We start from the raw sequence: 117,045 nt of genomic DNA on the forward strand, positions 1-117,045 counted from the left end.
CCAGTTTGTCTTCAGCTGGGAGGGAGAAAACTGGATGTTTCAGGAGTTACCACAAAACTACCTGCATAGCCCCATCATCTGCCATAGCTTAGTAGCAAAAAATATACCTATGTGGAAATATGGGGGTGTCATCGTTATATTGATGACATTCTGCTACCTGGTAATAACCTTGCTATTTTATATAAGGTGTTGGAGAATCCACTAAGCACCTAGAAGGATGGGGAGCGGTTGTAAACTGCAACAAAGTGCAAGGGTCTGGGTCCTCCAACAAATTCTTGGGTGTTGTCTGGTCTAGTAAGACAAAACTCATTCCCACTGCTGTGTTGGATAAGATTCAAAATTATCCTATGCCAGAATCAGTGAAACAATTGCAAATATTGGAGGCCTTTTATTCCCTCATCCAGCTCAGTTGTTAAGTCCCATTTATGGATTAGTAAATAAAAGAGCAATTTGGGATTGGATTGATGACTTCACCAGTGCAAGGATGGCAGTAAAACAAACTCAGGAATTGGGGGTAGTGGATCCAACCAACCCTTGTAAATTAGATGATTCAGTCTATCCAGAGGCCTTTGGGTGGAGCTCACAGTAAAAGCAAGAAGGGAGGAAGGTGCCCCTAGGTTTCTGGTCTCAATTTGGAAGGGAGCTGAACAGAGGTATAGTTCTATGGAGGAACAACTTTTAGCAGTGTACCTTAGTCTACAGCATGTACGAGCATCGTGAAAGCCTCGCCAGTAACACCAAGAACACAATACCTCATTGCTGATGGATCCAAGAGTTTGCCAAGTCTTAATTGGGGGTGGCCAGTCCACTACCCTGCACTAGTGGTATGCCTACCTACAGTGACAATGTGCCCTTTCGACCAGTCCACTGAGTGCTGAGCTGCATGCCATCATGGGCCCAGTCACGCATATTAGTGAAATGCTTGTGGACACATCCACCATTAAAGTCGCATATTAAAGAAGGTCAGGCACCAATCCCTGCAACTGCCTGGTACACCAATGGGTGCAGTAAAGTCAGTCTGCCCCATTGGACTGCAGTGGTCATACAGCTGAGTACAGGCACTACATGGCTGGATGGAGGAAGCCAGCAAAGCTGTCAATGGGCAAAGCTGCAAGCAGCTTGGTTGGTACTGATGCATGAACTGAGCCTTATCTCTCTGGCGACTGACAGCTGGGCTGTCTACAAAAGCCTCTCTTTGTGGATAAGACAATGGAAAAAGGACAACTGGGAAGTTCGGCACCACCCACTATGGGAGAGCTGAAATGTAGAATGAGATCTGGGAAAGGACAAAAGGCTTGGAGGTCACTGTGTACTATGCGCCAGCCCACAGGGTTACATCCCCTATGGGAAATCAAGAGTCAGATCAGTTGGCCCAGGTCTGATACATAGAGGAAAGCAGTGATCCTCAAGAAATGGTCCACTGGCTACATAGAAAGACTGGACACAAGGGGGTACATACCCTTTAGGAAACTGCCAAACAGATGAGCATGAACCTCATCCATGCCCATGTTAAGGAGGAGTTCCAGGACTATACCCCTTATTCTCTCAAAGGCAAGAGAAAACTGCCATGGCACCTTAGACAGATAGCAAGGGCAGGAGCACCAGCCAGGAGATGGCCAGTGGACTATATCAGACCCTTGCCACTGTCTCAAAAATGTAGATATGCATTGACATGTGTTGATGCTGCCACTGGCCTGTTGCAAGCATATCCTAATAAGAAAGCAACCCCGAGGGCTACTGTAAAGGGACTTAGGCAACTGTGTGCTGCATTCAGACATTGACAATGACCAAGGGACTCATTTCACTGGTCACCAGGTGCACGTATGGGCCAAGAAGAACAATATAATGTGGCACATTTATCTGTCCTATAATCCTAAAGTTACTGGATTGATTGAGAGGATGAATGGACTGTTGAAACAGGCTTTGTGAAGAGAAACCCACTTTTTAAAGGGATGGACACATAGGTTACCAGAAGCTCTGATGGAACTCAAAGCAATGGACCACTGACAGCAATGAGGATTCAGCTGGAGAGCTCGACTGCTGAATGGACTTCGCAACTGGGACCACTTAATGAGGTGTTATTTACAGCTCCATGCCACCTAGAGTCAGGGACCAGTCACTTGCAAGTACCTTGGGTATGGCAGCTTCTTTGCCCATATATGTAAATTTCTCCTATTAAGGCTCTTCTGAATTTAAATAAGGCTATGCGTCAGTTCTTTGGAATTGACCCTTAATTTAGATTTTTGGGGCTTTCCCCCAACCACATCTTACCATACTTAATTCCACAGCAACTCTGAGTTTGGGGCTGTTATCATCATTTCACAGATGAAAAAGCTGGAGAGATGATAGGTAAGTTACTGTGCCACCCAGTGACTTTTCAGCAGATTTTTTGATCCAATCTATACCAGTGGTTCTCAAAATGTGGCCACTGGACCAATAGCCTCAGCATTACCTGACAACCTTTTAGAAGGCTACCTCTCAGGCCCCATCATGAACCTACTGAATCAGACTCTGGGGATGGAGTCCAGTGATCTGAGTTTTAACAGCCCTCCTGGTGATTCCAACGCACACTCGTGTTTGAGAACTTTGGCTCTGCACTCCACTGCCTCTTTCTGGCCCATCCTGAAGCAACCACCCAAAAGAGGAAATTATGTATGCTTGGATCTGGAATTCCCTAGTGAAAAGGGCAAAGAGGGCAGGAGTGATAAGGCAGTGTTTTCCAAAGGCTATCAATGCCTGGAGCCTAGACAGCGCCCCCAGTGCAGGGCAAACGGTACAGGTGTCTAGCCACCCCAGCTACACCCCACTCTAACCAGGGGACTCAAGGGAATTTCCGGTCATTGTCTGAAATACAGACCCAATGAGAAGCACAGCCCGAACGCATTTGAGGTAAATTTTCTTTCCCTCCGTCCAGGCTTTGTTCAGTTCTCTATCCATTCATTCACTCATCAAGCATTTGCTGACTGCTGTTGTTTGTCAGCCCACTGAGCCCAAATACTTCAGCTGCTTTCAATACAAGGAGGTAAATGGAAGCTTCCTCCAGACCCCTTTCCCCACAGCCTCCCTTCTGTTCCCTCAGTCTCCAACATCCTTAATTCTCCAACAAAGGGTTAAGGCCAGGCTGGTAAGAAGCCTACGAGGCACTGTTCGGTGATGCCAGCCCAGGGCAGTTGGGACATGAAGTGCCTGCCAATGGGAATGATGGCTGAGCAAATAGATCTTACAGTGCAGGGACAAGGTTAGCCCAAGCAGGCTTCCCCCAGCCCAGGCCCTGAGAATCCAAGAGATCTACCAAATGCTCTGGGTCCAGCAGTCATTCATCTAGATGCTGCAGCTTGTCTCCAGGGGCAGAAATGAATAAGGTGGACTAATACTTATAAAATGGCTTCCAGGATATGACTGGTCCCTCCCAAACCCCACAGAGTCCTCACATCATCTGTGTCATCCCCATTCTTCCCATAGGGACACAGGAGGGCTAAGAGTCTTCCCCAAGTTCTCACAGGAAGGAATCACATTCCATTCCATCTGATGCCACCACTGGCTTGCCCCTTTGCTTCTGGCAACCTCTGCCAGGAGTGGACACTGGATCTTTGCCAGCATGATATTCCTAAGAGCTGCTTCAGCTTTTTGTGTGGAAATGAAGATTCTTGCAATGAAACAGACTCACAGAAACAGAGAACAAACTGACTGTTACTGGGGAGAGAAGGGTAGGGGATGGGTAAAAAAGGTGACGGGGAATAAGAGGTATAAATATCCACTTATAAAATAAATAAGCCACAGAGATATAGTGTGCCGCACAGGAAAAATAGTCAATATTATCATAATAACTTTGTGTAATGACAGATGGTTACTAGACTTATTTTGGTGATTACTTCATAAGGAATATAAATGTTGAAACACTATGTTATATACCTGAAATTAATACTATATTGTAAGTCAACTATACTTTAATTGAAAAGAAAGAAAGAAGAAAGAAAGAAAGAAAGAAAGAAAGAAAGAAAGAAAGAAAGAAAGAAAGAAAGAAAGGAAGGAAGGAAGGAAGAAAAGAAAGACAGACCTTGCTTTTGCCCCTAACCAAACTCTCTCAGGTCTTTTACCCTGAGGTCTCTGTTCCTCATCTGTGAAATAAGGGGCTAGAAAAGACCAGGTCCCCATTCTCCCCAGCTCCACACTGCTGCCTCTGGCTCTGGCTCTGGCTCTGCCCTGCCCTTATATTTGTACCATCTATACAAGCAGGACCAGCTACATAAGTTGTGTGACCCAAAGCAAAATGAAAACACAGGACATCTTGTTCAAAAATTTGTTCAAAAGATTAAGAATTTCAAGATGGTGACATCAGAACACTGAACCTCACAGGGCCTCCTGAACATGAGGCCCTTGTAACAGCATGGGTCCAGTTCCCATGAAGCCTGCCCTGGTTCAATGGAATCTGACAGAACTGGGTCACTCAATTGAAGAGCCAGGTGTCATAGACCAAGTGCCCCCACAGTAGGGGCTCCTGTACATCATGCTCTAAGAGGTGCTGGAAAACAGGAAGCTCCACCCACAGGGGCCTGAGGGACACAAAAGCTGCCAAGTCAAGAGTCATTTGTTGCTCCCTGCATGCTTGCTGGCATGCCCAGCCAGGCCCAGGTGAAGAGTCATAATTGGCCTGAGCCAATCATGGGTTTCCCATCCCAGCCTCCCTTAAGCTAGAGGAGGCTCTATGTTCTGCTGAGATTTATGGAAGAGATTTCACCTTCCCTGAGCCTTGTACCTGCTTTATACTGCTGTGGGTTTGCCCCATATGTGGGTGTGTGCACTGGGCGTGGTCCCTCCCTTCTCCAAACTGATACTGGGCTTAAGTGAGCAACAAACATTATAATATAGACTTTTTTAATGTAGGAAAGAGGGCAAGTTTAAAAATTGATGTTAAAAAAATTGCCATGTACTTCTGCCATCACTAATTGGAATATTCCCTTGTGATACCTTCAGCTGCCATGTACTGTCTGACTTTGTAAATGTTGCCATGCTGTTAGGAAGCCCAAGCTCACCTATATGTCCAGACCCCATGAGAGGTCAGGAAAGAACATGAAGTCAAAGGGCTGCCAGTCTATTCTCCATTCCTTCAACCATTTGACTGCAACCACGCAATGAACACCCAAATTTCTGACCAAGAACCAAAACAAAACTGAATGTTAGACTTCAAAGCTCGTTATGACAATCTAGGTAGGCACTCCCTGGGGCTCCCCTACTGGCAGGTTTTGTGAACTTAAGCAATTTGCATTGGGGGTGGGGCTCCTTAAAGCAGAAGATATAAAATGATTCATCTAATATTAGGTTTAAAAGTCCATATCTATGTAGAAAAGATTCATGCAAGAGACAGGCCTTAAATCATAAGCTTCCTCCTAAATATGTCATCACTGCCATCCATGCCATCTCTGCCCCATGCTCCAACTGCCCCTCTTTCAACTGCAGCATTTTTGTCCCTTGGAGGCAAAATGAGAACCGGGGGAGGGGTGGGTCAGGGAGTGACCCTGGACTGAGAAAAATAGGTCCCACCTCACAAGCAACAGCAGAGGTCAGGGGCTGGGCCTCAGCCTGGAAGGGGACACATGGCCACAGGAACAAGGTCTCTCAAAGACAGAACAGGACCAGAAGCCAGAAAGACTCTGACAGCCTGGGGTGGGGAATAATTGTGCGGGGTGTCCTTCTATCTTCTTGAAGAGAAATGGACATGACCCACAGTTCTGAGATTGGGCTGATCCTAGAAGGGGAGTAGTTATGGGCCTAGTTTTGAAGATTAGAAGTCTTCAGGGGCCAGCAGGCCAGCAGGCCATTGCAGTATCCCCTTCTCCACTTTCCCAAATCTCTCGCCCTTTCCTAATGTTTCTCACCTGCCCCTCATCCGTATTAGGGAAAAAAATAAATCCATGTTTTGTCTGTGCAAAAACTGTATAGAATTAGGAGCACAAGACCTTATCCTAGGCTTAAATAGATATAGACTCCTCTAGAAGAGCACATTAAAATGGACAACCAGTGCCCTTGGGTCTCAATCAGACTAGAGGGTAGACAAGTTTCTTGAGATGCCCAAGGGTTTTGATTTCCAAAAGAGGTAAAGAATGTCTATTCTCGAGTTGCTCAAATCTTCCCAGTTCCCTAAAATTTTCCCAAAAAATCCTCTTGTAGAGTTTTTTCTTAGGCTGAAGTTTCTTTTAACATATTTCTTTGCTTTGAGGGAAGTTTAAAGCCAGGTACTGCAGCCACCAGAGCCTTCTGTAAGATTCCTTGAAGATGGTGCTAATTCAGGGCTATCAGTTACCTAAGATAGAGGGTGTCTGGGAAGACAGATGGACTCTTATGAGAATTCTGAAGTAGACTCAATCATTCACTAACCCAAGGACTTGTGGAGCACACTGCCAATTATTATAATTGGTCCAGAAACGTTCCCTTGACCTAACAGAACTCTTCAACAAGAGTTTGGTACAATACTTTGATTGAAAGTTCTTATCAGAGAATGGTGGTGATTAGTTCCTGACCCAAATCAGAGTATTGACATGGTATTTGAGAGCAGTAAGCAAGGCAACAGATTTGTTTCCTGTGGGGCTTCCCCCCATTCTATGCTTTGGGCAATCCCACGTATGGCCAGAGCTCCAGGAATATAAACTCAGGAGCAACAAATTGCTGAGATTTCACATTTCTTACATCAGATTCATTGTAGCAAAATACATAACCTGAAATGAATTATCTTAACCATTTTAAGTGCACAGTTCGGAAGTGTTAAGTACACCTACATTGTTGTGCAGTCATCACCACCATCCATCCCCAGAACTTTTTCATCTGGCAAAACTATATCCATTAAACACTCTGTCCCCATTTTCTCTTTCCCTGGCCCCTGGTGACCATCATTCCACTCTTTAATTCTAGGAGTCTGACTATTTTAGATACCCCAAAAACATGGAATTATGTAGTATTTCATCCAGCGCAATGTCCTCAAGCCTCATCCATTTTACAGCATGTGTCATATTTTCCTTCCTTTTATTTTTTTAAATTTATTTACTTTTTAAATACAATTGTCTCTGCCTCCCCCCACCACTTTCCCTTGCCCCCCCCCACCTTCCCTCCCTCAGCTCTTCCCCTTTGGTTTTGTCCATGAGTCCTTGCTATATGTTCCTTGACTTTCCCCTTCCCTTCCCTTTCCCTGCCCGCCCTCCCTCCTTCCCTCTTGTCTCTGTTGATTTCTTTTCCTTTCAGTGTTGCTGGTCATATTTTCCTTGCATCTTTGCATTGTTGGTTAGGTTCCGCTTATAGGTGAGATCATACGGTATTTGTCTTTCGCCCCCTGGCTTATTTCGCTTAGCATAATTCTCTCCAGTTCCATCCATGCTGTTGTGAAGTTTAGTAGTTCTTTTTTTCTTTCTGCTGTGTAGTATTCCTTTGTGTATATGTACCATTATTTTTTGATCCAATCATCTACTTATGGGCATTTAGGTTGCTTCCAACACTTGGATTTTGTCAATTGTGCTGCTATGAACATTGGAGTGCATAGGTTCTTTTGTATTGGCGTTTTGGGGTTCTTAGGGTATAGTCCCAGCAGGGGAATCACTGGATCAAAAGGCAGTTCCATTTTCAGCTTTTTGAGGAAATTCCACACTGCTTTCCATAGTGGCTGCACCAGTCTGCATGCCCACCAACAGTGTACTAGGGTTCACTATTGTCCACAGCCTCGCCAGCACCTGTTGTTTGTGGATCTGTTTATGATGGCCATTCTGACTGTTGTGAGGTGGTACCTCATGGTGGTTTTGATCTGCATTTCTCTGATGGCTAGTGATGCTGAGCATCCTTTCAAATGCCTCTGTGCCCTCTGTATCTCCTCCTTGGAAAAGCATCTGCCCAGGTCCTCTGCCCATTTTTTGATTGGATCGTTTGTCTTCTTGGAGAGGAGTCGAGTGAGTTCTTTATATATCTTGGAGATCAAACCTCTATCTCATGTATCATTAGTGAATATATTTTCCCATACGGTTGGCTCCCTTTTCATTTTGCTGATGCTTTCTTTTGCCATGCAGAAGCTTCTTATTTTGATGAGGTCCCACTTGTTTATTCTTTCCTTTATGGCCCTTGCTTTAGGAGACATATCAGTGAAAAAATTGCTGCATGAGATATCTGAGAGTTTCCTGCCAATGTTCTCCTCTAGGACTTTGATGGTGTTGTAAATTATATTTAAGTCTTTTATCCATCTTGAGTTTCTTTTTGTGTATGGTGTCAGCTGATGATCCAATTTCAATTTTTTGCATGTAGCCGTCCAGCTTTACCAACACCATTTGTTGAAGAGGCTATTATTGCTCCATTTTATGCTTCTGCCCCCTTTGTCAAATATTAGATGTCCATAGAGATCTGGGCTTATTTCTGGGCTTTCTATTCTGTTCCACTGGTGTATGGGTCTGTTCTTGTGCCAGTACCAGATTGTTTTGAGTATAGTGGCTTTGTAGTAGAGTTTGATGTCCGGTATTGTGATCCCTCCTACTTTGTGTTTCTTTCTCAAAATTGCTGCGGCTATTCGGGGTCGTTTATGGTTCCATATAAATTTTTGAAATGTCTGTTCTATTTCTGTGAAATACATCATTGGTATCTTAATAGGGATTGCGTTGAATCTATAAATTGCTTTGGGTAGTATGGACATTTTGATGATATTAATTCTTCCCATCCATGAGCACGGTATATGCTTCCATTTATTTGTGTCTTCCTTAATTTCTTTCTTCAATGTTGTATAGTTTTCTGCATACAGGTCTTTTACCTCTTTGGTTAAATTTATACCTAGGTACTTTATTTTCCTTTTTGCTATATCGAATGGTATTTTTTCTCGGATTTCTTCTTCTTCTATTGCATTGCTGGTGTACAAAAGTGCCTTTGATTTCTGAATGTTGACTTTGTATCCTGCTGTTTTGCCAAATTCACTTATTAGGTTGAGGAGTTTTTTGGCAGAGTCTACAGGGTTCTCTATGTACACTATCATGTCATCTGCAAACAATGATAGCTTTACTTCCTCCTTTCCTATTTGGATGCCTTCTATCTCTTTCTCTTGTCTGACCGCTGTGGCTAGGACTTCCAATACGATGTTGAAAAGAAGCGGTGAGAGCGGACATCCTTGTCGTGTTCCCGATCTTAGTGGGAAAGCTTTCAGTTTTGGCCCGTTGAGTATGATGTTGGCTATAGGTTTTACATATATGGCCTTTATTACGTTGAGGAATGCCCCATTTATTCCCATTTTGCTGAGTGTTTTGATCATAAGTGGGTGCTGTACCTTATCGAATGCTTTTTCTGCATCTATCGAGATGATCACATGGTTTTTGTCTTTCCTTTTATTTATGTGATGTATCACGTTGACTGATTTGCATATATTGAACCATCCTTGCATCCCTGGGATGAATCCCACTTGATCGTGGTGTATAATCTTTTTAATGTATTGCTGGATGCGGTTTGCCAATATTTTGTTGAGGATTTTAGCATCTATGTTCATCAGCGAAACTGGCCTGTAGTTTTCTTTCTTTGTAGGGTCTTTATCTGGTTTTGGGATCAGGGTGATGCTGGCCTCATAGAAAGAGTCTGGGAGTCTTCCCTCCTCTTGGATTTTTTGGAATATTCTGAGAAGGACAGGGGTTAGCTCTTCCTTAAATGTTTTGTAAAATTCTCCTGTGAAACCGTCCTGCCCTGGGCTTTTGTGTGCCGGGAGTTTCTTGATTACTGCTTCAATTTCCCCAGCTGTTATCGGTCTGTTCAAGCTTTCTGTTTCTTCCTCCTTCAGTGTTGGAAGATTATACTTTTCTAGAAATTTGTCCATTTCATCAAGATTTTCAAATTTCTTGGCATATAATTGTTCATAATAGTTTCTGATGATCATTTGTATTTCTGTGGTATCAGTTGTTATTTCTCTTCTTTCATTTCTGATATTATTAATTTGGGTCCTCTCCCTTTTTTTCTTGATGAGTCTGCTTAAAGGCTTGTCAATTTTATTTATCTTTTCAAAGAACCAGCTTCTGGATTGGTTGATTCTCTGAATTGTTCTTTTTGTCTCTATGTCATTCAGTTTTGCTCTAATCTTGACTATTTCCTTCCTTCTACTTGCTCTGGGATTTATTTGTTGTTGTTTCTCCAGTTCTTGAAGTTGTAGTGTTAGGTCTTTTATTTGAAATGTTTCTGTCTTTTTTAGATAAGCCTGTATTGCTATGAACTTCCCTCTCAGGACCGCCTTTGCTGTGTCCCATCGGTTTTGGACTGTTGTCTGTTCCTTTTCATTTGTTTCCAGAAATTTTTTGATATCTTCTCTTATCTCATTATTGACCCATTCATTGTTTAATAGTCTACTGTTGAGTGTCCATGAGTTTGCAAGTTTTTGAAGTTTCTCTTTGAGGTTGATTTCCAGTTTCAAGCCCTTGTGGTCCGAGAAAAAGTTTGGTATTATTTCAATTGTCCTGAATTTGCTGAGGCTTGCTTTGTGTCCTATCATGTGGTCTATCTTTGAAAAACTGCCATGAGCATTTGAAAAGAATGTGTATTTTTCTTCTTTGGGATGTAAGGTTCTATGTATGTCAGTTAAGTCTCTTTGATTCAGTGTGTCATTCAGTGCCACAATATGTTTATTAATGTTTTGTTTGGAAGATCTGTCCATTTTTGACAGTGGGGTGTTGAAATCCCCCACTATCAGTGTGTTGCTGTCTATATCTTTTTTGAAGTCATCCAACAATTTCCTTATAAAATTGGGGGCTCCTCTATTGGGAGCATATAAGTTTACAATGTTGATGTCTTCTTGATAGATTCTTCCTTTAAGTATTATAAAGTGCCCCTCTAGGTGTCTCTTTATGGCCTTTGTTTTGAAATCTACTTTGTCTGATGCAAGTATGGCAACCCCGGCCTTTTTCTCTTGCCCCTTTGCTTGGAATATTTTTTTCCATCCCTTTACTTTCAATCTGTGTAGGTCTCTTGCTCTGAGGTGGGTCTCTTGTAGGCAGCATATGTGTGGGTCATGTTTTCTTATCCATTCAGCTACCCTGTGTCTTTCGATTGGGGCATTTAGTCCATTCACATTGAGAGATATTACTGGTAGACACTTACTCATCTTTTCTCTTTGTACCTGTGTTCCTCTCTCTCTCATTCTTTTCCTTCATCTGCTTAAACCAGTCCCCTTAGCATATCTTGGAGTGCTGGTTTGGTAGAGATGTATTCTTTTAGTCTTCTCTTGTCTGGGAAACTCTGTATTTCCCCTTGTATTTTAATGGAGAGCCTAGCTGGGTAGAGCAGCCAAGGCTGTAGGCCCTTGCTTTTCATGGCTTGGAATATTTGTTGCCATTCCCTTCTGGCTCTTAGTGTTTCTGTTGAGAAGTCAGCTCCTAGGTGTATCGGGGTCCCCTTGTATGGTACTTTCTCCTTCTCCCTTGCTGCCTTGAGGATTCTCTCTTTGTCTTTGACATTTGCCATTTTAATGATGATATGTCTTGGAGTGGACCTCTTTGAGTCCCTCTTGAGTGGGGTCCTCTGTGTCTCCTGGATCCACGAGAGCCTTTCTCTCCTCAAATTAGGGAAATTTTCCATCATTTCTTTTTCGAGGAGGTTCTCTATCCCTTGCACCTCTTCTTCTCCTTCTGGTATCCCTATTACATGGATATTATTGCGTTTCAGGTTGTCCTGCATTTCCCTAAATGCCTCTTCATTTTTTTTGAGCCATTTTTCCATTTCTTGTTCTTTCTGGGAGCTTCTTTCTACCATATCCTCCATCTCACTGATTCGATCCTCGGCTTCATCCAGCCTGCTTTGGATTCCTTCTACTGTGTTCTTCAATTCAGAAATGGTATTCTTCATATCCTCTTGTGTCTTCTTGATAGTTTCTATGTCCTTTTCCAGGCTGATATAGTTTGCTGTAAGATCCTGATAGTTTCTCTGCAGTTTCTCATAGTTCTCTTTGAGCTGGCTGAGCTCATTGAGCTTCCTTAGAACCATTGTTTTGAATTCAGTATCTGTTAGTTCCCTTGCCTCTATTTCATTGAGCTCTCTCTGTGGGGAGTCCCCTTTTCCACTCATTTGAGGGGATCTTCTTTTTCTTCCCAGTTTTGTGAGAGTCTGTTAAGTATTTTTGTCCTTTACTTTTCTTTCTGGGCCTGCCTCTGATGATGTCAGCTGTTGACCCTATATGACCTTGGGTTGTTTGTTTGAGCCTTCCAGGAGTCTACTGTCTGTGTCTGACTCCTGCTTGGAGCAGCTCTGTGACCCCTTCGGTCAGGGCTGGGCTATTTTTTGGGATCAGATTTTCCTTCCTTTTAAAGGCTGAGTAATATTCCATTGCATTTGTAGACTGCATATGGTTTATCCATTCATCAGTCAATGGACACAGATTGCTTCTACCTTTTAACTTTTGTGAATAATGTTGCTATTTCTCTTTGAGACCTTGCTTTCAATTCTTTTGAATATATATCCAGAAGGGGATATATTGCATATGGTTATTTTATGCTTAATTTTTTGAGGAACTGCTATATTATTTGCAGAGTGGCTGCACCATTTTACATTCCCATTACCTGTGCACTAAGGCTGCAATTTGTCCACATCTTTGCCAACACTTGTTATTACCTGTTGTTGTTTTTTTTTAAATATAGCCACCATCCTAAGACATGTGAGATGCAGATCAGCAGATTTTTAAAAGGGACGCATGTGTCTCCCTTCTGCATGATGGATTAGTAATGTCACCCAGTTCCCTACATAAAATCTATGTTTATTTGGGACTCCTGTACCCAAATAGAGAGTGAAAGTAAATGCCACTATTGAGAAGAGCCATTAAGTGGAGATTTGAATGGTAGTGCAGATCTCAGAACATTCCAGGGTGTACCAAGTGTGATTTGTGACAAACATTACCTATCGCCTGCCTGATATACATCCCTCCTTTCCTTCTTAAAACAGGATACCATTTTGTATGGGGAAGCAGTATACCAGTGCAGAACCATATATCTCAGCCTCATTCACAGCTAGAAATAGCCAATCTGTTCAAGGGGATAAAGCATAAGTTGTTAGCTGATGCATCTGGGAAAATCCTTTGAGTGGGACTGGCACATGTCTTTTGCTCTTTGTTCTGCCCCTTCTTTCTGCCTGAAATACCAACACCATGTAGAAGGTGGAGCAGCCACTGTGGGTCCACAAGGAGACAAGCTTGAGACCAAAAAACACTTGCTAAAGATGGCTGAGCATAACGATACAGGTTGAGTCCCTCATAGCACCATGGAGCCACTATATCAACCTGAACTCCTAAACACCAGCTTTTGTGATTTGTGAGAAAAAATTAAGTTTCTGATTTTTTCTTTTTAAAAAACATATTATTGCATTCTGGAGACTGCTCTTGGGCCCACTGACGGGAGGTTCCACTTTAGTCCTGACCTGATGGGTCTTGTCCCAACAATCCTTCTTTCAAACCCTTCTGAGAACATTAGAAGAGATTTAAAGAAAAAAAGGTTAACATCAGATGACCTGCAGAAGTTCTGTGGCTTATTTGTTTTTAAGGATTGGAAGGGAGGAAGGAAGGGAAAGAGAGAGAGAAAGAAAGTATTCTCCCCAAAGGGAATTTTGCCACCATCCCTAGAATGTAGAAATGGCATAGGTCTTAAAATGTGCACTCTTACTGGCTCTTGCTCTATCTGGCACTCCCAGCTCTAGAGGAAAGGAAAGCCAAACCACTGCTCTTTGTTCCTCTACTAAGGGACGACTGGGTAAATCTGCCTCTGTAGGTTCCAGAATCTCTGTAGCCAGCAGATGTGTGGAGATGAGGGGAGGCTGTGCTCTTGCCATAGGGCCCCAAGACGCATCACTGGGTAAACTGAGGCTCAACTTGAGGTCCTTCCAATTTAAAAACATAGGACCAGGACAGCTGGGCACAATGAAAGCATCTGTCCCTGCTCAGGAAAAAGTGAGGGAGCTTAGCTTGTGGGGGATGGACAAAAGGACATAATAAGAAGTGGCTGAAAACACCAAGTCAATGAATGCTAATAGATACTCTGAGGGAGGGACAAACTTTCCTCTACCCTCAAGTTCTTTCAGCTGGTCTAATAATCAAATAGGCATGCGACAGATTAACAAGAGAAAATAACCAAATTGAATGCATGCATATGTATAGGGATCCCACATACATGAGAGTCAGAGACCCCACATGCAGGAAAAGTTCAGAGAGAGTAAGGGGGACATTCTGAACTAGGAATGAGTTAACGCAGCATGGGGGCTTCAAAGGATCGTTGTGGGATAATAAGAAGAACAGACATTTAATAAATGGAAATTTACCCTGCCCTACAAATAGGTCAAAAGAAGTTATATCTGATAGTATCTTATGGCCAAGGCCTCAACTCAAGTTCTTCTGTGTAGTTAAGGTGGGGGTGGGGCTGGGTCGTGAGGGGCAGATGTTTCCCTTGAGCCTGAAGTTGATATTGCCTTTAGCTCAAAGTAATCTGCATACCACTGAGCCACCCCCACATGGAAGATGAAAGGTGGCAAAGTCTCTAGGGAGCCCCCAGTTTCCTCCTTTGGGGCCTTTCCTTCACTTAAATTTCAATTCCCACAGCAAACCTTGCTCCCAAGAAAGGAACTGGCCAGCTGGCTTGGACTGGATCTAGAAATTTACATGAGATTCCTTCTCTCTCCCTAGGGTTTCTCTGTCCATTGGCCTGTTCCCTCCAGCCTTGGTTGGGCTTCCTTATTTTGGGAGGAGGGCTAAGGCCGCAGACAGCTCAGGCTGACAGCCCCACCAGAGAGATCCCAAAGGGAGGAGACTTTCCACACACATACACACACCCACAACCATCCTCTCCCAACACTCAGGCGCATGACTCATGCCACCCTGGGCCATGTGCCCATTACTATGTCCAGGGGTCCTGGCATTCTGAGATCATATCTCCATGGGATGGAGTGACATGAGCAGTGGGAGAAGACCAATCTCCCCCCAGAGAACTGAGCAGTGTTATCAGGCATATGTGTTTATGGGAGGTAGTAGAGTACTAGGCTCTGGTGGAGGAATAAAACATCAATCCTTTGACTGTAATGCCAGGCAGACACCAGCAGAAGGAGATGTTGTGATTTGCTGGGATATGTGGGGTCCTCTAGCCACAGACAAGACTTGAGAGGCCAAATATATTCCCATCTGGGACAGTTCTGTCGGTGATAGAGAGGAAGGGAAGAGACAGAATGCTTCCTCCTTGCCTCCAACATGGTGTAGAACACCAGCCCACCTGCCCAGGGGTGGGGCAGGGAAGGCTGAGAGCCACAGATCCACAGTCCTTCTGCCCAGTCCAGTCTCTGCCTACATTTTCTCCAGAAAGGTGCATTTCCTCATTCTCTGCTCACTATATTTGCAGCTAGGCATTCAGGCTAGTCTCCAGAAAACATTCATGGTATATTTGTGAGACTCTTTATAAACACAGGCCTTTACAGAGCATCCCCCAGATAAAAGCAGTTAATCCAAGGTGTGGGTTTTATGCTGAGGTTCAGAGTGCTGGCCCTGCAGAAAGGCCTGGATATAACCCCCACTCCCAAACTGCCATTACTGAATGTGTGTGCCTAGGTCTGTTGTCTAACCTCTCTGTGCTTCTGTTTATTCTCTGTAAAATGGAGATAATATGCCTGCTTAAAATGGTTGATGTGAGGAATAAATAAAATAATACATTCTAGCATGCTTGGAATGGTATCTAGTATATACTATGTGCTTAACAAATATGATTATATTATTATGTCTTCTGTTGAAAGAAAGAAAGAAAGAAAGAAAGAAAGAAAGAAAGAAAGAAAGAAAGAAAGAAAGAAAGAAAGGAAGGAAGGAAGGAAGAGAGGAAGGGGGGAAGGAAGAAGAAAGGAAGAAAGAAAGAAAGGAAGAAGAAAGGAAAGAAAGAACAACCAAAATTAAGTCACTTTTGCTAAGCCATGTCACCACAATCTTCAAGGCCCCCCAGCTTTGGGCGATTTTCTGACCTTCAACTTTGGAATAAGGATGATGTGAAGCCAGGATGACTAAACCAGGATGACGCACACCAGACCATCACTTGCCTTGTCAGAATGGACTGTGCTCATCTGCAGTAGAGAACTTTTCAACCCCCTTCCTGGATCTCTTTGTTCTGTTCCCCTCTCCCTTCTTATAATAACCTGTGCCTCCACTGAGATGGGGAGGTGGGCTTTGTGACATGAGTCCCCCATCTTCCAGGTGGCCAGCACCTGAAAATAAACCACTTTCCTTTACATCAGCACCTGCCTCTCAAGTATTGGCTTTTGTAGCAGCAGGTAGATGGACTTGCTTTTAGTTACAATAACAACTAACCTAACTGCAGTTTCAGCCTCTCCCAGGAATGGAATTTTAGGCCAGTCAGTCTGGAATTCCCCAGTCAGCACTAGTGAGGTCATTTGCCTGATAAGACCCCTACCTTCACCTAAGTGGAAGTGACCTTGCCTTAAGTAATCCACTCATTTAACTTTCTTGTCTCATTCTCTTTCCATTTTCTCATTCTTATAGGAAGGCCTATAAAAACCTTCCATTTTGCATAACCCCTAGAGTGCTCTTTAGTTGCTAAATAGGATGCTGTTCAATTCATGAATTGCTAAATAAAGCCTATTAGGTCCTCAGATTTACTCATTGAATTCTGATCTTTAACACCTCCTAACAGAAACCCACACATTAATACACTGTTTTCAAATATCTGTGGTCTGTCCCTTCAGGCACCAACACTCCATAGATAAAAGTTATAAACCTTAAGTGCCTTGTGGACTCTCTATCTTCTTATACAAGTGTGAGCACACTTTCCCTATTGACCTGAGGTCATGGGAACATCAATCAGTGTAATAAATTAATCCAGTGACTTCAGTAACTCTGACTATTGAGGAACTTTTGGAGGGCTTACTCCTTGGTTCTCACCTGTGTTTGAGCCATATGAAATTGCCAAGTAAATGACATGTGGGATAAGCAATTGTTGATGTAAGAAATGTTCAAACTTGTAGAGGATGTTAGAAGAGTTTACTTGATATACCTGGAAGCAAGATCAACAGACTAAGAAAAATGTTTCCAAGGCATGGCAGTTTACAGCTTCTTTTATTTTCTATTTTTTAAATTTCATTTATATATATTTTTAATTTTCAGAGAGAAGGGTAAAGGGAGGGAGGGGGAAAAAAGCAGAGAAACTTCGATGTGTGAGAGATTCATAGATCAGTTGTATCTAGCATACATCCCAACCAGTGAACAGCCCCCAATCCAGGCATGTGCCCTGACTGGGAATCAAACCAACAAACTTTCACTTTGCAGGAATGCACTCAGCCAACTGAGCCATGACAGTTAGGGCTGCAACTTCTTTTATGCATTTAGAATTAAGGAGAGAATGTAAGGAAGATTACAAGGAGGTGGAAGAAAGCAAGGCGGGGATTGGGCATGGGTCCCCAACCTCCAGGTTGTGGACTTGTACCAGTCAGGGCCTGTTAGGAACGCTGCCACATAGGAAGAGGTGAGCTTGAATGCAATGCACTTGAATCATCCCAAAACCATCCTCCCCTATCCCATCCATGAAAAAATTGTCTTCCCCAAAACCAGTCCCTGGTGCCAAAAAGGCTGGGGACCACTGGATTATAGGATAGTTAATAAGATTATGTGCTCTCTTGAGAGTGGTCACCTTTAGAAGGAGGGATCTGAAAAGAGGCATTTCAAAGGTACCTAGATGCATGGAAACAATGGACAGGGCTTGCTTATGGCAAAGATAAAATTTTTAATATATTTTATTTTTAGAGAGAGGGAGAGGGAGAAAGAAAGAGACAGAAAAATCAACGTGTGAGAGAAACATTACTCAATTGCCTCTTGTACATGCCCCAACTGAGGACTGAGCCCACAAACAGACACATTCCCTGACCAGGAATCAAAATGATGACATTTTGGTTTGCAGAATGATGCTCAACCATCTGAGTGATGCCAGTCAGGGCCAGAGATAAATCTGTCACTGAAGAAAGATTTATACCTGGGGCGTGACTACGTACTATGACCTGCTAAGTTAGGAATTTATGATCAGATCATCCTGTGAGGTTATTTTCTGTAGAACCCCTTTATTTGCCAGCAGGAGCCACTCTACTCTCCACTTCTGAACCAACATTGCTCCATCTCCGTGAGGAGTTGTAAGCAAACAAATGAAACTCCCAGGTCAAAAAATCTAAGAGCGCAGAAGGAAAAAAGAGTAGGACAAGAAACTAAGAGAAGCAGAAAGCCTTCTGTTTCCAACTTCAATTGCACATTAAGATCACCTGGAGAGCTTTTTAAAAAGGAATGCCCACACTCTGCCCCACAGAGACATCCAGTTAATTGGTTGGGGGTGGGGACTGAACTTGGGGTGTGTGTGTTTTAACTTTTAGTTATTGATTTTAGAGAGAGAGGAAATGAGAGAAACACCGATCTGTTTTTCCACTTATATATGTATTCATTGGTTGATTCTTGTGCATGTCCTGAACAGGAATCAAACCCACAAGACAGGCATATCAGGAAAATGCTCTAACCAACTGACCTACCCAGCCAGGGCCTTGTTTTTAAAGGCTTCCCAAGTGCTTCAAGTTAGGGTTGGCAATCCTAGTTTAGGGTTCCTGGGTTCTTGGCTTCAGCTTAAGGCTCTGTTGTTTTACTCTACTTTTTCTACATTGCTGGATAGTCTTTAAATTTGAGATCTGTGTATTATCAAATTAAAAGTTCACCTCCTTGAGGAAAGTAAATCAGCCATTTACACCTTAATGTTAACTAGTTCCTCATATCCAATTGAGCTCCAAATCAATGAAGAAAGGAAGGTTGGAGAATGTGGGGAGGGTACCAGAGTTGGCTGTGCCCTAGCCACAACGTTAGAGTCTAGGACAGTGTTGTCAACTGGCCCAGATTATTAAGTCTGAATCTCCATTCGTTGAGTGGCCAAGGTTGGTAACCACTAGTCTAGGGAGATAAAGTCACCAAGAAATAGAATATGTAAGAAAGGAGATGGGAAGATATTTTCCTTGAGGAGGGAAAACTTCCTGTACCCTTGTAGGTCGTTACATAATTGAGGGGCTGCAAAATAAACAGACAAGAGACAGGTTAGCAAGAGAAAAGACAGGTTTTAAACATGTACAAACAATAATTAAGAAAAAATTACAATTGGGGGCTTATATACCATCTTAATAGAAACAGGTAAGGAGAACAGACAGAAGATAGGATAGTCTTGTGACAATACTGCTTAGGTGTGATGCCATGGGGACTTCTAGTCTCCAATGATAGAGTGCATCTTCCCTGGTGGCCTCTGGGGAGGAGATTTATAACAATTGAGTTTGAAGGGTTACAGAATTTGCCAAACCCAAAACATGCCAGTTTGGCATAAGGATTATTTTGAACTGAAGGCAACTGAGACATAGATCCAAGAATAGCTCTCTACCCTCTCCCTGTTTACTTAACAGCAGGACATAAATTTGTAAAGTTGTCCCCCTCTCTACCAGGAAGGACAAAGTTTATTCACCTGAGACAATTCTTGACCTTTAGCTCAGAGAAGGCACCAGAAGAATCTACATAACAAATCTTATTAACTAGCCCTTACCTTCCATTATTTTCCCTCATATGTTTACCTTCCCACAGTTTGCCACCCTAGAAACTAGAAGTCTTCCTTTGTCTTGTCACGTATTGTTCTTTTGTTAAGATGCTATATAAGGTCAAGTTCTTACTACCCCTTTGACTTAACCCATCACTGAGTGCTCTCTTGTGTATGTGCCATGCACATGCTAATACACTTCTGTTTGTTTTTCTCTTGTTAATCTGTCTCCTGTCAGTCTAATTTACAATGCCCCAGCCAACGAACCAAAGACAGATAAAGGAAAAACAGATTTTCATTCTCTACAAGTTCTTTTGGGAGGCTCTGCTTTTAGGCAGACAAGGGATCTCAAGAAAAATAATCTATTCTCAAATGCCTTCAGTTCTTATGGACCAGTGGTATATTCTGGATCCCTCCAATATGAAACCCTTCACCTGTTTGATACCTGAACTGATGCTCAGGGGAAGTGATGGAAACCTTCTTCCCTTCATGCACAACAGAATCTTCCAGGTTCGCAGCCCTGGGGCCATAATATAGCTGTAGTGAACCAAACCTGGCCACTTTACCACCAACTTCTAGAAGAGGCACACCAGAGTCAAAGCAAGGAATTTCCAAAAAAAAGTTTAGGGGAAAAAAAAAAGAAAGTTTAGAACATCCTACACCCATGATTAGGAAAGAGCTCATCATACCTTGCAAATAAATATGCAAACGTATAATATACACCTATATCATAACTTATATTCAGAGTTTGGAAGTTGGAGTTTGGGAGCCCTCAGCCCGTACCATGTATTTGTCATGCCACACCCTGCAGAGCATACCAGCAGATCTTCCAACTCGTAAAGATGGAGAATGGTGGGTTCTTTAATAAAGAGTGAGGAGTGCAGGCCAGCAGTTCCCACTATACCGAGGGCAGAATTGGAGGAGTATTTTGCAGGGAGTCTAGGAATCTACATGCAAACATGTATTTTCCTCAATCGAGAAACTCATGTAGGACTCTGAAAATTTTTTGAAGTTATAAAATTGTCCTGTTTAATCTTTAAAAAACATAATCTAACCTAGTAGATTTGAAGATGTAATTGGCTTTAGTTAATGATTCATGAATCGGGCAGCATCTCATCTAGCAACTAGAAGGGTGCTCTGAGGAATTGTACAAAGGGAAAAGTTTTTACAGGCAGAAGGGTGGGGCAAGAGAGCTATTATCAAAATAAAGAAAGGATTATTCTTGGGCCTCGGACATCTTTTGGGGGAGGGTTTATCTTTGCCTCAAGAAAGCCCAGTCCATTGTTTCTGTGCATCTAGGTTAACACACCAGACCTTCAAAGTTTTCTTATTTGGACCCACAGTAAAAAATCCTTTTCACATTGTAACCTGTATCTCTCTCTTTCTATTTCTGAAAACAAACTCATGAAACAATATTTACCCTAACTATGTTAGAGACACTCTAATATTTTCTTTTCTTTTCTTTTCTATTCTATTCATTTCTTGTAAGTGCTGCTTTTGCCCCTACTAAATTGGTCTCACCAGCCACTATTGGGACCTAACCTAGCATTTATAAAACACTGAATTAGATCTACATGTACATCAGCTGGAATGGTCTTAAATCATTCTGTTGGGTGAGAAAAATAGGTAACATGATTTATAACACAACACCACTTAGGAAAGCAAACATACACAGATATACCCATGGTTAAAAATATATATCAAACACGTTAGGGGGGTTCCAATGGGGAGATGAGAAAAGAAAAGAAAAGAAACCCCAGGAAGATCTTGAATGCAAGGATCATGCCCATGCACCCTGATCAGAGAAGAATGGTTGACAGGGTCCTGAACCAGGATCCCACAAAACAAAAAGATAGGGTGGGTGTGGGACTCTTGCTAGAAAAGTGTGAGAAAAATCATATAAATATCCAGAAAATATGTAGGAGCTAGAGACTGGTGCATTTAGAAATCTTGAAATGTACTAATCAAATTAGTTCAGAGTGTCAGAGACAAAATGCCATCCGGGGCAAAGTAGGAAGAGAGAAAGAAGGGTTCCCTCACTATTAGCAAGGTGATGCCAGCTACAAAAGAAGTAGTCAGCTGTGAAGCTTGCAAAGAGTCGAGTCAGGGAGGCATGCGTGGCCTGTACAACCCAACATACTTCAGTGCAGAGGACTCAGGTGTTGGGCCACAATGGTTCCAGGGAGGGGCTCTCTGTTGGGTGCACATTGCTGCCCCATTGCCATCTTTCTCTTGCACAGAGCGTCTGCTGCCTGGGACGCTATGTTTTGTACCATGTGACCCTGCCCCCGGCCCTTGGTCACAGCTCCTCTGGACCGAGTTAGACCCTTAGCCCCAGAGTAACCTGCACTCAAGCTGTCTGGTTCCCTTTACACTGAGCAGCCTGGCTCTCCTGGAATAAGGAGATTCTCCCTGAGGAAGCTGAACCTGGAAGTGAGAGATCATTGCCACAGGAGTGGGAGCTGCAGCACAACTGGCATGAGTCTGGGCAGGAGAGACTGGTGTGAGTCTTGGGATGGCCAGAGTTACAGGGAACAAAACCTGGGCCAGGCTGAGGAAGGCACTGGTGGTAGGGTAGGAATACGCAGACACCCCGGGTTCTGGGTTTCTTTACTAGCACAACAACAGAACTGGGCTTACAAACTGAAATCCTGCCAAGGGCCAGGCAGGCAACACAGATGAGTACACAGAGCCAGGGGTAAGATTGGGGGTTCCCTGGAACACAATCTGTCCAAAGGGCAGCCAGCCAAAGTGGCCATTGATCCCCTGCAAAAATAGGACCCTCAGGGTTCCAAATGGTCTCATCTTCAAGAGAAGCCAGAAATCCAGAATTTAGTGTAAAACCTCCCAATTTTTTAATTGACAACAGTGGGCCAAAAAAAAAAAAAAAAAAAAACCAACAACAACAACAACAAACAAACAAAAAACGTATCCCCAGACTGAGGGTAGTAAGCAGCCATTGTTAGACTCCCAGGCTCCACTGACTCAAAGCCTGAAGGCTGACCCATCCTCCTGGCAGTGAACACCTTAGAGATCCCTCTCTTCTTTATCACTCCTGTGCATCCTTGGACCTAGCCTACTTTCCTTGTAGATCACATCTAATAAACTGGGTGGTGGGATATCTTCTGGACTTCCCCAGAGGAAAGGCCTGTCTAAATCATTTAACTTCCCCTGTCATCATTCTGTGTTTCCCATCAATTCCTGGTGCCTAACTTTGTTTCCTGGGCCCTTTGATCCTAATGGGGTACCCTGATTGGGGAGGAACACAGGCACATTTTGGGAGGGATGGGCTGGCAGCCTGCTCTATTCAACCACTATTGGTGTGTTTGGTTAAGGGGGGGAAACTGTCCGCAAGAGACTGGGTGTCTCAGAGTATGTTGACCAGTCCATTGTCCAAGCCTGCAGAAAAAGTGCTACATGTCTCCCCCATTCCAGGTACAAGGTCCAACTGGAAATCTTCAGCTCCTAGTACCTTGGAGGGTGCTCATCTCCAGGACAGTCCTGACTTTAGAAAATGAAGACACCACAGAAAGGCCACCTCAGAGGTCCTATCTGCATCATTTCCTCTCACCTTCCAAAAACATTAGGAGGCCCTGGCTGGCTGGGCTCAGATGGTTGAGTGTTGTTCTACAAAACAGAAGGTGGCCAGTTCCCGACCAGGGAACATGCCCAGGTTGCAGCCTGGTCCCTGGTTGGGGCATGTGCAAGAGGCAACAGATCAATGTTTCTCTCACACATCGATGTTTCTTTCTCTTTCTCCCTCCCTTCCCCTCTCTCTAAAAATAAATAGAATCTTTTAAAAAAAATGTTGGGGGTAGTTTTGATATATAGAGACTTTCAGGAAAGATAACCTAGTTCCTGCTTCATTCATTGCTCCAACCGCAGCTGGTTCTCTCTCCATGTCCAGTATCCCGAGCTAGCTGAGGCTGACTCAGGCCTTTTCTTCAGATGCAGAGTAAACATTATACCTGCAGCCTGCCCAAGGGGAAGGCAAGACCTAGGACAGCAACAAAGCAGGGCGGGGAAGCCCCTTGGCCCCCAGCCGCACTAGAATGTGGTAAACAAGGTCTGTGTTGCAATAGGGCACCTCGAGTGGAGGTCGGAATGCAGGGCTGGCGCCCAAGGCAGGAGGCAAAGGGCAAGAGGGAATCAGGGAACTGTGAGGGGGAGGCTGAGAGAAGAGGCAGATAGGTGGGTGAAGGAAGGCAACCAACAGGGAGAAGGAGGCGAGAGGCCATAGGGCTGATGCTGCTACCTCTCCAAGGCCACAGAGCAGGCAGCAGTTGAAAAGGTCAGAAGTCCAGGCACTGAGGCAGGCAGGGTTCATCAGCAGCTTTGAAGCTGCCCAGTGAACTCAAGTGGGGCTCCCAGCATACTCCCTGTGACTGCCTCTGGGTCTCCTGAGTGCACCTGCCCCACCCAGCCCCTCAGAACAGGTGCCCCTGCCCCCTCAACACCAACTTCTCAGAGGAGAAAACTCCAAGGCAGGGATATTCCTCTTCAGACTGAAGCTCCTGAAGGGCAGAGGTGAAGCTGCCTCTCCCATCTAAAGTTTCCTTGGGTCAGGGACCCTGGTGGTCAAGATCATAAGTTACTGAGCATTTCACACACACAGTGCCTCATGAGACCCTCAGAACACCAAAAGTGATGCGTTTCCCCACTTTACAGAAAACCAAGGCTCACAAAGAAGTAATTTGCTCAGGACACATCTGAAGCCTGGTTGGTTACTTGGCAAACTTTATTGACTGGTCTCCACTCTTGGAACTGGGCATGCAACAGTGAGAGAGAGAGAGTCTCAGCTCTCAGGGAATGTACAGTTTTAAGGAGGGAAATAGAAAATCCAAGAAACAGACAAATACAAAGTTCAGGTAGTGATTAAGAAAGTATAAAGATCATAGGGGCAAGTATATGGGGTGCTACTCTGGCTGGGGAAGTCAAGGGAGACCACTGAAGAGGTGACAGCCTGTCCGGTGGAACCCAGGGAAAGGCCAGCCACATAAAGAGAACACTGAACACAGAAGCCTTGAGACTGGATGGAACTTCCTGCCCAGGGTCCAAGCTGGCATGTGTGGTTGGAGCTGAGAGTAAGAGGGGTGGGCGGGGGCCAGATAACCCCTGCCTCATGAACCTTGGGAAGGAGGAAATTGGAAGATATAAAGAAACAGAGAAGAGGTGGGATGGAGGCAGGGACGTCAGGCAGGAGGCTGTTACACAAGCATCCCCTTTAGAGATGATGGGGCCTAGAGTGGGGGAGAGGAAAGGATGAAATTTTCCCAAAGGTGTCAGGGAATAGGGAAACAGAGGGTGTGGGCCTGAACTGGGGAGGCCAGGGGGAGAGCAGAAATGAAGAGGAGGCAGATTTTGACCCTAAAATTCAAGCACTTGACTACCAACAGATACTTTGTCTTTTTCTTCTTTGTCCCTCATTGACTGGGACAGTGGTGGGTACTGTCCACCCATTGTCGGTATTCAATCAACACATTATGTATTTAATGAATATTTCCTGAGCACCTACCAGATGCCGGCCTCTGTCCTAGGCACCAGGGATATACCAGTGAACATGACAAAGTCCTTGGCAGCTTGGAGCTTATACTATAGAGAGAAAGAAGATGTATCTTTGTGCGTGTGTGTGTGTGTGTGTGTGTGTGTGTGTGTGTATAAGAGAGGAGGAAAAAGAGAATGGAGGGGGTTGTTTCAGATGTGGCAGTCATTGTAAGCTTCTCTGATCAGGTGACATCTGAGCTCAAAACTCAAAGGAGTGAGGTGGTGAGTCTTAGATGTGATTATCTTAAGGAAGCACATTTCAGGCAGAGGAAGCAGCAAGTACAAAGGCCCAGAGGTGGGAGAGTGCTTGTTGTCTGACTAATAGATTTAGTCTTTATTGATTCATTAATCAATACCTGTGTTGCTATTATGAAACTCTCTAAGAGCAACACTTAGATCCTTCTTATCAGACAAGAGAATCAGAAGGGTGCTGTGGGCCCACTTCCTCCCTTCTTTTTGCTATTCCTCTTTTCCTGACCCTGACCCAGCCTAGAATCAGGCATGGGAGAGGGACAGGTATTGAATCTGTCACACTGTCTGGAGAAAAGGCAGAGAAAGTCAAGGAACAGGGTAGGCTCTGTGCTAACACAGGGGCCACTAGTCACCCATTGCTATATTTGGTTTAACCCTTGAGGGTCCTGTCCTGTCACCCCACCCACACTTATGCCCCTGCTTGGCTCCCATGGCACTAGGAATCCTCTCCAGACAGCCATTTCTGCTGAGTTACCTGCTTCTGTCACTATCTCCCTAGGGCCTGGCAATACACTGAGAGAGTGCTATGGATGCTGCCACACCCCACTCTACCCCACGCACTGCGCACCAAGGGGTTACCCAGGAGACTCTGGGATCCTAGAATGCAGAGAGGGCCAGCCCTGGTGACCAGCTCATAGACTTGATGTCTGGTCCTTAGCACAAACTCCACCCAGACTCCGACCTGTGTTCTGGGCTTTCTTATGACTATAAAATAACTGGAACTGGACTGTCACTTCCTATTCCTAAGTCATTTCTGTCTCTCCAGCTATCTTGCTGACATGTTACTCTAAATTCCACTGATTCAAGACTTTCTATTCTTAGCAAGAAAGCAAACAGACAACATATTCCCAACATGCCTGACCACACACAGAAATCTTAGGAGGTACAAGAACCTGACAGTTCTTTCTGATTTGAATTCCAGGCACTCCCCTCCTGGTCACACAAAATGTTGCTGGACCTGATATCCTAGAAGGGCCCTTCCACAGAGTGTTCTAGGGCTCTATAAAGCAACACCCACCAGGGCCAGGTCCTCCATTCCTGTGTCAGCCCCTTCTTTGAAGCCCAGGGCTGCAGAAGGAGGAGTATCTGGCTTCTGGGACCCTTGATTACAGAGAAGGCAGGTGGGGGCCATGGAGGGTAGGCACCCAGCAGAGAGGGGTTGGCCTGTCTGGGCCTGGCTAGCTAGCACCCCTTTGCCTTAGCTCTGTGATTCTCAAAGCAGGGCCCCCAGACCAGCAGCAGTAGCATCATCTTACTAGAAATACACCAGGTGGGGCCTTACCCCAGATCCACTAGGTCGAAAATTCTGGGGTGGGTCCAACAGTCTGTATTAACAAACCCTTCTGGTGATTCTGATGTAAAATTGTGGCAGGAACTCAGATCCAGACTCGTTCTGCCAGTTAAGTCCAGTCCCAGTTCTCCATTAGTTCAAATGTGGGGGGGGGGGGGGCGCCATGGCCCTCCTGTGCCTGGGCCCTGAGGACTAGGTTAGAGGATTTTCACAAGGTGTCTTTGGCAGTGATGGAATCAGATGAACATCTGACTGGGAAATGCACAGATAATTGTGAGTTTCCCCCTTTCTCACATGGCTCCTGGGGAAAGACCTAAGTTGTTTTGAATCCTTGGGTAAGGTCAGAGGGAAGCTGCCTGCCTGCCTGCCTGCCTAAATGAATGAATGAATGATCCAAATAATTTTATTTACCCCATGTAATGAAGGAGAAAAGGGATCCCCCTCCATACTAACACACTTCCCTACAAACTGCGATGGGAGGGGAGGGTCTTAATTGGAAATTGCTGTCCTTGGGCCTTCCTGCCCACCCCCATCCCTTTTTGGTGTGGAGACTTTATACACTGCCTCCTTGAGTACTCAGTCTCCATCAGAAGTCGAGGAAGAACAATGTCTTTTGCTTTGTCGTGTTTGCCTTTTTGATGGTCGCTTAGGAGGCCACAAGGGAGGCAGGTTTGTAAATCTCCCTTTTGGGGAGAGAAAACTGACGCAAGAAGGATTGCCCCGTAGGTTCTCTGCCATTCATTTACTGGGGGCCTCGCCAAGACCCCGACCTTTCGTAAATATTATCTGGTTATTATCCGTGACTCAGACTGGTTAATCAAGAAGCCCAAGGTCACCCAGCGGGTGGTGAAGGCAATAGGGTCGACTCCTGCCTCCTCTCTCTACACCCTACCGCCTCCTCCAGACGCTCTACTCGGCAAGCTGGGGCGGGAACCCCGGCCCTTCCTCCGATGCCGTCCAGCCCTTGAGGAATCTGCCCCTCAGGAGACGTAGTCTCTGAGGTTCGGAAGCAACAGAGTGACTCCTGGCCCGAAGTCAACCGGGTCAGCCCTCCTCCTAGTGTCAATCCTCCTCCCTACGACCCGGGGGTCTTACCCCTGCGGGCCGGGTGCTAGCACCTTCTCCGCGAGCCCCGCCTTCCCCCACGTGCCCGCCCCTCCTACCCACCCCCAGAGTGGGGGGGCCCTCTGGGCTGCCCTGCTGACTCAGCGTAAACTGAGCCGCGGAGGGTGGCGGTGGGGGCCGGCTGAGCCCGCCCCGGGTTAATCTCTTGGTTTTGAAAGCAGCTTCCCTTCCCCGCCCTCCGACCGGCCCCGCGGCCTCCCAGCTCCGCCCCCGGGGAGAAGTCCCTGGACCGGCGCCGGCGTCCGTAGGCGACGCCGAGCGGCTGCAGGGAGCGAGTCCGAGCAGCGGAGCCCCGGTGCAGCATGACTGCTATAGCCGTGCAGGTAGCCCCGGGATCCCCAGAGGGCCGGCGTCAGCCTCACCCATGGGGGAGGAAAGAGGATTCGCCCCGCGAGCCAGTTCCAGCCACCGGCGGTGGCTGGGAGAGTAGTGCCCTGCCTTGTGGACCCAGACAGCAAGCTGGCGGGGCCCGAGGATGGTGGGCGGGAAGCGACTGGGGGTGGGGGTGCGTCCGCCCCCGCCTCTGCTCGCGGCTCTGTCAGCCCCCGAAGCTCCCAAACTTATTTTTCTCCTTCTCGGAGTCACCAGTGCCCATCGGTTAGGTTCACCAAAGAGGTCCCTCCCTTTTAAAAAGGAGGTGCGTTTGGGGTGAAGCGTGGATAGAATCCATTTGCAAAGTGAGGATTGCCTCATGTGACCTGAGGATGCGTCTTTGGGGGGTCAGAACTTCTTTAGATAGAGGCTGGAAAGACCATCTCCCCTTCCCCAAAATGCGTTCAGGAGTTTTGAGACGGGGATGGGCTCGCTGGGGCGCTCGGACGCCTCAAAGAAAAGGGCCTACTGAGGGGAGCGGCCTTCATCTCCGAAGTTTTGTTTTCTTCTTTGGGTGGTGCAAGATATTTGTATTGCCTGAGAATCCACCCATTCCTTCCACCTCTCTCCGGAGAGCAGCTGTCTCTAGGGAGGTCAGCAGGTGGCGAGACGCTACCCTGCGCGCGCGCTTCTTTGGCGCGAAGGCGGCCCACCAGCTGGTCTTCACAAGAGTCCAGCAGCTGGGCTGTCCTGACGATTAGAGGCTCCCAGACTTTGCATGCAGGTACTCAAACTCCCACAACACTGACTCAAGTAGGTACCTCTGTGCTCATTTTATAGATAAGGTAACTGAAATTTGCAGGGTAGGAACCTGACCATACGGCAGCTAAGCGACAGAATCGAGATTCAAAACCAGGATTTGTTGTTTCCAAATCTCACCCATACTTTCTTCCTTTCCCTGAAAATAACCCCCACCCACAGGCTATCCCCCAAACGCCTTCTAACCGGGGACCAGAACGCGATGCAGCAAGTTCCTCCTCTTTGTTCTGGGGAAGAATCTTTTGTCAACCAGGCAGCCTCCCGGGACAGGCCTGGAGAAGAGGACAGGCAGTGAGGAGACTGAGACTGGGTTGTGGTTTTTCCCTTTGAGGAGCTGACTGTCCTTTAGGAGAGAGAGACTTGAAAACAATGATTTAGGAGAGGTATCAGGAAGTGAGTGCTAAATTAAGAGGTGCAAAAACTGCAGGAGGGATTGGAGGTGGGGGTGCTTTGTACTGGTCTAGGAGGGGCAGGAAGACTGGTAGCAAGGAAGACCCAGACAGTAGTGGAGGAAGACAGTGGAAGGGGCAGTGGGGAGATGAGGTAAAGCCCAGTAGCTCTTCCCTGAAGTAGGACACAGGCTACCCTGCGAGGGAGTGTGCTGCTGCTTAGGAAGGAGTGCTTAACCAAGGTGCCAGGAACTGTTCTCAGCACTTGGAGGGATAACTCATTTCAGCCCCACAACCACCATAGGAGGGAGGTACTGTTATCTCCATTTACAGGTGAGGAAAGAGAAAGAGGATAAGCTAGCTCCTGGGACTCCATGACCAGCACACTGGGGTGGCTCCAGTGATGGTGGCAGTCCAACTCTTTAGTATAGCTGTACCCAATCTTTTTGGCACCAGGAACCAGTTTCGTCGAAGACAATTTTTCCAGAGCTGGGTGGCAGGTGGGGGGAAGGATATGGTTTGGGGATGATTCAAGTGAATTACATTCAAGCTCATCTCCTGCTTGGTTCCTAACAGGCCCTGACTGTACCTTCTGCAATCAGGTGGCTGGGGACTCCTACTAGGAAGCTATTGAAATTTCTAGCTAATGATGATGAGGGTCTGGCCTGGGACGGGGCAGAGTGGGTAGTGGAGGTGGGGGAGGGGGCAATGATACGGGGGCTGTGTTGGAGATATGGAGAAAGAGTAGTGAGTAGCTCCAAGTGCCTACTTGGATGTTGAGGGGAGCAGATCGAATCCTGAATTATAGGGAAAGATAAGATTTTGCTGTGGGACTCAAAGGCCCAGGAGTGTCAAGTGACACTGTTCTATAGGTCAGAAGAAATTCACTGGGCTTACAGGTAAAAAAAAGGGAAATGTTTGCCTTATTTGCCCATTTTCAGTGGAGACTGAAAGCTGTGAGTTGCCCAAGGTCATACAACTGGGAGCTCACAGGTCAAGGGCAGATCTCATCTGCCCTCACCTCCTCTTATCCATTGGACCTCCACTGACCAGGCTGCTTCCAGCTGCCCAGCAGGACAGGGCTTCAGGCTCTGGATCACTAGTGCAGGTGCCGGAAAGCCGGGTGGTTAGGAATGAAGACTCCAATGTGCATTATTATTGTTACTGATATTAGCAGCTCTGGTGATGTGGGAGCTGCTCAGGTGCCGGGTACGTTTGTATACCTGATCTCATTTAATACATGGGAGTTTTATTGGTGGTCAGAGAGTTCACCAGAGCCCTGCTTTGTAGTGGGAGGGAGAAAATGAACTGACATCACCTGTTTTCTCTCTCTGATCTTGGTGTGATATCTGAGAGCCTAGAGAGTAAAGTCCTGTCTGTGCTCAGGACAGGTGGGGCTGAGAGAGGGACAGGCCGTGCCTGTTCTCCAGATAGTATGAAGTCTAGGGTCAGAAGGTTTCTGGGTCCTGTATTTCTTGTGACTTGTTCTCTGTATCTGGGACTCTCCCATCCTAGGACCTTATCAACCTCTAGGATGTTGTCACTTTGCCAGGTGCCTTTATGGCTACTGCTTTTCTGCAGGAGTCACAACAAGGGCCAAAGAGGTTAAGAAACCACCCAAGGACAAATACCTTTAATGGTTTGTAGACACAAAGGTTTCAAAGTTTCCTTGGTTCGTTCCTTAGCAGTAGAGCCATTTTTTTTTTCTAATGCTTTCCTGTACAGACTCCTAGATTCTCATCATCTCCAGCAGGTAACAGAGATCTACTGAAGCTGGAGTAGGGAAGGGGCCCAGAGCCAGCTTCCCCTGCCTACTGCCCTGCTTCAGCACATGGAATCCCCTCTAGGAAACAAGGGGACAATTTGAGAACCACAGCCCAGACTCCTGCCTGGGAGCCCTTCCCAGTGCCCAAGACTGCCTTTGTCTCCAGATTTGAGTTGAGGTCCTGACCCCTTGGGTATCTATCTTTTTGTACCTCTAATCCTTTTCCTCACCAGTAATATTGAACCCTTAACACCGAGGGTCTATACTTGGAAGGCCACAGTTGGTGTTTAATGGCTGAATGCATCTCATCCTCTGCATAATATGCAGTTGTCTGGGCAGCTGTAACAGGCTTTATTGTGATTTAGGAGGGTGATATTGGGCAAGTCTCCTGATCTCTGCATAAGTTTTCCTTTTTGCATAACGCCCCCACCCCCACCTTCCTAGCCATCAAGGAGCTTCCTACTCTACCAACCTCACAGGTTTAAGAGTAAAATAGGACCTATGCAGGAGCACAGAGAGTAAATGAGGTCCTTATTCATGTATTCCTGGGACTGAAATTAGCAGTAGCTCCTGCTCACCTCTGTGAGTTAGCAGCCAGCCTGATGTTCTTGCTAGGGCTCTGACCACAGGACTTTCCCAGGAATGTGGCTTTGCTTTGTGTCCCTCACTGAGAGGTATGCCCTGGTCTTGCCTCCTTTTGCACCTGGTATAGGGTGTATTCCATAGACCCTGTCAAGTTTCCCAGCATTGCTTTCATGCATGGGCTGTCTCGTTTTGCTTACCTCCCCAAATTATGTGGAACCTGGGTTGCTTCCGCATATACCAGTTGGGAGGAGGACTTTGGTTTAAAGGGAGCTTCAGATGGAGGTGGCAGTTATTGCAAACTTAACTGTCCATTTATCCCATTGCTCTTCTTGCACACCATTGAATGCCAGGTCAAACACTGTGCCAAGCATCTTAACAGTGTCTTAACAGGAGGCCCTGCCGTCTTGGAGAGCACAGTCTCTGAGTGAGATAGATAATAATTTGTAATACAAATCAGAAGGGAATAGATAACTTGTGATCAGAACAGTGAAGAAAGCAGATGGAGAAAATGACAGGAGGGGACCCAGTTTGGGTTGTGTAAGCAGAAAAGATGAGATGTCTCTGACATTTCAGCTGAGACATGAAGAATGGAGAAATGGGGACACCTGGAGAAGAGCCCTTCAGGTGGAGGGGCCAAAAGGTCTGAGGGAAGAAAGTTCTAGGCTTGTCCTAAGCATGGAAGGATGGCTGCTGCGTCTGCCTGAGGTGGCCAGGGAGAACACTGGGGGATGAAGTGGGAGAAGGAGACAGGGAGTATCTTCAGCGCTTGTGCGTTGGATAAGGAGTTTTATTCAGAAGTATTTCTTTTGCTTTCTAGGATGGTGGTTGGGAATGGCACCTGGGTGATGTCCGAGTGCTGCGAAATAAGGGACAATTCACTGGACACCTGGCTCAGCTTACCAGAAGAGACGGGGCTGGGGCAGGGGTCCAGTGCTGAAACCAGAGGCTGAAGAAGCGCCTCAGTGGCTCCCGACCCCTCCCATCAAGAAGCTGCTAGCACAGAAAGTCTGGTTGCCAAGTTCTGGGAGGAGCTGAGCAAGACTGAAGGGCAAGGTGCAAACATCACTGTCAGTACTAAGGAAAACAAGTTAATAAAACGGAGGCCTGGACAGAGTGTGGAAAGCGTAGAACCAGCTGGGTGGGGATTAGGACACAAATGGACTTGTACTGGGGAAACTCTAGGGAGAGAGGGAAATGACCATGTATTATGTTCCAGTGATTTTTACAACCCTCACAGACTTTCAGGCAGTTTTCTTGTTTTGCTTATAGAGAAACCCAGGCTGGCTGCAAGCTTTGGGTCAGAGTAGCCAGGCCAGAAAGGCTTTCTGAATTCAGAGGGGCCTTGGATTTACCAGTGAATAGAATTTAGATTTCTTACTCATGAAGATCATCAAAGAAAGTTCAGAGAACCCTTCAGGTCTAGTGAATAACTTGACAATGTTTATAGGTCTTGAATGGAGAACAGGGAACAGGTAGAATGGGGGAAGGATTCCCCAAGGAAGTCTATGCTGAAAGGTAAGGAGGAGCTGGAGAGGGAGCTATGATTAAAGGCCATATTCCAGACTTCGAATATACAGAAAACATGACTGTGGGAAGGTGGAAAGCATGTTCAGGGTCATCCCTGCGTGGGTTGGAGAGGCTGTGGTGGGGCTGTTTCTGACATGCCACCTCTGTGATGTCTTCCAGGCCCAGAGGCTGCTGGGCCAAAGGAGGCCCCACCGGTCCTTCTTTGAATCCTTCATCCGGACCCTCATCATCATGTGTGCTGCTCTAGCTGTGGTCCTGTCCTCTGTCTCCATCTGTGATGGCCACTGGCTCCTGGCTGAGGACCGCCTCTTTGGACTATGGCACTTCTGCACCAACTCCAACCATACTGGGACACACTGCCTCAGAGACCTGAGTCAGGCCGGCATACCAGGGCTGGCTGTGGGCATGGTCCTGGCCCGCAGTGTGGGCACCTTGGCTGTGGTGGCTGCCATTTTTGGCCTGGAGCTCCTCATGGTGTCCCAGGTGTGTGAGGACCTCCACTCACTGCGCAAGTGGGCCCTGGGCTCCGTCCTCCTCCTCATCTCGTTTGTCCTCTCCTCTGGGGGGCTCCTGAGCTTTGTGATCCTCCTCAGGAACCAGGTCACGCTCACTGGCTTTACCCTGATGTTCTGGTGCCAGTTCATTGCCTCCTTCCTCTTCTTCTTGAATGCCATCAGTGGCCTTCACATCAACAGCATCGCCCATCCCTGGGGCCAACTAAGGAAACTTTAGGGCCAACTCTCTAAGGACATCTCGTTCTACAAGCAAGTGCGGCCAGGATGGGACTTTTCCAATACATGACCTCTGGTGGGGGTAGGAGTGGGACAGTGACCTTGAAACTGCTGACTCTTACCCAATAACCTTTGGGTGGGCAGCCAGAAATGGCCCAGGGGCATTTGGCCAAGGCCAGAGGCCAGGAAGATGCCTCAGTTTCACCAGCTTCACAGGCTTAGTGAAGTTGTTAGGTTGTACAATAGATTGTAGAACACGTTTTAAAATCCTCTTCTGAATCTTGCTTCCCAGGACAGGGATAGATTTGGAAGCAGCTCTGGTAACTGGTGCCTGGACCGGCGGCACAGCCAAGTGCTGTTCACACCTGTTTTATGGCTCTCGGGGTTGCAAAGAGTGGATCATTCTTCCAACTAAGGATGTCCCATCAGTGCCTAGGGCTCTCTTTTACCAACTCAGAGGACCTTTGTGCATGTTTCCCTGGTTTAGCATTGGTTACACGAGGGAGGCTGAGTGCAGGATTCCCTCAGAATTTCTTGCATGTGGTAGGTTTTCAAACGTTACTTGATGCAACCCCTGCCCTTTGGGGAACCCCATAATCCCTGCCTAAGCCCAGCTTCCAGCAGCTGGCTGTCTCCTCTGGGGACTCTGCCTGTGAGAATCCTGCCTGAACTCTTTGAGAAGAGTTTTTGAGTAAGTCTTCCAGAAAAACGCACCTGATTCTAATGCACAGCCCTCCCTGAGGCGAGTGTGTGTCCATCTTTGGTGAGGATCAGACAGCCTCAGGGTACCAGTTTTGATCCCAGAACACATCCAAAGAGCACATGTCTGGACCTGCTGGACCTTGGGTAATGATTCATAAACATCCTAAAGATGAGTACATGTGAAGGGAACCAGGAACCTGTAAAGATTTCCATCCTTGGCAGCAGATGAGTGTTTTTGTGCATTAAACTGCCCCCTTTCCAGTCCATTTTTGGCCTCAGCCCATTTTATTCCACACTAGTCCCTTCTTGTTCTCCTACTTAATGAATTCTGGCCTTCCCTGGTTCATACTGGCTGCCACTGATAGTATGAATTTTTGGTCACTGCAGTTCCCATTCTTGCGCTAGGCTGGGTGCCTATACCTACCTCTTGTGATTTTTTTTCTTAAACTTTTATTTCAAAATGCGCAGTCTGTGGAGGAGGCTCAAGAGAGGTGTGGACCAAGTGGTGTTTTGGAGAGTGGAACTCATCAACCCTATAGACCGGGTCATTAGCCTTGGACCTGAGCACCTGGCCTTCTCACCAGGAGCAGCTTATAAGGTGCAAAGCGTGGCCTCCTTGTCTCTGCAGTGGGAGTTGCAAAGGCTAGAGCCACCCAAGGCCAGGACTTGAGCTGGACCCACTCACCGACAAGATGCTCTTTCCTCCCCAGTGGTGTCTGGAGCGGGGAGGGCGGCAGTTGGTGGCCCACCCTCGTCTTTCCAGAATGCGTTTGCCTGGGCAATGATAGTTTTTGTTTTATAAAAGGATTCAGATATCAAGTCCTCTAACCCTCACAAGGCTGATGGGGAAGGAATGTTAGTATTCAAGGGAACTGAGGTTCAGAGAGGAAAGGGTGAGACTAAAATTCCCAATGGGATGGGGAGACAGGCCCTGGTAAAACAGACAAAGCCTTGGAACATGGAGATTTGAGACCAAAAGGCTGGACTGGACTTCTGCCACTTCCTTCCCTAGTTGTTTGGGCAAGTCACAGGGCCTTGGTGAACCTGTTTCTCTCTTACCAGATGGTATCATGCCCCAGCTCCTCCCGCTATACCTGCCTTGGGGGCTATGGGTAACTGAAGGGCCAGTAACAACAGAAGGATGCTTTGGACCGTGCTAGGGTTACTAAGAGGGAGCTGGGCGTCCTGGGGCTCTCCTGGCCTCCACTGGGACTTGATCAGATTAATTCAGTAGTTGTCTTGAAGGCTCTAGGATGAGAGCTGCTGGATAGCCAGGTTGCAGTGAGGCATGGAGAGTGTCCTTGATTTCTCATGTTTCCTGGGCTTCTAAGTTTACCCCTGAACACTGGAGCAGGGGATCAGGGAAGCCCTCCACCCCTTCCAGAAAGGAGTAGGTGAGCATCCCCCCTCACCTGTGTCTCAAGGGCAAAAAGACTGACAAATACAGACCAAATCTCATCCCAGTTACCATTTCTCTTCCTTCTAAGACCCCTGAACTGCTCTTCTCTCCCCCCCCTACCCCATGGTGCCCCACGTTCCTTCTGAGTTCTGAGGAAGTCTCACCGTCCAACCCAAGGCTTGGAGAAAAGGTTATTAGTCACAGGGGAAAGCATACGATGTCTGTGAGGAATATGGACTGTCTCCAAGCAGTGTCCTGTCCTCTCAAGACCCTGCTTGGCTTATGTCCATAGGTGACCCTGCCCAAGCCTCTCAGATGATGCTGGCCCTGCAGGTGCCTGGGCTCGGCTCCGAAGGGCTGGCCTTGGTGCTGTGGGTGAGGCCGCTGGTGCCGTTGCTGAAGGAGTCGCTGAAGGCCACGGGGCACAGTAGGAACTCAGGCAGGTGCCACTGCCGCCACTTCTTCTGAACCTCCAGCTGTACCTGGCCCCGGAAACCAGCCATCAGCCCAGGAGGGGAGACAGGAAGGACCGGGGGCCCAGACCCGTGCTCGCTACACTGGTGCCTCTGCACAGGCCCTGCCACTCTTGCCCAGTAGTCATGCCTTCCCATCTCCTGCAGGTCACTCAGGTTGATCAATTCTAGCCCCAATGCCCAACAGGTATCGAGAGTCTCCTTCCCTGGGTACGTTCACCTGCAATCTCCCTACGTATGTCCTGAAGAAGGAGCTTGTGGTTACACACTCCAGAGCTCCAAAATCCAAGTCATCCCATGGGACAACAGGGTACATTCCCAGGAAGCCACCCTAGCTCAGAGCTAATCTGAGGGCCAGGGAGCTGCTCTTTGGAAATTTCCTTCATGAATGCCAGCTCTAGCAGCAACACCTTTGAGGCTAGGCTCGATGACTCATTTTTGGAAAATATCAGAAGTTGTTCCCATTCAAGTGTGGCAAAGCAGATATATGATCAGCAGTCACAGAAAGGCTTTACTTTTGTGCAAGCTGTGTTCAAGTAATGATCACACAGCTTCAGTGTGCCAGGAACCTCATGTTCTGACCCAAAAGCTGGGCAAGGGCTGAGGCCTTAAAGTAAGTGTGCAGCCGCCAAAGGAATTTGTTCATGTGGGGTTCTCTTAAGTTGGCAGAAAAGTTACCTGAGTCACTCATTTTACAGATGGGAAGACTGAGACCCAGAGAGGGGCAGTGACAGATCACCTGTCCAGCAGGTGGAGAGCAATCAGGAGCTGAGTTCAGGTTGGGGTGCATGTACTTTCTTCCACTTCCTGACCTTCCCAAGGATAAGAACCACCTCTAGTGCTTGATCAAAGCATTTGTGGGCTCCAGCCCAGACCATTTTTGCTGAATTAGAAATGGGGGCGGGCAGCAGTTGTTTTGCCAAGCCCTCCAAGGGAGCTCACTTTATGGGACTCCTAGAAGTCAGGCTCAAGTCAGGACACACCAGCACCCCTTGCCCATACCCTACCACCCTTCCCAGGCAGCTCCCTCTGAACCCAAATCCAGTGACTGGGGAGCTCCTCCAGGCATTAGGGTAACCCAAGTACACTCACCTCCCCATTGAGGAAGCAGTAGAGGACAGCCACCACCAGGCCCTGCAGAGGGAAGGGGTGGCATTAGCGTAGGTGCTCCAGCACCAGCCTCCCTCCTCCAACTTCCTCCCAGTGCTACAATCACCAGCACCAGACTCACTCCCCACTACCCCCAGGAAGTGTTCCAGAGCCTCCTCATACTTCTCACCTCAGGAGGGACTGGGGCTGCCTCTTCTGGGCCCCCACAGTGTCCCTGGCCATGCTGGCATCATCCAGCACAACCAGCTCCTTGGGGGCAAAGACAGGGTCCCTTTCATTTCGTATCCTCAGTGTCTAGCATAGACCTTGCACCCAAGGCTGCTAACTAGGGCTGTGGGAAAGGCAAGTCTCCTGAATTAGTTAGGTGGGCCACCTGGAAGCAGGAAGTGGTAGCACCTGAAGCACCCCCCGCCCCCGCCCCGTCAACTGGGGCCAGTCCATGTGAGGTCCTGAGCCCTAAGAGGGTTCATTTTCAAGATAAGCTGGACCTTTCAACCAGAACTGCCATCTTTCAGTAATTCACCAAAATGACTAATGAAGGGAAAGAGGAGAAGCATCCATTATATATTCTCTAGGCCTTTTAAAGAACATGGAGTTTTTTCTTTGGCCACATGCATGCGAATCTACAGGAAAGGTGACATTGTAGGCATCAAGGCAGGGGCACTGCTCAAAAAGGAAAGCCCTGTGTTTGTTCCCATGGCAACATGAGGAGTCTACAATGTCACCCAGCAAGAGGCAAACATTGTGAACAAATATGTTGAGGGCAAGATTCTTGATAAGAGAGTTAATGTATGTATTGAGCATGTTAAGAGTTCTAAGAGCTGAGATAGCTTCCCAAAATGTATGAAGGAATATGATTAAAAAAAAAACAAAACCAGAAGGCAACAAAAAAGAAAGATACCTAGATTGAACTGAAGCACCAGCTTGCCCCACCCAGAGAAGCACACTGTGTGAGAACCAATGGGAAAGAAGCTGGGGCAGCTGAAGCCCATTCTCTATGAATTCATGGCATGATAAGTGTAAAAAAACAAAAGACCTCTGCACTGATAAAAAGTGTTTCTTTTAATTGAATAGAAGGGTGGTATCTCCTTCCCCAAAGATATATTTAAAGAAAAGAAAAAAACTGAAATCTGAAGATATTAAACATGGACAGCTATTCAAGTGAAAAATAAATGTGTGACTGTGTGGTCAGAACGAAGCCTGTGTGCATGTCCTGGCCTGCCAGCCATGGGGGTGATTTCCCTGCTTAACAGGCGGGTGAGTGCATTTCCCTGGTCCGGGGCCTCCTGGCTATATCCACTTTGTGCTCCCTGATGTGGTGAGGGTCTGTGCCTATCAGGACCCTCCCTCCCTGGTATCTGGAGCTCCTGCTTTCCCCATGGTGTCCCTGGGATCTTGGCATGGAGCTCTGCCTGGGTAGGGGTTACAGCCTGGGATGCAGGATTTGAGATTAAGAGGCCAGCATAGAACCATGAGCTGTGAGCAAGGTCTCTGCAGTGCAAATACCCTACTCACCTCCTCAGGGACCCACCTCCGGCCAGCCTGCTCTTCCTTACAGTTGCCTAGTTGTCACAGCTCTGACCTCAGTGGTCCAATCCCTCTTCCCTAGACCCATCCAGCTTTCCCCTTAGCTACTTACTACATTGGAAAGGACCCAAAGATCAACAAACCAGCCTCTCTATAGTGGGCTTAATATACACAACTGCTCAAGGGTATTGGCATTTATCAAGGCTTAGTGACAAAACTAGCAGGACTTGCTTTAGAATTTTAGGCATCAATGAATACTGCCTAGAATGGAGAGAATTTTGGTGGGTAGGGTGGTGAGCACTTATTCAAAGCAGTGATTTCCAAATTTTGCTGCACCTTAGAATCACCTGAAGGCTTTGCCCATATTTCACTCCGTACCCCAAATCTGAATGTCTGGAGGTGGGAGCATCAGCAGTTTTGAAAGATCCCCAGGAGGTTTGGATGGGCATCACTTATGAGAACCACTGTCAGAGGCATGAAAGGGAGGCTTTGAAATAAAACAGCTTTGAGCATAGTTTGGCCTACATATGTGTGGGCTTCTGGGTCCCAGATGCTTCATTTAATCCTTGCCAAAGCTCTAGGTAGATGGGAGGATCCCCTTTACAGGTGAGTGAACTGAGTCACAGGGGTTTAGGCTGGACTAGGGCTCTGTGTGTGCCTGGTTTAGAGTTGAAGGTCAGGCTGTTGGCAGATGCTGCTGCCCATCTCACCGGGCCCAGGGTTGCCTGGCCTTGCCTGTCTGGGTCTCAAGGATCCAGGGACACATTTTCACTATTCAGGCAAGGGCAGGAGCCCTGGGTGAGGAGAAGTTAAATGTGCTCCAGATATATATATGGCAGTCCTCACACAGCCAGCAACTTTGAGAAATTCTACCATGACATGGGGAATTGTTCATGGTGGGCAATATAAAGAATTAAACAAGCAGGAATCAAAACCACACATCATGATCCCAATTCTATCTGCCCGCGGGTACATCTGTGCATGTCTTCCTGAACAGAAGAGACACAGAAGTAAACACACCAACATCTTAGCAGAGGTTATTTCTGGGTCCTGAGATTATGAATGAATTTTTCTCTCTTAATTTTTCCTTAAATCCAAATTTCCTTCAATAGGCAAGTTTTATTTCTACAATTAGAAAGAGCTTAGTTTTTAAAAATATATGACAGAGGTAATGGTACTGTGGTTCCGTGTGGGTTCTTTAAGCCTGTCTTTTGGAAATACACACTAAAATATTTGTATTTGAAATAAAACAATGTCTTGTTGGGTTTAAAATGATGAGGGTGGGGCGGGGGAGGTGGTTGGTGATGGAGATGAAACAGGAGAGGTCGCTAGTAATGGCTGTGCAGGGGTGCACTATTCTCTTCCCTTTTGTATATGGAAGAAATTGTCCATAATACAAATTTTAAAAATAAATGTTATATATAATATAAATGCATACTATATATAAAATGATATGTTTGTATATGAACAAAGGTTCTTTTTTTTAAAAAAAAAAACTCTTAAAGATCTTTTATCCTTGTAAACATTTCTATGGGAAATTTAGGAAAGTGCTCTTGGTTTACCCTCGACAAGCCATTTCCCCAGAGGAAAATCAAATGGTCTTTGGTTGGGTAGGCCAGGGCCCCAGCTCCAAAGGGCGGGGAGTCCCCATCCACACAGGGAGGCAGACCTTGGTCTCCATGCTCTGAGAGAGGGCACTGCCCTATCTGTCAGCTGCATCAAGGCCTTCTGTCTGTATGGTCCTGGAGTCCCCCATCTGCTAAATGGACCACTGTGAGCCCAGTCTCCCCATACATTACAAGAGTAGTGGACATGAAAGCTTCCTGGCCCAGAGAAAAAAAATCATGGATTCCACAGGAGACTGGGATCTCTGGCAGCCTGGGATGCTGCCAGGAGCTCTGGGCAGAAGAGAGGCTCAGAGGAAGGCGGAGAGGACAGCCCTGGGGTGTGGCCTGAAAGCATGGGTCAGGTTCCTCCCTGGAACCTGAGAGTGACAAAAAGACAACCCTGGCCAGGCCCACCCCAAACTCGGGGAATGAGGGAGGCCCAGTCCAGCCTGGTAGGTAGGACTCTGCAGGAGGATCAACCTTGTTGAGGATAGGCTGGCTTCTTTAGGAAAACCCATTGGGAAAAATGTCTCAGGCCCCAATGCCTATAACCACTAGGCCTTCCCCAGGCTTCATAGCTTGTTTTCCCATGGATACTGTAAATCTTAAAACAAATTGTGTTTCTGTCTTTGCTTTGGCTATTGGAAAGCTCCAAACCAAATTTATGACCCACCTCTCCCACCTTTATAGGACTACATCGAATTTGCTTCTATGCATGAAGTCTTTTGGCTTTATTTTCTTTTTCCACTGATCCCTCATCTACTTATTTTCTGTCCTCTGTATATTTTTTCTTGAAAGCTACATCACATTATTTTTGGAAAGAAATAGCTATGAGTAAATAAACAAATAACCTTATGAAGTTTGGGAGTCCCAGAAGTCCAAACATGTTTACTGTCTTTTTTTTTTTTAAACCTCACAACTTCTGGTTGAATTAGTAGGTAGGTGATTTCCCCCTTCACTTTTTTTTCCTTTTAAGTTGTTTTTTTATTTTTACTAAGTTGTGTATGCACGTGGTTTCAAAGAGTCAAATGATTCTTGTCACAAAAAAACAGCAGGCTCTGAACACCCCCGCCCCCATTTCCTGTTCTTCAGAGGCAACTGTTTGGAATTCTCTTACTGATTCTAAATAATATGCTGATGTTGCTACTTCTGAATTTTTCAGTTTGAGTAATTTCTATGGACTTCCCAGTACAAATATGAGCCTATTGTTTTTTCAAACACCCTCTCAAAATGCTCATCTTCCTGCTCCACTTTTTGATGGCTCAGCCATAGCCCTCAGGACTTACATTAATGTGACTGTGTAGATGCCATTGAGAGTCACACTACCCTGCGATTAGGGTTGCTTTTCCCTTTTGTTTTCCCTGGAATCAGTCTCTCTCTCCTCAGTTTTATCTTCCACCCCCATCTGACTGGTGGGAAACTTGGGTTCCCCTCAGGGTCACAGCACAGTGAGGCCCTGCCCCTCTGCTTCTCTTGGGTCTCTGCCAAATGAGGCATCCGCCTCCCCAAACCGCACTGCTGAACTCTTCCAGGAAGATCTGGCTTGCTGTCGCTATGGCCTACAGCTTTCTCCAAGGACACAGGGAACTTCTCTTTTCACCTTATAGTCACAGTCCCTGAAACTTACCTGGAATGAGCCAAGAGCCAGTTCAAAAAACAGCTGGATCTCCATAACATCATCTGATGAAAAGGCAAAGATGATATAGTGGGCGCCAAAGAGAGGGATCAGCAGGAGGGTGGACTTGGCCAGACGCCTGAGGACACAGAGACACGCTGCAGTCTTCTGTCTCTTACCCTACCCGTGAGCACACAGCTTTGTACACCCATCTTTCCTGCTTGCCGGAGGCTTGGCAGCAGTGACCCCAAACATTTTTGTTTTTATTTTTTATTTCAGAAAATTTTCAATTCTCATGTACCCATCACTGAGATACAACCCTTACAACCCATGACCAGTTTCAAAACTTTCTGATCAGTCACCCCTACCAGAAAAAAAAATCTGAACATGGACTCACTCAAATAACTATTTATTCATAAATAATGTGCACATATGACTGATACTCTAGGTATTATTAGTGAGGCCAGCATTCTTATTTGTTTGATAATAAGGAGAAGTTCTTTCATTTTCTTCTCAGGTTAGATTTACCAAAATTAGCAAATAAAAATATAGGATGCCCAGTTTAATCTGAATTTCAGATAAGCAATGGATTGGGGGGGGGGGTGTAACTACTAAAAAAACCTATTAATTGTTTATCCAAAATTCAGATTGAACTGGGCAGCCTGATTTTATCTGGAAATTTTATCCTGTATACCCAGCTCCACCCTACGTCAGAGCCCACTGCCCTAAAGACATCCTAAGGAATCTACTGCTAGATTCTTCTTAAAACCCTGAACATCACAGAGAAAGCTTCTGTGAGACACTGGTTCACATTTAATTTCTGTTATGGGTTGAATTGTCCCCACTCAAATTCACAAGTTGAAGCTCTAATCAGCAGGACGTGAGAATGTGACTGTGTTCTCAGATGGGACCTATAAAGAGGTGATTAAGTTGAGGTCATTAATATATGGCTTTAGTCCGGCTGGTGTCCTTCTACAGAGGAGACACCAGGGATGAGAGCACAGAGAAGGGCCCTGTGAGGACACAGCCTGAAGGCAGCAGTCTACACGCCAAGGAGAGAGGCCTTAGCTGAAACCAAACCTTCATCTTGGGCTTCCAGCCTCCAGAACTGTGATGAAATTAATATCGCTTGTTCAAGCCACCTGGTCCGGTATTGTGTTATGGGAGCCTGAACAAATGAACACAGCATCTCTCTGGAACATCTTAAAGGTTTTAAAGTATTTTTGGATCACACATCTTAAAAATCTGATGATCTCTGCCTCCTGAGATCCTGCTGAGATTTCCTTTCTTCTTACCCCCAGAGCAGTGTCTCAGGTTTCACAATGGACTCACACCACTGCCCCCATTTATACTATTATTTTGAATATAAACCCTTTGAAACTAGGTCAGGTTTTCCCCTTCTCCTCCATCTCTAGCAGTGCCTAACACCAGCTGGGTAAACAGTTGTTGCTCCGTAAATGTGTGCTCACTGAACATGCATAAGTCTCTGCCCTCCACTTACTTAAAATGGTTTACTTCATTTCCTCTTGTTTCTTGAGTTCTAAGTTTTCTCATCAGGATTCTTAGAATGTTTATAAAAAGGATGAAATTAATCTGAAAAACACAAGGCAGAGGGCCTTACAGGTGATTTTCACTCTCACCACCTCCCTAGGCCCTGCCTGGGGACCTGAAGGCAGAGAAGGCACTGCAGGCCACACCCAGGATACCCCCCAGGATGATACATCATTGCTTCCCCACCTCACCCCCACCCCCTCCACCTACTTGTCTTGGTGAAACGAACTGCCTGGAGGCCATAGAGGCACAGCACTCCTCCTAGCCCTGGGCTTCAGGAGCAATAAGGCTGACTCTGCCTCCAGCCGTGTGACTACTCACACTTGGAGTGCATTGGAATCCTCTGGGGATCTTGTTAAAATGCAGGTCTGGTGGGCCTGAGGTTCTGCATTTCTAACCAACTCCCAGGAATGCTAAAGCTGGTTTTTGGACTATACTTTGAGGAGAACCTGTACAGAGAGGTTCTCAAAGTTTATAGTGCAGATTGCTGGGTGCCCTCCCAGCATCTGGGGTGGAGCTCAAGAATTTGCAGTTTTATAAGCTCCCAGGTGATGCTGAAGCTACTGGTCTAGGGATCACACAAAACTGCTCCCATGGCAGCTCAACCGTGAGCTCCAGGAAGCCATCCTTGATTACTTCTCTTTCCTAATTCATTGTAGTTAAGGATAGTGTTTCTGCCTAAGAACACTTGAAATATTTGAGAGGGGCCAAATACATGCATTTGTGAAACCTGTATGTTTGTCCACTTATTTGCCAATTCAATCATAACTTCTTAAAGGACAGGAAGGGAGTCTCTTCACTTCTTTTTGTGTCCCCTCCCACAAACCTAGTGGCAGAATGTTATGAAGTTGCCCACGTGGTGGCACCTCTCCTCCCCTCCCCTCTCACCCACCAGCTAGAGCCCCATTTACAGAGCAGGATTGAGTGGAATCACCCAGCCAGGCACCCTCTTCGTTCATACATATAAACTGGGGCCTGGGGACACTTGGCAAAAGACACAGGATTAGTGGCCTAGCCCAGCTCTTCTTCTTCGGGAACACTGCTTCTCAGATTGTTAGGCATCTGGCTCCGAGCTGGCTGTGCATGGGGTAAACTAATACAGGATATTTTATTTTACTTTATTTTTTATCTTAGTGAGCACTTGTAGGCAAAAGAAAAAAGAATCTTAAGATCCTGAGAATGAGATGTAAAATAATGGTATTCTAGGCCATGTGACAAGCTGGTATGGAGATATTTTGCATCAGGAGTACCCACCCAACATCCCTCAATCACCATAGACCACAGTCCCATGAAATAATCCTGGACACTGGGGCTGGTCATCCCTCAGCTGGGGTTTTACTCAGCTGAGTTGTCAGAGTCCCAGAATTACAGAAAGGAAACTGGCTTAACTAAATGAGGAGATAGCCTCCTATGGGAATATTACACAACCATGGCACATTGGTAGGTTGAATAATTTCAAAGGACGTGGGAGAGCTCATATCTATTGCTAAGTGAAAAAATGAACAAACTAGGATATAAACCATATTAAGCATTTAGAAAAAAAAGCGTGTGTGCTCAAGAAGAAAAAGATAGGAAGGAAAATCACATGCACAAGCAATGTGTATCCTGGTAATAAATGATGATTTATGGGTGATTTTATTTCCTTTTTAAAAATATATTTTCTGTCTTCCAATCTTTTTACATGAATTTTATTATTTTTGAAGAAGAAGAATGTCATGAGATGGCCACTTCCTCCCAGATGGCCCCAGGAGGTCACCAAGTCAGCCAGTGGGAGAGGAGAAGGCTGCTGCTCTGTCCTTTGCCCTCTCCCCACTCTAGTAAGGCCATGGAAGGCACTTTCTGTCAGCTGGTCCTGCGGGCTTGGAGTCCCTCTGAGCCCTGTGTGCAGCTCAGGGGCTGATTCAGTCCTTGAGGCAACCCCACTGTGTCCCTCGTGTGTCTTTCTTCCTCTGTCCCCATAGTCTTATCCATATCCATAAGCTCAGCAGGAAAACCTGGGAACTTAAAGTTAAGATGAGTGCCCAGGCCAAAGACCACAGCCTACCTCTGCTTTCCTTAGCCACAACTCACCCCTTCCCTCCATGATCCCAGCTCATGATTCTTTCCAGTTTAACAAGAGGATGTTTGTTCAATAACCAAGACCCAAAGATCTAAACCAGTGAAGGAACTGAGGCCAATACAGAGCTAGCCAGTTTAGGGCAAAGAGCTCTGCTCACCACATTTTAGAACCTAGTCATAGATAAAAGTGAATGACATAAGCTCTTGCGCCTCCTACCTGTTACTGACCCCACTCTCATCCACTATTCTCTAGGGGTGGAACTTCCAGCCCCTCATGCTGCTGGTCAACCTTTGGAAGCTCTGAGGTTTATTCCTACCACACATGGAGGGAGAGGTGCTAGCCCTGTCTCCTCTGTCCCTACAGGACAGTCACTGTCTGGTCTCTTTCACTGGAGCCCAGTTCAGGGAAGGATGGCCACTTACCAGGATGGAGAGGATCACAGGCCCTCGAATGACCCACCAGACAGATGCATTGGTGTTGATGTCCCAGCACCTATGGAGGGACAGCAGGGCATCATTAGGAGTGGGGAGCTGGGCTGACCAGAGAAGACTCATTCCCTGAGATGCCCTTCGAATGAAGGACCCATGCTGTCATCCTGAGCCCTGGGCTGTGTGCTCAGTGCACTCGGAATCAACCCTCTCCTGATGCCCAGGAACACAGCTGGGGTTGAGGGAGCAGTGCCCTGTCTCCATGCACCCCTGGTGAGCGTCTGGGGAACAGACATGTATGGAACCTGAAAGCCAGAGATTTCGGATCTCAGCACTAACAAAGTGGCAAACTCAACAATAGCCAGACAAGTGACATCAGTGAGTGAAGAGGCTGGGTGATTGACATGTGACCTCAGGACCCCAGGGAAATCAGACATGGAGGATACTTGGCAAATTGGAGAGTATGTATCTGGTCTAAGGCAGTCATGACTCTGTTCTAGCTCATTTTGCCACAAAAGAAAATGGGAGTTGTTCATAGAACTTTTAAGTTTTCTAGAGAAGCTGAAAATCCAGGTTTTTCAAACAGTGAATTTACCCAATTATAAAAATTATTTTAAAACAATTATTTAGGGTCAATTTTAACAGCAAGACACTTGTCAGCTTCATCAACCTGGTTCACTTCCTGGCCTGGTTGTATCATTATGACAAAGAGAACCAGCCTCCTGCTCTGTCATGCTGCCTCACTTCCTCCCTGGCTTCTTTCAAGGTTTCTTTCCAGGTGCCTAGACCCAAAAGGCCCCCAGGCTCACCTCCCTCCCCAACACCTCAAATCTTTAGAGAACAAGACTAGATGCCTTTGTCCCCAGCAGAAGTTGTTGAGGATGTGGCTGCCACTCTCCAGGCCTGGCTCTGCAGGACTCTCAGACACCCAGGTGCGGTAGGGAGGAGTGAAGGAGAAAAGTCAGGAGGAAGGAAAGGCCAGCTGGCCCTTTAGAGCTTCATCACTGAGCGGCACCTGCCTGGACTTTCGAAGCTCTTGTTTGGCACCTGACTTAACCACAGAGCTGCCAGGGCAGGCAGGCAGGGAGGGTGCAGGTGTAGCGAACTCACACCCTCAGAGAGCTGGGCATTCAGCAGCCTGGCACTCCAGAGAATCCTCCTATGGCCCCCAGTTTGAGAAACAGCCCTCTCCTAGATTGCTCCAAAGAAGTGTCCATCCTGTTTGAAGAATTGTACAATATAAAAAACACTCTTGTCATCTCTCCTTCAAACAACTTACCCAGCATCTTCCAGAAAGTGCCTGGTGATAGCCCACGAAGCAACAAAAATGGCAGGGGAACCTGAGGATTAAAAATAAAGGGAGAGGTAGAAGACAGAGGACTCAATTTTCCATGTCTGTATGAGGAACAGGACATTCAGGTACCCCAGCCCAGGTAGGGAGCAAGTGCCATGTAAACTGCCTTGTAAATAAATCATGCATTAATATGTAGCCTCATGCTTCATCCCAGGATGTCCTGGGAACCGAGGCAGGATGAGATGGATCCTGAAGGCCACAAGGGACTCAAGTTCTTCTAGAAGCCTGAGCCAGACTCTGGACCTCTGCAGAGAAGAGAGAGAAGGGGTGAAGTGATGTCTACACTGTGTTGTCCAGGACAGGGGTTGCTCACCACATGTGGCTATTGAGTACTTGATACGTGGCTGGTCCCAAAGGAGATGTGCTGGAAGTGCAAGACAGATACCAGATTTTGCCAATTTAGTACAAATAAAAGAATGCAAAATATGTTATTAACAATTTTTATATTAATTATATTTTAAAATGATAATATTTTGGTTCTATTGGGTTAAATAAAACATTAAAATTAATTTTACCTATTTCTTTTTACTGTGTTTACTGTGGCTACTAGAAAATTTAACATTTCATGTGTGGCTCAGATGCTATTTCTAATGGACATGCTCATCTATATGTTGAATGGTAGGAGCCCCACCCTTAGGCTGCTCAGTTTTCAGACCTCTGGCAGCCAGGTTTCTACCCTTGCTCCAGTTAGCCACCCTTTACCCCAGGCAGAAGATTAAAGAGTTCTTTTCTGGAGGAACCAAATAGCCCCAGACAAAGGGCCTATAGATAGCAGTGTAATTATTTAAAATGAGGTCATACGTTAAAGAATCCTAGACATATTGGGACCCTAATTCAATATGACTGGCATACTTATAAGAAGGCCACAAGAGACACAGAGAGAGAGAGGAGGCATAGAGGAAAGAAGGCCACGTAAAGATGGAGGCAGAAATTGGAGTAATGCAGCTACAAGCCAAGGAATACCAAGGATTGCCAGCAACCACCGGAAGCTAGGAGAGAGGGCTGGAACATATTGTCCCTCAGAGCCCTCAGAAGGAATCAACACAGCCAGAACCTTGGGTTTTGAATTTTTGGCCTCCAGAATTGTAAGAAAGTGAATTTCTATTGTTTTAAGCCACCAAGCGTGTGGTAATTTGTTACAACAGACCTAGGAAACTAATACAGCAGGAAGAAAGCAAACAAATGGGAACTAATAGATTTTGTGTTGCATTTGATAATTTGGAAAATAGCATTGGAGGGTTTTCCAGTTCTGTTGGAGAATTTGTGAGAATTAATACAACAATATAAAACAAATAAGCAAATTAAAAATAACTCCATGAAAAAAATACTAAAATATTGGAAAGTCATTGTACACCACTTGACTTAGTGATAAACAATATTTACATAGATAAAATGATGTACATAATGAATATGACTTAACCAAAAATTGTTAAAAATTCTAATGCTAGAATTTTTATGCCTCCCTGCCTGCCTACCCTGGCAGCTTTGTGGTTAAGTCAGGTAGGAGAGAGGTGGTGGTTGAAGAACTTTTATATCCTTTTCTTTCATCATCCAGAGTCAATAAATAATGCCTCAGGTGGGTAAATCAAGAAATAGTAGAATATTGTTTAGAAGCATGAGAGCACATTACAAGAGGAACAGTTATAAAGTTGAAGGGTGTTACCTCTGGGAAGCAGAAGTGGGGACAGGAGACTGCTTTATTTTATTATAAGCCCTGTACTCCTATTTAATTCCTTAAAGCAAGAACATGCATAACTTTGATAAAATAACAATTTCAAAAAATTTCCTGCCTCAATTTGAGGGGTTTTGGGCAAAAATATGGATTTTGAGGGCCACCTGTTCATCGTCTTCCACCTTTAATAGAGAGATGGTGGAAAAGTAAAAAACTGATAATGGCTTGAGTAAGGGTTCTCGATGTGGTCCCCGGCAATGCAGGGATCCCTTACATCCTTGTTAGAAATGCAAAGTCTCAGGCTCCACCTCTGGCCCACTGGCTCAGAGACTCTGGATTTGACACTGTGGGGGAGGATGAAATTTTCCTCTACCTTTCTTGGTTCTTCCAGCTGGTCTAATAATCAAATCAACAGGAGCCAGATTAACAAGAGAAAATACCAAATTTAATTACATACATACAGAAACCCTGGATACATGAAAGAGTCAGAGTCACCACATACATAAGAGGTTCAAAGACAGAAAGGGGAAATGAGGTACATATGGCAGTCAGAGACAAAGATGGATAAGGTGTCTTGGAGCTTCAGAGGGGAGGAAGGTCACTGAAAGATGATAAGAAGAGCAGATTTTCAATAATTAAAAGTTTGCCCTACCCTATATGTAGGTCATTAAAATTTATTTCTGATGATAATGTTTACTATGGGCAAGGCCCCAAACTGGTATTTAAAGAGAGCTAAAATTTCTTGTGAGCCCACAGGATCTTGATTGCCTTCAGCTCAAAATAATCTACATGCCAAAGTGGCACATCTTGGGGAGACCTGTTCTGAATTCCTTCAACATAACCTCACATAATTTTGATGCAGGTCGTGGAATGAGTTTCAGTTCATTGTTGAGTGGGAGCTTATTCATGTCAACAAAAGCCAGAGGTATCACCCTTCTTTGGGTATAGACTGACACCCCAGCCACCTTGTAAAAACTTTGGATAAGTGTAAAAAACTTAAAAATGTTCATTCCTTCCGAGTCAGTGATCTCACTTCTAGAATTCTATGTTAAGCATGGAAGAAGCTTTGCCCATAAAAGTATTCATCACTCTGTGATTTATAATAGTGAAATATTAGAGACAACTTAAATGTCCAAATAATAGGTATTTGGTTAAATACATCCACAAAGTAGCTGAAAACATTTATGGAAGACTTGCAGGAATATAGAGCATGCTTGTGAGATAATGGAAAGAAGCAAGATTCAAAATTCTACATACAGAATGACCATAACTATGTAGAGAAAATTGGTAGTAGGGAGCGCAGTCTAGAAGGAAACCCCATATGGATCCAAGATGGTGGCAGAGCAGGTTAAAGCTATTCTAACCTCCTCCCAGGACCAAATGGAATTACAACTAAATTATAGAAAAATCACACTGGATAACCAACTGAACACTAACTGGAGAGAAGCCTTATAACCAAGAACATATAGAAGAAACCACAACACTACAAGATTGGTAGGGAGTGAGGAGGAGGCATGAAAGGGCTGGCATGGCTCCCACAGGTGGAAGCTGAAGTTCCCGAGGGATATTTCAGTGGCCTGGCAGGTCCACCTGAAAAGTGTGGGATCTAAACCCCAAGCTGGGCTCCCCAGCCTGTAGCACCAAAACTGGAAAAGGAACCTAAATAACATTTGGCTGTGAAAAGCAGCAAGGTTTTTGTCCACCAGGGAGAAATAGCTAGAGACATAGAGAGTCTCTTAAAGGAACAACACGCAAAGTTTTATTTGCAACCACTTATCCTGGGCTCCAGCAGAGGGAGGGTAGAGTGGATTAGAGATGTGTGAGGAGAGTTTGGGTTGGTGGCTCTGGGGAGAAAGCTGAAGGGATAGCTGCTAGGATCCTTGTGCTGAGTTATCCCCATACTTCAGAAGCCATCCTTCTCAGGAAGAGCACGCCCCTCTAAGTGTCTTTAGCCCAAGGGGAAGCAATAGCCCCACTAGCAGGAATCTTTCTTGCCCCACCCTGTGGAGCTTAAGCTGGGCTTCAGAGGAGTACAGCTGGAGGCAATTTCAGTGTTTAATCTTAACACAAAGCCTGTAGGCAAAGACAGATCTCCAGAAGTTCTGAGGCTTTAGCTGACCATCCCTCAGGACTGGTGCTGGTAAAAGCCAGACTTGATGTACAGCCTGGTTCTTTCTGCACATACCTATGCCCAGCAGAGAGAGCCACAAGCTGTGGATAGCTGTTAGCTCCAAACAGGTTGCCCAGGACCAGTCACAGGCAGCATCTGGCATAAGTTTGTACCAGAGTCTTTGCAGATCTACCCAATACTTAGAAACAAACACAAAGAAGCACCCAAAAAGGGAAGACAAAGAAACAGGCCCAAAATGAAAGAACAAGAGAACTCTCCTGAAGAAGAACTAAATAAAACGGAGACAAGCAATTTATCAGATATAAAGTTTAGAGTAATGATTATAAGGATACTCAACAGCATGAAAAAAGACATGAAAACCATAAAAAGGACCTGCCAGAAATAAAGAAATAATACACTGGAAGGAATAAATAGTAGTTTAGATGAAGTAGAAGATTGAATAAGTGATTTGGAAGACAAGGTAAGGTAGGAAAAAAACCCCAAGCCGAACAGCAAAAAGAAAAAAGAATTTTTAAAAAATGACAAGAGTTTAAGAAACCTTTGGGACAACATGAAGCATAACAACATCCACATCATAGGAATATCAGATGGAGAAGAGGGTAAGAAAGTGATTGAGAATCTATTTGAAGAAATAATGACTGAAAACTCCACTAATCTGGTGAAGGAAAAAGACACACAAGTCCAGGAAGTGCAGAGAGTCCCAAACAAGATGAAGCCAAAGAAACCCACTCCAAGACACATCATAATTAAAATGTCAAAGCTTAACGACATGGAGAGAATCTTAAAAGCCACAAGAGAAAAGCAGAACTGTTAAATACAAGGAAGCACCAATTAGACTGTACTCTGATTTTTCAACAGAAATGTTTCAAGTCAGAAGGGAGTGACATTAAATATTCAAGGTGATGAAAAACAAGGACCTACAACCAGGGCTACTTTACCAAGCAAGGCTATCATTTAAAATTGAAGGAGAAATAAAGAGCTTTCCAGACAAGAAAAAGCTAAAGGCATTTGTTAACACCAAACCAGTACTGCAACAAATGTTAAAGAGCTTGCTTCAAGAAGAAGAAAGGAAAGGGAAAAAAAGAGGAAAAGAGTTTAAAATAAAATGGCAATAAATATATATCTATCAATAATTACTTTAAATGTATGTGGCTTAAATGTTCCAATTAAAAGACATATGGTAGCTGAATGGATAAGAAAACAAGACCCACAAATGTGCTGCCCCCAAGAAACCCACTTCAGATCAAAAGATACACACAGACTAAAAGTAAGGGGATGGAAAGAAATATCTCATGCAAATGGAAAGGGAAAAAAAAGCTTGAGTATCAACACTTATATCTGATAAAATAGACATTAAAACCAGGCTTTAGTATGAGACAAAGGACACTAACTACATAATGATAAAGGGGACAATCCAACAAGAGGATATAACCCTAGTAAACATTTATGCACCTAACATAAGAGCAACTGAATATGTAAAGCAAATCTTGATGGACATAAAGGGAAAGATTGACAGAAATACAGTTGTAGTTGGGGATTTTAACACCCCACTGACTTCAGTGGATAGATCTTCTAGGAAGAAAATCAACATGGAGACAGCAGCTTTAAACAACACACTAGAGCTAATGGATATAATTGATATCTACAGAGCATTTCTCCCCAAAGAAGCAGAATATACATACTTTTCAAGTGCACATGGAACATTTTTTAGGATAGACTACATGATAGGAGACAAAACAAAAATCTCAATAAATTTAAGATTGAAATCATATCAACCATCGTTTCTGAGCACACTGCTATGAAACTAGAAATCAATCTCAAGAAAACTGAAAAATACACAAAGATGTGGAAGCTAAATAACATGTTTTTAAACAATGAATGGGTCAAGAAAAAGACCAAGAAAGAAATAAAAAGATACATCGATCCTTGGCTGCTGTGGCTCAGTGGACTGAGTGCCAGCATGCAAACCAAAGAGTCACCAGCTAGATTCCCAGTCAGGGCACATTCCTGGGTTGTGGGCCAGGTCCCCGATAGGGGGGTACATGAGAGGCAACCATGCACTGATGTTCCTCTCTCTCTCTTCTCTCCTCTCTAAAAATAAATAAATAAAATCTTAAAAAAAAATACCTTGAAACAAATGAAAATGAGAACACAACAACCCAAAATCTGTGGGACAATTGAAAAGCAATCCTAAGAGGGAAATTCATAACTTTACAGGCCTATCTCAAGAAACAATAAAAAGCTCAAATAAACAGTCTAACTTTACACTTAAAAGAACAACAAACAAAGCCCAAAGTAAGTAGAAGGCAGGAAGTAATAAAGATCAGAGCAGAAATAAATGATACAGAGTCTAAAAAAAAAAAAATACAAAACATCAATAAACTAAGAGCTGACTCTTTGAAAAGATAAACAAGATTGACAAACTTTTAACCAGACTCATCAAGAAAAAAAGAGAGAGGACCCAAATAAACAAAAGCAGAAGTGAAAGAGGAGAAGTAACAACTGACACCAAAGAAATACAAAGGATTTAAAAAAATATATTATGAACAATTATATGCCAACAAATTGGACAACATGGATGAGATGTAAAAATTCCTAGAAACATAACAATATTCCAAAACTAAATCAGGAAGAATCAGAGAATCTCAATAGACAGAGTACATCCAGTGAAACTGAAGTAGTAATTTAAAAACTCCCAACAAACAAAAAGCCTGGATCAAATGGTTTCACAGGTAAATTTCACCAAACATTCTGGGATGAACTAATACCTCTTCTTCTCAAATTATTGGGTTGGCCAAAAAGTCCATTTAGTTTTTTCTGTAAAATAAGACAGATTTTTTATTTTCACAATAATTTTATTGATTTGGACATTTCCAGTATGTCGGCTATCTCCCTCTATTGGCTTCCAGTGGGTAGAGGCCAGGGGTGCTGCTAAACATCTTCCCATGCATAAGACAGCCCCACAGCAAAAAATTATTTGGCCAAAATGTCAATAGTACCATGAAACTTTGCAAACCACTTTTGTCATGTTTGATCAGTTATACCACCTTCTCCATACACGGCAAAATCTTTTTTTGTGTGTTTCAGTTGAGTTTTTACCTTTTTTTGAACTAATAAAGCATAATACACAGAAAATGTTGTATATCTTCTTCCATCTTTAATGTTAAAATGGCTGCACAAAAATTCATCAGTTTTGTTAAGTTTTTTAAGTGTATGTTGATATGACAACTATCAGAATAGAATCTAACAAAATTGTTTCAATTGAAGTTAAAGACAACTAAGTGTTAATAGAGCCATTTTACCAACCAAACTAACCAAACTTTTAGGCTAACCCAATATTTCAAAAAATCCAAGAGGAGGAAAAACTCCCAAGCTCATTTTATGAGTCCAACATTATCCTAATTCCAAAACCAGATAAAAACACTACAAAAAAAGGTAGAGTTATAGGCCAGTATCCCTGATGAACATTGATACTAAAATCAACAAAATATTACCAATATGAATACAGCAGTACATCAAAAAGATCATACACTACAATCAAGTAGTATTTACTCTGGGAACACAGGGTCGCTACAACATTCACAAATCAATAAATGTGATATGCTACATAAACAAAATAAAGGATAAAAATCACATGATGGCATTAATAGATGCATAAAAAGAATTTGATAAAATTCATCATCCCATTATGATAAAAACTCTCTGCAAAATGGGAATGGAGGGAACATACCTAAACATAATAAAGGCCATATATGAAAATGCATCATACTCAATAGGCAAAAACTACAAATGTTCCCCTGTAAGACTGGGATCAAGACAGGGATGTTCTCTTTCACCTCTCTTATTTAACAAAGTACTGGAAATCCTAGCCATAGCAACCATACAAGAAAAAGAAATAAAAGGCATCCAGATTGGAAAGGATGAAGGAAAACTGTTTTTATTTGCATATGACATGATACTGTACAGAGAGAACCCTAAAGATTCCACCAAGGAACTACTGGAAATCATAAATGAATTCAGTAAAGTAGCATGATACAAAATTAATATTCAAAATCAATTGTATTTTTATCTGCCAATAATGAACAATTAGAAAGGGAAATTAAGAAATCAATCCTATTTATAATTGCTTCAAAAAGAATAAAAGCCTAGGAATAATCTAACCAAGGATGTAAACAACATGTTCTCAGAAAATTATAAGACACTGAAAAAAGAAATTGAAGAAGATACAAATAAATGGAAGCACATACTGTGTTCATGGATAGGAAGAATCAATATCATTAAAATGACCATGCTACCCAAAGCAATCTATAGATTCAATGCAATTCCTACCAAAATACTAATGACATATTTCACAGAACAAGAACAAATATTTCAGAAATTTACCTTCACATATGGAACCACAAAAGACCCTATATAGCAACAGCGATCCTGAGAAAGAACAAAGTTGGAGGAATCGAACTATCTGATATGAAACTATACTATAAGTCCATAGTAATCAAAACAGCATGGTACTGGTATGGGAACAAGACACATAGATCAACAAAACAGAATGCAGAGCCCAGAAAAAAAACCCATATCTTTATAATCAATTAACATTCAACAAAGGAAGCAAGCACATACAATGGACTGAAGATAGTTTATGCAATAAGTGGCATTGAGAAAACTGGACAGATAGGATCAGAAGAATGAAACTAGACCACCTTCTTATGCCAGAAATAAATTCAAAATGGGTCAAAGACTTAAATGTGAGACCTGAAACCATAAAAATCCTTGAAGAAAATATAGGCAGTAAAATCTTGGACCTTGCCTGTAGCAATGTTTTATCAGATGTATCTTCTCAGGCCAGGGAAACAAAGGAAAAAATAAACAAATGGGACTACATCAAACTAAGAAGTTTTGCACAGCAAAGGAAGCAATCAACACAATAAAAAGACAACCTGCAGAATGGAGAAAATATTCACCAAGACCCCTTGTAAGGCATTAATATCCAAAATTTATAAAGAACTTATAAACTCAACACCCCCCAAAAAATCCAATTAAAAAATAGGCAAAGAATTTGAATAGATACTTCTCCAAAAAGGACATACACATGGCCAATAGATATATGAAAACATGCTCAACGTCACTAATCATCATATAAATGCAAATTAAAACCACAATGAGATCACGTCACACCTGTCAGCATGGCTATCGTCAATAAATCAACAAACAACAAGTGCTGGCGAGGATGTGGAGAAAGGGGAATGCTTTTGCATTGTTAGTGGGACTGCAGATCGGTGCAGCCACTGTGGAAAGCAGTATGGATATATCTCAAAAAATTAAAAATGGAACTGCCTTTTGACCTAGCAACCTCACTTCTGGCAATATATCCAAAGGAACCTGAAACACCAATTTGGAAGAACATAAGCACCCCTATGTTCATTGCAATGTTATTTACAATCACCAAGATATGGAAGCAGCCCCAGTGTCCATCAATAGATGAGTGGATAAAACAACTTTGGGACATTTACACAATGGAATACTACTCGGCCATAAAAAAGAAGAAAATTTTACCCTTTGTGACATCATGGATGGAACTGGGGAATATTATGCTAAGTGAAATAAGCCAATCAGAGAAAGACAAATACCATATAATTTCATTCATTTGTGGAATCTAATGAACAAACTGAACTAACAAGCAAAATATAGACAGACTCATAGATAAAGAGCAGGCTGACAGCTATGAGTTTGGAGGGTAGGGAAACCAAACAAAAAGGAAAAAGGTGTCATGAACATGGACAACAGTGTGGTGATTGCAGTGGGGAGGAAGTATAAGGTGGATAAATGGTGGTGGGGAAAAAATACAATAAAAAAAGAAAATAAATATTTTATAATGTAACATTTAAAAAAATAGAAAACTCCAGAATATGTTCACTAGATGGGACTAGGTTAATTTTTTTCCTACTTAAATTTTTTTTTTTTTTTTGCAAAGTTTGACATTGAGCACAATAGTTAAACAACATATCTCTGAAGAAACAAATTGAGTACAAATTGAGGAGGGGCCACTGCTTTTGCAAGAGAAAGGCATATCACTGGTGAGAACTTGAGATGTTCCTTGGCCCTCTCATGGTCCCCTTGGTGTTGTGTAGGCTGAGAGGCCTGGAGAGAACAGCCTCTTGTGTTTTATATGCTGCTCTATCCCTTAAGCCTGGCAAATAGTAGATGCTCACTAAATATCCAAGAAAGACAGGGAGGCTCTCGTTATCTTATTTAAACCTCCTAGAAACCTGTGAGAGATATCACAATACAATTTTGTCTTCTTTCTAGATGACAAACCCTTCGAATGATGAACTGGTTTTGTTTTTGTTTTTGTAATTCTTATAAGCCCTTCTGAACACAAAGGAGTGCTTGAAGAAAGTTCAATAAATTATGATGCTGATATTATAGATTATAAAACTGTCCATGTACATACAGTGAAACTGGCAGATCTGGAGTCAGTGCTCAATGTGTTGAGCTCCAAGCTGGCAGAGTCAGGTGCACATGGCAAGTCCTGGGCCCCCTGGCACTCTGGGACTACTGGCCTCTGTGAGTATTCAGAGATCTGCAGAGCCTTACAACTCCTGCTGGCCAAAGGTCATTGTTAATCAGGGCTCAGCAAGCTTTGTCTGCTCAGGTGACTTCCTGGATGGTCTGATGAGGAGGCAGGGCCCTTACATGTAGGATTTAGATGAGCAGAAAAGAAGCGTAGTGCATTCCTGGCAGGGGCGTTTCTTAATTAAGTGCATCGAGAGGAAAAAAACTGAGACTAGTGGCCGGTACACATGACTATCCTTGCAAGCCTGTGAGTCACCCCTAGAAGCCTGCCTCTCTGTCCAGAACCTGGTAGGTAACTTACATATGTTTATGAAATGGACAATTGATAAATGGATGGACGAATGGATAGATAGATAGATGGGTGAATAGAAGGATGAACGAATGGGTGGATGGGTGTTTGTTAATGGCAGAAGAGAAGTTAATAGAAGTTCAAGGGCTTTAAAAATAGGCCATGGTTTGAATTCTGGGTTTGCCCTTGTCTACAGTGTGAGTTGAGCTTATTATGTCACATCTCTGAGCCAGGGTTTCTCTGAGAGGACTTTGAAGATTGTGATGATAAAATAATGCATGTTAAGTGCTGAGCTCAACGTCTGGCATGTAGCAAGTGCTTAAGAAACAGGAGTTGTTATTATTCTCATTGACCAGAAAGGAAAGAGGAAAAAGATACAATGGGGCCTGTAGTTGATTGTCTTGCTACCATGTCCCATTTTTCCTAGAAACTGAATCCTGATTTCCTTTTGAAATCCATGTGGTTTGAGTAGCTTAAGTCAATCAGTGTATTCCATTACCTCAGACCTCTGTGATTATCTCAAGGGTGTGTAACAGTCTTATGTGGGTCCACTCAGAGTGAACCCTAGAATATTTGCTGGGAATGTTAGGACACAGCCTCTTTCTCTCATTAGGTATAACAAGGAAGCCAGTAGCCCAGAAGCTTCTGGCAGTTACAGTGGGAGCACTAGCAGAATGCAAAGGAGAAAGATAGAGAGATATGTTGTTGAGCTGCTGGATTCAGCCTCGCCTGAAGTTAGTGATCTCTGGGCCTTTTGGTTATATAAGCCAATTAATTTATTTTATGTTTAAGGCCTATATAAGCTAGATTTTATGATGGCTACAGTCAAAATCACCCTAACCGACACTAAAAGGAAGCAAAAATGATGACATATAAATGGAATGTCTGATGAAGATGAGGCAACAAGTATTGGGTGATATCAAATTGTAAAAGGCTTTGGATGCTGGAAATTGGGGCTAAATTTTAGCTATTATTTCCCATTTGACAGATAAATAAACTGAGGCCTGATGGTTACACAGCAAGTAACTTATCTAAGATTATACAAGTTAACTCACTTTAAATGTGGAGCTGGAACTAGAAACCAAATTCTTCTGAGTTAGTGCCCTTTCTATGCCACTTGGCTACTATTTACATTGAGAAACATACCCCATCCAAGGGCAACACATCTCTGGAGGCACTTCCTTTCTGAGAAGAAGGAGATGACGAGCAGCGTGTGGAGGTAGAGGCCTTCCACCAGCAGCCAGGCATAGTTGGCCATGATGCAGTACTGGAAGAAGACCATGACCAGCTTACAGCCCACCTGGACAAAGAGAGACATGTGAGTCCCAGAATGGGTGACTGTGGGCTTCCCTCTGGTGGCCAGCCTCAAATAAAGTGACACAGTATAGTAGGGGTCAGGAGCCAGGCCACAGAGTGAGCCTCTGGAGTTCATGGCCATACCCTGAGGCCTTCCACTATCAGAAGACTAGGCCCACAGAGTTCTCCCGAGAGGGGAAGTCCAGCAGGCTCAGTCAAGATGGCCTTGCAGAAGCAGGAACTGCATTCAAATGCTGGAATTGGCTATCAACTATAAAATTGTGTCAGATATTGCCCAACTCCTAAATCCTTCATTTTTCAGATGAGGCAGCTGAGGTCTAGAGAGGAAAAGGCGTATCCAAGGAAATGGTTAAAATCCTTTCCAAGTTCAGTTTCCCTGGAAACAGATGAAGAATGGACATACCAACTACGTTAGGAGGCAACATTGATTATATTTTAGTAAAAATGTCTCCTGACTGGGACACTGCATCTGGACTGGAGACCTCTAAAAACCTGATGAGGATGCAGTGACTTAAAACAAGCATGTCTCTTGCATGGTTCCCAGGAAGCTATGTCTGTGGGATTGTGGGGCTTCTATGCCAGCATGGCTCCTATACTCACCCTGTGAGTGTCCCCTTTTGTCTCACTAAATGTCACCTGAGGAGAGGACAGCTCCTGGGGTGGCCTGAGGGCTGCCACATGGGCTAATACAAGGCCACGTCCACAAAGGAGTCCCCACTGCTGCCCTGCTGGCCATCTGAGGTTCCCATCCTGTAGCCTCCCAGAGATTCTGATCCCTGGTGTGTTCTTTCCCAAATGAAAAATCAAACTCTCCCAAAGCAAACTTAACTCCTTTCCTGGAATATGGATGTAGGGCCTGGAATTATAGGAGCTATATTGCAAACATGTGGTATAAAGCATAGGATCAAGAATGGCAAAGCAGAAAGAGGGAAAATGCCTATGCCCTTCATGGCATCATGGCGCCTCTGTGCTATCTCTGGATTTTCCACCTATGGACTGTTTGTGTATAAAATGACCCCCATCTGTTTAAGCCACTGATGTACAATTTTCTGTTACGCGCACCAAGAGGGGCTCCCAACTGACAAAAAGTGACACTGCAAGGACGTAAGACTCACGTGAGCATTCAGAATGAGAAACAGGGTTAGGTTTAACAAAACATGATTGTTTTACTGCAGGTCTGTATGTGCAGACATACCGGTGTATATTCATTCTTTTCTCTAAACCAACCCATCCCTCTCTAGGCTTGGCCACCTATCTACAGCTGGGACTTGGCAGAAGTAAGCAAAAGAGGATCCTTGCTATAAATATAAATCTCAGAGTGGTGAATCCACTCCTGGACACTGGCAGTCAAGTGGCAGCCCCCGACTGGCTTCCCAACAAGCTGATCTCATATATTATCCAGACTGTGCATGTGGGGATATGGAACTCTTGCTGAAGTTCCTGGCCCACTCCCAGGGCTGGCCTCTTTACCCTAAACATTAAATGTAGCCCTAGCAGGGACTCTTGGGAAGGACACTAGGCTACCACCCTCTCCAAAGTTAGGCTGGGGAAGGCAGGCAGGACTAGCCACACCCTGGGGCACAGAGGCATGTTACCCTGTGGGTATCGCAGTGGACACCATCATCTGAGAAGAGCACAGCATCTTTGATGAAGATGGACAGGGCACGCAGGATGAAGGACACAAACAGGTGCATGTGGATGTAGTTGCGGGTGCAGTGGAGCCTCCTGGAGAGAGAGAGCAGGGCCATAGCTGTGAGGGGCTAGAGCACAGCCAGGCCCACCATTCCCCCCAGGGCAAAGTGGAAACCCAGGCCCTGGACACTGGCTCTTTCAGGTGACACATTTCTCCATTTCTCTGTATCTCTTTTAGCATAACCTAAATGAGAACCCAGGCTTCCAGGTGCCCAGTCTACTCTGTCTCATACTATAATTAAAAAAGGAAAAAAAGCTGGGGTCATAGGGCAAAGTTATATTCTTCCCTGACCTACCATTTCCAGCTCCCAGAGTTGTTTAGAAGGGGTGGGGGTTCCAGAGGCAGGCATCCAAAATGGAAGGAGGCAAGCAGCACAGAAAAAACACAGGCTTCAGTAGAAATCACACCCAGACTGCCGCTTCTGAGATATATGACCTCAAGCCTTTTCACTTCCTAGAGTCTGGGTTTCGTGCTCTGCTGTAGGGGACGGAAGTCTGTAACTTGTCTCTGTTCTTCAGGCACCAGAACCAGGTTTTCTTATGGGGGAACCCATTCTGGCTCTGGGTGGGTTTGATTCCACCCTCCCACCCTCATGACAGACCTGAGCTCCCTAGCCCTGGCCACAGTGACGGGCCCAGGGTGGGGCATGTGACCTAAGCTGGGCCTGCGAGAATTCCCCCAGGACTTTCATTGCAAATAATAGGGAATAGGCCTTCTTTCCCCTGGTGTTGCAAAACTGGTAGAACCTACCCGTGCAGTTGCTGGCAGTCATCTCTGCCTCCCCTGCAGAAAGCCTATCTGAGGATGAGGTCAATGTAAACTGAAAAATGGAGGGACATAAACCTAGTTCTGCTGATACATATAGGCACCTAGTTTCAGACATGCCTAAAGTCTGATGTCCCTGAACTTGTCAATTCTGCGGGTCTGGTCACTTTTTTTTTTCCTAAGCTGTTTTACAGTGGCTTTCTGTTTCTTGCAACAAAGAGTCTGGTTATTTCACCTGTAATATTGGAGTAATGATACCTATTTTATGGCGTCTTGAAAAAATTAGAAATAACCTGTAAAGCAACTGGTGCAGTAAGTCCTTAGTAATGCTCAGTAATGTGAATGAATAAATGAATGAACAAGGCCACAGAAACTTCACAGAAAGTTCAGTCACAGGAACTTCTGCTACAGATAAGCTTTAGATCAAGAGGTGACAGAGTAGCCCACCCAGACCTTCCCTCTTTGGCCTAATCAGTTAAAAAAGATGCAAAGTCTGCATCCAGAAAAGGCTGGGGAGAGTGAGAGCTGGCAGCATGTTCTCACCGGAAAGAACAGAGGATGCTGAGGGCAACCAGGAGCATCACCAGGGAAGAGCTATAGCCCACGGTATACACGACCTTCAGCTTCAGCAGGTACTGGTGCTGCAGAGAGAAGCATGTGTCATTCCCACCTGCCTGCCTGGCTGGCTCTCTACTTTTCTTCCTCAGAGAGGACCTGCTTTCCAGCCTGCTTGAACCCCTTCAACTCAGACTGCTATGCTGTTCACGTCCCAAGGACACCAGTTCATAGAATCATAACTTCTTGGGTTTGGATAAGATCTTGGGGATCATCTGATGCCAACTCAAACTTATGTCCCTCTCACATCACCCTGAATTTAAATGTTTTGCTTGAATACCTCCAGGGATGAGGTGCTCATTGTCTTTCGAGGAAATCATTCAGTGTACAGCAGTGAAAATACTAGATATTTTTTTAGATTAGACGTGATGCTAAAATCTATTACCTTATAAATTGCACTAATTGGTTCTTTCTGTTTCTGGAGCTACTTAAAATAAACTGAATTAGTCTTGTAACTAAGGTCTGTCTTTATTTTTTAAAAATAAATTTTTCATTTTGGAATAGTTTTAGATGTACCAAAAAGTTATGAAGATATAACAGAGAGGCCTGTCATTTTTAATGTAGCCTGTCTCCAATCTGTCTCTTATCTTCTCAGCATAAAAGTTCCCTGTGTCTTTACTCTCCTTCTATAATCCTTCACCATTTTGCTCAATTAATGTTCTTCTATTTGTCAATGTCCTTCTTAAATAAAACACTCAGAACTGGATAGCTGAGCAGCTCCAGATGAATCTTCTAACCAGGGAGAAGTAGAGGGGGACCATCACCTCCCTTGATCTACACACTGCACTCCTATGAATGCAGCCAAGCAGCCACTTCATACTCTTGGTTCATCTTTGATTCAAGAAGATCTCAATGGAATACAATAGTTTGACATAGAGAGAGAAATGTAAAGACCTGGATTTAGGTTCAAAAAGTAAATTGGACAACAGTCTTAAAAAAATCAAGGAAATGAAAATTAAAACAATAATGCTATGCCATTTTTTTAACCAAGCAAATTAACAAATATTTGAAGCTAATATTCTATTCCAATGAGGGCATAGTGAAATGAAAATTGGTTCAGTCTCTCCAGAAAGTAAGAACTTTTGCAATAAGCAGTCCTTTTGACCCCCTCTTCTACCTTTAGGAATTAATCAAAAATATAAAAGTATCTTTACATATAAAGATGTTTATCACAGAACTATTTGTGATGAAAAACACTCATATGTCCAACAACAGAAGAACAGTTAACAAATTATTTTAAATCCAAATGATTTTAATGTTAGGGCACATTAAAATACTGTTTCCAAGAATTTGAAAGAATGTCAGGAAATGCTAAGAATGTAATGTTAAGTAAAAGGCAGAACACAAATTTTACATGTAAACTATGATTCTCACTATAGTACCTGTAAAAAACGAGTGTTTTTTTGAAATATATGAAAGTGCCCCTTTTTGTAGATCAAAAATGATTATATATGGGCCATCTCATGTAGTTCAATCTCATACATGCATAGAAACAAGACTGTAAGGAGATGTGTTAGATGTTAATACTGATTAACTTTGGATGATAAGTTTGTGGATAGCATTGTTATGTTCACTTGTATTTCCTACACTTTTCATTTTTCTACAGTGGGTAAGTACTACTTTGTAACCAGAAGAAAAGGGTAATTAATTTAAAAAGAAAATGGGCACAGGAGTAATACTGGTGGGGAAACCAGACTGGGTGACAGCTCTTCATATGAAAATGACTTTGAGGTCAGAATGGCCAACACTTCATAGTGTTAAGGAAGTGTACTCCACAAAAAGAATACAGGCATCAGAGCCAAGAGACACAGGTTCCAAATCCATGACTGTTACTCACCAGTTGTGTGACCTTGGGAAAATTATTTAACTTCTCTGAGCCTCAGATTCACCATCTGCAAAATGGGGATAGTATCTACCTAGCAGGCTTATTGAAAGAACAAATAAGGTATCAGGAACAGTATCTAGACAATGGCTAGCACTTTGAAGACACACAGTGCACATGATTTTTCCCCACCTCCACCTTTCACCCCCATCACCCACCCTTGAACATGAGTCAGTGGTGTGAAACTATTGTGTAAGATGATGGTATGAAGTATGAGATATGAGGTAGCTGCTAGAAAAGACTAAGCCTTCTCTCAGTTACATAGTGGAGCACTGTGGGGTAACTGGCCACTTTGAGACATTTGGAGTATTTGGTCCAGTTCTGGGCATGTTATTTTAAGAGGCGCATTAAATAACTGGAACATTTCTGGAGAAGGCTGATCATGTCATCTTAAGAGTGGAAGAATAAACTGTGTACATTATACCCAGAGGAAAAAACAAACTTAGGGTCGAAAAGTATTCCTAAGGCCAATTGACATATGGAAGTAGAGTTTAGACCTAGTGTGTGAGCTCCAATGGGGAAAAGAAGGTACCAGAAAATAGACTTGACTCAAACTGACCAAAAATTTTCTGACAGCAAGAGGTGATCTTTGACAGGATAGGCTGCTTTGTGACATTTATCTTCCCAACTGATGTGACTAGAATCCCAGGAGCAAGGAGCCACCTTACAGGAAACAAGGTGGAGAGACAAAAGGACAGTAGGTTGCATCAGATTAATAGTTCCTAGACTTTGGGACATCAAAGAGCAGTGAAATGTCAAAATATCAGAGGACCAACAGGAGCCCCATAGCTGTGGGTGTTGGCCTCACTCCCAGGGACACCTGGTTTTGCAGCTCTCAGTTCAGGGGCAGTTTGAGCCAGCCTATGGCAGCATGAGGAGGCACAGGCAACAGTACGGAGTTTAGGCGTAGTATTCTGTACTCTCCTGTGGTTGGGGTCATTGTCTGCCATCTGATCCCCAGGACACATGGGCCAGCTTCCAGGCAGACCTGGTCCTGCTCTGTGTCTTTAAGGTCTGACCCAGAAAGAGCCCTGTTTCCTGGAGGCCTGATGGAACCTCAGTGCCCCTGCTCTTCATGATTACAATGTGCAGTGACCCCCAGGGGACTCGGGGTCCCCAAGCCTCACTGCTGTCTGTCATGGGTCAAGTTACCTAGCTCTCTGCTTCGTATCCTGACAAGGCCACCTCTAGATTGTTGTCATCAGAAAAAGGGACAGATAGTAAGTATCATAGGCTCTGGGTGCCATAAGATCTCTTTTAATTCTGCCCTTGTAGTGGAAATGGGAGTGGCTGTGTTTCAATAAAACTTTATCTGCAAAAGCAGGTGGTAGGCCAGATATGGCCCAAGGGCTATAGTTTGCTAACCTCTGATACAGTCTTTCTGCCAACCTGAGTCTATTTTGTCATTAATATTTGTCAATAAGAGATACGTGTGCTAAATTAGGAAGCTGAAGGAAAACCAACTAATTCAGACTTTCGCCATCGTTTGATTAAAAGAAAAAATAATACAACAATAATGAATAGGATAATTCAAATCTCAGAATAAAAGACAACATTTGTGCCAATTTGTGGACCAGCATTTAGGGACCAGTGTGAATCACATCGTCTGAAACCCTTCCAATTTTAGGGACTTTACATTTTTTTATGTGAGCTGAAGCCAAGGTAGGTTCCCTCTCCACTATTTTTTGGACAATAATTTTCTTAGGTAAGTTCAAATTTTGTATTTATCTTAGTTAATTTTAGCTCCTTGTGTAGGGATTTCACAGTTTCAACCTTGTCATAAATATCAAGGTTAGGGCCCTGGGCTCATTCTTTCTCAGTTGATTAAGCCAAAAGTTCTCATGTGTGGTTTCAGTAGACATTACTCACAAAAACAAAATCTCTTTGGGGTCCTCAATAATTCTTAAAAATGTAAAAGGATAGGGGTGGGAATGGCAGAGGAGGGCAAAGGGGGGAAATTGGGACAACTGGAATAGAATAGCAATTTTAAAAATCTTAAAAAATAAGATAAAAAGGAAGAAATCAAAATCAGAGAGGAGGAAGCAAGTTAAAACTAAATTCATCAGTAAATAAAGCTGAATCCAGCTGTATTGTGCAGAAAGTAAATTTTCTTACCAGTGACTAACCATAGAAATCCTTAATCACCAGTGAGCTTTAATGTTATGCTCTGGAAATTTTATGATAAGAGTTTCTATCTAATATTTCCTTATCCATCTCTTTGTTGGGGGTGGGGAATTCCATTAGGGTTCTAGCCATCAAACTAAAAATTCCTTTCTTTTGGTTTAGAATTGAAATCAAAAGACAACAAAAATAAGTCTGCTTGGGGAAAAAAAAAAGGCCCTAAAGCTAAAAACTTAGAGAACTGCTGGCATAAGCCAATCATGTACCCCACCCCTCTTCCAGGGATGGTCAGTGGTGGGAAGGTTCAAGTCACTTTGGACCAATGAGATGTTTGGACAGCCTTGCTGGGAGTTTGGGTAAAAAAGCTTACTTGCTCTAGGAAGGGGCTGTAGGAAGTCAGGCTTTCCGTCCTCCCCGACAAGCAGGCATGGTAGTCAACAACGGAGTCATCTTACAGTGAGAGAGGTGCCAGCTTTGGAAAGAAGTGCCAGGATAGCAGGAGGAGAGGTGGAAAGGACCTGGTCCTTGGCAGCTTTGCAGGATCGCCTCACCAAGCAGCCCTGACACTGTTCTCTGCACCCTCAGGTCTATGACCCAAATTTGCTTATTAAGCCAGTTGGAAATTTCTGTTATTTGCAGCTCAAAGCATTCTTTTGAACCTCGAGCCTGCCACCCATCATAAGAATGTCTGCTCTTAATTTTATGGATTTTATGAATGTGACATCCATAAGCCCCTGTCTTCATATGAGTTGATGATAGCAAAGGTCAGAACCCACCCACCACACCACCAACACCGTATGTACCCACTGATCAATTCTTGTTGAGTCTCGTGATTAAACTAACTCACTCAGACCAGATCTGAAGACCTCATTCATGTGTGTTTCTCCAACCGGATGACAAGACCTGGAAGGAAAGAAACTCCATTCTCCATATTGATCCCCTAATCAAACACCTTCATATAGAGCAAGACTGATTGGCTACAGAGGAGTCTTAGAAAAAATTCAGAAGGGGTGTGGTCTGCCTCTCAGCTACATTCTCTCTCCTTAATTCTGCTACTCCCCCCTTCATGCTTCTACATGACCCCATCCCACTCTCCAGGGGAGATGCAAGCTTGTCCATCGTAACTGGGGAGGTTAGCTCATGGGACAGCTAAAAGTGCACCTCCCAGGGGGCACATATCTCTGTGAGACAGCGACAGGAGTTAGAGGGGGAGCACTGGCTCCTTTTGGAGTTAACACTTGGTTTGAATTCTGCCTCCATGACTTTCTTTTTTTCCCCCTCAACATTCTTTCCCAGTTTTATTGAGATATCATTGACATGTGTCAATATATAAGTTTAAGGTATACAGCGTCATGACTTGACTTACATATATTGTGAAATTATACCAGAATAAATTTAGTTAACATCTATCATTTTACATAGATACAAAAAAAGAGAGAGAGAGAGAAATGGGTTTTTTTCTTGTGAGGAGAACTCCTAGGATTTACTCTTTTAGTAACTTTTATATATACCACACAGTAGTGTTAACTATTATCATCACATTGTACATTATATCCTTAGTACTTATTTATCTTGTAATTGAAATTTTGTACCTTTTGACCACCTTCATCCAATTCTTCCTATCCCATTCCCACCTCTGGTAACCACTAATCTGATCTCTTTTGCTATGAGTTTGGTTTTAGGGTTTGTTGGTTTTGGCTTTTTTTTTTTTTTTTGATTCTACATATAAGAGGGATCACACAGTATCTGTCTTTATCTGTCTTATTTATTTCACTTAGCATAATGTCCTCAAGGTCCATCCATGTTGTTGCACATGGCAGGATTTTCTTCTTTTTGTGGCTCAGTGACATTCCATTGTATATTTGTGCCACAATTTCTTTATCCATTCATCTATAGATGGACACTTAAGTTGTTTCCATGTCTTGGATATTATTAGCAATGCTGCAAAGAACATAGGGGTGCAGAATGCTCTTCCAGATTTGCTTCCATTACTTTCTAAGCATTTTCCTTAACCCCTTTGAGCCTCAGTTTCCTCATCTGCAAAATGAAGAAAATAATAGACTTACACTGAATGCTTTTGAGGATTGAATGCCATTGTGTATTAAGCAGCTGGAATGTGGTACTGTAGATATTCAGTCCAACAATGGACTTTTGTTGGGCATCTTATAGGTGCCAGGCATTGTACTGGGCAATGGGGGCCTGGAAATGGTCCTTTTTGACTTGTCACTGCTGTATCTACATGCTTAGACCCCTGCTTTGCCCACAGCAGATGCTCAATAAATGTTTGTTGAGTGAATGGATGCCTCTGAAAAGTTCATATTTTAGTGAGAGAGATCAACGCACATGGCATAAGCTGATGATTTCATATAACATGGAGGTAATAGCTGGAGCCCTTTCTGGGAGGACAGGAAGAAAGGGGTTTCTGGAGTTGATGGGCTGGAGTGAAATTTTGAAGGATGCATACGCGTCAATTAGAAAAAGTGACGAGGGAAGGGTTCTCTGAAACTGATAGCCACTTCAGAGGCACCTGAAGAAGTTCATCCAATGGCTCACAGTGTCCTCCCTCAAACCAGGATTGCCCTGTGGTTGGCTGGGCTCTCTCCTTTGATTGAGTCCAAACATTGATTGAGCGCTGACTTTCACCAGGCACCGTTCTCAACACTTCTATGGATTAACTCATTTAGTTCTCTTGGCAAGCCTGTGAGGTCTGAACTATTATTAACCCCATTTCCCTGATGAATAAACTGAGGCACAGAGAAGTGAAGTCCTCTCTACCCCGAGCAAGGTCACAGGTCAGTGCTGAGACCCACCCGCCTGGCTCTGAGCACTTAGCCACCACATCATTTCTCTTTTGTTTTCATGATTAAATCACCCCCAGTATCACTGTGGCATATGGCAGTCCACTCTGTGCCATGGTCTTCATGACCACCATCTTTGGGTTGATAGGCCAGGGCGGTGAAGCAGGTCCACTGGACCCCAGGTGATAAGAAGGAGAAAAGTGGGTGGGAGGGGCAGCCCTCAGCTCACCTGTCCTTGGCCCTGCTCTGACTCTATCCTCAGCCAGGGACCTTTAGCTCTGCAGGACCCTCCTCCCCGTCCCCTCCCCCACTCCCCCACACTCCCAGGGAAGAAGGAAGTCAGTCTTACCCGCTTCTGGTTGGTCTCGTTGGACAAATCGTTCACATTAACACCACAGGCCAGGTCAGGCCTGGGGAAGGTTTCTGACCAGCCGCCCTGTGTGCAGTTTCGGAACATGTAACCTGTGGGTGCCAAGTGTGCTCTGTGTGAGTGATGGGGACCAGGGACAGATGACTGGGCCTTTTGGGTGCCTTCAACAGTGCATCAGGGGCATCCTGGAGCTTCCATCTGTCACTTTGTCCCCAGCTGCCTTTCTCTGAACCACATAGTCAGCTCCCAATTGGCTCAATAATTAATCCTTAAAGAATAGGTAAGTCAATCAGTCAGTCAGGAAAAGCAGTAGGAAAGGCAAGTAGGCAGATGGGCTTAGGAGGGGCAAAGACCTAGGATGTGTATGTGTGTGTGTGTGTGAGAGAGAGAGAGAGAGAGAGAGAGAGACAGACAGACAGACAGAAAGACACACAGACAGACCTGCTGATCCTTAACACATCAATTTACAAACAAGGCTGTCCCTGAACAAACGCTCCCTCACAGCCTCCAGTCACAGCCTGTCTTCCTCCCACCACCTCACCCACACCTCACACCCTACTGTGCCACACACCAGGGCTCCATAGACGAGTGAGGCTGACTCACTCATGCCGCAGTACTCAATCATCCCAGCCAGACCCCAGGCCCCCAATGGCCAGGCCACAGCAGAACTTCCAGTGTAGCTGTTCCCTACCCCACCTTGCTACTTCCTGGGGCCCAGCCCTGCTCCAGGGCTCTCTTAGGCCCCTATCCAATTACACCCCACACCTATGCCCTTCCCTTCGCAGGCCCCAAACTCAGCTCCAACGTCCCTCAATGCCCAAGGAGGGACTTCCCCTCCACCCCCTCAGGCTGATGTGCCTTTGTTGCCTTTTTGGCGTTCTCTGCCCCACACCTCCAGCACAGGCTATGTCCTGTGCCCTCACAAAGGGTGGCATGGGCTTCCCTGTCTTCCCAGCAGATGAGTTTCTGAGGGCCCCCCGGGGCCTGCCCAGAGCACTTGCTCACCAAACATTTCTAGAGAAGCAAATGAATGGGGATAAAGAGCCTGTTCTAAGATCTCTAGGGAGAAGAAGGGAGAGCTTGCTCATGGGGAGCTTGTAGGGCAGGAGTCCGAAGACTGGAAAGGGGGCATTGCCAGCCAGGAAGGAAGTCTTGGGGAGCCACAAGGAAGCATTTCCCTTGTGGGAATGACTGACTCAGCTGTATCCGCTACTCCGGGCAGCCAAGCAGAGCTGAGTTCTGGTCTTGGGTCTGGCTGCTCTGGGTGTTGCAGGGATGCCGGGAGCTGATAGTAGCCCTGCCACTGCTTTTGCTCTACTCTGCACCCTCTCCAGGGGCTTCTTCACCACCCCAGCTGGCCTGGCATGCTCTTCTTGACGAGCCCCAGGGTCTGGGTCATTGGCTCACAGTTTTTAGGGCTTCCATGGAGCTAGAGAAATATGGCTGTCATTTCTAGAACCAAACATTATGCTAACGTGTAGATTCTAATCTAATCTTCATAGGGCCCCAGTGAGGGGTGTGCTGCAGGCCTATTTTACAGATGAGAAGGCTAAGGCTCGGAATTGGACAACAGTGCTGAGCTAGGACAGGTTCCATAACTGTACTGCCTTCCTGCCTGGCCCTCTCCCTACAGACCCAGGGGCAGCTTCTAGCAACAGGAGACCATGGCTTTTGGGTGCTAGGCCTGCCCAGCCTATGAACGTTCATGAGGTCTGGAGCATAGTTTTAATACCAGCCAGATCTGAGTTTGAAACCCAGCATTGCCTCTTGGTCACCCCGTGACCTTAGGTGCATCACTTTTCTGTGTCAAATGAGTGATCACTCTCATTGCATAACTGAGCAGGAAACATGATGGCACATAGAAATTGCCCAGGCTGGTGCCACGCACAGAATGGGCACCACAGTGCTACTCCCTCCTGCTTTGGGTCTTTCTAAAATAGACCAGGATTGGAGGGGCTTGGAGTCTTGGAATTTAGGAAATGGGTGGAAGCCAGGTCAAGGGAGCTAGGTTGTCAGACAGGAAAAAATGGTGGTCAAATTTAGGCCAGTTAGATGGGAAGATGAGTTAAGAGAATACAAATTCTGTGAAGCCCAGAACCAGTTGTCAGACACCGTGTGACCACAGCCAGTGGGCAGCCTGTTTGGGATCCTCTCCTCACTGACCCAGCAGGATTCCCAAGACAGACGCTGTGTATGATCCGGGCCAGGTGTCCAGAGCAACTAATGAGGTAGTGCCCTTTGCTGGCCAGGCCCTCAGCAGAGCTGCAGAGGAGATAAGGGCTGAGCTCTCTTGGGAGTCCCTTCAACCCCACCTACTTCCCCTATGTTTAATACCTAAGAGGTAAGCATCCTTACCCAGGTTCAGGCCAATGTACAGCTCAAGGGCCTCTGAAAGCACAGTGAATGTTTATGTGCACATGTATATGTGCAATCCAAAGCTCTCATCTGATTATCAGGAGGCTCCAGGACCCTAATCAGGTTAGAAACGTCTATTGCTTTAAGGCTCCAATCCCCACTAAGGCAGAAGGAAAGAGGACCAAGGCCTGACACCACTTGGGAAGTGTGATTTTTTAATAAGAAACTTGGGAAGACCAGTTTTATTGTTTCTTTAACAATCAAAGGAATGCATCCTAGAGGAAACATTCTAGACCCTGGCACACACAGAGAAATATCTGAGGCAGAATCCAGTCTGCAGTTTCCCGTGTCACACGGACACCCATCCGGTGTGGGCTCATGTAGTGGGTGCCCTGAGATAGAATTAATTTATTATTAGTTTCTTCTTACTAAAAGAAGGCTCCAGAACACTAGTGCTCCTCCCTAGTGTTCTGGAGCCTTGGGGTGGGGAGGCCCTCTCTCCTGAGAGGACACAGAGGGGCTGGGATCTGTGCAGGCCTCAGGTGGAATGAGGCAGCGGTGGGAGGATGACTTCTGGTGGGAGGCTGGACTGATCCTGACCTGTGCTCCCAGACTGGCTGGTGCCTCGAGCCTGGGGCTGGATTTGAGCTGAGTAGCCTCCCCAAAGTGAGGCTACCCCTACTCCCACCCCACTGGGGGTCTGGGCCTAGCACTCAGCAGGCAAAGCCTCAGTATAGCCATGCAGGAGGGCCCTGTGGATCCACAGTGACACCAGGTGGCAGCAAGAAGAAACTGCAGCAGAGATTGGCACAGGACCCCCAGATTTGTCCCCTATAGCATGCAGACCTGGAACTGCACCCCTGGGTGACCCCCAGTGGGTCTTGAGCAATGAAAGGATTGAGGAACCACAAGAAGGAGACAGCTGGATTCTAGTTAATGAGGCAGGCAGGGGTTCAAGCAATTGTTTGGGGAGGGATGTGGCCATGAGCACAGCTCCATGTGACCTCTTCACAGAAGAGCAGCGGGGATGGTGGTGGGGGGAGGCAGAGGTGCAGTGGCTCTGAAGCAGGCTGTGAGGAGAGCGCTTGGAAAAGAGGAGAGCTTCCAGTCCTTCCAACGGGAAAACTTGGCCAGCCAGGGGGAGCACTGGCTGGGGAGTCCGAGGCCCGGGCCTGGCTCTGGCCTTGCACTTGACCAGCAAATTACTCAAAGTCAGTCATGCCTGAATTAATTTGCTGTTTTCCAAGCTCCACAGACCCCAAAGACAGACATGGAAGAATCATGCCAGGAGATAAAGACTGTAGATAAGTTTGTTGGTGTGTGTGTGCATGTGGGTGTACTTGGGGGTAGAAAGAAAGGATGAGAAAGGGTACGAGAGGGAGAGAAGAAACAAAGGAAAATATTTAAAATTTATTTCCAAGCCCAGCCTTAAAGGACTGGTATTATTTATTGTCCCATTTTACAGGTGAGGAAATTGAAACCCAGAGACAATTTGAGGAACTTGGGCCCAGAGGTAGAGACTAGTACTGAGCAGGACCCCATTTCCCCACATCCCTTGCACTTAGGAGTCACCATATGACTGAGTTCTGGCAGAAGCAACACGGGCAGAAGTGGTATCACTTTCAGGCCCAGTCCTTCAAATCTCCCCTGGCTGATCCCCTGGGTCCTTTCCCTTCACCGGTCTGAAAGCTGTGTGCTGACACCACAGCAGGAAGGTGCCTGGATGCCAGAATCACCATGGAGAAAAGAGCTTCTTGCTCATCAGAAGCACCTGTTTTGGACTCTTTGGAAGACAGGTGCTGGATGTAGGCTTCAAGATTTGGGGAATAGTCTGTTTCAGCAGCTAGCATTATCTGAGCAGTGAATGAAGGGGTGGGATTCAAACCGGACTCTCTAGTCCCCTCCAATTTTTGTATTCTGGGGCATCAGGTGAGGCTGAGAGGAAAACAGCTACAGCAGCATGTTCCCCAGATCTGTGTATGTGTACACACTCATGTGTACTAGAGAATAATGGTGGGAAAAATTTACACACCTCTCCCATGCTGCACAGTCTTGGTCTATGCCGGTCATTGTTTCTTGACTTTGGAAGACCATAGGTTTTAGTGCTAAATTATTTTTGGTTCATTTTTGGTAAGGGCCCCATAGGCCAGCTTTTCCTGCCCTGCATGGAAGAGGGGAGAGGGGTCGAAGGACCAGGCTGGGCTTTAGACTTTAAATGAGCCCACTAAGTGAAGGCGCTAAAGGCCATGAAACTACTAGCCTCTACCCAGGGACACCCACACTGTGGGACCGTAGGCCCACCTTGACCATGGCCTCAAGTAGAGCACCAATTCTGAAGTCAGAGAAATCTGGGTTAGAATCCTAGTTTCTCCATCTCCTAGCTGTGAACCTTAGGCAAACTGCTACCTGCCCCCCACCCCCCACCTTAGTCCCTGTTATTGTTATTCTTTGCTGAGTGAAGTGCAGGGAGAAAAGGTGTGTGATTTGCAGGGGTTTTGTGATTCCTAAATGCCTGGCACATATAGACCTTTAGCCAGTGTTAGTCCCTGAGCATCCCCTGAGACAACCTCCTCACTTCCCTGCCTGGAATTAAGAAAGCCCACCCCACACCTCCCAAGCAAGTTTTGCGGTCCCTAACGAGGACCCCACCCCCATCATTTTATTCATTACTTGTCCCCAGAGAAGATTCTTTGGCCTCATGGGTCCAGGCTGAGGCCCCACTCAGAGGCCACTCCATAGCCTCTCAGCTGGGCCCTTTGGACTGGATGGTTACCGTTTTTGCCCGTGAGCACCCGGAAGAATTGTGGACATTCCATTTCCACAGTCTGTCCCAGCTCAGACGAGGGCCAGCAGCTCATGTTGTCCCACAGTCCCTTGCAGCCTGCCAAGGAGAACAACAACATCAGACAAGGATGGAGTGTGGACCTCTTGGAAGAAAGAAGGGCCACCCCCCAGTGCCCTGTCATTATTCCCAACACCCTCACCTGCCAAGAGCTCCCATAAGGTATTGCCTTTTCATCCTTGGAGCCTTGGATTCTGCCATCTATAGAGTAAGTGCTCAGTGTTGAGGGAGGAAGGAAGACGGAGGGAAGGAAGGAAGGAAGGAAGGAAGGAAGGAAGGAAGGAAGGAAGGAAGGAAGGAAGGAAGGAAGGAAGGAAGGAAGATATATTATCTCATACACAAGCCTATCAAGTGCAGGTCTGGATTTCTCTAGAGCAGAGATACCTCTTGCCCTCAGCTTGCATTAAATGACAGTGGCAGTGGGCCTCATCCTGGCTGCACAGTAGAAACTTATGGAGAGCTTTAAAAACACACATAGCTGGGCCCTACATCCAGCGATCCTGTCTTAACTGGTCTTGGATGGGTTCCAGGCAAGATATTGTGTCAAAACTTTTCAGGTAATTCTAAGTGATTGCAAGGTTGAGAAGCCTTGCCCCATGGTTCTCAAATTTCAGCTTGCATCAGAATCATCCACAAGGCTTATTGATAGACAGATAGCAGAGCCCCACCTGCAAGAGTCTTGGTAGAACCTGGGAATTTGCATTTCTAACAGGTTCCCAGGTGAGGTTGATGCTACTGGCCTGGGACCACACTTTGGGGGCCACTGTCCTGGCCTTTGGAAGCAGCTACGCCAGCATGGCTACTGCATTTGTACTAGAACTATCTTTGGGGACACTGCTTTCCAGCTCACTGGGTCCCCTTTACGAGGCCCCCTCCTGGAAGAAGAACCTGGTCTCAATGCAATGAGAAGCTGAAAGTTCGGTGAAAAAGTACCCCATATCTGTCCTTAGAGACACTGAATCTGGAGGCTGTTCCCTCTTTGACTTGGCTGCCAGAAAGCTCACAGGCACATTTGTTGCCTACTTCTGGTAACTGACAGACTCTGAAATGAATTAAAACAAAACAAAACAAAACAAAACAAAAAACCACTCGTGTCTTCAATGAAAAACAAGGCACTGTCTAAGCCAGTCTTCTGAATTATCTGCGTGGTCAGGATTTTATCATCTTGGGGACTTTTATTGTCCTTAAACTACTATGCAACTCTGTAAATTGTAGGTAACCGATAGCAATGCAAATGATTTTTGCCCATAAGCATGAAAATGAATTCAGCTAGTTTTGCATCTATTTGTAAATTCATTTTACCATTCAGCCCTATATGTCAGGTACTTTGAATTCTCCCATGAACCAGTGGTAACATCTTAATGGTCCTCTCATTAATTAAATACAATGTTTGGCAGGTATTCACTTTATATATGAATGCAAATTATGATTATACTCTCTTTAAAAAATTATAATTTAACATAACCAACCACTGATTCTCCCAAAATTGATCCCAAGGAAAAAACCCCAAGGAAACTGCTCCCTGTGACAGGCTTCTGGGGACCCATGCCACCTGAGAAAACATCACGTGGAGAGGTATAAAGGGGGCCAGAATTAGAGCTGAGGTGATGCTCATGAGGTGAGAAGAATCGCCCCTCATCTGGTTTGGGGGAAGAGAGCACAGACCTCCCCATCCTCGAGCCCAGGACCTTCAGAAAGAGCCCGGTCTCTGAAGTCCCATAGATGTGGGTTCCAGTCCTGCCTCACTACCCCGTAGCTGCCCTAGCCCAGTTTCTCTTGTCTCCTGGGGGAAATGAATGCCTTGCTTCTGAGGTTGTCAAGAGGAGGTCAACCCCCACTCAGTGGATGCAGATGAAAAGCAGCTCCCTCCCATCTGTCCTCTTAGGCTCCTCCCTGGTTCATCCTGGCGTGGGAAAGCTGGGCCAGGCTGGGGCCTCTGGATTGCAGGGCAGTTTTTAGCTCCAAGGACAGGAGATGGGTGTGGTCTGTACCCAGAGGGGAAATTCCCAGCTTTTGTAAACAGTAAGAGTTTCTTTTCTGGTGTGAATACAACCAAGCTCAGCGCATCAATAGCCTTCTGAGAGCTGCGTGCCCTCTAAGTGAAGTTCCCTGGTGATCTGTCCCACTGCAGAGGGGCTGATCTTCCAGCATACATCAGAGATCACCCAGGAGCACTGTAAGCATGCAGATCCCTAGGCTGCACCCCAAGAGATTCTAACTCAGTCATTCTGAGACCCAGGAATCTGCTTTGTAAGAACTCCCTAGAGATGCTGCTGTCTGTGGTCATCAGACCCTGCTTTGAGAACCTCCCCACTGCTTCTCCCTCCTCCCCATAGTGCGGGACCCTATTTCTGGACTCAGACCCACTGTTGGCTCCCAGGGGCAAATCTGAGACAGTGAGAGAGGCAGCCTCACTAGAACCAGGGAGGTCACTGTCCGTGGGCAGCTCCACCTGGTGCCAGGGTGCAGACAGCTGCCCGCCCTTGGGCAGAGAGCCCATGGGAGCAAGAACCTGCACCTGCAATAGTCACTCAGCAAACATGGGAGTGACACTTGACTTCTAAATTCCATGTTAAGGTACTGGCCTTCCAGTCCTCTACCTGCCAGCTCTGGTTGGGTGCTAGCAGGGGTCACCCTGTGCTTTATACATAGGAGCTCATTTAATCCACAGCAGTGCAGATAGTGTGTGCCTGGACCCACAAAGCCAGGAAATGGAGACCAGGACTGTCCAGCCACACTGCATGGTACCACCTCACAGGTTCTGCCCACTTGTTCCGTCTCTAGGTGGCACCAACCCCCACTGGAGCCGGGCTAAGGTTGATGGGGAGAGGCCAGGAGGTGGAGAGGAAACAGGGTGTGGGGCTGGGAGGATGCAGGAAGGGGACTGGTGAGTTCAAAAGGTGAAGGTAGGTGTGACCTGGCAGTAGAACCAGCCCCTGGAGGGAGGAGAGAGAGGGAGGAAATGGGGGAGGAAGGGAGGACAGGAGGACTCAGGAGGACAGGCCTGAGATCAGGGTGTACAGCTGGGGGCCCTGGAGGTAAGGCAGCCGGGGTATGACAGGACAGGCTGTGGCCCTGGCGCGGGAAATGGAGGGGAGAGACCATGGCACAGAGAGCAGGATTTGGGCATGGCTCCCATAGGACTGTCAAAACATGAATGGAACAAAAGGACCATGTGTCTGTGTCCTTTGAGGAATGTGGGAGAGGAGAAGCCCCTCGGATATTCCTGAACCTTCACTCAACTCTCACAGTAAGCCCTGAACAAGGAGGGGCTCCAGCTTCTCCCTATCTTGAGCTCCCCTAGAACTCCACCACTGTTGGGATTACTGGTTGTTCCGATTCCAGCTCTGGACACTGCTTGCCAGGCCTGAGCCGGGTGTCCTGGAGCTCACAGGCCCCCAGGTGACTCCGCCCTTCCTAGATGCCTTTGGTATGGTGACATGGTCCTGGGAGGACCCTTTCCAGATGATCCACTGTATCTCTACATTCAGAGCTATTCCAGCATCTGAAGCCTGGAGGACACGGCTGGCCCTTCATCTACCCTCTTTCTGCAGAGATGTCAGCGTGGTGGCAGATGCCTGATTCAGAGCACGGCCTCCCTGCCAGCTCAGCTGCATCTCTTGTATTGCGGTAGTGGGGGCCCTTTCTGACAGTAAAAAAAAAAAAAAAATGCAGGAGCCTCTTTTCTCACTTTGGGAGAAATGGTTTCAGGGCTGAGGTGACCAGGTCAGTCAGGACACTGGCCCACGGCTCCAGGCCATGAGGCTGGACAACCCATGTCTGGCTGGCCAGACAGATGGGGAGGGTGCCAGGGCATCTGGCAGGCTACCTGACCTGGGTCATGTCAGGCTGGTCCCACAGGGGCACTGGCCTGGTACTGGCAAAAGGCAGGGTGGAAGTGGCTGATGATGAGACATGAAGAAGAAAGGGGAGCAGGCTCCCCTGTGGGGTTCCCCTGCCAGCTGATTCACTGCCATGCCCTTCATACCAGGTATGCAGAGAGAAAAGGTCAGGGAAAGGGCCGTCCGGGCCTGTTCTGGACAAGCATCAGACACCGTGAAGCCCGTAGGGGTTAGACAGGATCACTATCCCACAGCAAAGATGAGGAAACCCAGGCTCCAAGAGTTAAGTCACATGTGCAGGCTGATGGAACTTATAATGGTGGAGCTGAGACCCCACCTTCTAGGCTGACCCTTGGCGGGAGCAGACCCCGATCCTAACTCCACACAGATTGTTCATGTCCTGAGCATTGTGACAATGGCCACACTCTCTCCCAGCCTCACCTTCACTGTCTAGTCATGGAAGACATTGGAACAGACCCAGGTGCCCACCGTGCAAGGAGCAGGTGGTGTGCACTTTTAGCAGGTACATGGTAAAACACTTTTAATTTTAATGGCTACACATTTTTATAAGCATTTTCCAAAATCCTCACCTGAGGATATGTTTTGTTGGTTTTAGAAGGGGGGTGGTGGAGAGAAACATCGATGTGAGAGAAAAGCATCGATTGTTTGCCTCCCATACTCACCCCAACTGGGGATCAAACCCACAATATTTTTGTGTGCAAGATGCTCCAGCCAACTGAGCCATCTGGCCAGGTCTTAATAGTTACATATTTTTAAAAGAATTTTTAATATGTATTAAAAAGTTATAGAACTAACATATCACATTGTGATTTTATAGCTACTATTTAGGATGAGGTTAAGTTAGGAAAAAAAGTTAGTTGGATAAAAGGGAACCCTTGTGTACTGCTGGTGGGACTGTAAGCTGGTACAGCGACTATGGAAAACACATGGAGGTTCCTCAAAAAATAAAACAGAACTGTTATATGATCCAGCACCTCCACTTCTGAGTATTTATCCAAAGGAAATGAAATAAGTACATGCATCTCAAAGAGATATTTCTACCCCTATGTTCATTGCATCATTACGCACAACATCCAAGATATGAAAACAACCTAAATGTCCATTGAAGGATGAACGGATAAAGAAAATGACAATAAAATATTACTCATCTGTAAAAAAGAAAGAAATCTGGCCATTTGTGTTAATGTGGATGAACCTGGAGGACATTACGAGTGTGTTAAATGAAATGGCCAGATACAGAAAGACAAACACTAAGTGGTCTCACTCATCTGTGGAATCCAAAAGAAATCAAACTTATAGAAGTAGAGAGTAGAATGATGTGAGAAATGGGAAGAGGTTAGTCAAACAGCACAAAGTTGCAGTTATACAGGACAGATTAGTCTAAGACCTAATGTACAAGGGGGGAGCCCCCCAAAATGGAATTATGTTCTGGAGGGTGGGCCCCTTATAGGACAGGCTTCCCCTGCTACGTGAGTCTTCTAGGAACCCATCTGCATCGGTGTATCAGCTGGCATTGTTGTGACAGGCTGCGCTGGGCTTCAGTAAATTTTTTTGAAGAACCTTTCAACGCATTTGCCCATTTCATGATGGGTGATCTAGGAGGGCACCTGCTCATGCCCCGCTGAGTGTTCAGCAGTTTTTGACCGAAAACGACATGACATCCATGCCCCACCCTCCCTATTTACCCAGCCTCGCCCCAAGCAACTTTTTTCTGTTTCCCCAGATGGAAAAAAGTCCTCAAAGGGGGACATTTTGCCAACTTGGAAGAGGGGGAAAAAATGGCAGAAGCACTAAAAGGTATCAAAATCACTGAGTTCAAAAAACTGTTTTGAGCAGTGGAAAAAAGTCTTGATAGGTGCATTGCATCAAATGGGGTTTAAAGTTTAAACATATAACGTTTGAAGTTTAAACATATAAGAATAAGCACATAATTTTTTTTATAAATAAGTTCTGGGTTTTGGGTGTCCCCCCGTGTACAGCCCAATGAAAAAACAAAGTCAATTATTTTAAAAGAAAAAATTATTCAGGAAATCCCAGTACAGGTGGTGCATGATGCAGCTGGGCTGGGGGGATTATGGCCAGGGAGCCGGGTGGTCTGTGTGGCCTCTGGCTCCTTGAAGGGACCACCTGTGCTCCAGTGTGAGTGGGGGACCTCAGGGTCCACCAGGGTCCTGCTCTGGGTTGGGCGAGGGTGGGCGGGTATCCTGTCCTAGCCTCCCCCGAGAGCTCTCTCAGGGGAGGCGCAAATCGAAGGATTCGGGTCACTGTGGGATCCTGGTAATTTTAGGTCCACAGTGGCAAAGCTGGTCACCTGAGCTGGGGGTGAGGGCAATTCAGTGAGAGAAGGGATGAGAGAGCTTTGTAAACAGGGCCACTGTTCCTGAGCCACTAGGAAAGGCTTCCTTCAACTGGAAAGGCAGGGCTGAAATAGATACAAATTAGCTGCCATGTGGGTGGGCAGAGCAAAGGGCAGGTGAGGGGCATGCCTCCCAGCCCTCCGCCATTTCTGATGGTCACTGTCCTCACTGACTGCCGGCTGGAGGGCATGGGATAAAAGGCTGGGGAAGTTTAAAGGGGAAAACAAGAAGAGACATTGGACCGCAAATGCCACCTGGGGGAGCAGAGGTACTCCCAAGTGCCTGTGGCCCAATTGGACAGCATGGGATACTGTCTTGAGGTAGGTGGTATGGTGGAGATAGGGTGAGCTTTGGACCTCAGTGTACCTTGGGCCTGTCACTTAACCTCTGTGAGCCTTAGTTTCCTCATCTATAAAATGGGCATAATAATACCTCCAGGATTTTAGTGAAAATTAAATGATTTGTGTGTGCAATGCAATATTTTTCAATGCAATAAAACTTTGCCTTTTTTTTCTCCTGATATATTTCCTCCCCCCTTATTTCTATCCTTCCTCTTCAGATTACTGGTTCACAGTCTCAGAGGGTGGCAGCAATACCTACAATCTTCCTGGCTTGCAATTCCGAAGGCTCCTGGAGGGGAATGAAGAGAAATTCTGGTGCAGTCACTATGCTTGGGAGAAAACAGAAAAGGAGCAAGACTTTCCTCAGACTAGGGAGACAGGGAGGGGAAGTGATGAGGAGGACATAGAAGGTTCCAGAAAGAGACAGAGTGCCCTGCTGTCTGCTCGCCTGGATGGTGGAATAGTCCAGAGGCAAGGGGGTTATGAGGTCATGTCTAGATAAGCAGGACACAGACAGCCCTGCAGAGCCTCTGCCTCCAGTGAGGCTCAGAAGGGGCCATGTGGCCTGAAACAGGGTCAGTCAGCCACCACTCCCTGGAGCAAAGCTTAAGACTGGATGAGCTCCCTTAGATGCAATGGTGCCATGTGAATCTCTGTAGGGAGGATCCAGAAAATACCAAGGTGTAGGTTTCTGCATTCCCAAAAGAATAGGGTTGGAATTAAAGTTAAAGAAAATGGGGAAAGTTCTGTATTTGCCCACTGGAGTTTATGGACAAAGATTGGTTTCATTGATACTTGTGACCCTCCTGGCACTAGGTTAGGCCCAGGGCTGTCAGTAACACCAGCTCCCTCTCTCCTACCATGGCCCTGAGATGAAGAGGTGGCCCCAAGGCAGGTCTGGCAGTGTGGAGGGAGCTGGGAGAGTGAAAAGACAGGACAGTGCCCAGGAGAGTGCCCAATCTCTAGATCCCCCACCCGGCCTGGTACCTGGCATACAGCCTGCCAGCCCTCCATGTACTGCAAATCTGCCCTGCATTCACCCACAGAGCAGCATCCATCCTGCAGTCCTTTATTTATTTATAGATAAGCTCAGATGACCTGATGATAACCTGGGACTATTTCAGGAGCAAAGTGTCAGGCTGCAGTGACATGGGGCCAGGATCAAGCCAGGCACCCTGGATCGTGCTGGATTGGGCAGTAGGTTCTCTCCAAAGCCCCTTCACATGCCCTCCATGCCCCCTGTGCTCACTGTGCCTGAGAATGGAGATCCCCAGGGAGTCCAAGCTCCTCCTGTGTTGCCCCCTTGTGTCCTCCTCTAGCTTCTGCTTTGGTCAATGTTGACTCTTTCCTTCTGCCTAGAGCTGCCACATCCATCTCCCTGGCACCTTCATGATCCTGCTCACCTCCACACACCCCTTTTTCTCCCAAAGACCCCACAGTAGCTCAGGAGGACCTCCTGCGCAACCTCTGATTCCTAGCTTCATTGCACCCCCACCCCTTGCCCTTCTCAGCGCCCCTGTAATCCCATCCCTAGGCCATCCACAGGGCAACCTGGTGAGGTTTCCTCAGCTATGCTAATGACCTGACCTATAGCACTTAGCTTAGGAAAAGTGTTTCCCTCCTTGTGATGGCTGGACCTCACACAGAAGTGGTCAGGATGGGGCTGGAGAAACTGAAATTCCAGAGTGGCAAAGGCAATTAAAAGTACAGCAAAGAAGGAGCAGCTAAAGAGCCTGGGGTGAGGGTGTTTCTCTTTAAACCAAGAACCACAAACTGTTCCACAGGATAAACTGCCTTGGAAGTAGTGAGTTCCCTGCCACAAAGTATTCAAGCAGAAAGTGTCATGGAATTAGGAGGCTGGGGAATGCTTGAGATGTTGAATGGAGTCTGTACTATATGAGATAAAAGACCCTTCAAACCTGAGGCTGAGGCTACTTTTGGGGGCAGCCTGCCAGATCTCCGTGCAGGAGGCCAGCTTGAGGTGAGTTTCTAAACATTGTATGCTGAGCCCTTCCCTTCCCAGGAACTGTACACACTGTTCCTTGTCCCACAGAATCCTCTTCATCCACCCTGAGAACTCTTCCTCACCTGACCTAAGCTCTTAGTTTCATGCTGCCTCTCACACTAATTAAAGATTGGCATCGACAGTCAGTCTTTCTCTCTCTCCTTTTCTAAAGCAAATCCCTTCTTGGGAGGGTGAGACCACAGGGTTTAGAGACAAAACACTGAGCTCTGGGTGATCCTGGGTCTCTCTGAGCCTCAATTTCCTCATCTGTGAAATGGAGATAATGGTACCTACTGCAGAGGTTGTTTTAGGAAGTAAACAAAAAGAGGTCTGACATATTTTACAGACACAAGTTACTTGTTTCTGAAGAATGAGCCAAGATCAGTTGTGCTGAGGAAAGGGCAGGGAGACATGAAGGGTGGAGAATGTCCAAGGGCAGGGAGGGGTGTTTGGCTGCCAAAAGCCATAAGGAGCCAGTAAAAGAATCAAGGAAAGGACTTGGAATGCTTGTTAGAGAAAAATGCATTAAAAGCTAGCACATATGAAAATACTGTGGACCAACGTTGAAAACATTACGTTTCATGGAAGAAGGCAGACACAAAAGGTCACATATGGTATGATTCCATTTCTATGAAATGTCTGAACTCAGCAAATTCATAGAGACAGAGAGTAGATTAGTGGTTGCCAGGGCCAGGAGAGAGGGTAGGATAAGGGTGATTACATAATGGGTATGGGGTTTTATTTGGGGTGATAAAATGTTTTGGAATTAGATAATGTGGTAGTTACATGGCTTGTGAATGTCTACTCTTTTTTGTTGTTGTTAAACGGTGTATGTATTTAGCACTATTACACCAGAACATATACAGAATATTGACACAATTATAGAAATATGTTAATCCTCCAGAATGGGATAGTTTAACAGATCCTCCCAGATAATAAAACATAAAACATTATAATAATTGCAAGTATACAACTGATATCAAAATCTAAATAATAATTGCTTTTTAAAAACAAAGCAGAAAATGACATTTGACCACAAATAAAGATTGATTGAATCACATTAATAAAATGAAAAAGTAAAATACTGGGTAATCACTTGTAAAAATTAAATGTAATGAGACATACTGTGCTTAGCATAATTAAAAATTAACTAAATGCCATTAAATTGCTTGTGCTAAATTTATGTGAATTCTACCTCATTGGAAAAAGTTGACTGCAAATTAGCCAGCCATTCCCTCCTGCCTGTGTTCTCTGGGAGAGGGCAACCAGCTAGTAGAGACAAGAAGAAAAGGTGAGGACACTAAGGCCCAGAGAGGGTCAGTGTCTTGCTAAAGGTCACAGAGCCTCTGCGTGACAACAGCCCACATGCCCAGGTCTGTCTGACTGCCAAGCCCACACCTTCCCTGCCACCACAACATCTCTCTGGAACATTCTCCCTAGGGAGAGCCAAAGACCTTCCACTAGCCAGCTCTGAGGGGGTATCAGCTTCTGTAAACAGCAATAAATAGTCCGGTAGAGCAGGACACGCAGCTATGAGGGTGACCCTGGAACATTCCCATGAATGCTGGGAAGCCTTTGGCCACATAACCCGGAATAGCTGAAGAGTTAATTTTTTATTTGTGATAAGTGTGCTGGGCTTGGTGACAGTTCTGTGAGTGGCATTTCCTGTGACTCCTCTAGCATTCAAACATTAACCTCCTCCCCAGGGAGGACCATGTAGTTTAACTATTAACCCTGTGCCCCCAACAGAGAGTCCCACCACCCCTTCCCTACCTTGGGTGTCAGGAAAGGCCCTGGTCTGGGATGAAGGTCCTGTGGGCTGTGGGCATTGGAGGCCCGGGACCTCAGAAGACGCTATGGCCAGCAGGGCCTGGGTTATAGGGCTGGGCCTGCATCTGGATGGCCTCAGCCTCAGCCCTGCTTGCAGCTTGATTCTGAGGTAGACAACATGGACTTGCCCACCCCCCATGGCTCTGCCCCTTTTTAATTTTTCCTCTTCTCAAGCTTTGAGGGGATTTTCCCCTCATCCACTACACCGGTTCTGAACGCCACGCTGGACCTTTGGCTCTGCTTACTGACCTCTCAGCAGAGCGGGCCTGAGGCCTTCCGAGCAGGCTAGGGCCTCAGACGTCCTCTGCCTCAGGTGGTTTTAAACCAGGTTTTCAAAGCAACAGACCTCTTTCCTAAATGAAAACTGCAAAAGGTCAACATGCAAAGCAGATCCAAGTGGCCTGAGCTACATAGGGGATTGGTGGGGGCCACGCAGCCTGGCCACCCTTTCACCTACTGCCTCAGCCTTGCCAGACAGTCTCAAGTATTACAAATCCAGCATAGCCCTTTTCTCACATGAGGATAGTGAAGTCCAGAAGAGAGGGTTGCGCTCAGGGCCTTACCCACATCTCCCCAGGTAGTGAGAGCCAGAACCAGTACAGGGGTCCCATGAAATGTCTCAGCCCTGGATGCACAATTAGGGCAATGTAGGAGCCTTAGGGAAAAAAAGTCACCAGACCTGCTCCAGCAGAGTTCACCTGGGCACAGACATGCTTACAATTTCTCCAAGGACTGTAAATGTGAGCGTGGCATCCATAGGGTGACTGGGCAAGTGGTTCACAGGAGGAGCCTCCCAGGGGTCTAAATGGACCCCGCCCAGCCATGGCAGAGGTCAGCCGGATTGCACCAAGGAGCTGGGGCAAAGAGGCCATCAGAAGTGCCCTGCCTTCACATATTCTCAACAGCCTCATGAGTTCATAAGATTATTATCCTCATTTTAAAATTGGCAAGTTGAGGAGCAGAGGAGTGAAGTCTCTTACCCAAGAGGGCAGAGGAAGCAGCAGTACTGAGGTTTCAGCCCCTGCTGCTTCCTCATTTCACCAGATCAGACTGCCTGTGGCCTAGCAGCCCACACCACCTTCCTCTGTGGTTGCAGGAGCAAATCTACCCTTTTACTGAGGGAGCCCAACAGGAACATCAGGGAACCCAGAACGTAGAGCCAGAGGCCTCAGCCAATGGAGTCACCTCAGGCCTGAGCAAGGTAGGCAGAGCCTTTCCAGGAGGACCCAGAAGAACAAGGGGCTTGTCTTTCTGCTCCCAGATCAGGCTCTGGTGAGCATCCCTCCATGGGTGACATGGGTTGCACTGTTCACATCAGCTACATTTTGACAAATCAGGCAAGCTTGGGATCAGCCATATCCTTTATGGGAGCCTTGCACCCTCAAAGGCTCTGCTTCATTTCCCACTCTCTCCCTGGGGCCAGCTCTCTTTTGTGTTCTCCTCTTACCCTGTTCCCAGTCAAGATCTGCACTCACTCATTCACTCAGTAAGTCAGTCAACGAACACACACTGAGTACTTAGTCTTGCAGGCCCTGTGTCATGCACTGGGGAAGAAGAGGAGAGTGACACAGTGTGTGTAGGCAGGGACAGGCCAGCAAACACATCTCTACAATGCAGTACAGAGGTGTCAGGAGGAGAGAAACCGAAGGTCCTGTATGAGTTAGGGTGGCCATTTAGATCAGTGGAGCTACAAGCATTCAGGGAATCATTCCTGGTGGAGTCTGAAAGGGAGAGTGTTTGGCAGAGTGAAGGAGAGAGAATGGTGTTGTAGCAGAGGGATCAGCATATGCAAAGACCCAGAGGCATGAGAGAAACTGACACAAGATGGGAAATCACAAGCAATTTGGTTGAGCCAAGTGGAAATGTTTGGTCTGGAGGCCTGACGTAGTCTGCAGAGCAAAAAGCTGGACTTCATGCTGGAAACGCTGGAGAGCAAAGGGACATTTTAAACACCTCAGATAATAATTTTTAAATAAATGCCCCTTACCTCTCCGTGTAAACTAAGTTCACCATCATTTCTCCCAAATGCTTGACATTCTAGGCCTTATCTCTCAGGGCTGAATGAAGGCCCCATGCACTGTCATTGGAATTTTAAGCATTTATCTTGAGGACATGCAGATAGAGGGCAGTTGCCAGCTCTGCTGCACCCAAGGCTGGCTTTGTTGGTGCCTTGCTGTCTGCTGTTCTAGACATTTGCTGGGGTCCCAGGAGAGCCTGGGAAATCAGGAGGCTCTGGCTCAGCGGTGCCCCCAGTGAGCACCATAAGACCATTGTCTGGCTCCCTATAGATAGCTTCCAGAGCCAGTAGAGAGGAAGGAAAGGGTCAAAATATGGCAGGAAGTTATCCTGTCCCTTTCCCTCAGCCAGCAGATGGATGAAGTGGCTAAAGCCCATTGCAACATTCAGACATCCTCACCTGAGGCAACCACAGCCTGTTTGCCTTATGGACAGAAGAGTCCCCAGGCCTGACCTGCTCTGAAGTCTCAACTACACACATCTAACCTGGTCTCCCCTCACCCCTTCCTCCCGTTGTTGAGGTCAAACACTTGTGGGTCTACTGGACCCACCTCTCCCACACCTCACCCCCGAGGAAATTCATCACCATGTTCTGTCAGCCCTTACACATGCCCACCCCTCTCCACCTTCTGCTCCTGGAGCAGACCCTGCTCATATCGCCTTACTTTTTACCTTTTCTGCACACACCAACCTCACTTTCAAATGCTGGCTTGGAAATCCCTTTGTCTGGGGGCTTTCCCCAGCCACTGGAGGCCACTTTGCCCCAAGCACAGTAGGCTGGAAGTGCAAGGGAATTAATTAATATTCCCTCCCCAGAAGCAGCCCCAGGTTCCAACTGATGTGGAAACTGGTGGACAAGCAGGCCAGCTCCTTTACCTCTCCCAGGTGTGTGTTCTATGTGGCTCCTGAAGTGCCCCAGGGAAATTAAACTCCCATTGCCCACAGTGGTAATGCAAATTCTACAGATGTCTTTTCCTTCTCTGCCTCAGTTCGCCACGCCCCTACTTGGCTTTCTTGGAATCACCTGCCAAATAAGCCACTTACATTTTTTTCTTGTTTCCTTTTGTTAAGTAATTAAAAAATTTTTCAATTACAGTTGAGGTACAATATTATATTAGTTTCAGGTGTACATCATAGTGATTAGACATTTATATACCTTATTAAGTAATCCCCTTGATAAATTTAGTACCCATCTGAAACCATACATTGTTATTACAATATTACTAACAATATTCCCTATGCTGAATTTTACATCTTTGTGATTATTTTGTAACTGCCAATTTGTAGTTGTTAATTCCTTCACCTTTTTCACCCATTCCCTCAACCCCCCTCGCATCTGGCAACCATCAAAATGTTCTCTGTATCTATCTTGTTTCTGTTTTGTTTGTTCATTTATTTTGTTTCTTAGATTCCACATGTAAGTGAAATCATCTGGCATTTGTCTTTGTCTGTCTGACTTATTTCACTCAGCACAATACCTTTTAGGTCCATCCATGTTGTTGCAGATGGCAAGATTTCATTCTTTTTTTTTATGTCTGAGTCATAATCCATTGTATATAGGTACCACTTCTTTATCCAGTCATCTATTGATAGACAATTAGGTTGCTTTCATATCTTGACTATTATAAATAATGCTGCAGTGAACACATGGATGCATATGTCTTTTCAAATTAGTATTTTAGTTGTCTTCAGAAAAAATACCCAAAACTAAAATTGCTGATCCTTCTTTGTCTCTTGTTATAGCCTTTTTTTAAAGGTCTATCTTGTCTGGTGTAAGTATTGCTATCCAGATTTTTCTGTTTGTTTCCATTTCCATGAAATATTTTTTTTCCTTTGCTTTACTTTCAGTCTATGTCTATGTTTCAATCTGAAGTGAGTCTTCTGTAGACAGCATATGTAAGGATCTTGTCTTCTTATCCATTCAAACACCCTGTCTTTTGATTGGAGCATTTACTTCATTTACACTTAAAATAATGTTGATAGATATGTAGTTATTGCCATTTTATTATTCATATTTTTAATATTTTTTCTTCTTAAAGAAGTCCCTATTACATTCCTTATAATACTGTTTTGGTGGTGATGAACTCCTTTAGCTTTTTCTTGTCTTGGAAGCTCTTTATCTGTCCTTTGATTCCAAATGATGGCTTTGCTGGGTAGAGTAATCTTAGCTGTAGGTCCTTGTTTTCCATCACTTTCAATATTTCATGCCAATCTCTTCTGACCTGCAAAGCTTCTATTGAGAAATCAGCTGATAGTCTTTTGGGAACTCCCTTGTAGGTAACTCTCTTGCTACTTTTAAGATTCTCTCTTTCCCTTTAACTTTTGGCATTTTAATTATGATGTATCATGGTGTACGCCTCTTTGGGTTCATCTTGTTTGAGACTCTGTGTGTCTTATATGTCTATTTCTTTCTCCAGGTTAAGGAAGTCTTCTGTCATTATTTCTTCAAATAGGTTTTCAATTCCTTGTTCTCTCTCTTCTCCTTCTGATATCCCTATGATGCAATTGTTGGTATGCTTGAAGTTGTCCCAGAGTTCCCTTACACTATCCTCATTCTTTTGGATTTTTTTTCTTTTTGCTGTTCTGATTGGTGTTTTCTACTATCTTATCTTCCAAATCACTGATTCAGTCTTTTGCTTCATTTAATCGACTGTTGATTTCTCTAATGTATTCTTCATTTCTGACTTGTTCTTTGTATTTTTATCTCCATTTTTGTTTCTTAACTTTTTATTGAAGTTCTCACTAAGATCATTGAGCTTCCTTATAACTAGTGTTTTGAATTCTGCATCTGGTAGATTGCTTGTCTCTACCTTGTTTTGTTCTTTTCCTGGAGTTTCACTCTGCTTTTTAATTTGGGGGACATGTTTCTTTGTCTCCTTATTATGGCTTCCATCCTGTGTTTGTTTCTATATATTAGGTAGAGCTGTTATTCTCCCAGTCTTGGTAAAGTGACCTTATGTAGGTGTCCTGTGGGGTCTAGTGGTGCAGTAACCCCAGTCACCTGAACTGGGTGCTTCAGGTATGTCCCTTGTGTGGGTTGTGTTTGCTCTCCTATTGTAGTTGAGCCTTGATGGCTGTTGGGAACATCAATGGGAAGGACTGACCCTCAGGGTAGTTAGTTGTGAAGACTGTTTGTGACTGCAGCTGTTGTGCAGAGGCTGACCCTACAGAGCAGGATTCACCTTATCAAGGCTCTGGTGCTTGCTGAATCTGCTCTCTGGGTATATCATTTGTGGAGGTGGTTGACAAGTGCTCTGGTATGGTCTAAAGCTAGCCACTGGGTATCTTGGCTCTGGGGTCTCTTGAGAGGTGTAGGCCAAGGTCAGACATTGCACGTGCTCTACCCAGGGCCACTTGGTACAAGCTATAAAGCTGAAGATGATTGCCATTTGTATTGGGCTTGGAGGTGCCTGAGAGACTAAGCTGTGAAATGAAGCTGACTGTTGCTAGTGCCAGGGTTGGGGGCCACTTAGCAAGAGGTACAGAGCATGCTGAGGCCTGAGGCTGAGTTTGTTTAGAGTTTTTGAAACTTTGAGAGATTTTAGGCAAGTCTGAAGCATGAGCTGAGACCAGCCACTTGTATAGAAGAGTCACTGGAAGAAGCCTGGGTGGGCCTACAAGTTAGGTGAGGCAGGGCCCATGGTATCACCAGAGAGGTGAGAACAGTGTTAGCCAGGTTGATGACTCAGATCTGAGATCCATCTGTACCTCCAGGGGGTAGGTTCAACACAGGATAATGGCTTCTGCCAGCACTTCTTTCTGGAAGAAAGCTGTCCCACCAATTCTCACCTTTAATCCAGACCATTCAGTTCCTCCCTGTATATTCCTAGAACCTTTAGAGATGCTGCCCTAGTCCAGGAGCTTGAAGCCAGTGAGTCTGTCAGTGAGTAAGTTCATGCATGGGCTTCTTGAGAAGAATGGCTGGGACTCCAGAAGCCTGTCATGTCACTCAGCCACAATCTCCTCTGGTTTTCACAGCCAGAAGTTATGGAGAATTCTCTTCTTGGCACTGGAACCCTGGGCTGGAAAGCATGGGAAGGGACAGGCACTCCTCATTTCTCAGGGTGGACCTCTGAAGCCAAGATAGCCCTCTCAATTTTTAATCACCACATATAGGATGGGACATCAATTTGTCTCCACCCCTCCTCGTAGTCTTGAAATGGATTTCTTCTATATATCCTTAGTTTTAGTACTTCCATTCAGTTAGACTTCAGGTGGTTCTGAATGATGGCTGTTTTGTAGTTTAGTTGTAATTTTGGTGTGGTAGTGGGAGGAGACAAGTACAGAATTTACCTACATTGTCATCTTGACTGGAAGCCAAGCTACTTGAATTTGAGTCTTTGCCCCCAGGCCTGTTTCTGGGGAACCCAAAAGAAGACACCCTATCTATAGTTTAAGTGACCATTATCTCTTGTGCAGACCTCACAATGGGTCTCTCTGAACTTACTCCTGTCCTTCTATGCTGTGGCAAAATTGATCTTTCATAATGCAATTATATCACTTCCCTTTAAGATATACCAGGTCTTTCCATTGCTCTTAGGATCAGGATAAAAGTCCTCCATATGCTCAGTGAGGTCCTCTGTGCTGTGGTCCTGCTGCCTTTTGAGCTCACATTATAGCAGGCTCCCTTCTATTCTCAGGCTTTGTTGTAGGCACAGTGGCTTTTCTCAAACCCATTGTGCTGCCTCCTGTCACATGCGTGCTCACCTACCCTCTCTGCCTACACACACTTTCCCCTCTTTGCCAAATAACATATCCTTAAGTTCTAGTTCAAACCACTTCCCTAGAAAAGTCTTCCTCCAGTCAAAGATCAAGGAAAGATCCCTCATTACATATTCACCCTACTTATCGCATTGCCATTTTACATGAATTTGAGATTATTTTATTAATGTCTACTTCACCATACAGAATTATAATGGCTGTGGCAGACACAGTCCATTGTCCTTTCTCCTTTCTCACTAACCAGAACAAGACCTCCTTCAAGATGGCCACATGCACAGCTAACAATTTCAATCTTCAGCCTCACTTGCAGCTAGGGGTGGCCTGCAGTCCAGTTCTGGCTGATGAAGTGGGAGCAAAGTCACCTGGAGAGCTTTAGGAAAGTTTGGCTTCCCAGTATATTTCACCCTTCCTTCTTGTGACTTTCTTATTCTTCCCACCAGAAAAATAGGTGCTCTCCTCTCTCTGGAGGTGCAGCAGCCATCTTATGATCATCAGGCGAATGCCACACATTAAGTAAAAAGACAGAAGGAATCTGGGATCTGATGACATCCTGGAACTTTGCACCAGTTCTGGACTTTTTGTAATGTGCAAAAAAATCAACTCCTATTTGTTGAAGCTAGTCTGCCACATGCAGCAAATACATCCTTGAGTGATGAGAGATGAATCTATGTTCCTTTTTCCTTGCCATTATATCCTTTATTTTCACAATTCTAACTTCATAAGAGTAACTGCTAAATACTTCTTTGAAAGATTGCTTTTAATTTCACACCAACCCCATAAAAGAGATGTGGAAACTGAAGTCCAGAGACACCAAGCAACTTGTTTAAGATCACATAGTCTGTCTAATTTTAAAAGGCTGGGCTCCTCCTCTCTCCGCCTTCCTCTTTCTTTATTTTTAAAAATGGAGGTTAAATTCACATAAAAGATCAAAGCTGTTTCTTTTTTAGCCCACAATATGTTCCATAGCATTGCCACTATTGGTCAGGTGGTAGTCTTCCCCTGAGCTACTGAAGCAGGACAGGCAGGGAAGGAAAAGGCCTCTGCAGAGACAGGTGGAAGGAGGAAGGAATCAGTGGCATAGTGGACATAGCAGGTAGGAGCTCAAGCAGTGACTAAGTTCCTGGGGGTGTTGGCACAGAGAAGTGGCTGGAGTGGAGGAAGGAGTCATCAGACTGGCCATAGTGGACAAAGAGAAACTGGGTAACCAACAGCTCAAGAATTTCAAAAACAAAGACTATGACTTGGAGAAAAGAGTACTGGAAAAACATATGTAGGGCTTATATACCAACAAATTTCATAAATTGGATGAAACAGATAAATTCCTAGACACACACAACCTACCAGGATGGAAGTATAAATGAACAGAAAATTTGAGCACACCTCTAACCAGTAAGGAAGTTGAATCTGTAATTTTAAAAAAATCTTTCAACAAAGAAAAGCCCAGATGGCTTCACTAATGAATTCTACTGAACATTCAAAGAAGAATTAACAATACTCTTGCTCAAACTCTTCCAAAACACTGAAAAGGAGAAAACATTTTTAAAATCTTTCAGTGAGAACAGAATTACCCATCCATGCCAAAGCCACACAAAGACTCTACAACAAAAGAAAACTACAGACTTATATCCCTGATAAACATGGATTTCAAAATTTTCAACAAAGAATAAGGATGGTAGAGGAGTGAGTGGAAGTCACACTGACCTCCCAGGACCAATCTGGAATTACAACTAAATTGCAGAGAAATCACCTGGAACAAGCAACTGAACAATAGAGAGAGAGGAGCCTTGTAACCTCAGAGACAGAAGAATCCACTTTAGTGCAATCTAACTGATAAGGAGCGCAATAGAGACTCAAAAAGGCTGGGGTGGTGCCCACGGGTGGCAGCACCAGAAGGATATTGAAATGGCCAGTTTAATCCCCCTGAAAAGTGTGGATTCTACACCAAAAGTGGGGATCTCCAGCTTATAGCACCAGAGCACCAAAAGTACACAGAAAACAGACAGCTGTGAAAAGCAGCAGGGCTGCTCTCTGCCAGAGACAGGCAGCTGGAGATGCAGAGAACCATTTAAAGGGCCAACACATAAATTTGTGTTTGCAGCCACTTACCCTGGTCTCTGGCAAAGGCAGGGGCAAAGTGGGCTAGACACACCAAGGAGAGACTGGGGAAGGAGGCTGTGGCGAGAGAAATGAGAGAGTAGCCAGCAGGATCTCAGTACCGACTCATCCCTCATGTGGCAGCAGCCATCTTGCTCAGGCGGAGACCACTCCCCCTGAGCAGCAGCAATATCAAAGGACCCAGTAGCCCCATACTCAGGTGGGATTCCACCCCTCACTGTGCTGTCTAAGCCACCTGCTGAGTGCAGAGCAGCAGCCACAGATAGTAGATCCCTGGCTAAAGGGGTTGCAGATGGTCTGGAGACACTTGAGGAAAGACTGGGAACGGAGACTTTGTGGAGAGAACTAAGAGAGTAGCCGGCGGGATTGCAGTGCTGACTCCTCCCCTATATGGCAGCAGTGTAAGGGGACCCAATAATCTTGCCCCCAGAAGGGACTTCGCCCCACCCTGAGCTGTCTAAGGCAGCCTGCTGAGTGTAGAGTGACTAGATTAACAACTGAAGGAGACAGCCACAGACAGTAGATTCTGGAAGTCTCAAACAGACTGCCTAAGGTCAGACAGGGACAACATCTGACATCATCAGAGGTAGATCCAGAAAGTAAAAACAGTGGTCTCCTACCATAGAAGTTCACACCACAAAGTCAGGAAATCAAGACAGATCAATTTAAGAAGCAGAAGCAAAAGAGAGTCTCACAAATAATGGGAAGACAAAGAAATACCTCCCAACCAAAGGGAAAGGAGGAATCCCAATAAAGAGAAACAAATGAAACAGAAGAAAGCCAACTATCAGATATTGAGTTCCAAAAAACAGTTCTAAGGAAGTTCAATGAGTTCAGTGAGCTCAGAGAGAATAACAAAAAACTACAGAGAAACTATGAGGAACTTACTACAAACTATATCAGCATGAGAAAAGACATAGAAACTATCAATAAGAGACAAGAGGAAATGAAGAATACCATTTCGGAATTGAAGAACACAGTAGAAGGAATCAAAGCAAGCTAGATGAAGCAGAGGAATGAATCAGTGAGCTGGAGGACAAGGAAGAAAAAAGCTCCCAGAAAGAGCAAGAAAATGAAAAAAGACTAAAGAAGAATGAAGAGGCATTGAGGGAAATGCAGGACAACCTGAAACAATAATATCCATATAATAGGGATACCAGAAGGAGAAGAGGAGGAGGAAGGGAAAGAGAACCTGTTTGAAAAAGTCATGATGGAAAACTTCCCTAATTGGAGGAGAGAAAATGTCACGCAAGTCCAGGAAGCACAGGGGGTCCCATTCAAGAGGAACCCAAGGAGGCCCACTCCAAGACACATCATCATTAAAATGGCAAATATCAAAGACAAAGAATCCTAAGGGCAGCAAGGGAGAAAGAGGTAGTAACATATAAAGGAGCCCTAATACGGCTAGCAGCTGACTTCTCAACAGAAACACTGCAAGCCAGAAGGGAATGGCAAGAAATATTCCAAGTAATGAAAAAAAAAGGCCTGCAGCTAGACTGCTCTACCAAGCAAGGCTCTCAATTAAAATGGAAGGTGAAATAAGGAATTTCCCAGACAAAAGAAGGCTAAAAGAATACACCTCCACCAAACCAGCACTGCAAAATATGCTAAAGGGACTGCTTTAAGATGAAGAAAAAGAGCCTATGAATACACCTTCCCTTCACAGTTGCCAATACTTGATATTACCAATATTTTTAATACATATTAATCTGATTGTGACAACGATGTGATTTTTTAATTGTTCCTTTATTTGTTGAGGCTAAACCTGTTTTTGTATATTTCTTGTCTATTTCTATTATTTTAAAAAGCTTTAAATGACTTTTTGGTATTCTTTATCCATTTTTTGATTAAAGGTTTGTAGAATTTTTTCCCTAAAAAACAAAACAAAACAAAAAAACCCATTAACCCTTTTTTAGATGTGTTGCAAATACTTTCCTATTCTATTACTTGTCCTTTAACTTTTTTATATGTATATTACTGTACAGTCTTAAATGTTTAATATAGTCATATTGTCAGTATTTTACTTTATAACTTCTGGGTTTGAATAGTTTACTTCAGGGTAAGAAAAATATTATTTCGTATTTTCTCCTAAAACTCCTTAGATTCTACATATTGATTTTTAACTCACCTGAATATTTCTTGTATACTGTGTGAAATAGGGTTCTATATTTGTTTTATTTCAAGTAATAGTGGGCCAAAATAGGTGGTCCATGCACCTTATTTGTTTAATAAGCCTTATTTTACCCATTGATTTGAAATATCAACTTAATCATATATTACATTTTTAGACAGATATATACATTTGTCTCTAGAATGCTCATTATATTTTATTGATCTACTTGATTATTTCTGTGCTGGTGTCATGTTGGTTTAATTGCTGAGACTTTATAATGGTTTTAAATTTTTTAATATTTCATAATTAACTTTGACATTTAAAAAAATAAATAAAATCAATCTGCATTGAAGGAAGGAAGGAAAGAAGCAAGGAAGGAAGAGAGGAAGGAAGAGAGATGGCACTCCTACCTTTTGCAACAACATGGATGGGACTGGAGAATATTAAGCTAAGTGAATAAGCCAGTTGATGAAAGACAAATACCATATGATCTCACCTATAAGTGGACTCTATTCAACTAAATAAACTAATGAACAAAACAAATCACAGGCATGGAAACATGGAGCAGACTGAAAGTGACCAGATGGGATGGGGAAAGAGGACAATGGTGGAAAGAAGGGGAAGGGACTAAGCAAAGAACATGTATGAATGACCCATGGACATGGACAACAGAGTGGGAATTGACTGTGTGAGTGGGAGGTGTGGGTGGGATGGGTGGAGGGGGGCAAGGGGAAAAAATTGAGACAACTGTAATAGAATAAACATGATTTTTAAAAAATATAACAAAATACTAGCAAACTGAATTGAACTGAAAAGGATTCCTTCAATGCAAGGGTGATTCAATATATGAAAATCCATCAGTGTAATACACCATATTAACAGAATGAAAGACAAAAACCACGTAATTATCTCAGTTGATGCAAGGAAAGCATGTGAAATGATTCAACACTTCTCCACGATTAAAAAATAACAAAACTTAAACTAGGAATAGAAGAAAATTATCTCAACATAATAAAGGCCACATATGAAAAGCCCACAGAAAACATCATACTCAGTGGTAAAAGACTGAAGGTTTTTCCTGTAAGATCATAAACATGACAAGAATGCTTGTTTTTGTCACTTGATTCAGTGTAGTACTGGAAGTGCTTACTATAGCAATTAGGCATGAAGAAGAAATAAAAGGCATCCAAATTGGAAGGAAAGAAATAAAATTATCTCTGTTTGCAGATGACATGATCTTATATGTATTCCACAAAAGAAACTGTTAGAACTAATAAATGGATTCAGCAAAGCTGCAGGATAGGTAAAAAAATCAACACACAAAAATCAGTTGCATTTCCATACACTAATGAGGAACAACCTGAAAAAGAAATTAAGAAACAAATCCACTTCTTCAATAAATGTCTCTATTTTTCATGTTAAAAAAATAAATCCAGGAGGCCAATCCTGCCCCTCCCCCAGCAGCTGGGGCAGCAGAGGAGCTGTGCAATAAGCCCCACACTCCAGCAAACAAGGTGCTGTAAGCAGCTCAGAGTGTGCAGGAGGTGATCTGCACACCGTCTAGGCAGCACCTGGGGCATCCTGCCCACAGGCTGTGGGGCCCAAGGGCGGGCAACATCTGGACAATGTGCACTGGCCCCAGTCTGCTCTACATGGGTAAATTCACAGAGAAACAGGAATGAATAACAACAGAAAGGAGTATTGGAACAGTGAGAATCAGCAATATTGCACAGAAGGCATTGGGAAATATTGTTTACTGTAGTCTGCCTGAAATTGGGAGAAAATTGAACAAATAAGATTATTTTGGCACTTTGGAAAGTGTTAAAGCTTCTAGTGAACTTTCCTCTGTCAGAAGTAAGTGAAATTAGTGAAGTTCTTGCAGGAAATCTAGGACTTGTCAACAAATCTTGTTACAAACATGGTTGTCTGATCAAGATGACACTGAGTAACCCTTCAAAACTAGATGAACTAATGAGTGAAGAAGTATATGAGAAATATATAAAATCTATTGAGGAGTGAAAATGAAACCCCCTAAATAAAGTAGTATGAAACAACTTTAAAAAAAAAAGAAACGAATCCATTTACAATAGCATCAAAAAGAATAAAATACAAAGAGGTAAACTGGTGAGAAGTTAAAAATCAGGGAAAACATGAATTCCCTGAACATGAAAACATGAAAAAATCAGGGAAAATCAGGGAAAACCTCTTTGTAACAGGAGCTTGAGCACAAGGTTTAATGAAGAACTGAGGCTTTAAACTTAAAATGTATGTGTATATATGTATGTATATGTTTGTACAAATCTCCATGATGTTTGCTAAGTTTGGATGCCAAACTTGGAAAATAAAGACAATAAAGAATAAAAAAATAAAAAATAAAAATAAAATAAAATACTTAGGAATAAATTAACCAACGTGAAAACTACAAAATGTTACTGAAAGAAATTAAAGAAGACACAATAAATGGAAAGACATTTTGTGCTTATGGATTTGATTACTTAATACTGGTACAGATGTCAATACTACCCAAAGCAATACACAGATTTAGCAATCTATCAAAATCTAAATGATGGTAATATTTTACTTAATATTTATTTATTTAGTATTTATTTAATCTTATTTGCAGGAATAGAAAATGCCATCCTAAAATTTTAATGGAATTTCAAGGGACCTGGAATAGCCAAAACAATCTTGAAAAAAATAGCAAAATTGGAAATTTACACTTCCTGATTTAAAGAATACAAAGCTACAGTAATCAAAATAGTGTAGTACTGGCATAAAGGCACACATATAGACCAACGGAACAGAATAGAGAGCCCAGAAATAAACCCTCATATATATGGCCAAATGAATTTTGAGAGGTTTGCCTAGGCTATTCAATGGGAAAGTTTAGGCTTTCAACCAGTAGAGCTCGGAAAACTAGATATCTGCATGCAAAAGAAAGAAGTTGGATCCTTACCTTATGCCATATACAAAAATTAACTTAAAGCAGACCAAGGCCCTGGCCAGGTGGCTCAGTTCGTTGGAGCATCATCCCATGCACCAAAGTTTTGCAGGTTGGATTCCATGTCAGGGCACATACCTAGGTTGTGGATTCCATCCCTGATCAGGGTGTGTATGGGAGGCAACCAACTGATGTTTCCCTCTCTCTTTCTTTTTCTCTCTCTCTACCTCCCTTCTTCCCCCTTCTTCTTTCTCCTTGGGTGAGGATTAAAAAAACATTCTAAAAAATGGACAAAGCACCTAAATGTAAGAACTAAAACTACAAAATTCTTCAAAGAAAATGGGGAAATCTTAATGAGCTTGGATGTGACAATGACTTTTTAGATATGACAACACAAAAAGAACAGACAACAGAGGTAAAACTAGATACATTGAACTATATCAAACTTAAAAACTTTTGTGTATCAACATAGTGAAAAGGCTATATACAGAATATGAGAAATTATTTGTAAATCATGTATCTGATAAGGGTTTTATATCCAGAATATATAAAGAACTCTTACAACCCAACAAAAAACTAAACAACCTTATTTAAAAATGGGCAAAGAACCTGAATAGACATGTATTCAAAGAGGACATGAAAATCGTTAACAGCACATGAAAAAATGCTCAACATCACTAATTATTAGGGAAATGCGCAACAAAGCCACAATGAGACATTATATCATACCCATTTGGATGACTACTATCAAAAAACAAACCAAGAGAAAATAACAGGTGTTGGTGAAGATCTGGTGAAATTAGAACATCTGTGCACGGTTGGTGAGAATGTAAAATAGTACAGCCAGTATGGAAAACAATATGGTGGTTCCTCGAAAAATTAAAAATAGAATTTTGATATGATTCCAACAGATTTACTTATGGGTATGTACCCCAAAAATTGAAATTAGGGACTTAAAAGAGGTATTTCCATATCCATGTTCATAGCAGTATTATTCACAACAGTTAAAAGGTGGAGGCAACTCAAGTGTCCTTCAATGAATGAATGGACAAACAAAATGTGGAGTATTATTCAGCCTTAAAAGGAAGAAAATTCTACATGCTACAACACTGATGAACTTTGAGAACATTTTGCTAAATGAAATATGCCAATTACAAAAAGACAAATACTATATGATTATATTTACATGAAGTACATAGAACAGTCAAATTCATAGAAACAGAAAGTAGAATGATGGTTTCTAGGGAATAACAGCAGGGGAAATATGGAGTTGTTGTTGAATGGATGTAGAGTTCTAACTTTGCAAGATGAAAAGAGTTTTGAAGATTGGATGCAAAACAATGTGAATGCACTTAACACTACTGCACAGTACGCTTAGAAATAGTTAAGATTGTAAATTTTATGTTATGTGCTTTTCTTACACTAAATTTTTTTCCACTAAATTACTGTGTAAAAATAGTATGGAATTCTCTCAGAAAACTATAAGTGGGATGGCCTTTTGACCTAGCAATTCCACTGCTGGGAATATACCCTAAGAATCCTGAATCACCAATTCAAAAAACTTAAGCACACCTATGTTCATAGCAGCACTATTTACAATAGCCAAGTGCTGGAAACAGCCTAAGTGCCCATCAGTAAATGAGTGGATCAAAAACTGGTACATTTACATAATGTGATATTATGCCATCAGAAAGAAAAAAGGAATTCCTACCTTTTGCAACAGCATGGATGGAACTGGAGAATATTATGCTAAACGAAATAAGCCAGTCAATGTAAGACAAATACCGTATGATCTCATCTGTAAGAGGAATCTAATGAACAAAATAACTAACAAGCAAAATAGAACCAGAAGCATGGAAACATGGAACAGAGTGATAGCAACCAGTAGGGAGAGGGGAGGGAGATAATGGTGGAAAGAAGGGGAAGAGACTAGTCAAAGAATATGCATGAATGGCCCATGGACATGGGCAACAGTGTGGGGATTGACTGTGGGAGTGGGTGGTGGGCTGGGTGGAGGAGGGCAAAGGGGAAAAAAATGGGACAACTGTCATATAATAACAATAAAAAATTTCCAAAAAACTGGACAATATTTCATTGGATGTACACACATTTTGTTTATCCATTCATCAACTGACACTTAGGTTGTTTCCACCTCTTGGATATTGTAGCTAATGTTACTATGAAAACACATGTACAAGTATTTATTTGAACACCCATATTTTTTCTTAATGCAACCCCTCCTTGCCCTTAGATGTGGGAAAACAAAGAACATAAGTTAAGGGACTAAAAATAAAATTAACATTTAAATATCAAATTAATAATATTTAAGTCTTGATTAGTAATAATAATTAATATTTTAATTAATAATATTTTTAAATACCAGCATTTAACATATGTTATCTCATGTATTATTATTAATTCTAAAGTAAACAACCACCTTATAAGCCAGAAAACTGAAGTTCAGAAGGTTAAATAATTTGTTGATGGTTGCACAGCCAGTGACCCCGGGTTTTTCTGGCTCCATACTGCTGTTTTGACTACCTCACTCATCAAACTAGCATTGGAGGTGAGCGAATAGATGAGAGGTACACTGCCTTGGCAAATTATTTTTACCAAACTCTTACCTTGGTAAAGTTATCGTGCAATAATGAATGGTACAAAAACCTTGGCTATGTGCACAAGCCCAGAGAAAGAGTAGGGATGCTCTGGCTTTTTGGGTGTGTGTAGATTGATCCCCAGAATCACTCTAGACCCTTCCCTCCAGCTGATTATCTGAATGAATACAGCTGGCTCAGCCCCCTACATCCTCACCCTGGTCCAGAAGACAAGCTTCCCCTGACACAGTAGGACTGGACAAGATCCATGTTGGGACTGGACAAAGGTGAGCTACGTACCTGGGACTGGCTGCACCATGCCTAGGTCTCCTGTCCTCTCTTTGGAGAGTTCCTGCAGGCACTGGTCTTGTTCCTCCCGCAGCACTCGTAGCACATCACATAGTCGAGGGAAGGCTCTAACCTGCAAATCCGAAACCAAGAATGTTCATCATTGCAACTAAGTTGATTCTACCACATAAGGACTTACTATGAGCAAGAATGGGGCTACACAATAGGGATTCAAATTCAGGAAGGCAAAGCACTTGCTCACAAGGAACTCTTAGTCCAATGTGGGGTACAGGCAGCCATTTTTAGGAGGGAGTTCAGAACAACCATCTGCAGCTTGTCCACTGCAATTCTTGCCTTAAGTTTATTGAGGTTTCCAAGTCCAACAAGCTATTTGCTTTCTGAGAACCTCATTATTAGTCTGTAGGACTTAATGTATTCCACTTCAATTGTGTTTGTTTCTCATGTTTCAAAAACTTATTGGTCTAACTCAGATCAATAGTGACTGCAGGGAGGAGTTGAAAAGGAGAGCTGAGAAAGGACTGGCATACTGTCCTGGCTTCCCAGCTCTTCCTAGAGTAGGTTTCCAAAGCATGACTCTTTTCTTTCACTTGCACCTGAGACTTAAAAAATTTGTGAATGAATGAACTGAACAGAACACTAAACTGAACTCCTACTTTACTTTCTACAAAGTATGGAAATATAATATTACAGATTCCTTTCACATACATTGACTTATTCAACTCTCAAAACAACTCTATAAAACTCTCAGCAAAGTGGAAATATAAGGAATATACTGCAACTTAATAAAGGCCATATATGACAAACCCACAGCTAACATCATACTCAATGGTGAAGAGCTGAAAGTGTTTCCCTTAAGATCAGGAAGAAGACAAGGATGTCCACTGTCACCACTTTTATTTAACATACTACTGGAAGTCCTAGACACAACAATGAGACAAGAAAAAGAAAGAAAAAGCATCTAAATTGGAAAGGAAGAAGTAAAATTGTCATTATTTGCAGATGACATGATACTATATAGAGAGAATCCTAAAGATTCCACCAAAAAACTACTAAAACTGATCATGAATTCAGTAAAGTAGCAGAATATAAAATTATTATTCAGATATTGGCTGCATTTTTTTATATCAATAATATACTATCAGAAAGAGAAATTAAGAAAACAATCCCATTTACAATTGTATAAAAAAATACCTAGGAATACATTTAACCAAGAAGGTAAAAGACCTGTACTCAAAAAAATTATAACAATTGAGAAGAAATTGAAAAAGGTACAAATAAATGAAAATATACACCATGCTCATGGATAGGAAGTTAACACTGGTAAAATATCTATACTACCCAAAGCAATCAATAGATTTGATGCAATCCCTATCAAAATACCAGTGGCATGTTTCCAGAACTAGAACAAATAATCCTAAAATTTATATGGAACCACAAAAGACCACAAATATCCACAGCAATCTTGAGAAAAAAGAACAAGTTGGAGGTACCACATTATCTGATATCAAAATGTACTACAAGACTATAGTCATCAAAACAAGATGGTATTGGCCTGAAAACAGACATATAGATAAATGGAACAGAATAGAGAGCCCAGAAATAAACCGTCACCTCTATGGTCAATTAATGTTTCACAATGGAGGCAAAAAAATACAACAGGGTAAATACAGACTATCCAATAAATGGTGTTGGGAAAATTAGATACATGCAAAAAATGAAACTAGATCACCTTCTTACACAATATACAAGAATAAACTCAAAATGGATTAAAGACTTAAATGTAACACTCGAAACCATAAAACTCTTACAAGAAAACATAGGCAGTAAAACTCAGACATTGCTTTTAGCAATATTTTCTTATATATATCCCTGGGCAAGATAAACAAAAGAAAAAAATAAACAAATGGGACTACATTAAACTAAAAAGTTTTTGCATAGCAAAGGAAACTGTCAACAAAACGCAGACAACCTACCAACTGGGAGAAGATATACACCAATGACACACTGTTAAGGGGTTAATATCCAAAATATATAAATACCTCATACATCTTAATGCATGTGCACACATACACACACAAAACCCAAACATTTCAATTTAAAAATGGGCAGAAAATCTGAATAGACATTTCTCTAAAGAGAGACATACAGACAACTGATAAACATACGAAAAAATGGCACTAATCATCAGAGAAATGCAAATTAAAACCACAACAAGAATTAAAACCTCACACCTACCAGAATGGCTATCATCAATAAATCAACAAGTGTTGGCAAGATGTGGAGTAAAGGGAACCCTCATGCATTGTTAGTGGGATGGCAAATTGGTGCAGCCACTATGGAAAAAAATATAGAGGGTCCTCAAAAAAACTAAAAATAGAACTACCTTATGACCCAGCAATTCCAATACTAGATATTTATCTGAAGAAATCCAAAACACTAATTCAAAAAGATATATGAAGCATATTTACAATAGCCAAGATATGAAAGCTACTCAAGTGCATACCAGTAGACAGTTAAATAAAGTGGCATATATATACAATGAAATATTACTCAGCTAAAAAAAGGAATGAAATCTTACTATTGCAACAACATGGACCTAGAGGGTATTTTGCTGAGTGAAATAAGTCATACAGAGAAAGACAAATACCATATGGTTTCACTTACATGTGAAATCTAAAGGACAAAATAAATGAACAAACAAAACAGAAAGAGACTCATAAATACCAAGAACAAACAAATAGTTTCCAGATGGGAGGGGAGCTGGGGCCTGTGTGAAAAAGATGAAGGGATCAAGAAGTACAAATTGGTAGATGCAAAATGGTCAAGGGCATGTAAAGTACAACATAAGGAATATAGTTAATAATGTTGTAATAACTCTGTATGGTGCCAGGCAGGTACTAAACTAATGGGGGGATCACTTTGTAAATTATACAAATGCTTAACCACTACACTGTACACTTGAAACTAATATAAAATATTATTGGATGTCAACTGTAAGTAAAAAATAAAATTAAAATTAAAAAATAATCTCATGAAGAGAAACAGAAAGGGCAAGGCCCACAATGGTTAGGGGATGTGACCAAGGTTGTCCACCCAGGGATCTCAATTTCAGAAACCAACCTTCCAAAAGGTAAAAGACCAGGTTTTATACCCTCTTGACAACCAAAAGGTTTCATACTATATGATTACATTTATATAACATTCTTAAAATGACATAATTATAGAAATAGGGAACATATTAGTTGTCAGGAGTTAAGAAAGGGGTGTGACTATAACAGGGCACAATGAAGGATCCTTGGGTAATAGAAATGTTCTGTAGCTTGATTATATCACCATTAATAATGTGGATGATCAATCAAAACCTTGGTATTTTGCAAACACTAAGAGAGAAATAACATTTTTTGTTATTACCACTGAGATTATTGTGATTGTTATGTAGCATAGCTGACTGACACAGGGTGAGGAATAGATTTTAGAGCAGCATCAATGTTAATAGATAGGAAGTGAAGTTTCCCAAAATGGGGTAGCAGTTTGCACTGTTGGAGATTTGAGAAGGAGGGTATTCCACAAAGTCTTGAGAGCACTGGAACAAGATCAGAAATGAGGGAACACCTATAAAGGGAACCACCTCTCCTTGCTGTTTTTCCCCCTGGGACAATGGAAAAATAATAATCAGAGGACACTTTAACTTTGTCTTCTCACCCTACACTTCTTTTTTTTTTTAAGTTGTAGTAAAATACATATAACATAAAATTTACCATTTTTATCATGCTTAAATATACAATTCAGTGGCATTAAGTACATTTATAATGTTGTACAACCACCATCACTATCCATATTCAGAATTTTTCAACATCCCAACAGAAGCTTTGACTCTTTAAACTACTCAATCACCATCGCCCCTCCCCGCAACCCCCGGCAGCCTCTATTCTACTTTCTGACTCTATGAATTTGCCTATTCTAAGTAGTTCATGTAAGTAGAATCATATAGTATTTGTTCCTTTGGCTTATTTCATACTCATGCTGCAGCATCTATAAGAATTTCATTCATTTCTAAGGCTGAATAATATTCCATTGCATGTATATATCACTTTTGGTTCATCCATTCATCTGGTTATGGACACTTGGGTTGCTTCCACCTGTTCATTGTTGTGAATAACGCTGTAAAGAATGTAGGTGTACAAATATCTCTTTGAGTGCCTGTTTCCGACTCTTTTAGGTATATACCCAGAAGTGAAATTGCTGGATCATATGATAATACTATGTTTACTTACTTTTCCTATGTTTATTTATTTAAGGAACCATTGAACTGTTGCCCACAGCAGCTAAACCATTTTACATTCCCACCAACAGTGAACAAGGGTTTCAATTTTTCTACATCCTCATCTACTCCTTATTATTTTTCTGTGTTAATAACAGCCATCCTGACCCTGGCTGGTGTGGCTTAATTGATTGAGTGCTGGCCTATGAGCCCAAGGGTGGCTAATTTGATTCCCAGTTAAGGCACCTACCTGGTTGGCGGGTCAGGTCCCCAGTAGGGGGCACACGAGAGGCAACCACACATTGATGTTTCTCTCCCTCCCTTCCCCCTTCTAAAAATAAATAAATAAAATCTTTTTAAAAAAATCTCAAAATACCCTAATGGGTATGAAGTGGATTAGCCCATATTTCTTTTACCCTTGATCCTTCCATTAAAATTTAATAAATCAATATAATTTTTTGCAGTGGTGGCATTCCAACCAAAGAAATGTGTAATGTCCACTGATGTGTAACAGCAAAGTATTCTGTTGGAAAGACTGAATCCATGATTTTCAGATGGTGACCGCATTGAAGAACAAGGAGCCTCAGGGTTTCTGGGAGTGGTTGGGAAGATTGTGTGTTCAGTGGAGCAACCACTTGGTAGATGCCTGGATAGGAGAATGAATGAGGAAGAAGCCCCTTATTATCTAAATTAAGCTCAAGAAGGGGAGGAAAAAGTGATATTTAGTAGTCATGTGTGTATTTACATATATGTATTTCTATATATTTATGACATTTAAAAGAATTAAATATACTTTTACTTAAAATTCACGAGAGACAAGTGAAGATGAAAGAATTGCTAAAATTTATTTAAAATTTTTCTCAAAACAAGAGCTACTAGTCCTTAAAAGCTCCTTTTAAAATCTTTTTTAATATCATATTTGTATAAGTACTTAAAATTTTTCACTTGTTCTAGCATCAAAGTATTTATAATGAAAAATAGCTGTTCCTTTCCCTAACCTCTACCTGCTCTCCAACAGTAGTCATTTTCAATTCTTTTTAGCTGTTTATTCTAATTTGTAACTCCATATTTAAAAATTATATTCCTATATAGCTATTTCTTGGTTTATTAAATTGAGACATTATCCAAAACTTTCCACTTGGAAGGGAAAGATTTAGATTTTTTTTCATCTCCCCTCATATACTTCTCTCCCCCATGTATTACATATCCTTCTTTTAATTTTTAAGTGCATGATGTGTATTTATAATGACTTATTTTGACTATGAAATACTGTTCACTACTGAGACTAGTCATATAAAATGATTATGTCTCTTGAACATTTTGTCTTTCCTGAAGTCAGTAATTATTTTGTTTTTTCATTTGATTAACTTTCTAGGAATAGCTAAATTTTCCAAATCCTCCAACAGCTCTGTTAGACATCTATCAACAGTTCTTTGTTTTTCCTCTGGAGCCCTGTCTCCCACAGTCCTTCTTCCTCTTTCTCCAGTCTGGGCCTGCTACCTGGCTATGGTTTGGGATAGCCTCTCCCCAATTCTCCCAGCTGGAGTTCTGTTTCCTGGATTCCATATCTTTTTTTCCTAGCTTTACTTTCTTGTTTGGCAGAAGCACATTCTCTAGTAATGTCTTAAAGTGTACATAGGAGATTAAAACTCTTTGCAGGAGTGAAAAAGTTTTTATTAATTTGAAAGAACACTAAGTTGAAAATAATTTTCCTTCCAAATTTTCAAGGCATTTCTCCTTCTCTCTTCTGTGTTGTTGATAAATTTATTTCTAACTCCAAATCTTTTGTATATGACTTTTGTTTTCTTTCTAGAAATATTTAGGATTTTCTTTATTTTTAGTTACATTAAAATTTCTTGATGAAACGGTTTCCTTTTTTTACTTATTAGTTATATATTCAGTAAGCATTTCTATATGAGAATTTTTGTTCTTAATTTCTGGGAATTTTAAAAACATTGTTATTCATTTTATTTCTTCCTTTCCTCTTCTCTATTATGCCTTCTCAGAATTCATGCAGGTTGAATAATGAACACCACAGATTGATCGTATAATCTTCATTTTGTCTGTGTAATCTTTCTGGGATATTTCCTTGACATTATCTGTTAAGTTTTCTAACGATTGTTTTGTCATCATTCGTTTACTTTCCAAACAGGCTTTCTTGTTCTCTGATGATTCCTTTTCCATGGCATCCTCTTTTCCACATTTCCTCTACGTGGCTCCCTTTTAAAAGAAATTTTAAAGAACACAATATTGACTGTAGTCTTGTGTTTTAGGTTTTTCCTCCTCTCTATATGGTCTGTTTCCTTTCCTCTGTTGGTTTGCTTCCATGTAGTAGGCCTTTCTCAGTGTCTTATTTAAGCTTAAGGCACAAAAGTGGCCCTCGGAACCACTGTGGACCTTAACCACACATTGACTAGCGGCCTTCACTGTAAAATAATCAGGTCAAGAAGGACCATACAGTCAGGATCTGTGGTGTGTTTCTCCCCTGGTCTGGGGAACTTCTGGGGTGTTGCAGGCCAACCAGACAGTTTCTCATCAATGTCCCCTCCATCTACTGCAAGAATTTAGGTGGTTCCTTTTCCTACATGGTCATCACCACATTATTTGCTTTCCATTTCCCAAAGATTTCTTCAAATTTCTGCTTCCTTGTCTCTTGTCTTGTTCTTTTTGACTTTGTGGTTTTGAACTCTTTGGATTCCTTTTCTGTCACTTTAAGGGCATTCCCAGGGGAGAAGCAGTTGAACACATGTGGTTAATCTGCTATTTTTAACTTGATGTCCTACTGTGATATAATAAGAAATATATATTTGGTCATTGTCCTTAGTGTCTGACACAGTGTTCCTAAGAGCCTTGTAATTTCTTGAGTGATGGGGTGAGAGGAGTATCTTTTATTCTAATATTTGGTCTTAATCTCCAGATCCTGATACGAGAGCTCCTAAGGCCCTTGGAATCTCCAAAGTGATAGGTGATTAGTGACTTCTCGTATGCTAATAAGATGACTGGTGGCTGGGGAACCCTAGATAGTTTCAGGTTGGGAGTTAGTCACCAGAAAGACCAACCATGTGGTTAGAGGGTTGGAACTTTCAGCCCCATTCTTCCAACCACTTAAGAGGAGAGAGAGACTAGAGACTGAGTTAATCAATAATGAACAATGATTTCATCAGGCATGCCTATGTAATGAAACCGCCATAAACACCCTAAACAATAGGGTTTGGAGGGCTTCCAGGTCAGTGATCACATCAAGGTGCTGGGAGGGTGGCACAGCCAGAAAAGGGCTTGGGAGCACCATGTGCCCTCCTCCTTGCCCTATGCATCTCTTCTACTTGGTTGTCCCTGAGTTGTAACTTTTAAAATAAACCAGTAATATTAAGTAAAGTACTTTCCTGAGTCCTGTGAGTCATTCTAGCAAATTATCAAAGCCAAGGTAGAGGTCATGGGAACCCACTATTTATAGCCAGTCCATCAGAAGTATGGATAGCCCAGATTTGCAATTGGTGTCTGAAGTAGGAGCAGTCTCACAGGACAGTTCTTACCTCTGGGGTCTGTGCTAATTCCAGGTAGTTAAAGTCAGAATTGAATTAAATTGTCAGGAACCTAGCTGATGTCTGGAAGGTTGAATAATTGGTTGTCAGCATGAAGAAAAATGTCCCATACATTTGGTGTTACACTGAAGTGTTTTAAGCAGAAAATACCAAAGTAGTTGGTACCAACAAGGCAGTTCTATTTGGTAATGAAAACAGCACCTCAGCCCTAAGTACCTTTAAAAATATGTACTCCCCATATATTAAAAAAGAGATTGTCAGAAAAAAATGTACTAAATAGTGCTTTTGTTTATTATTTAAATTAACCAAAAACAGGAGAATCAAGTTGGCGGAGGAGTGAGTAGAAGTAACATCAACATCCTCCCAGGACCATCTGGAATTACAACTAAATTGTGAATAAAGCCCCTGGAACAAACAACTGAACAATAGCAAGAGAGGAGCTTTATAACCTTGGAGACAGAAGAATCAGCTTTAGCACAATCTAATTGGTAAGGAGTGTGGTAGAGAAGGCTCAAGAAGGCATGCGGGGTGCCCACGGGCAGCAGCACCAGAAGGATATTGAAATGGCCAGTTGAATCCCCCTGAGAAGAGTGGGGTCTAAACCAAAAGTGGGGATCTCCAGCCTACAGCACCAGAGCCCAAAAAGTACACAGAAAACAGCCAGCTGCAAAAAGCTGCACAGTTGCTCTCTGCCAGGGACAGGTGGCTGGACACGCAAAGAACCATTTAAAGGGCCAACACATAAATTTTTGTTTGCAGCCACTTACCCTGGTCTCCGGCAAAGGTGGGGGCAGAGTGGGCTAGAGATGCCTGAGGAGAGACTAGGGAAGGAGGCTTTGGGAAGAGAACTGAGAGAGTAGCCGGCAGGATCTCAGTGCTGACTCATCCTTCATGAGGAGCAGCCATCTTGCTCAGGCAGAGACCACATCCCCTGAGTGGCAGCAGCATCAGAGGACCCAATAACCCCACTCCCAGGAGGGACTTCACCGCACCCTGAGCTGTCTAAGCTGGCCTGATGAGTGCAGAGTGACTAGATTAACAACTGAAGGAGACAGCCACAGACAGTAGATTCCTGGAAGTCTCGAACAGACTGCCTAAGGTCAGACAAGGACAACATCTGACATCATCAGAGGCAGATCCAGAAAGTAAAAACAGTGGTCTCCTACCATAGAAGTTCACACCACAAAGTCAGGAAATCAAGACAGATCAATTTAAGAAGCAGAAGCAAAAGAGAAGAGTGTCACAAATAATGGGAAGACAAAGAAATACCCCCCACCAAAGGGAAAGGAGGAATCCCCAGAAAGGCAAGTAAATGAAATATAGGCAAGTAAACTATCAGATATTGAGTTCCAAACACCAGTTCTAAGGAAACTCAGTGAGCTCAGAGAGAATAACAAAAAACTACAGAGAAACTATGAGGAACTTACTGCAAACTATATCAGCATGATAAAGGACATAGAAACTACCAGTAAGAGACAAGAGGAAATGAAGAATGCAATTTCTGAATTGATGAACACAGTAGAAGGGATCAAAAACTGGCTAGATGAAGCAGAGGATCGAATCAGTGAGCTGGAGGACAAGTTAGAAAAAGCTCCCAGAAAGAGCAAGAAAATGAAAAAAAGACTCAAAAAGAATGAAAAGGCATTTAGGGAAATGCAGAACAACCTGAAATGTAATCCTATCTGTATGATAGGGATGCCAGAAAGAGAAGAAGAGGAGGAAGGGATAGAGAACCTGTTTGGAAAAGTAACGATGAGAAGTAAAAACTTCTCTAAATCTCTACCACATTCCTTACCAATTAGGTTGTGCTAAAGCCGATTGCTCTGTCTGTTTGAGGTTATAAGGCTCCTCTCTTGCTATTGTTCAGTTGTTTGTTCCAGGTGATTTCTCCACAATTTAGTTGTAATTCCAAATTGATTCTGGGAGGAGGTCAGTGTGCCTTACATTCACTCTTCCACCATTCTTGAAGCCTCCCCTAAATTCCATTTTTTTAAATCCCATATTTTAGGTATAGTGTTGGCTTTGTTAGTGGATAACTTACAGGGTTTTGTTGTTGTTGTTGTTGTTGATGTTGCTGCTGCTGCTGTAATTTTGTTTTTTACAAGAAGCACTTAAGTTGTAAGCTTTCTTAGATCTTGTACATCTAATAGTGTCTCTGGTAGGGAGTAACTCAGCACCCAGTAATGGCTGGCCCACTATAGGGAACAAGTTGGTTGATGATTGTGTGACTAGCTTCCATCATCCATTTCTTTGGAGGATTTTCTTAGATGGTAGACATATTTTGAGATGTCTTCTCTGCCTTTCAGCCAACAACTCCCTCCCCTCCCATCCCAGTCAGACCCCTTCACTGCAAGGTATCTTGGTTTATGTTGTGAGGTCTCATCTCACTGATCAGACCAAGGGAGAAAACCTCACCCAATTTGAGACAATCTGCTTTCCTCTCTTGGATATTTGCTATTGGAATTGGGAATAATGTCTATCTCTTCAAGAACTGAAGCATGTAAGTTCAAAGCTATGGGGCAGCCATTTTCTATCCTAAATAAAGCAACAGAAAAATCCAGTCTTCAGAGAGAGAGAGAGAGAGAGAGAGAGAGAGAGAGAATAATAAAGCAAACTGCAAAATAAGAGAGGAAAGATGTCAGAAGACAGTTCTGTAAGCTATTTTCGAGTTTAATTTGGACTCAAATCTGAAAAGGTAAAATCTGGGAGGAGGTATAATAAAAACCTACTGAATTCTGAACAAGATGAAGAGATTCAACATCACTTTGCTTATCACATTTTATAATATAATTACTGGCTTACCAACTTGAGACAAGAAAGATATGGTTTCAAGGAGGAACAAAAAGGAAATGCTAGTATAATTTATACAATAAGAAATAAGAAGAGGGAACTCATTATCCTATACCCAGTTCAAAACACAAAATTTCAGCAAACTTTTACTGGGCACCTACCATATGTCCAGCAATCTGCTCATCACTGGGGACACAAAGTTAACAGGGACATGGCTCCTGCCCTTGAAGCTCATCATCTCCAAGGGGGTCCAGGGAGGCCAATGACAGGAATGTATGGTGAAGGCAGTGGTCAGATTATAATGGACCAAAAGTGGCAGCAGGGGATTATTGGGAGGTGGCTCTACCATTTAAGTAATAAGTGAGGAAGAGTTGTTGTACTCAGAGTAGCAATAGCCCATAAAGAAGAGGACCTAGAGGTGAAAGTGAGTAGGCAGATCCTGCAGGAGATGTATTGGGTACTGTATAGGGGGAGGGCAGAAGTGGCTCCCATGAATCTGGTTTGGGTGCCTTGATAGTTTCAAGAACAGGAGAAACAGATATAGCCTCAAGAGTTGGAGTAAAATAACTTTGGTTAAGGGAGATTGGATTTATGACATGGTGGGATTGCCAATGAAGATCACAGTTAGAGCAAGGGTAAAAGAGAGAACCTGGGGAAATGATCTTCAGAGGCTGAGAAGGCTGAAGAAGAGCAGGAGAGGCAGGATGGGAACCAGGAGACTGCAAAATGCAGAAGCCAAGGGAGAAAAACAAAGAAAAGAAGGAGGGTCCTGGCATTGGATGCCTCTGAGAGACTGGGTCCCTTGTTCCACCGTGCCCAGAACAGTCCAATCATATGACTGCTGCCCCGGTGTCATTATTCATAATGTTGCATCTGTCTCATAAGTTATGTGATCACCCTAGGTAAGATCAGGACTGAAATGTATGTAGGGAATGTGGCAAAATGAAGTACTGGTGAGACTGATTTCAGTGACTGGGGCAGGGGTGGAAGCCAGATTGCAGAGGCTTTAAGAATGAGAGGAAGTAAGAGTGATGATCACAGAGGCTACTTCCAAGAAACTGGCCATCAAGGGGCAAAGGTGAAACTGTGGTTAAAAGGGCCCAGAGTGCAGAGGGAGGACTCTCTACCACCTGGGCTGGACAGCTTGGGCAAGTTGACCAGCTGATGGAAACAGACAATCAAGAGGAAGATGACAAAGATAGGGCACAATGGCTACATTATGTCATCTCAGGGCAGAAGTCACTAAAAATGGTGGGGACAGAGATCATGAGCACAGGTATAGGGATCAGCTGTGGGCAGGAGTAGAGCCTCTATTTCACTCAGATGCTGTTATGGACAGAATGTGTGTCCCCAAAATTTGTATATTGAAGCTCTAACCCCTAGTGTGGCTGTATTTGGAGCTGGGCCTATAAGGAGGCAATTAAGGTCAAATGAGGTCATAAAAGTGGGGCTCTGATTTGATAGGATTAGTGTCCTTCTAAGAAGAGACACCAGAACGCTCAATGTTTATATCTCTGTGTGCACCTGCCCAGACCATGTGAGGACAAAGCAGTCATCTGCAACCCAGGAGTAGGACTCTCACCAGAACCCCACCATTACCAGCCTTTGATCTCAGAATTACAGTACCCAAAAATGTGAGAAATAGATGTCTATTATTTCACCCTCTAGTCTGTGGTGTTTTGTTATGACAACTCAAGCTGACTGAGAAAGATATGAAAGAAAAGAACAGCAGGGTATATTTTAGATATAGCTATAAGATAATTGGTCAGAGGAAGTTTATCCACATAGTCTTGATGAAGAAAATGGGAGACAACCCAGTGTGATACTAATGCAAAGGGAGGTGGTAAGGTCAGGAATATGAAGAGACATGTAGACATCAGAGAAAGCCTCTGAGAGCCAGGGGAGAGGGAACTGACATTGGACGTGTGGGGATTCTGAAGGGATCCTGGCAGCACAATGGGCTGGGACCAGAGGTGACAATCAACCAGGGATGTCTCTTCTCCAAATGCCCCTTGGAATCTGTCAGACACACAATGATGAAGCTGGGTGGGCCCCAGGATATTCTCATTCTTTCAAGTCCACATGAACGTTGAGCAGTCCTGTGTGTGTAATGTAAGCAAGGAGATAGGATCTGAGTGTTGTGGGTTTTACCATGGTCTGCAGGCTGTCCCAGAGCCTGAGTGAAGGTCAGTGGTGAGAAACCTTAGTTCACTGAGGGCAAGGAAGCAGGGACTAAATCAGGGGTCGCTGGAGAGGGCTGATCTGAATGTTAAGTCTGGACTTTTGACAGGAGTGCCAAGAAAAGAGCTATGCCCTCCCTTGGCATGGGAGGTAACAATGGGGTAGGGATAATGGGAACAGGAAGGAGAGCCAGGAGCTCAATGGGAATGCCGAAAAGGTGACGCTAAAGCCACGGGGATTCCGTTATGCAGTCTGGGAAGTGTATCTACCTTCTTTTTGTTTGCTTTTTTAACCCCAAGCTCCTCTCTGGCTCCCTCAATAAAATTCTGTGGGTATTTCAGTGTTTGTTTTATATTTTATAAAGCAATTAAATTAAACTAAATTTAATGTCATTTTGAGGCTTAGGAGAGAATATTACAACAGCACCTTGGGCACCAGAAACCAGAGCAGATGCATGTGCTGGTTCAGAACACCTGGGTTTCAGTCCTCACACCACCACATCCAGCTGAGTGGCCCAAGCAAATGGCTTCAGTGTCCTCATCTGCACTTCCCTGGGTGTACTGAGTGTTGATGAGAGAATTAAATCCCAGGTGCTGCTAGGAATGACTTAGCAAGCTGTCTAGTGTGAAATAAGTGCTCAATAAGGGAAGCCTTTATCATCATCATCATTCACATTAATTTACGGATAGTAAAAATTTTTAAAGAAATCCACAATACTTCCTAAGAAAATCAGAAAGTGATTTTTCAGGTCTAAAAAATCCCAGTGACCCTTGGAAGAGTTATCAATATCCAGTTCCTTGGGCGGCCTTTGCAGGCTTTCCTAAAATTCTGTTCACAGAGCCTGTCAGCCCTCAGATCCAGAGGAACAAAAGGAAGCAGCAGGGACCACCATGTGCTGGAGGCTTCTATGTGCCAGACCCTATACTTGGAGTTTCTATGTTTCTGAGCTGTCAACTGAGGAGGGACAGGTAGAGGAGTGGGAAAGCAGAAAGGAAAGATGTAAAAGGATCAAGGAAGCCATTCTTTTTATCTAGTCTGGAAATGGATTTCATGATATACATCTGCTTCGGCCCTCTAACTCGGATCCCCTGTCACCAACCTCATTCGCCTGAGTCCAACATGCAGTTAACACTTATTATTAGCCCTGTTAATGCATCTCCCCTGAAACATGACAACATTTAAGGCAATGGTTCTCAACCAGGGACAATTTTGCCCTCCCTGCCTCCCAGAGGACATTTGGAAATGTCTGAAGACATTTGTGTTGACACAACTTGGAGAGATGTTTCTGCTGGGCAGAGGTCAGGAATGCTGCTAGACACCACGCAATGCACAGGACGCACAACAAAGAATTATCCAACCCCTGTTCCTATTGTCCCCACCCCATTAGTTCAACCCATGCCAAGGGAGGGTATAGCTCTCTTCCTGGCACCCCTTGCTGAAAGCCCAGGTTTAAGATCCAAGATTACAGATTCAAAGAAATAGAGACTGAGGAAAAAGTAGTCCCACACACCCCACTTAACTCACTATGATTATCAAGTTGGCAGTTTGCCAGATGTTGGATTAAAAAGCCCTACCTTGAATGATTAATTTTCTTTTGCTTGACACATTCTGTAAGCAGTGATTGCTTTCAAAATGTCATTCTTCATGATTTGTTGCCATATGAAACTGCCACACTTAAGACAATCCTTATGGATGTCATCATCATTTCATTCATTCATTCAAATACATGATCATTGAGCTCCCTCTAACACTGTATCAGAGAAGAGCAGAGAACAGATCGACTGGTGAATAATTACAACACTGTCCCAGGTGAAACTCCTCATGAATTAAATACATGGGAGTTGGGGTTGCCAAAGGAGGTGTGGTCAGAGTTTCCTCTGGCAATCTCAGAACATTGTCCCCATCATCACTCTTTGGTTTCCAC

General features: G+C 44.0%; 2 protein-coding genes across 3 annotated transcripts; one reads left to right on the top strand and one right to left on the bottom strand.

The window, feature by feature from the left end:
• The first annotated feature begins 28,017 nt into the window (after nucleotides 1-28,017).
• TMEM37 (transmembrane protein 37) lies at nucleotides 28,018-35,137 on the top strand. 2 transcript variants are annotated; one of them, XM_054574938.1, is made up of 2 exons: nucleotides 28,018-28,088; nucleotides 33,322-35,137. In XM_054574938.1, exons 1-2 carry the CDS (start codon nucleotides 28,068-28,070, stop codon nucleotides 33,892-33,894), a joined length of 594 nt encoding a protein of 197 aa, XP_054430913.1. In that variant the 5' UTR covers nucleotides 28,018-28,067; the 3' UTR covers nucleotides 33,895-35,137. The 2 variants fall into 2 exon arrangements, with proteins under 2 accessions (XP_054430913.1, XP_054430914.1); XM_054574939.1 differs by lacking the exon at nucleotides 28,018-28,088 and adding an exon at nucleotides 32,650-32,688.
• A 1,168-nt stretch (nucleotides 35,138-36,305) lies between these two features.
• Nucleotides 36,306-107,633, bottom strand: SCTR (secretin receptor). Its single transcript, XM_054574920.1, is given in 14 exon segments — nucleotides 36,306-36,476; nucleotides 37,560-37,601; nucleotides 42,339-42,465; nucleotides 43,828-43,919; nucleotides 46,359-46,428; nucleotides 47,644-47,704; nucleotides 59,530-59,683; nucleotides 61,296-61,425; nucleotides 62,144-62,191; nucleotides 62,702-62,799; nucleotides 69,924-70,036; nucleotides 75,073-75,180; nucleotides 102,339-102,459; nucleotides 107,613-107,633. Coding segments are annotated over 14 exon segments (1,356 nt in total).
• Nucleotides 107,634-117,045: the final 9,412 nt, after the last annotated feature.

This window comes from Pteronotus mesoamericanus, unplaced genomic scaffold (assembly GCF_021234165.1).
Source record: "Pteronotus mesoamericanus isolate MK-2021 breed Mesoamerican mustached bat unplaced genomic scaffold, CSHL_Meso_final contig_27, whole genome shotgun sequence".
Taxonomy (NCBI): Eukaryota; Metazoa; Chordata; class Mammalia; order Chiroptera; family Mormoopidae; genus Pteronotus; species Pteronotus mesoamericanus.

What these genes read in the sequence shown, in the direction of transcription:
- TMEM37 (XM_054574938.1), top strand. Translation starts at nt 28,068, where the DNA reads ATGACTGCTATAGCCGTGCAG. An exon ending in TGACTGCTATAGCCGTGCAG is followed by an intron (nt 28,089 to 33,321) that starts GTAGCCCCGGGA and finishes GATGTCTTCCAG; the next exon opens with GCCCAGAGGCTGCTGGGCCA.